Consider the following 144,179-nt stretch of genomic DNA (forward strand, 5'->3'; position numbering starts at 1 on the left):
ACTTCTTCCATCTATAACTTTTACTCAACATGTTTTAATTATTTTTCAGAATTCAGCATGGTTCATTGTCTGAGATGCTTTCCCTAAACTTTCCAGTCAGTTTAGATGCACCTACTATGTGCTATTAGAGAACATTGTGCATTCCTTTTAAAGCACTTGTTTGTTACTTTGCTGTTGTCTATTTGACAGCCCAAAAAGAAATAAGTCTAGTTTAATACATGAAAATTAAAAACAATTAATTCCCTTCAAACATCTGATTTATCTCTAGAAACTGACAACCAAGTGTTTCCATAGAAAAGTTACAGAACTTTTTAAAATTATATGAATGACTTGTTACTAGCTTATATTACATTACATTATCATTACAAAAATTGATAATGATATTGATGATTATTATAATATAGCAAATATTAGCAGTTATTGAGTGATTGCTATGTGCTGGATAATGACGTAAATATTTTCATTTTAATTTGATACACACAACTTATGCAATAGTGAATATTACTACAGATTAAGAAACTGAGATCAAGAACTTAAAATGTTTGAATACTAGAATTGGGTAATATATATAAAATAATAAAAACAATATTTCTATGAGAAGCAAATTTTCTTATAAAAATGAATAATAAAGATAAATACAGATTGAAATATCTCAAATTCTAAATTATGTAATCTGGCTCCACCTCCATAAGATAATTAATATCCAAGAGTAAAGATTTTCTATTTTCTACATATATTGCAAAGTTAATGAATACTGAATCTGCTTAACTTACATTTTAAGCAGATTGCTGAATATTTATTTAATGTGTCTCACTAGTTAATTAAATTAATTCCAAACTCCTTCTTTTCTAATACATGTGCTTTTGTGCACAGCAGCAATGAATATAGTCATTACCACAATGTAATGCCATGCCAAGTTTGTTTGAAAACATGTTTGTCAACAAAAAAGACAGAAAGATAATGTATGAAAAATTCCCCCGAATTTCCTGCCAGCAGCCATCAATGTAGTAATCAAAACAGCAGCTTTCATCATTAACATATTCCAGTAATGTGTTTAATTTTGCCTATGTCTAAATGGTATGTGCCAGCTTCTAAAACATGCTTTTGTCTCAAATTCGAAGTGTCAGAGACACAACACACAGTACACCTTTGTTTTTAAGTGCAAATCTACATATACAGAATTATATATTTCTGTAGCTGCAGCTGTATGTCTCAATTATTTTGTCCAGTTATTCCTTGTATGCAAACAAGAGTTTAAAACCTACCTGAACTTAAATGATACTCTTTAAATGATATCTGACTTTTCTACAGCCCAATTTACCAATTCAATAGACAATTATTGAGTTTTAATGACTTCACATTAAGGCACTAAACATGAACAAGAATTTGCTCACGGAGTACCTATTTTATGAAACTCTTAAATAAAATAAATAAATGTATTTACAAAATAAATGCCAAATACATAGTGCTTAAATAAGAAAGAGAGGAATTCAAAGGAGAAACAACTTTGTTTAGTGGACAGGGTAAAGATCATCATAGAGATGTGAAAAGAAACTCTTACTCAAATTTTTCTTTGGAATGGCAGCTAACACAAAATTTGTGCTTTGAGTATGGGTCTTCCATGACAATTGATACCCTTCCTGGTAAAATATTTGTTTCAAAAATGTTTATAATTTGGTTTGGGGTAGAAGAACTGAAATTACTGAGAGAAATGTATTTATTCATTTAAAGGCTTCTTCAACAAGCCAAATAAAACAGAAGTACATTCCAGAAGCTCCCTAGCATCCCTTTATATACATGTTTATCACATGGGAAATTGTATAGGAAGAAGCGTCTATTCCACACGTCATATTACTTGGAATGTTTACTTTCTTGGTTTCTAAATTCGATTTCTCTTTAGTAGATATTCAAATCCAACATCACAGGCTAAATATGTGTGTTAGTTCATTTTCATGTTGCTAATCAACACATACCCAAGGCTGGGCAATTTACAAAAGAAAGGTTTAGTGGACTCACTCTTCTATGTGGCTTGGGAGGCCTCACAATCATGGCAGAAGGTGAAAGGCATGTCTCATTTGGTGGCAGACAAGAGAAGAGAACATGTGCAGGGAAGCTCCGCTTTATAAAACCATCAGATCTCATGAGACTTATTCACTATCATGAAAATAGCATGGGAAAGACCTGCCCCCATGATTCAGTTATCTCCCATTGGGTCCTTCCCACAACAGTGGGAATGGTGGAAACCTAAATTCCAGAAGAGATTTGGGTGGGGACACAGACAAACTATATCAATATAATACACATTTTTATGACTACTGATAAAATTTTTAGAACTAAAATCCATCATGTATTTAAAAGGGATTTTAAAATAAGAACCATGTCTGATTTATTTTTGATTCCTCAGGAAAAGACAATTAAATGCTTACCTGACAACTGGTGTGCACCTAATGAAATATTTTGTTTTCTTAATTTAAAAAGATAGTTACATAAAAACTAAAGAAAGTATGTTTCACATTATTCTAATTAACAGTGTTATACTTAAATTTTTACAATAAAAAAGACAAAAATTATTGTTATCAACCAATTATTTTTTAAAAATAATCCCAACGTTGAAGTCTCTTAAAAAGTATTTTATTCCTATGCCATCATTTTCTATTTTCTCATGCTAAGTTATACTCCACTTAATCCACTAGTTGCTTCCATTCTTCCAAGATATTTAGATCTACCTTTGTTGTTTAAACATGAATAAAATTAGGTGGAAGGTTGAGTAATGTTTCCCACTCTATACTAAATAAATTATGTGTGTAAAGTATATCTCAACAATTTGAAAAACTGTATATCAAGTGATAAGAACTGTGTATCAAACTGTCCATCAACTATTTTTTTTATTCTTAAAGGATTCAAGACAGGCAATATATAAGCATTAACTCAGTTTCTGTAGCATGCTTTCAGTGATTCCACTTCACCATATGTAAAATCACAGCATGTAATACCATTTCAATCCCACAGCCTTGATCTACTAGATTTGTAATCCTGAATTCAGGAAGATTTTGATGGCTCAGTGATTTTCGTTATTATTTTCTTTAGTACCAGTGTTACAGCTCTTTTACTCCTGTAGCTTGGTGAGTTCCAAGTTCTTGTCCCATGACTGAGAATAATGAGGTATGTGGACACCAGACAGTGAGTAAGGCAGAGTAGAATTTGTGGAGCAACAGAAAAGCTCTCGTCAGTGAGAGGGGACCCAAAAGTGGGTTGCTGACCATGAGGCTGAGTCCAGGGATTTCTTTGAGCTTAAATGGGGAAGTGTGTGTTGACTGGCCTGTCTATAGTCTTGGAAAAAGCACCATTCAGAAAGAAGCAGCATAGTGTAAAAGACCAATTGGGGAGGGTAGGTATATGTAAAATAGGTAAAGGATAAGGACCAATTAAAAGGGAGCACACCAAATGGGAATGAGAGTTCTCAGTCTGGTCCATGGATTTTACCTGGAATCTGTAGCTTGGTTTTCAGGTATTAGACTGTCTTTGGCTTGAAGTTTGAGTTTTACTGAGGACCCATCTCTGTCTCCCTAAGAATGTGTCTGCCTCCTATTGCTATCACCAGTTCTTATTATAAGAAGCACGTGCTTCACTAATCTCCCTTTGAGAGTCTTTGCACTTCATTCCCCTTTGGGGATAATATTTTAGCTTATTCCTTATAAGGTATGGTAAGATTCATTGAGTTCTTCATTCTTCCCATTTAAAAATTACAGCCACCTTACATTTAGGATGGTGGTGTTTTCCTAAGGGAAATGTATGTTGTCTTTAAATTGAAGCATCTTAGAATGCTTGGACAGTCATTAATGAAAATTACGTGTAGCTCTCTATTATGAACACTGTGTCTTATGATAAATTTCCAACTGTGTTGTTTTTTTCTTTTAAATCAGTTAAATATAGTTGTCTTTGTGTTTCTGACTTTTTGAATCTTCAAAGGCTGTAATTTAGAGTTTCAGATAAGCTTTTAATGTGCTTAATTTCACTAGTAATCTAAATTTCTTTTGACTTTTTCAATAACAATGCAGTAATGGGGGTCATCGAACACAGCTCTACATAGCCTCCATCTAAGTGGTTTGAAGAAATTGCTTGAAAATTAGTGCTTAGGTTAATAACTATGATGCAACCATATATACATTATCTATTAATACAATTTGACAAACTTTCACTGTCTCTGTGATTACTTATGACTTATATAACCATATATTCAAAATACAAATAGCTATTTCAGGAATAAGGAATCAAAATCTAAAAATAGTGTGTCTAGAAAAACTCATTTATTTTTAGTTGAAATTAGAGAATGCTGTGATTGTCTCACTTCTTTTTATTTTATACACATACATACATTTAATTTTTGAGCAATATTAGACAATTTTATGTGCATATATTTTCATATAATTTAAAGCATACTACTGTAACAAAGTTTCTCTGTTTATTGTTATTTCACATTTAAAGATAAATATAGCGTTATTGGAAATTCTTTTTTTTTGTTTTTTTTTGTTTTGTTTTGTTTTGTTTTTTTGAGACGGAGTCTCACGCTGTTGCCCAGGCTGGAGTGCAGTGGCGCGATCTCGGCTCACTGCAAGCTCCGCCTCCTGGGTTCACGCCATTCTCCTGCCTCAGCCTCCTGAGTAGCTAGGACTACAGGCGCCCGCCACCGCGCCCGGCTAATTTTTTTTTTTTTTTTTTGTATTTTTAGTAGAGACGGGGTTTCACTGTGGTCTCGATCTCCTGACCTTGTGATCCGCCCACCTCGGCCTCCCAAAGTGCTGGGATTACAGGCTTGAGCCACCGCGTCCGGCCTGGAAATTCTTAAGTCCAGATATGTATTTTTGGTAACATTTTATTTTGCAAGTCTTTAAAAATAATTTTATTTCTCCATAATCATATAACTGTGGTCTGTATTATGAATACAGGCTACATATTATAAATCTTGTTTATAGAGATTACTTAGTTTTATAGGACACTTCAACACAATGGAAGGAAGTATAATCCTCAGAGTCAAGCAAATTGTTCAAATTTTGGCTTTGGCTGTTCCTACTAAGTATCTCTTAATATCTCTAAGCCTGAAAATTCTTCACTTATAAAGCTTGAAGATTTGGCTAATTCATATACCTGCAGTACTGAATGGTCATATTGTTTCTATATTACAGTAGTTAAATGCATGATCTTGGACTAGTTAAATGTATGATCTTGGACTCAGGCTCTGAGCTTTAATTTTCTCAACTGTAAAACAGAAATATACATGTCTATCTTGCAGTGCTTTAGAGATAGTGAGAGAAAAACAAGTAGCGTTAATAATCAAGCATAGTAGTGTTAAAGCGAACTAAACATGGCCTGAGAAGGACTACGTACTTCTATATTTGAGCCCTTATGGACAAACCGTAATCTAACCTAATAGGTAGACAAGATTAAAAACCTAACTTTGGAGTATTTACTTGTAGCAATAGCTGAGTCTTGGCCAATCCCAGCAGCCACATTTCAACCACTCTTATACTGCTGAATGTTCAACTGTGTTCAAATAAGGCAAACGCCAACCTATAACCAATCCAGCTGATCCAGACTTCACTTCTGATTTCTGTACATCACTTCCGATTTGTTCTGACCATGGGGCATCTCTGGAGTCTCTGAATTTGCTGTGATTCTGGGGGCTGCCCAATTTGGAAATTGTTCATTGTTCAATTAAGCTCCTTTAAATTTAATTCAGCTGAAATTTTTCTTTTAACAGTAGAGAAAACTATTTTCATAAAATAGTACTTGTATGCTTTTCCTTAACAATAATAAACTTTGAAGTCTAGGAGCTCAGAGCTTCTTATCTATTCTTTATAGGAAGTAATCATAACCCTTTGGGTTATAAACAAATAATTTAACTTTGTGTCAAGCACGTCCCTGTGAAGAGATCACCAAACAGGATTTGTCTGAGCAATAAAGCTTTTTAATCACCTGGGGTCAGGTGGGCTGAGTCTGAAAAGAGTCAGTGAAGGGAGATGGGGTGGGGCAGTTTTATAGAATTTGGGTAAATAGTGGAAAATTGCAGTCAAAGGAGGCTGTTTACTGGCAGGCAGGGGCGAGGGTCACAAGGTGCTCGGTGGGGGAGCTTCTGAGACTCATTGTCCAGCAGAAGGAATTTCACAAGGTAATGTCATCAGTTAAGGCAGGAATCCGCCATTTTCACTTCTTTTGTGCATCTTCACTTGCCTCAGGCCATCTGGATGTATACTGCAGGCTTGGGTTCAGAGGCCTGACCGTTTGTTTCATTTTTTTTGCATTAGCCTGTAAACTTTTTGAGGGTCTTATCTCAGAATTTCTCATACGTAGCACAGAACTTGGTTATAGTAAGAGAGTGTAATCAACTTGTTTTATGTACCAATTCATTTTGCCCCCATAAATGCAATTTAACTTTGAAATGTTTTACTTTGATTTTTGGGGATATATAATTGTGTTAGGGGTCCCCAAGACCATCCTCAGACTGGATGATTTGCTAGAAGTATGTACAGGACTCAGAAAAATTGTTGTCCTTATGGTTATGGTATATACAATGAAAGGGAACATTGTGTATGGCATATACAATGTTGAACTTATGGTCATGGTATATTCAAATCAGCAAAGGGAGAAGGCACATGGGGAAAGGTTAGAAGAAATCAGGTGCAGGCTTTCAGTGGTGATCCCCAGCAAAGTCACCCTGGGGCATATTCCATTCTCTTACCAACAATATGTGAAAATATGTGCGAAGTGTTGTCAACCACAGAAGTTTACCCAAGACTTGGTGTTCAGTGTTTGATTAGAAGTCAGTCACATAGGCATGTATTTCCAGAATTGACATCACACAGGCTCCAGTCATTTCCCACTCTCCTACTCCCCACTCCCATCCTCTCACCCCCAAGTTTCCCACCCCTCCACTCTGCCCCACTTTGGCGGGATAAATTTATCTGGTCAAACTGGTAGAGCATGGCACAATGCCCTGGGCACACAAACATAGATATTGACCATAGAATGCAGTGCGGTCTAAGTCTTTAGTTATACAGAATCACACTTCTCAGGCAGATGGTTCCAAAAGCTGAGAGGTTACCCACCAGGAGACACAAAGGGCCAGTCCTAGAGACAAGCTTTTCTTCAGAATCTGCAGGGTTTGGGCAATTCAGGATTGCTGAGTTAATTCTTTCTTGCCCAGTAACATTTTCACAGAATGGAAATTTTAAAATATACAAGGGAAAACATTGAAAATTATTTCTCCCACTGTTTTCTCATCTACCCAGTTTCCCTGAACTTGATAAAAAATAATCTTAGTTTCCGTTATATATTTTTTCAGATATATGAAATATATATTTTTCAGACGTATATATGTATACGTCTTCCTCTTCTATATACTATTCCATACACCAGTATCTCATTTTAATTAGCACTAAATCTTAGAAAACTTTCCATATTTGTACATAAACAAGCAACCTCCTTATTTTCTATGACTACATAATTTTTCATTTTGTGATTATACCATAATTGATTTAGCCCATCTTGTATTTACATATATTAATTTAGTTTCTAATATCTTGCTTTTCAACATTTTTAAATATTTACAAATAGAATTTCTGGGTCTGTTTCAATAGCTATTTCCAAGTAAACTTCTATTAGAGTTTTGTTAATTTGTACTCCACCAGGCTATGATTATGATGATATTAAGGCAAAGGTTACAAAAGCATATTAATTATAAATTTCTAAATACCAGCAACATTCTAAAGTATAAATTTGAAGCATCACATTTCAAACTTAACAAACAAATTTTACCAACAATTTAATATCGTAACAAATATAACATTAATGTTAGTAGAGGAGAATTAAGGGACAGCACTTGGACATTTTTTATGTTATGTGCCGAATTGTATAAATTTTCCTGCATCAGAAAATGAGAGCATTATCGTAGATGATTTTTCGTAATTGAGTCTCCAAATCTTGATCTCCCACTTCCCTGGATATGAGAAACTACAGTGATAGTTGCATTCAGGCCAGATAACAAGAGGTAATGAAATAAATTATTGCAAACTGTAGATTTGACTATTAATCTGATTGAGATTATTGAGACTGCAACTTCATGAAGTTGTTTGTTTTCTGTAAGGAGAGACTTTGACCAGAAAGATTAGACTTTTCTCCAAATAACGCATGCAAAAAACTGTCTTATATATAGCATAATCTCGTTTCCAACTAATTTTAGATAGTATGAAGAGAACATTTCAGGAAGATAAACTCATAGTCTCTTCATAGTTTGATGACATTCTCGGTCATTTTGTGTGATCCCATGGGTTTTGTAATGGCAGTGGATTCTTTTCTATTCCTGTCATTGTCATTTCTGACACAAGAACAAGACATCACCATTTTAATATCATGTATATATTTTCAGTGATTCTGGCTAAGCTAAATTGCCAGCAGGCTACATTATTGTAATTCTCTCTTTGCAAGTCTCACAGATGCAAGGTTCTTGTTCATGACGTTTCATGAATATATTTTCCTTGTTGGAACTTCTAGATCAGCTGGCTACCTGTGGCATATTTTATAAATTCTAAAAGAGATCATTTACAGGCTTTTATACTTTGAGATTTTTCCACTCTGATGACTTGTATATATCAAGCCTTCTGTCCTTTACTTAGGTTCAGCTCTTTGAGTTCTAAAGAGCTTATCAATAGCAGTATTTTTGTTTTAGTATTTACTTCTACTGGACAGAAAAAAATAATTTTAATATGGCCAAAGCATGATATTAATTCAAATTAATTATTTTGATCCTTTGAATTTTTATCTATAGCATTTGGGAAGATTTTATTGTTATTCTTTCAAGTTGCAGTGAGCCACATTTTATTAGTTAGTAGTAGCAGTAGTAATTTGGAATATTTACTTCATATCCTATATATCAATTTATCATTTTTATTTTGATTTTTCATTGACATTTGGCTGAATGTTTCTAAGAAAAATAATGTAGATAGGTGATTTATTTTCTTTCTCATTAACAGGAAAGTAAAACATCTGCTAATATCCTTCACTTAACCCTGCCTTCTTAACACTTGTTGGGAATGTTCAGAAGTCTGGATGCAAGTTCCTTCCCATCTCATATTAATCTGGGCAATGTTTTTCCTTATCTTTAAAAATGGTGGTAATATTATCAATCTTTCATTCTGGAGAGAACACATAAAAACATGAAAAATACTGAACACATAGTAGACATTTATAAAATGTTTATTTTCAAGCTCTTTCAGAATGAATTAAATCACAGCATAATTTGGGTCACTGTGTCCAGATCATATTTGTACTGGAATTCTTGCCAACAGTGAGTTTTTACTAATTGATCAAGAGCTGCAGCCCCACTTTTTGGGCTAAGAGATCACTTAACATCTTTCCTGATGAGGCCGTCAATAGTAGTCATAGAGGAAGCCTGGCATTTAAGAAGAGCTGGAAATCCAGAAAATTATCTCCTCTTTGGAAAAAGCAATCATAGAGTAGCAGGACTTATTTGTTCTGAATAAATATTTATTTCATTGGTGGCTTGAGGAACTTTGAGGATTTATTTTTGAGAAATCAGGTTACCTCTGTTCTTTAGTGATTTTGCCTTCTAATGTCTTCAGTGCTTATATAATACACAGCTTCCCTAAAGATCAGAATGATAAAGTAATAAGGATATACAAAGCTTTGATGAAAATAACAATTCACATACAAAATTTTTAAGGCTAAAGAAATAACAGAGTTTGCAAAAGAGAAGGTAAAAACTTTCTTGTATCTTGGCATATTTAAGGTCACTTCTTCCTCTGATAATGTTTCATAATGTAAATCATATGGGCATTTAAAGTGTTATTAATAGTCATCATAAATATGAATAATTAATTTATTTATTTTATTCCATTTTATTTTTATTTTTTGAGACGGAGTCTGGCTCTTTCGCACAGGCTGGAGTGCAGTGGCGCCATCTCGACTCACTGCAAGCTCCGCCTCCCAGGTTCACGCCTTTACATGCCTCAGCCTCCCGAGTAGCTGGAACTACAGGCGCCCGCCACCGCGCCCAGCTAATTTTTTGTATTTTTAGTAAAGACGGGGTTTCACTGTGTTAGTCAGGACAGTCTCGATCTCCTGACCTTGTGATCCGCCCGCCTCGGCCTCCCAAAGTGCTGGGATTACAGGCGTGAGCCACTGCGCCCCGCCTGAATAATTAATTTAATATTATCAAAGTGATTGGTATATCCTCCAAGAGAAGGACTAAATATGTGGTACCTATTTGCTGAATTTGAGATGAAGGGATGAGAATGATGTTAGCCAACAGGGCAAATATGGGCTCAGACCTCATTTGGGTGTCCGTAAAACAGCTACTCTTTATTGAGCATTCATTACATGTCAATTATTGTGTGAAAAATACACCTTAGAACATTTTAAAAAATTATTTTAATATACTTATGGGGTAGTATAATTATTTACTGTAGAATCGTTAATTTTTTTAGATTTCACAGCAAATAACTTCCAAAGACAGGGTTTTAACAAAATCAGTCCTTTTTTTAAGCATTTACTTTAGGAAATGTACTATTGTAAATATTTTCTCTGCCATTTTGAAATATACGTAAGTTTATCCCTAGGCCTTTGCAAGTCTTACAAATCAAGAACTGTCTTTTTCCTGAAAATTATCTTTGTGAAATGTAAACCTCAAAGGAGAAAACATTCTTATTTCCTTGTCTCTGTGGGAGGGCAGGAACCTTACCAGACTGGGCCAAACATAGCTGTCTAACTTAGGATGGGCACCAATTAGCAAATACAGATTACCTTTAAACACTTGCAAATGCAGGAATAACTCACTGTACTCTATTCCATCGACTAATCTTCTTACTAACATCCTCTAGCACTTTTCCATTAGCTTACCACAGTGCTTAAAAACTGTCCTTTTGTTTCTCTGAAGTTAAGTTCAGTCTCTGTCCCTTATTGCAGTAGTCTTGAATAAAGTCTTTGTTATCTATTTAATTTGTTTGGTGCATTTTTTGCTTTGAAAGTGGAAAATGATAAAAATTTTGGCAAGTTGGGCTAGGTGCAGTGGCTCACGCCTGCAATCCCAACACTTTGGGAGGCTGAGGCAGGTGGATCACTTGAAATCAGGAGTTTGAGACCAGCTTGCCCAACATGGTGAAAGCTCATCTCCATTAAAGATACAAAAATTGGCCAAGCATCATGGTAGTTCATGCCTGTAATCCCATCTGCTTGAGAGACTGAGGTACAATAATTTTTTGAACCGGTAAGGTGGAGGTTGCAGTGAGCCACGATTGTTCCACTGTACTCCAGCCCAGGCATCATAGACTCTGAAAAAAAAAAAAAAAAAAAAAAAAAAAAAGAAAGAAAGAAAGAAAGAAAGAAAGAAAGAAAGAAAGAGAAAGAAAGAAAGGAAAGAGAAAAATTGGCAAGTTATTTTTAAGGGCTACCACTTTCTCTGGAGAGAGAAACTGTAAAACTTCTTTTAAAAATCCTGTTCATTCTTTAGTATGTTCTTCAAATACCTACCTCTTTATGGTGCTTTGCCTGATTTACCCCATCACAAATAATTACCATCTCCTTGGTGTGTTGCCATACTCCACTTATAACCCTCAGAGGGTATGAGCTGTGGCTTCCCCATCAGATGGGGCACACTGTGTAGGGACTAATAGTGTCTTACATGTAACAAGACAGGCTGAAGAATTCTTTGAGACCTTTTATACCACTGTAACATTTGAGAAAGAGTTACTACAATCACAAAAGCAGAAGCAAAAGAAGTACACTTCTTTTTGAGACTCCACGGCAGTGAGGACAAACTAGTATGCAGGCCATTATCAAAGAGAGAGAGAAGAGTCACCAGGATGAGAAGAAGTTGCCTTAAGGCAAAGTGCAGTGTTTTTTTGGTTTTTTTGGTTTTGTTTTTTTGGGTTTTTTGGTTTTGTTTTTTTCAGCTTGCATGGCCACTTTTTTCTTTTCTTTTCTTTTCTTTTCTTTCTTTTTTTATTTTATAATACTTTAAGTTCTGGGCTACGTGTGCAGAACGTGCAGGTTTGTTACATAGATACACACGTGCCATGGTAGTTTGCTGCACCCATCAACCCTTCATCTACATTAGGTATTTCTCCTAATGCTATTCCTCCCCTAGACCCCCACCTCCTAAAAGGCCCCGATGTGTAATGTTCTTCTCCCTGTGTCCATGTGTTCTCATTGTTCAGCTCCCACTTATGAGTGAGAAGAAGCAGTGTTTGATTTTCTGTTCTTGTGTTAGTTTGTTGAGAATGATGGTTTCCAGCTTCATCCATGTCCCTGCAAAGGACATGAACTCATCATTTTTTATGGCTACATAGCATTCTATGGTGTATATATGTCATGTTTTCTTTATCCAGTCTATCATTGATGGGCATTTGGGTTGGTCCCAAGCCTTTGCTATTGTGAGCAGTGCCACAATAAATATATGTGTGCATGTGTTTTTATAGTAGAATGACTCATAACCATTTGGGTATATGTCTAGTAATGGATTGCTAGGTAAAATGCTATTTCTGGTTCTAGATCCTTGAGGAATCACCACACTGTCTTCCACAATGGTTGAATTAATTTACACTCTCACTAACAGTGTAAAAATATTCCTATTTCTCCACATCGTCTCCAGTATCTGTTGTTTCCTGACTTTTTAATGATCGCCATTCTAACTCGCATGTTTTAGTATTGTTTTATTGTTTTTCCAGAAACCTATGAAGGGATTCTTAAGAGAATTACTTTAAGATTTGAAAATTCTAATCTTAGAATTTTGTTTTCCCATTGGGTTTCTACTGTACAATAAGGGTTCATCATTCTAGATGCTGTTTAAGTATGGGAGAGAGAACTGTAGAAAGATAGTATGTGGCCAGACCAGAAGCAAAGAATGCAGGGAATCCTTCTAGATGTTACAGATTTCCGAGAAGTGCGATTGAGCCAGTGAAAGATAGTGGAGATCCAGAGCTCAGGGTTTCTTGTAATCTCATCAGAAAATGTAAGCTCAATGCTGCTTGCTGGATGTCAGATGAAAGATATGGGACCATAAATGCTTAGGAATTCCTTAGGACGGGAATTCTGTCCTATGTCAGCATTGCCTGATGAGTTCTACAGTAATGCTCAACATTTCTTTTGGAAATGAGCTACATGAACAGTGATTGTCAACACAGTGAGATAGAAACCTTCCCCCAAAGAAAAGGCAGTTTATTCACACAAGGAAACAATCATTATAACCAAGAACTACTAATGTTATGCTTATTTTTTATATTTCCCTCATACCAGCCCCACCATACTGCAAAGCAAATAGAAGAAAGAATGAATAGGAGGCATGAGAGAACAAACTACTCCTCATTCTTCTTCCTCATACTTACTCTTCATTCTCCTCCACTGTACTGGAGGGATGAAGACATAGTCTGGTCTTTGTTTGATGAGCATGTGAGTCTAATGTAGGACCACTACCTTTAAGCGGGCATAGTGTCAGTGATAAACATAAGAATGCTTAAATAATCAAAATTACCCCAAAAAGTATAAACCAGATTGAGATATTTTTAAGTTGGCCTAGCATCCAGGGAAAATTTCATTATTTATGTATGCTAGTCGAGACTTTAGATCTGTGACATAAGTATTTATTACCACTATCTACAATGTTCCTTTCACATAGTGGGTGTTTAACAAATTCTTTTTGAATTGACTACTTAGAACAGAGTAGCTCAGAAACTGAGAAACCAGCTACATAAAGACTTTCTCAGTTGTAACAACAGTATAACAATTAGAACTAGAGCTTACCTGGCTTAAGTATCCATCTATTGGTAGATAGTGGTGAGATAACTGGTTTGATGGGGCTAAACTGTGTGAATCTCTTGGCCTTACAATTACTGAATATTGGGTAGGGAAGAAACACATAGAAATTATAATCAAAAGTACCATAAAGATGCAGAAACTGCTGCAGAAGGCAAATGGACACTTGGTAAAAATGTTAGTAGTTCCTTTCTCAGAACACATTATGTCTTGGAAAAGGAAGAATTGAAAGAAAATCCCGCCATGAAAACAGCAGTTGATCCATCTAGTCCTTCTCTCAAGAATAATGTATTCTTTGCTGAATATTTGAATTTATGAATGTTCATGTATTGAGGATTTTGTGAGCTTTCTAATAAATAATTTTACCCACATGCATGTTTATTATATTAGAAAGCAGCAAACATACGTAAATCTTAAGTGAATTGAAACAAAAACTACACTTAAATCCTTCATTTATATTTCAAATATTTTTATTGACTTACCTGATGAAACAATAACCTTGAAGTTAAATCCCTTAATTTTAAATGTATCCATACAATTTTGCCATATTTCCAAGCCCTGCTTGAGTTTGTTCTTCATCTATGAAATAAGTACAGAGATGGTCTTCTATTTTTCCAGGGTGCTGTGAGGAATAACTACCGAAAATGACTGTGGCATATCTTTGTTAAAATGGAAGTGCTATATAAATGCTAAATAAGTCCAAGGGTCCTAAACACACAATGAGAGATGTGTTCATAACAAAGAGTAATACCTGCAAATAAGTGAATGGCATATCCCACACACAGAAATAAGAGAAACTTTAGTGCTTAGGCAGTTTGTAATACTTTTTAAAGGAGTTCTCTCTGGGCAAGAGGCTGATACTGACTAATTTCAGAATATAATTCCCTCTAAGTAAAAAGGATTTCATATTTTACTGACTAGTGATTATGCCATAGTGCAAGACAAAATAAAAACTCTGAACTGCTGAATTTGTTTTTGACCACTAATTGTCAAATAAAGTAAATGGTCTAATGTGTGTTTGCTCTTTTTGCCACATAAAAGATTCCAAGATTTTCCTCTGGATTTATTCAGAGAACAAAAATAAAAGACCCATTATGACCATAAAAGTCAGTTATGAGTAAACATATGAGTGTTTTTACAAGTCAGGAATGGGCTCTGTTACAATATCCTACTAAATTAGCCCCCTTAACTTCCTTTACATTTTTGAATTCAATTTTGGAAAAAAGATAAATTACTTATAATTTATTTACCACCAGCATTACTCCTACGTATGGGAATTAGTATTCAGAAAAAAATATATGCTACAAGGAAGGGTCAGTGACAAAATAGACTTCACATGTTCACATGCTAAAAAAAGAGGTGGGCAGGAGTTTCCATCTACCTTGTGTAACAAACTCTAAGGGTTTCAACTTTGTTCTTAGTCATTGCTGTTGTTTTATTAACTTTAGGTAGACATCTGCATAGACTCTTACTATGAGAAGATTACAAAGAAGAATGGAGGTTGTCTGTTCTGGTGGGAGAAGCTGGGAAAGAATTTATTTTAATACTTAGGGACTTTAGTACTTAGTCCCTCAAACAGTCCTCTGAAGAAATCCTCACAAGGACGTACTTATGATGCCACTGCAAAATTGAGCTCAGTATTCCTGTATTTATCTTGTGTCTTTTGTCTGAATATTTCAAAATTTCAAATGACTTTATAAACCTCCACACTGTAATTCTTCCACTGGTACTATGATATAAGAGAGTGAATCTTCTACCTTCCCTCTAATTTTTTTTTTTTTTAAACAGGAAAGAAAAGTTTTCTTTAAAGAAGTCTTACTAGGAATGGCCATCCTGTTCAAAAATAGCTTCACTGACAGCTTCATGCCTTTTCAGAACTGAACTTAAGCTGTGTCTTCTCCCTTTCTCTTTTAAGGCTCTGAAATAATTGGAAGAATATTTTTATTATGCCATCCGTCTGGAAAAGGAAGGTTGGAATACTATGAGAAGGGCCATTTTTTTCTTGTGGTATTTTTGGCCATGACTCAGGGTGAAATGTCTGATATGTCATGAGAAAGACGGCCTTCATTAAACTTCCAGCCCATTTGCACAAGCACATACACAAAAAAGCTCAAAGGAAGGAAGATCAACATCTGAGCAGTAACCTGTAAAACCTCTGTCTTCTGACTTTTCACTCTCACTAATTCTCACACGGCATTTTTTTTTTTGTTAGGATTCTTTTCTTTTCTCTCTTTTTTCCTTTACTGCTTTTTTTTACACTGAGTTTCTTAGTAGCCAATACACATACCAAAGACCATTTGCCACTTTATAATAATAGTAATAACCCATGCTAATGTTTAGGAGCTCTGAGAACTTCATAGACATCATCCTTTTAAATCTGATAACTTCTCTGATGGATGGGCACACAGTATCTTCCAATTTCACTGACTTTCTAGAACAGGAACTGAAGAGTGTAGAAATTTGCCCATATTCATTCTTATCAAGACAATTGCTGGTTTATTGTGCTGAAGGATGACATCATAAAACAAATCAAAGATTTAAACAATATGACCTTATTAGCTATGCTAGTTTCCTTTCTATAAGTATGTCATTTGGACAGAATTTTATGACAGCTTTCCTGCTATTAACTAGAAGCATTGGCCGGGCACGGTGGCTCACACCTGTAATCCCAGCAGTTTGGGAGGCCGAGGCAGGTGGATCACCTGAGGTCAGGAGTTTGAGACCAGCCTGCCCAACATAACGAAACCCTGTCTCTATTGAAAATACAAAAAATTAGCCGGGTGTGTTGGCGGGTGCCTGTAATCCCAGCTACTTGGGAGGCTGAGGCAGGAGAATCTCTTGAACCTGGGAGTCAGAGGTTGCAGTGACCCGAGATCAAGCCACTGCACTAAAGCCTGGGTGACAAGAGTGAGATGCAGTCTCAAAAAAAAAAAAAAAAAAAAAAAAAAAAAAGCAGCATTGGTTTCTGCCCATTAATCGCCATTTATCTAAGACTAAAGAGTATAATTATGTCTAAATCAATCTCTTTTTTGAGTTTACCAACAAACTCAGATTTGTTTGAAGTAGCTATAAGGGATTTTAAACAGATAATTTTAAATCAAAATTTAACAGAGTATCAACAAATTCACATGCAGATGTAAAATATTAATATTTAGGTTTTAAGAATGAAATAAAAACATTCACATTACAGTATGTATTTTAGGTGTTGAACCTTCTTTGGTATTGTTTCTGAATGTCATCATGGATAAGAAATTTGCACTTGAGGATATAAAAAGTTATAAACAATGATAGGTTAAAATTATAAAACAAAATTGTAAAACAATGATAGGTTAAAAGTCATATTACTCATATGCACATGCAAAAGTCACAATGAAGATACAATGAGAACGAGAACCAGAAATGGATGTTTATAACACTTGTACTTAATATCTTTCTCTTAATAATTTGCCTTTTGGCCCCATTAATAGTCCTCAAACTCTCCTTGGCCCAACACTTTCATGACTGGAAGTTAACTCTAATGATCAAGATAATGAGCTTCGAAGCATCACAGTCCTTTCTACCTTTTATGGATAACAGGCAAGCTATCTTCTTTGAGCTTGGATTTCATCATTGGTAAAAAGCAGGTAATAAAAAAATTCAAAAACAGGATAGGATTGTTGTGTGTATTAAAGGTGAGTAAAGGGACTGGCATGTATCAAGTCTGTTTTCAATGCTTGATAGCAAAATAGTAACATTTAAAAAAATTCTTTAGTTATTATGTCTCAAGTTCTGACTTGAGCTTCCCTTCCCTAGTGAGCATCCAAGGCTCTGGCCCAACAATGCATGTAGCTCGTGCTTGCTGCTCTGGATTTCATTGAGATTTACTGAGAATTTATGTTATCTCTGTGATCTGAGATATGTAGCATCTTTGATAGGGACTTTTAGCTAGTCTGGCAACCATTGTAAACCCACTAGTAAGTAAAAGGCAAGTAAGATGTCCAGGCCTTTTCTTTTACCCATTTTATCAGCAAGTGCATTTTTTCAAGAGAGAAACTCTGAAGGCCATACAAGACGTCATAGAACTTATAGCTGACAGGAACCTTGGTTTTGTCCAGGAAAAAAAAAAAAAATCTTTTTAGTAACAAGAAAATTGTCTCTGGTATTTTTTAAGGCCATGCATGTAGCGTATCAGTCTGAGTCTAGTTAAAAGACAGAAATCTAACCAAGTATATGTATATGAACATTGTTGAATAGGTACTGAAGAGTAAAAAAGAGAGCCAGCTATCGTAGAGGTGGCAACTACAGGGTGTAGCTTTTACCCCAGGGCAGAGAAGAGGTCAACATTATTGAAACATAGAAGCTTTTAAAAAAAAAGGATTCTGCCTTGCGGGGGTAAGTGGAAAACAGAAATGTGATTGGCAGTTCCAGCCCCATCAGCACATACTGCTGAAGAGTGGAATAGAAGCTGAGATATTTTACTAACTGGCAAAAATAGTTAATCGAAGGGTCAAATATACCATCAAACCAATAAAATAACTCTAATGGTAGACATTGGAAGTGGCAGATGAAAGGTGTGTCTCCAACTTCAATTAATCTCTCTGTCTCATTTTGTGAATGAGAAATTTCCACTGCTCTACCAATTCTGCTCACAGAATTTTCCATTGCCCTACCAGTAGGCTCTCTTCTTCCTCATAACTTATGACAGTTCACACCTTGACTTCTCTCATTTGGTCTGTTCCCAGTGTCATGATAATTTAAAAATCATACTTCAGTCTCTCATCTTATGATTATTTTAAAAATCAAGAGGGAAATTCCTGGAGGCAGGAACTGCAGATTTTAGCAGATTTTACCTTGGTTGGAAGAGATTAAACTTGAATGCAGACCGACACTCAGGGGTCTGTCCGTACTCTCAATACAATCTTTAGTTCCTAAAAATTCTTCATTTGAGATTCTTTCTTCAAGGCCAGGCATGGTGGCTCTCACCTATAATCCCAGCACTTTGGGAGGCTCAGGTGGGACGATCATTTCAGGATAGGAGTTCAAGACAAGACTGGGCAACAAAGCAAGACTCCATTTCCGCAGAAAATTTAAAAATGAGCCAGATGTAGTGTGTGCTTGTATTCTTAGCTACTCAGGGGTCTGAGGTGGGAGGATCCCTTGAACCCAGATGTTTGAGGTTACAGTGAGCTATGATTATACCACTGTACTCCAGCCTAGGAAACAGAGTGAGACTCTATCTGAATAAAAATACACAAAAAATAGAAAAAAAAATTAAAAAGAGTTCCTTTCTTCAGCTTTGCCAATTCACATCCTTCCTTGCAATTCTCTCAGCTGATGTCCCTCCAGTACCACTCTCCTGTCTGGTCCCCATGCTTTTGTGTACTCAATTCAATTGACCGGCACTGCAGATACTGACTCCCTCATCATCTCCTGGCAAAATTTTTCATTGTGGTAAAGTATCTCTAATCAGCTGATTCATACCTTTCCGCACATAGTTGCCATTATCCAGCACTTTTGGTTAGGTTATATTTTATTCATAACCTATTACCCTAATCTTCTATCTCTACTTTCAGATTAATATATCTTTCATAGAAAAACTGCAAGGTAGTGGTTAAGAGTGTAGGTCTAGTGCTATGATGCTTGATCTTGAATCTTAGTTCTGTCATATCCTAGTATGAGATCTTTGAAGAAACCTCTGTGCTTCAATGTCCTCATGCATAAAATTTCTACCTCATTGTTTTGTTTTGAGAAATAAATGACTTAACACATGTTAAGTGCTTAAAACACTAACCAGCATTGAGTAAACACACAAGAAATATTAATGTATTAGTCCATTCTCACATTGCTATGAATAAGTACCTGAGACTGGGTAATACATACAGAAAGGCTTAATTAGAGCACGCTTCTGCGGGATGTGTAGGAAGCATGATGCTGGCTTTTGCCTGGCTTCTGGGGAGGCCTCTGGAAATTTAACAATCATGGTGAATGACAAAGGGGGAGCAGGTATGTCACATCCCTGAATCAGGAGCAAAAGAGAGAGGGATGGGAAGGTGCTACACATTTTTAAACAACCAGATCTTAGGATAACTCACTCACACACTATTAAAGAAACAACAGCAAGAGGATGGTGCTAAACCATAAATGAGAATTCCACCCCCAAGTTCCAATAACCTCCCACCAGGCCCCCACCTCCAACATTAGAGATTACAGTTTCACATGAGATTTGGATGGGAATACAGATCCAAATTATATCAATTAGGTATTTTACTAGTATCAGAATTGTCTTCCAAGCAGATAAACATTTTTGGCCTATTATTTACTAGCTCTCTGACTTTGTAAAAATTATTTAATTTTCTTGAGGTTTAGTTGCTTGACATGCTAAAATGTGGCTTGAAATTGAGATCATATCTAAACTTATATGATGGTTGTATTAAGTGATAGTGCTCAGGTGGGAAGTTAATGTGCTTGAGCCAGAGATAAGACTCAGATAGACCAGTGTGGCGGCATTACACAATGACTACTTCTTAGAAGTATTAGTGCTCTAAACAGACCAGTCTCTTAAATATAATAGATATTTCTAGCATTAAAAATGTTACAGGTTGTTATAGATAAGTTTAGTGCAATAGGATCTAGCCCCAAGTCTTAATTTATACATGGTCCAGAAACATAGTGTGAAAGAACATGAACTTATCCTTATTAACAGACTTACCTGAGAACAAGAAGTTATTGAAAGAAGCCAGATGAAAGGACAGAATAAGGAACCAATAATCTGGGAGAAATCTGTAGAAGAAAGGGCCAGACTGAGCCACAGGGTGCAGAAAGATTATAGCTAAAATGTAAGGGGCATGCTTGGCCACTCCAACCCAGATCCACCTGGGTCCTTTTCTCCTCCCAGTTTCTCTTAGTATTGGGACCTAATCACTCTGCTGTAGGAAGAGCTTCTGAAGGGCAGATTGCAAGAAGCAGAAAGGGCTTTTCTTATGACTAGAAGGAAAGAGGCAGGGACTTAATGGTAAAATGCAGGATGGCAATAATTATATTTGTAATAAGACCTCACAAATCATATATATATATATGAGGTGATTTGTGAGGTCTTATTACAAATATATATATTCATATATATATATATGAAAACACCTTTGGAGGTTCTCAGGATTATCAGAGAAGAGAAATCCTGGGAAATGATTTAATTTTCTAAGAAGATGGTGGTTTTGGTTATTGCATTTAAAATTGTACATTTGCACTAATTAGTGGTAAATCTTGCAATGTACCCACTATGCGTAATAAAACTTTGCACATTACCTGGCATATAGCAAGTGGTCAATATTCCTCACTCCAAAAAGATTCATGATACTCATTAATTTCTGTTTGAAATAGTACATTTCTTATGTGCTTTCCCTTACTCACATGGTTTCCGTGTTTTTAGAATATCTCCACTCAACATCTCACAGATATTTATTATAAATGCAATTTTCTGGTCAAGAGAAGGCCCACTCTTTGAGACTCACTTCAGTTCCACTCAAAGTTTTGTCCATATACCAGCAACATCATCAGCATTAATTTGGAGCATATTAGAAATACAGATTCTGGGCTCCACCTCAGATCTACTGGAATAGAATCGGCATTTTACCGTGATCTCCGAGTGATTACCCTCATTACTCTTTTAGCAACCCAAATGCCTCTCCCAGCAGCTGCAGGTGTTATACAGCCTGGTAAATCGAGAGTTACTTGAGAAGAGACTTTATATTTTTGAAAAACTCCACTGTTCAGTGCCTTATTATAGAAGGTATTTAATAATGCTTGTTGGATTTAGGACATCTGTGTCACCTATGTGAAAAGCTAATCATTTTTATCCTCTTTATAAACTAGATTATTTTTATTTATAAATAGTAACATTATAGATTAAATGCTCTGATCAGAAAACTAAAGAGAAAAACAAAAACAGAGACTGGCAGTGTCCTCTCCTTCCATTTCCCAAAATAAGATTTTACATACTTATATCCTAGAAATAATATCTGCACCATATTTTTCTAACAAAGAGAAATCAAAGACTGATAGATTTTTTTCCAGGTTAAGAGTCAGTCTTACCCAGGCTAGATTTACTTAATAGCATATTGTATTATATTTGACATTTGATTACAACTTAAATGTGAAAATTATGTTTCAAATGGAAATCAAAGTCCACATTTTACTTAGAGAAGGTTTTCATTTTTTTTATTTGTATTCTGGGAGTATTATTTTCTCACTAGTTCAATACTGCCCATGTTTTCTTCCTCTGGGTATGTTAGTATCCCTGGAATGCAAAGAGAGGAGCACAGAGCTCCTTATATTGTTTTAATAGGAAAATTTGTTGAAAGTTCGACTGAAATTACCTGTCTTGCAAAGTTCTAATTACATCTTAATTGCCTCAAAGTGGAAAATTTGAGTTATTTCACTCAAAAGGTTGGGCTCCCTCTCCTTCTAACTCATAACCATTTCAGTGAAAGTTCTCAGGTTGTATTGTTCTGAGAAACAAATGGGGATTTGTCTGACTGACAAAGTACATAATAGTACAAATGTAGCATTCCACTGCCTGTATGAGATCTTGGAATGTTGTGTTCACAATACAGAAAAGCTTTACAGGTAAAGGGAACATTTGTTAGGTTTCCCTTGACAAGATAAGTATTTTATAAACCTATTCTCTGCTTATACTGCATTCATTTTAATCTTATTACTGTTACACAAAACAAAGGAAATAGGAATTAACACTTCAAAATACTATTCATTTTAGATTCTGTAAAAGACAAGCTTACATAAAGGTTTCTATAAAATTTTCAAGCAGTAAAACGTGTGCTTTCATCAAATGTGGAATTTTAGAGAAATACTTTCATTTTAAGGAAAAGAGGAAAATAAGTTGTGTTATCATCAAGAAAGCAATTCACTTCTGATCTGCATAGAAATATGCATTTATTTACTCACCAAGTATTTATTAAGACGCTGCTAGCAGTTAGCATTGTACTTACCACAGGCCATGTATTTAATAATAATGTGCCCTCATGGATCTTACATTCTAGCAAATGCACAAAAAATAAACTATATCATATAAATATTTATAAAATAAACTATATTATTAAAATATGATGAAAGGAATGAAGTAAAAAAACAAGGGCACATAAGTAAAAACAGATTAGCAAGGGAAGAATTTTCTGAAGAGTTGCATTTAATTTGGGAGCAGAGAGCTTGAGGTATTATGAAAGAGAATTATACAATTTAAAATTTAAGAGTGAGTCATGGGCTAGATTATCCAGGCCTTTGCTGAGCTTGGAAGTTTGGGTTTTATCTGAAGTACAATTGGCAGCTATCAAAGAAACTTAAGCAGGGCAGTGAAATTATGGAACTTATATTTTCAAATTATTTTCTTAGGTATTGAATGGTTTTTAGACTGAAATAGAGATTTTATAAGATGGAGAGCAAATTAAAATATATTGCACCTGCTAACCTAGGAAAAAATGTTGCCTTGGACCTGGTTTTTGACAGTAATGATAGAGAACAACATCTAGATATAAAATACATTTTAGAGGAATGTGCCATTAAACTTGTTTCATTAGAGAGGGAAAATAAATTAGCTATAATGAATATGATCATCAAATTGGCTTCTTCTTTAACTTACTATGTTGTGATTTAGGAATAGAATTGTCTTAATAAAGCACAAATTCTGTCTGGTTACCGACAGAATTTGTCTATTTGCTATGTGACTTTTTGAATTATAGCCATTAATTGTTTTTAGATGCAAGCAATAGAAGGTGACCCCATTGAAGCAAACATGGAATTAATTGGAAAGCTACCAGGGAGCTGAAAAATGCAGAGGTAAAATTAACAAACTGAGCATGGAAGACTCCTAGAAGTTTCAGAAATTATTAGAGCAGGAATTCTCATTCACCATGATACTATGGTTCAAATAAAACCCAATCACTTTTTTCATCATTGCATTGTTTGTCCAGAATTCAGTGTTCCAGGAGAGGAGTTATGCTTACATGTTTCTATTGGCGTTGTAAGAGAAAGGACTTGTTAAAGGAACTGCCAAGGACCTTTTCAATTGCATAGTGACAGCCAATATACACCTTAAATTGCAGTCAAACTATCACCATATGAAACAGGAAAGAGGTAATTTCCCAAAAGATCCTGGGAAATCACAAACATAAAACTATTCAGTAAAATAATAGGATAGTTTATATGCTGGCTTCTATTGGTAAGCTATATATAGCCTACCAAGAGAATATATATACACACATACATACATATATACATATATAAAAAATATATATATATTTCATCCGCAGAATGTAATTTAGAACATATTCCATAGTAGGTAACATAAACTGATTCAGAGTACCTTGAAGAGGATGCTTTATTTCATTGAATAAATTTATCTGCAAGACATGAGAATATCTTCCTCTAGCTCTTACCTATGACCACTGATTGTTACAGATGTAGTGGGTTGTTGACGGTAGTTCAGTAATTCCCTTCTTAATTAGGGAATTAAAATCTTGTCTTTTTTTTTTTTTTTTTTTTTGCTTCATTCATCTCACATCTATCTGTCTCTTTAGATCAATGCAAAAAGCAATAATGGGACTGTGCATCCTTTTGAGCTTTTCTATTACCAGTCAAATTTTAAATTCCATTTACAAATACTAAGAAAATTATATAGCTATGTGAAAAATTATTAGAATGAACAAAGAAAAAGAAACACATATCACTTCACTGCTATGCTTGTCTTTAAAGCTATATCGGAGAAAATCATTTGGAAGTCAGTTTCAAATAAAATTAAACCACCTGATTACTTATCAACCAGTCAGCATTAATATTTTTTCTTTCTTACTTCATGGTAAATCAAGCCACATAGTTCCTTAAGCCTGATGTCCTGGAGAGGGGTTATTAAAGAGTATTTTTGTCTGTCAACGGAATTTTATCAAATCTGATAATTTAAGTATAGCACATAAAAATGGGATAAATTTGTACAAGCGCCCCTGAAGAGTGACAGTATACACACAGCATTGTTGAGGCAAATAATGGTTATAAGTCATGGCTTTGGATTCAAATATGGGTTTGGATCTTACTTCTTCCATTTATTATTTGTGTAATCTTACATTAATTATCCTCTCTAAGTCACAGTTTTTTCATATGTAAAATAAACACAAAAATACACAGACGTGTTATTGAGTAATCAAACATACTGACGGATTTATTTTAAGTATCCAATAATTGGCTGTAATGACGATGATGATGATGGTAGTATAAAGGAGTATCGTACGGAGCAGAATAAAAAATTCTGCTGTGAGATTATGGCTGTCCCAAAGACAACCAGCAACCGAAATTCAGGCAGAATCACAGACTACAGTAACATCCTTTCTCAGAAAATTCTTGGGCTTGTCAGTTAGTGACTGAACTTTCATATTACCTGACAAAGTTCATTTTATTCCATCATATTAACCTTCTTCCTCCAATCAAAATTATTGAGGCAGGTGGTAGGATTGCAGGCCATGGGAAGCGATCAGCACAGCACTGGAGTGCTAGTGACCAGAGAACTCTGAGGAGAATATACAAGTGGTGATTTTTTCCCTTGGTGAATTTAACAGCAGGAAATCTCAGATAGCCTCTCCTGCCATATCCAACTTCTTTTAAAAGTAAAATAACACAAAATTGTAGGCTGCCTTTTTTTTTTTAAATGAGAGTGCAGAATGCTGTCCACATCATAGAGTGATCCTTTAGAGGCAGAAAAACTGGGTATAATTTTCTACATAAATGGAGAAAAGTAATCTTATCTCCAGTATATTCCTCTCCTGTGTTCTGCAGGTTTAGCCAGGCTAAAGCTGTTGAGAGAAAATTCTTCACTCGCATGAGAAGCAAAGATGAGAAGAGGTATTGCAACAGTGATGGAAAAGCTTTATATAATGAGACAAATCCCGGCACCTCCGGGAACTCATTCGATATGGAAACCATTTCATGTTTCTTTCATTATGGGGATGATACACTGTCTATTAAAAGCACAGAAGTGAGATTGTCCAGACAGTTATTTTAATAGGGTGACTTGCTTTGGATCGTCATTTAGTTTTGCAAACAACAGCATGTAAGCCTATTTTTCTACAGCACTATGCCTCAAACGAGTCCAATCTATCATAGTATGGTGGAGTTAGCACCTCTTATTATATAAACTTGTCAGGGCATTACAACATAAACAACACATTCTGCCCAGCTGCAAAACACTTATTCGAGGAGTCCATTTAGTTTCATAAACTTTTTCTAAGTCTCTGACACCTTAAACAAACTATGACAGGCATTTATATTGTATGCCAAACAAGGGGAATAACTCACTATATAAAATGTATCTAGAGACTACTAATAATAGAAAATGTTGTAAGATAAAATAAATCTCTCATGGAAAAAAATCAGACATATTAAAAATTCCTAGGAAGATAGTCACTTTTCCTGTCATCGAAGAAGGACATGACAAAAGGTAAAATTTAGCTCAGCCTCAAAACCCTTTCAACTCTGGTTTATATAATTATTTTCTCACTGGTAGAACTAGTCTCCTTTTGGTAGCAGTGGTGGTTTTTTGGTTTGTTTGTTTGTTTTTGTTGTTGTTGTTGTTTTTCCTATGCTCATTCATTTGATACGATGCTATTTAAATACAAATACTGTAAGTGTAAATACTTATACCTATTCTGTGATTGAAACTAGATATATAAAAATGTAGATTTTTCCAGAAATCACAGGCAGCTTTCTCTCACCGTGTGCATAAAGTAGTAAATAAAATAATGAAGCAAGACAGACTGTTCTGGGCTTACATATCTATTTTCTATAGAGTAATTACTCTTCTCTAAAGTGAGCTTCCTAACTGAAACGTGTCCTAAGGCAATTCTGCATCATAGCACTGTGGTTTACAGAACTGATCTCAAATTCTCCCAACCATACCATTTAGAAGTCTCACCAAGTATTGACAAGAATAAGCTACAGCCATTCACAGAAGACAGCAAGCTCATATGAAGAGAGACAAGTATACTTTCAAGGGACTAAGATTTGAAATATTGATATAGTCACATTAATTGAATTTTTGCCTTGAGAAGTGATTACAAAAATGTTGCTCCAATATTAATTTGTATCTGCTTTGGATAAGATTAACATTAATTTCTTCACCAGTCCCCATTACTCTTTTATTATTCATTAGCATCTCTCTTTGCATGTGTAAGAGACCTTGATGAAGCATGTTTATTCATAGACTAACCTTTTTAAATAATTCTAACAGCTCTCTAACAGTAACCTTCCTGGCATGCTGAATATCTTCTTTGTTTCATTATTCAATGCTTGCGCTCTATCCTCCACTTGAGATGCTGAACATGAATCATACTCCTCTTCCTATTGCTCTCTTCCTCCCACTAAAATGTCCTCTGCAGCCCATTCCCACCGGAGAGCTCTGTTCACAACATACTGCAGCAAAATTGTCTCTGGGTTGGATCGGGGAAAGTATAATTTCCACAGATCTGGAGTGTAATTATCGATTTTTTTTTTGTAGCTCATTACATATTTGTTACCATATTTTAGTTCATTGTTCATTTACCTTTTGTAAGAATATTTAGCTTGAGTTTGTCTTTGATGAAAGCTCTGGAGGTGACATTTTATCTTTTCTTTTTGTATGCAAGCTCTCGAGCTTATATTTCATAGCTGATAAAATGGACAAAGCTGTGAAAATGAAAGGGAGAAAACCAAAAAAAGAAAAGTAAAACCTGTGAAGTAATTATATCTTTCTACAAACTGTGATATCATTATCTTTACTTGAGCCTTATGAGGCTGCATAAATACTTGAAAATGAGCAAATAAAATATTTCATTTCAGTTATGGGCTTAATGATAGACACTTAGCTTAAAATAAAACTTAAGACTGTATCTCACATAAAATCACAGATTTTCTTCTTTATTCGAGTGGGGTCAAAATATTTTTACCATGGTTTAAGCATTTTATACCCATATTTTTTAGTCTAAGCATTATTTTTATGATACTGAAGGGACATTATGTGCAAAACTTGTCCAGGAAAATATAATTGTCTATCACCTGAAATATGAAAATTACTTCACTTTATTTTGCTAAGGTCGAGGAAGGAAGTTACATATTTTCCTACAGTCACTCATTTTTCTCCCAAAGTACAAAAAGCTTCTCTTGTTCTGTGTTATACAAAGAAAAAGTTTTTTAAATCAAATCAGTAGAGTTGACTAATATTCTAACAGTTGTCATTTGACGGATTACAGAAATTATATAATATTTTTATGATTTTTGTTTATAAACACACAAAATATAAATCTAATTGAAAACTCTACTTTTTAACTTCTACCCTATGTTTGGATTACACTGAGTAAATGATTATTATTAAGTGTTTGTGTTATTGGCTTTTTGGTTTTCATGTTAAGAACTGAAGCCTTTGCTGCCAAACTCCTACAGCAAGGGCCATACATGTCACATAGGATTCTATCTGACCAAACCCTTTAGAGTACAAGGGAAGTCTGGTAACAAAGACTACCTGAGGCTACCGTGAACAAAAGGTCCCAGATTTGATACAACGTTTCAAATCAAGTACTCTGGACACTTTTTGAAATTTGACATAGCAAAATGGAATTCAAATTAAAGAAATTTACTCTTCATCTCTCCCAGTTATAGAATGTTATAGGTTACAACTTAAACAACATATGCTGTTGCAGACAAATCTAAAAAATGAACTTCTGTAAAATGTACTGCAGTGGATCTGGAAACATACTGAACAGAGCCATGTACATATGGCAGAACATAGTAAAACCAATAAAGAAAATGTCACCCCTTTATTAGAAAGAGAGGAAAAGTTCCCATCTAATGATCTTGGTGACATAGACGCTTTCATTAGGAATTTGATGTCTTTCTTTGACAGAAACAAGGCCATAGGGCACTGAACATACCGTGGAACTTCGCTTGTAAGAGACAGGAGAAAATCCCAATTAAATGAAGAGACTTTAGATGTCAGGGATGAGTTCAAATTCTAGAATTCCATGTGACTTAAGTAAATGAATAAAGAAATGATGGCCCAAAATCAATAAAAGGTATTCTCATAGCACTGTAGCTAACTAGAAGCAAGAGGATAAATAATAACCTAGAAATATTAGATCGCTGTTATAACCTAAGTGGTTTAAACTGCTTAAAGCAAATAACCCTTCTCTTGAGAAGAAATGCAGATGAACATTTATTATGTAAAGCTGATAGACTGGCAGGAACTCAGGTTAGGAGAGCAAAACAATAACCAGCTTCACCCTCCCCTTTTGTTTTTGGGTACCTTTGAGATTCCTCTCTGAATTTCTAGCTCAATGAGGAAAAAATAGAAGCCACTCATAGAAAGACTTCTGGACATAGGAAAGCTCAAATCTGGTTGAGGATTCTTTCACAAAAGAGCTGCTCTATTCTGACAAATAACTTGGCCCTTTGTTAAAATAAGAACCGGATACGTTTTTGTTATATTATTTTCAGTACAATTTTAGGGCCTAAATACATATATTTTATAGGCAAGTAAAACTACAAAGTTAGAAGAAGTAAAATCTTTCTCTTCCCATCAGTAACAGGTAACTAATTACTTACCCTTCCAGTTTTGTTTGTTTTATTGTTTTGTTTGTTTGTTTGTTTGTTTTGGTGGTTGTTTTTTTTTTTTTTTTTTTTTTTTTTTTGCTAGTACAGATGTAATTATGCTCTGTGGATGAAGAGATCAACAGATATCTGTCTATCTGTGGACGGATAGACATAGATAGATAGATAGATAGATAATAGATAGATAGATAATAGATGTTCATATATTTTGAGGGGGTAATTCTTGGTTCCATGGTAAGTCTCAGTTAAATATACACATGATTTTGTATTTATATATATATATATATATATATATATATATATATAGAGAGAGAGAGAGAGAGAGAGAGAGATGCTTTAAAAAGCATATAAAAGATAGATAGATAGATAGATAGATAGATAATAGATAGATAGATAGATAATAGATAGATAGATAGATAGATAGATAGATAGATAGATAGATAGATAGACAGATAGATAGATGATACATAGATGTTCATATATTTTGAAGGGGGTAATGCTTGGTTCCATGACAAGTCTTTGTTAAATATATACATGGTTTTGTATACTATAAATATATACAGAGAGAGACATATTTGTCTCTTCAGGGATATATTTGTATGCTTTTTAAAGATACAAAACATCCAGATAGATAGATAGATAGATAGATAGATAGATAGATAGATAGATAGATACAATGATTTATGAATTAAATTTCCTTATATTGAATTACTCAACCATCTATTAAATAAACCTGCATTGTTTTGCATTTTGTTTTCATTGTCATTTTTTCCCTCAGAAATCTTCTGTTATCTTCTATCCTTCAAAACCTCCATTTGAAGTTTCACACTGATTTTTCTTGGTGTATGTCTTTTTCTTTCTCCTGCTGGATACTCTGTGGGTTCTCTTAATCTGGCACTCACGTTCTTCAATTCAAAGAAACTATTGAATTGCTCCTTTTATGATTGCTCCACAAATGTTTGCTTTTTTCTCTTTCTGAAACTCAAAATATTTCAGATTCTTGCTCATAGCTGGATCCAGTTTTTTCTTTTCTCTAATATTGCTAATCACTTTTGAGCTACTTTTGCTCTAATCCTTCTATTAAATATATATCTTAGATACGTATCCGTATGTGTAAAATTTTCGTTTTTCTGCTTTTTTAGAAAATGTAGAGCTCTTCTTAATCTTTGCACTTTTTCATTTAATAAACATCTGGTATTTTATTGATGTTACCTCATCTCATATTGCTCCAAGTATATTACATTTTGATGATGTTTAGGCTTTGTCTAAGCCTCTGAACTTAATTTCAGAACCCTTCTTCAACTGTCTGGAGATACTTGACAGCTTGAATGAAACATGAAGACATTGGTTGTGGATTCCCCTGTAATATGACAGAATTGCTGTTCAGTTTTTCTTTGGGTAAATTTCAAGTTCGTGTGTGTGTATACATTTATTATGGTGCGATGTTTTGGTCTTTCGTTTGTGAATATCAATGATCTGTATGCTGTCTCTCATTCTTGATCTTATATGTCTATTCATTTTCTATATTATTTTCTATCTGCTTGTCCTTGGGAGACCTCAGTGTTTGATTCCCATAACTGGCTATATATTCTTCATCAATATCCGTACTCATTATTACAAATAATGTAATTTTAAATTCCGCTACTTGTTTTCATTTTCCTCAAAAGCCTTTTCTAAAATTTTATTCATTCATTTTTTAAAAAATGTTTTTCTATTACTTAAGGAAGAAATCCTCAGTTTGTCTTGGTTTCATCCTTAAATTCAGGGACGGCTCATCTTCCTCAGCTCTTTTGAAAATGGCGATATTTACTTTTACTGATGCAATATTACTATTGCTTCTGTCATTACTTTTTGTGTTTCCGCCATAGTTTTACATGTTCTTCTTTTACATCTTTTAGTTTTTCTTTTCTATCACCCAATTTTCTATAATATTTCATACATTCATAGTGTTGCTCTTGCTCATCTGTCCTCAGTCTTGAAAAACATGTTTTATGCTGACATAATGTTTGTGGGAAAAAACTGAACAAGTTATTTGCCTTTATCCCAGTTTTTGATCCCTGGTTGGGGAGTTTAAAACTTCTCAAATCTATAGCCTATAGAAATGATTGATATTCATACCTCCCAACACAATCCCAGGGTCTCATAGGTAGAGAATTTCTAAAGTGAATTATTATTGTGAGATCCTCTCCACATGGTGCATAGACACGCTTGCATAACTACCTTTTGTTCATTCGTTCAACACAACAACTTACTATGCAGAGCAAATGCTTTGCAAGTTTGCAGTTCAAGATCCTTTCTTTTCATTCAAAAAGGATGATACATAGGGGTAAACAGGCAGTTACCATGCCATAAGGACTGTAATGATGAGTAAATGCAGGAGGTTGTGCAAATATGTAGAAAGAGCACCACCTTTCACCAGCTGAGGCTGAGGAAGAATGGCTGGGACATAAAACAGAAATGGAGTTAAACTTCTAAAACGTGAAGTATGATGCAGAGGAAAGCTTTAGCAGAAAGATGTGCAGGTACAAAGGTTTGAAATTAATAGTGAGAGGCTGGGCACAGTGGCTCACGCCTGTAAACCCAGCACGTTGGGAGGCCGAGGCAGGCAGATCACAAGGCCAGGAGATCGAGACCATCCTGGCTAACACAGTGAAACCCCGTCTCTACTAAAAATACAAAAAATTAGCTGGGCATGGTGGTGGGCGCCTGTAGTCCCAGCTACTCGGGAGGCTGAAGCAGAAGAACGGCATGAATCCGGGAGGTGGAGCTTGCAGTAAGTCCAGATCATGCCACTGCACTCCAGCCTGGGCGACAGAGTGAGACTCCGACTCAAAAAAAATAAATAAATAAAATAATAGTGAGAGTGAGTATTATGTGAGAAAAAAGTATTTTCACAAATATGGAACACCGATTGTGAGATTTTTTTTTTTTTTTTTTTTTTTTGCCTGTGAGGTAAGATTGGAGAGATAAGCAATTAATTGACCACAAAAGACATTGTAAGTCATGTTAAAGGGGATTATTATCTGCAGAGCAATACTGAGACATTGAAAATTTAATCAGGGAAGTGATGTGATAAACTGCATTTTATAAAGATCTTTCTGACTTCAGAGTGGAGAATTGTTTGGAAAGGAGTAAGAATAGAGACTGGGAGATCAATTAAAGAGCTATTACCATAGACGAGTGATAACGTTTCTTGTGAAGGGGGGTGAAATGAGAATGAAGAGATGTGACTAGATTTGTCAGATATGTAGGAATTAGAATTTACTGGATTTGGTAATTGATCCGATGGTGTGAAAGTGAATGAGAGAGGTCAATGATTATAGCCTTTGGCTAGATCAACTGGGTCGCTGATAATGTGACTGTTTTCAGAAATATTTAAAATAAAAAATTTTGGTTTAGTTAGTGTGTGCATTATACAAATGGATGGAGGGACAGATTATATGAAAAAGAATGAATATAAAATTATTACATGAAATACAGCATATATCAATGAATTTCAACTACAGTATTATTTCAGCAAATCAACTTAACCATGGGGACATCAAATCTCATTATAAAATTTTTGTGTTTGTTTTCTTCTTCAATATTTTCTTCTCTTTTTTCCCTACTGTTAAACACAAGGAGATTTGGAGAATGGATACATAGAACATCATATTATTTACTTTTAAAGGAGACTTTCATTTTTTTTGCATAGAGTAGATCAGTAGGCCATCTGGCAATATTTTAAAATTCAAGTGATATTTAATAGTATTTCCACTGCAACAAGATAATCATAGAGTGCCAGGAATTAGGGATATGAATCTGGAGAGACTAAGTGTCAGAGCCATATTTTGACCAAAGTCTCCATGTCTTTGGCCTTGGGTGTCAACAGGACTAACATATTCAATTATTTCTAGCTTCCTCATAGGTATGTGACCACCCATGTATCCACATCCCTATCTTTCTTCTTATCTTACGATAGTTTTGTTTGATCATCTATGTGTGATTGAACAAATCCTAGCTTCCTGGTTTTCATTGTCTAGTTTCTACTGTGGTCATACCTGAAGGGGCCTTGGACTATGCCAACCTTTACTACACTATTTCTTTTTAATGCTGTTTTGGGAACACAATTCTTTATTTGTTTTAGTGTCAAATTGTCTAAGACATTTTGGAAGTAAGTTTATGGATTTCTTTCACACACACACACAAAAAAAAAATCACTCAAAGTCTGAGTAGATTTCTAACTCATTTGTTTCTAGTCAATTCCATGTGCCAATAAATGAATTGAAATTATTTTCTAGACATAATGCCTAAGCCAAATTTACTTTTTCATGCCCTACTTTCCCTCAAATTAGTGGTCAATTATGAATTTCAGGCTACCAAAAGTAAAAGGTGAGGAATTCACATGCGTAATCTGATTTTTGCCACAGTCTCAGTCCTTTTGTTCTCATGAGAAACTTTATCTGGTCCTTGTCTCCTGAGGCATTTTAAAATCTTATCACTTTCTTTTGGGCATCCAGGTTTCCTACAGTTTGTGGCTCCAGATTTTGGACTCTATATTTCTTTCATTTCTGCTTGCAAAGTGGCCATTTTTTCCTCAATTTCTTTCTTCTAATATTTTGCAAAAAGCAAAAGGAATGCCAACACACTGACTACTTCCAATCATTGCCCTAGAAGTCAAGCTCAGTAGTTACTTGATCTGTCTTCTAAGTATCACAGTTAACAGTTGTTTCACCAAATGTCTTGTATCCCATGGGTCTCCATCTTTCAAGTCTCTGATAGTTTCTTTTACATCTGCTGCTTGACCAATAAACCAATGCCATACAATTTTCTTTGGCAGTTTCTTCTTTTCTTTTCTTTTCCTCTTCTCTTTTCTTTGCTTCTCATCTCTTTTCTCTTCTCTTCCCTTCTGTTTTCCCCTTCCTTCCTTCCTTCCTTCCCTTCTTCCTTCTTTCCTTCCTTCCTTCCTTCCTTCCTCCCTTCCTTCTTCCTTTCCTTTCTCTTCCTCTTCCTCTTCCTTTCTTTCTTTCTTTCTTTCTTTCTTTCTTTCTTTCTTTCTTTCTTTCTTTCTTTCTTTCTTTCTTTCTTTCTTTCTTTCTTTCTTTCTTTCTTTTCTTTCCTTCCTTCCTTCCTTCCTTCCTTCCTTCCTTCCTTCCTTTCTTTCTTTCTTTCTTTCTTTCTTTCTTTCTTTCTTTCTTTCTTTCTTTCTTTCTTTCTTTCTTTCCTTCTTTCTTTCTTTCTTTTCTTTCTTCTTTACTCATCTCATGCTATTGACTAGGCTGGAGTCCGGTTTCACAAACATGGCTCACTGCAGCGGTAACATACTGGGCTCAAGCAACAATCCCACCTTAGCGTCCCAAGTAGCTAGGACAACAAGTGTATACTACAATGCTCAGCTAATTTTTGAAAAATTTTTTTTGTAGAGGCAGAGTCTCACCATGTTAGTGGTAGAAGGTATCTGAGTTATTGGTGGTGAATCCATATGGGTCTGAAGCAACCTCAATTCTTGCCTCCTCAAAATAAATAATTTGATTGAGGGGCAAAAGACAAGAAAAGAGGCAGGGGCATGTTTCAGAACAGGTGTCCAAGTTTATTAACAAAAAGTTTTACAGCAGGAAAAAACAAAGAACGAAAAACAAACAAACAAAAAAAAAACGTACAATTGAAAGAGACCCAAGCAGGTGACTTGAAGGACAAGTACCCCATTTATTTTTGATCCTAGGACTTTATGCTGGCTCACTTCCCATATCTTGTGCCCTTTTCCCTTTACCCTTCCCTAAGGGTGAGCTCCCCACATGCACGGTGCCCTCCTTACATTTGGGAGGTGAGCATGCATGGTGTGTTTAGGAAGTTGTGCGCATACCCATCTGAGGCTCTCTTCCCTTTTTGTGGGCCCTCAGGAGGTCACACGCTGTCATTTTGTCTCTAATGCGTATGACTGAGCTCACTTGCCCAATTCCTGAGATTTTATTGGAAACTGATTAACAATTTCAAGTGTTTTTATGTGTCTGGCAAACTGCCTCTTCCTGGTGCCTGCAATCAATTATCACTTTAGTGTGACAACTGTGTACCATCAGGAATTGCCTCTCCCTGGTGAAGGCTGCCAACTATCATTTTTAGAAAGGCAGTGTGATAACTGGTGAACCATCGACCTGATGGCTGCCTGACATTCCTGGTGGGGGCTGGAGGAGCAGGGATTCCTCTCCTGCTCTGCTCATGCCTAACTACCTATAACAACCAAGTTGCCCAGGCTGGTCTCAAACTCCTGGATTCAAGCACTCCTCCTGTCTTGGCTCCCCCAAAGTGCTGGGATTAGAGTCATGAGCCACTACACCCAGTCTATCATTTTAAATAATAATAGCTGTTTAAAAATATGAGCCCCAACTTCAATTGTTATTCTATTGTACACTTTATTTCTCATTTATATCAAGTTTGCAACAGACTTTCCTGATTGGCTCCATATTCTTCCCAAAATGGTGAACACGAATTCAGGTTTGTTCAATCTTTTGGGTTTTCCATTTTCAATTCGTGGCTTTTAAGGTCACCATTGGTATTTGTCTGAAGTCTGGGGAATAGGGAAAGAGCATGGAGAATTCAGAGTAGGAAGATTTTATCTGCCCAACATGGTAATAGTCCATATCAAGTCAGTTTAGATTTTGTTGGCCTCAGTTATATGGCCACACTTACCTACAAAGATGGCTGGGAAATGTGGATTGGTATGTTCCCATAAAAAAAAAGAAGAAGAGAAAATGGGTTTGGTGAGCAATTAGCCAGCCTCCACTGTAATAAATACCATTTTAACTTACCTCAGCTTCCACTCCACCTCCTTTGTATTAAGAGAATTGGAGCTTCTATGTCACCAAAATGGATAATTGCCGCCCCTCTGTGGCTCTTTGAGGCCATAACCATTTCTGGTCAGACTATTCTGGGGGACTTTAAGTAGAAACTGGATCTTCAGTTTCTGACACCTCAGTAAGGCAACCAAGACCTTTTCAGCTGTAACAGCAAGAAGGCAGAAACACACAAACTTGTCCTCAAGTTTAGCTCTTCCAATTTCAGTAGGAAGTTCTAAGACTTAGTTCGGGCAGAGACAAATGCAGGATTAAAGCAACTAAAAGCAGATGTGAGCTTTCTGTAAGTCAAAGCAAAATTCTAACTTAGTAAGAGAATTGATAATGCATGCAAAGTAGCAAGGGGGGTCAGACACAGACATGCCAAATGGCACAAGACAAGTTGTCCTGACATGGATTTTAGGATTAGAGGCATTTTAATTTTTAATCCAGCAACCTGGGGCTTCCTAATCAACCCACTCAATCTTCCTGGGAGGCCTCTGACCTACAGGGTTCGGAAAATTATCAGAGAACAATAACAGTACAACCACAAAGCAGACAAGAGAGAACTGGCTAGTTACTTAAACTTTTCAGCATGTCTTTCTTCAGGAAAAAAGGAAGAATATAAATTCAACCCAGTTTTGTCTGCTGCTCCAGCTCTGAGAACCATCCTGCTTACTAAGAACAAACTTCCTGATGGCAGTTTGGCCAGGAGGGGACGATCTGCTTTCCTGATTAAGCGTCTCTGCTGAAGCATTACTGCTTTCAGTGATGACTGTCCTTTTAAAAAATGACTATGTTTTTGAGTCTCACCTTCCCTCAGGTAAGTAAACCATCCAGTTTGTGGGGTTGAAAACAGCTGCTAGAATTTTTGTTTTATACACATTCCCTTTCAGCCACTACTGAATAACAGACAGTGTGTAGGAATAGAAGCCAATCAAGTTTATGCCTATTATCTAAATATCATGTAAATATTTCTAATACATTTAATTGATCCCCTCAATCAAAAATTGAAAAATTAGCTTTACCTTAGATGTCATTAAGCTTCAGTGTAATTGACAATTGGTTACCTTTACACCTATGCCAATAAAATATTTTATGGTATTGCCTCTTTAACAGATTTAAAACATACTGGAGCCTGAATGTGAAGTTGAATGTATCCAATTTTAAGCGACCGGGCTGGAGGCTATTTGGTTATTCTTGCTGTTAAGTTTTTCTTCTGATTACTGCTTAGTCATTCCAATTGTTCGCTTAGTAATTCATCATAATGATGGGCTAAAAGATCAAATCAACACCCTTTGGCCAAACTGGGTGTATTGAGAAGATTTGGCTCTGTCTTTGTTCTGAGGACAACTTCTTACACCACTACTTACCTAGTAAATGCTCAATAAATATTTGATGTTGATAATGTTGATGGTCATAATTGCAAAAGTAAGCAGATAATAAACAGAAATCAAGTTTTCAGTTAGGCTCACATACCAGTCTGCCTTTTAAAACAGGAACGTAATTCTTCTTGCCTCTGAAATTTGCTTTCACCCCTGAAGTCAAGATGCTACAGAGTTAGCGTAGCCATCAACACTATTCAGCACTTACTCTCAAAATGATTTTAGGTGATTTGTAAGTTAAAATGAATTTCCAACATGCTGAGCAATGTGATCTGTCATATTAGTCTAGATGTCAGGTGCCTAGACTTTCTCTGTGAGAAAGTATTTACAGCGCTTTTGCTCAAGAACTCATAAGGAACATAAGTGGGAGACAATTGTTATTTAAATTAGTGAATTATAACTATTGTGAACTTCTTTTTAACGAAAACACCTACACCAATTAGTTCATATTTTGTATCAAAGTGATTATTTCCCAACCTCATTTTCTCTAATCAAATCACTGTTTGTTACGGAAACATGGCAAGCTGTCAAATGAGTGGAATGTCTTTTTCTAATCCTGACTTATTAGTATAATTTTTCCCTTCAAGAGAGGCAGCAAAAATATCCACGGGAACTATAATTGGCTATGGAATGAGACAGCCGCCTCTGGCAATTGAGGTGAAGTAGGTTGGCTGCTGAATTGTAAAGATCCCATTTTTCGTTGTTAGCTCTTGTCCCTCCTTCGTACCCCATCCACATGGGCGAGTTTAATCAGCAATTCTATAGTAGGAAGCTCCGTGGCACTCTGAACTTGTATTTGAGCTCAGTTTTCTACTGATTAAACATGGGAGCTTGGAAAATGACTTCACTCTTGTAGGCATTAGTTTTCCCACCTGCAAATCAAGGATATCACCTTCTTGGTTGAAGTGTGTAAAAAGAATTAAATATAGTGCATATTATGTGCCTATCATGAAGTGCTAAATAATGGCAAAAATTATTACTATATTTTGGGAAATAACAGTTTAGCTAATGTGAATGGCATGGCAAAATAACCCCGCCCTCTTTCCCGACCCTTCTTCCCAGGGCATGATCGTGGCTATTCCATGGTCAACATATTAAATGTCAATTTTAATCCCAGAGTAAAATTTCATAGCCAACTAGAAACTCTAGAAAATGGAGATTGATAATGGAAGTGCTGATAAATCTTTTGATGTTTTCAGGAATGTAACGGGCTTCTTAAGAAACTGGAGTTGCAAGGTAAGCTGTTTACTTTCTTTCTTTTTTTTTTTTTTCTGCTAAGAAGGCAATTATGCAGTCCTGTTGGAGAAGTTTATAATATGATTAAACAGTCAACATTAAATCAAATGGTGATCCAATCCCCAAGAGGGAGTTTACCTTCACAGTACTTTTGAGATACTGAATTGTATTTTCAAATGTCTTTGTACTGAACTATGGAGAAGGAATTGCTAATGTTTTTAAGGCAGTTAAAATAGGTTGATGGAGGGATGACCTTTTTAAAAATGTTTTTCTAATTTTAATATTTACTAACTGAGAAACATTTTCACTATTGGCATTTTAAAAATTCTTAACAATAACTGAATAACTGGTCCAGAGAATCCACCGAATATTTGCTCATGTCAATTTGCATCAGATTTACATTTGATACACACACTGCAAAGCAATTTGTGCTAACACATGTAGTAACAAAGATTACACTTTAAATCCGTGTAATAATTCAATTACCAATGTATTTCTAATTTAGTAGACATTAGTATTTTTATAAACACCAAATAGATTAAACATATTGTAAAGGAAGATTCTGTATATCAGCCTTAAAAGATAAAATTATGGTAAGCAAATCAGTTTGTAAATAATATAATTTTTATATTTGATAGGGGGAGTGATTTATTTACTACCACTGTGTCTGCATGAAATAAAAATCTACCACTTTCTCTCTTCTGGTATGCATTAAAATAAACAGTAACCTACTTATCAGTGAATTTACATTCAAAAATATTTTTAAAAGTATAAGAGAAAACACATTCTAATAAAAAAAAACAGATCTACTCAAACAGTATAATAATGATATAGAATTAGACAGGTCATATATCCTCCTTAAGACTCAATTTAACTAATATAAATTGGAGGAAAATAAAGATTAAATATAACACAATAGGGAACACTTCAAGTTGTATATATATGTTCAAAATTCTGATTATGATGAGACCTTCGTGTTTTTAAAAACAAAATAACCTTAAGAAGGATAAAAGAATATTTCCTTAATAAGTAACATAAAGTAGCGTTTGAAAACATGAAGTACTAGATTGCCTGGGTTAAAATATATACTGTTTCTCAACTAGTTTTATGACTTTGGGAAAGTCACTAAACTCTGGGCCTTGCTTTTCCTCTCTGTGAAATGGGAAGTTAATAATACCTCATAGGTTGCAGGGAAAAGGAACACATATACACTGTTCATGGGAATATAAATTAGTTAAGCCACTGTGAAAAAAGGTTTGTAGATTTCTCAAAAACTTAAAGCAGAATTACTTTTTGAGCTAGCAATTCCACTACTGGTTATATACCTAAAGGAATATAAATCATTCTACCATAAAGACACATGCACATGCATGTTCACTGCATCTCTATTCACAATAGCAAAGACATTGGAATCAGCCTAGATGCCCATCAATGATAGACTGGATAAATAAAATGTGGTAGACAGGTGTGGTAATCCCAGCACTTTGGGAGGCCGAGGTGGGCTGATCACGAGGAGATCAGGAGATCAAGACCAGCCTGGCCAACAAGGTGAAACCCCATCTCTACTAAAAATACAAAAATTAGCTGGGCTTGGTGGTGAGTGCCTGTAGGCCTGTTGTCCCAGCTACTCAGGAGGCCGAGGCAGGAGAGTGGCTTGAACCCGGGAGGTGGAGGTTTCAGTGAACCAAGATTATGCCACTGCACTCCAGGCTGGTGACAGGGTGAGACTCCATCTCAAGAAAAAAAAAAAAAAAAATGTGGTACATATACATCATGGAACACTACCTAGCCATGAAAAAGAATGACATCACGTCCTTAGTGGCAACATGGATGGAATTAGAGGCCATTATTCTAAGTGAATTAATGCAGGAGCAGAAAAAACATGTTGTCACTTTTGAGTGGGAGCTAAACAATAAGTACATATGAATATAAAGAAGGAAACAATAGATACCCAGGCCTACTTGTGGGCAGAGTGTAGGAGGAGGGTGAGGATTAAAAACTACCCATTGGGTAATATGCTTATTAATTGGGTGACAAAACCCCATGACATACAGAGTTTGCCCATGTAACAAGCTTGCACATGTACCCCCTGAACCTAAAATAAAAGTTGAAAAGAGAGAAAAAATACCTCATAAATTCATTTTGAGGATTGAAGGAGGCATCTAGCTGTGGAAAAGCTTTTCAACTGTGCCTGGCAAAGAATATTTAATTATTAGAGGTAGGTCTGAATGTATATATTTATGTATTTGGAAGCCTAATTCTCATGGAGATCATTTTCCAAAAATCTCAGATGTTATTTTATATTATTAACAGAAGCTTACTGTTAACTCACTCTTACTTTTTCCGTAGCAGGAATGACCTAGAAAATAGTACTGCATTTCTTTTCTACCAGTCTCACTTTATTTTGAAAAATGAGCTCAGAATTGGTAGGCATTAGTGTAGTAGTCCTCAAAATATATCATATATTATAATTACATGGATGACTTGCTAAAAACAGATTGCTGGACCCGGCCACCAAAGATTCTAAGACTCCATTTGCATGTTTTACGAATTCTCAAGTGAGGTTGATGCTATTCTTTTGGAGACCACACTTTGAGAACCTTTGCCAGAGAAAACAATTTGGAGAAAAATGGAGCCATCTGAGTATAGAAACCATTTTTATTTCTGCATATAGGTTAGAAATCACATTGACGCAGTATGTGCTAACATTTGACTGGCTAATTGATATGTAGAGGATATTCACTCCAATGATTTGGATTCTGCTTTTTAAGAAGTTCCCCTTTGCAAATCAATACAGTCTGGAAACCTCCTCAACACATCCCATTAGGGAACATAGTAACAGAAGATAAATAATGAAAACAATCGGGTAAATGATGAAAAGAGTAGATGATCCCACAGAGTCTTTGACTGACAGGCTAATGAGATGACACTTTAAAATTCTAAGCAGGAGGCAGCCAAGTCTCTCCCTTCTACAAGGTGTTTGACCAGAAAAATGTCATCTAAGTAATGTTTTGGGAAGATTAATTTTGTGGTAAAATACATAGCAATAGTGATTAAATTGGACTGGGAGGGAGGCTATGTTCATAGAACACTTGTGAATGGTGGCAGGAATGAAAAGAGAGAGAAAAATGAATCAGCAAAACCCACTCACTGATTCTATGTGGGGATAATTGAAGTTTCAAGCTTGGGTTCTTGGAGATTAGTGCCCTTGAGAGGAAGGGAAGGCAGCTGAAAGACGTTATTTTATGGGTATGCTATTGGATTAAGTTTCTGATTTTAAACCAGTGTGGCTTGGCTTCAAGGATAGCCTTTTCTTTTTTTTTTCCTCCCTGAAAGCAAAATCAGCACTGTTCTTCATGCCTCAAATAAACGTCCACCCTACCAACGATTAGTTCAACCAGAATTTCATGTCTCCACAATCGTTTTTAGGCAATCTCTATCCATTTCTTTTCTCTCCTTTCAGCTTCTGAGTCCTCTTGTCTTCATTCTCTACTCTCCCACTCATTCTACTTCATGTGAAACTTGTAGGTAGAAAGAAGCAGGGTCAAGACAAACGTTATGTGACTATTATATTTTATCGGATTGTTTTGTTTTGTCATATCTGAACAGTAAAGAACAAGGATGAACTATAATTTGGAACAAGAGAGGAGATAGAAATTGGAGAGAAATAGAGAAATAATTTTTGAGAGAGCACTGCTTAGGACACAGTTATTGGCTTACTCTTTATCATCTTGTTTAAAAATATGAAGGCAAACTGTGAGCTCACAAAGATAAGCTATAGGGTTAGAGATAGAAAAACATGGGAATCTAGGGTTTAATGATGAAAGAGAAAACTGCTGGATGGGGGTGCTTGATGCTACCTACCCCATAACTTGGCCAGTCTGAGGAAGGACATAGGGAAGTTCCGGAGGTTGCAAGGTCAACAATCACCACATTTTATTTAGAGCACTGTCAGTTATTGCCAAAATTGTAGAAGCACCTCCATTCTGTAATATTATTTTTATGTACATTATTTCTGTTGAACACAGCAAGTCAAAGGTGAAATTATCCCACTGCATTGATTCTTTACTTTGTAAAAGTGAAGGTGTATTGAGTAATGTATTACACATTTGGCATTAAGTTGCTTTTGTTGCCAATAAACAATATGAAGCCAAAGTGCAAAAACAAACATTTGAAAGGGAAAGCTCAGAGAAAGTCATTAGATCACAAAGCTCTACACAAAGAAGTTAAAGAAACACCAAAGCTAGTGCAGCCATAAATATTTAGCGATTAATTGGAGAATTCTAGTCTCCCTACATTTGGGAAATCATTCTATAATGAGCACAGCAGCTAGGATTCATCTATGTATCATGAGACAATGTCTAAATGACAAAGCTGTCTGCAAATGTCTCCTACATTTTTGTGAGATATTTTTAGGGGTGAATCTCCATGACACAGTAATGACAGCTGATATCTTGGTACTGTTTAGTGCAGGACTCCTTAGTGTGTTGATATCAAAATCATTTTAATGCTTCATAAAATGCAGCATTTCAGAAAGCACTATTCTATAAAATGTGTGCATTATTTATTTTAATATGTGTGTTTTCAAAGAAAAAAATAATAAAAAGTTGAAAAATAAGAGAATTTTCAACTTCGACATGGAGATAGACTTTTCACATGTGTCATTATTAGTTTTTTTTAACCTTCATTATAACATATCATGAAAATGCTTAGACCCACAGAGATAACAATGATAAAAGTAATTACTCATTCAGATGGAATTTTAAAAATGCAATGTTTTCTGAATGGTGGAGGATGAGATTTGAATGGGAAAGAGAGTAGTGTTCTATCTGGAGAGTGACTGACATGACAAATGTCACTGAAAATTATGAAAATAGTAGGTAAAATTATTTGGAGGCTAGGAGAACAGAGGTGAAGGCATCCACAGGAAAGTGGCTATTGGCCTAGGGGTTCTTACTCTTTGCAGGAGAAGCCACCACATTCCTATATAGAGTATTTTCTGTCATCTCTAGTGTACCTAAGAGGTTGAGAAGATGGGAGAGAAAATAAGGAGACATTTGATTTATATCTGATTATGTGGAAGAGAAGGAGTATTTACAGCATTGTTCCTATTGAAAAGTGTCGTTTGCATTTTAAACATTTGAATTGCAGTTGAGCATCTGGTACATTCACAAATTGGGGCCCGAATTGTACAGAATGGTACAAAGGAGTTTTAAGAGTCTGTAGAAAGACGGCATGCCTTGAATACAACATAGTTTAATGATATAGTGGCCATGCATCTGGAGCCAGTCTTCTGAAATAGCCTACCATAGGCTTACGTCATTTACCTACATTTCATATTAGCTCTCCGTAAGTTTCTCCATTATCTAGGCTTCTTCCAAGAGCTTATTGATGCTCTTATCGGATCTGCTTAATTAAGCACACTATTGACAAAATCTGGATCTTTAATCTAGCCTAGTAGAAGTTAGACGCACTCTCTCAATTGCTCATGAAGCTCATCCATGGTGTGAAAATAGAAACCTTGTAGTAACAAGTCAGTCAAGTTAGTATTCTGGCATTTATTATATGCTAAACATTCTACTATCACTTAACAAAGATTGTCTCTTTAATCTTTCTAATAAAGATACGAGTATTATCCCCATTAGACAGATAAGAAAGCAAAGGCCAAGCCTCATAGCTGTAATTGCAGAGTCAAAAATCGGATCCAGGCATTTTATTTCAAGAGCCTGCTCTTAATTCCTCTGCTCCATTGCAAGCTGTTTACATCTGTCTGGGAGTTGATGCATTCATTCTCATCAAATGGATTTTGAAGCAGAGTCGAGTAGTCAGCCTGGAAAATCACAAATTACTATCTTATCTTCCCCAAGTGATAATAAACTGTTTTTCAAGGATTGGTGCCTTTAACATGTTCTATCTCTCATTCCATCTAGAAAAGTGTTCTGCACCTTTCAGGAACTCAGTAAGTATGGATTGACTTAAAACTAATGTATATGTAGTCAACTAGCTCCTTAAGACAGAACTATTCTATCCAAATAGTTAATGGCTCAACAAAATAATTGCATACCTTTTTCATATTTTGCTATTCTTATAGTTTATGGTTCCTTATCAATAATAGTATTTTTCATACCATTTCTTGGGTGGGTTACTGACCAGAACATTCAACACATATATTAAAAATGCTGTCTAAGATTAATTTATAGATGGCATATACATTTAAAAAAATACACATTAATAACTGCTTAACATGTACTTATAGTTTCATATGGATGAAAGATACGTGTATAATATATGTGTGTATAATATATGTATGTATTTATATATACATATATGTATATAAACCATGTATATGTATATTAAACATATATATGTATATTTTGACCTAAGCCTTGTTTTAAGTTATTTACTTTCATCATCTCATTTAACTTTCCTAGTGGGGGAAGAACTACTAATGTTCCATTTGACAATTGAGAAAACAGATGTGGGGCAGTTAATAAACTTGTCTTTTGTCAGACAGCTAGCTAATGGTGGAGTTAGAATTTAAAACTAAGTATGTAGACTCCAGAGCCTGAGGTCTTAAACATTGCACAACACTGGCTCTCTGCAGTCATAAATCATAAATTATATTTTCTTTGATGTCTAATTTCTTTGAAGCCTTCCTCCTTTTGGGTCTGCATACTAACCAGCTGTATTACATGTTATGTGACTGTAAATTAGATAGAATGTTGAGATTTTCATCAATATTCTTTTTAAAAATGTTAAAACAATCTCATTTTTATAACATTTGTTCAATACATTTTATTTTAAACATGCTATGCTAAGAACATAGGGTTTTCAATGAGGTTTGGCATGAATTCTTTCCTGGATAACTTTATAAATACATATATATATATATTCAGTGAGAATGGTGTTCCTCAATGAGAATGAAGTAGAAGGAAGATAAAGGGAGAAATACAATAATCTCATGAGAAGCATTTTAAAACCTTATAGATAACACACTTGGCAACCCTCTCCCTAAGAATCTGTTATTCTCATCTCTAGTTTATTTTTGTTTTGTTGTTTTGAGACAAAGTCTCGCTCTTAGCGCCCAGGCTGGAGTGCAGTGGTGCTATCTGGGCTCACTGCTACCTCCGCCTCCCTGGTTCAAGCAATTCTTCTGCCTCAGTCTCCTGAGTAGCTGGGATTACAGGTGCCTGCCACTATAACTGGCTAATTTTGTATTTTTAGTAGACACAGGGTTTCACCATGTTGGTCAGGCTGGTCTCGAACTCCTGACCTCAGGCAATCCTCCTGCCTTGGCCTCCCAAAGTGCTGGAATTACTGGTATGAGACACCACGCCCAGCCTCCCATCTCTAGTTTTATAGTAATAATAATATATTTTATCAAGAGAAACGATGTGTTTAACTGTCTCTCCCTCCTCCCGTCTACTCCCTCCTCCTCCCATCTACTCCCTCCTCCTTCCCTCTACCCACCTCCCTCCCTTTTCTCTCCCCTCTCACTAGATACTTTCTCTGCAGCAGTGGGTGAAGTAATATGGCCCAGGGGGTGCTTGTACTTCCTTTAGTAGGGCAAATGTGAACAGGGTGATATTTAGGAAAAAGAAAACTAGGAACAATCTATTTAGTTCTGCTTCTAGTACAGGTTGAAGCTAAGGGCAATTTGAGTTCTTGAAGCCCATGGACTGTTCAGATTAGGTTGCCGAGGAAATAATCTGTGTGAGTGTGTTACAATTACAGATCAAAACAAAGCAATGCTGCAAGAGGCTACTCTGAATCTAATTCCCCTGGGAAGGAGAGAATGTCCACATTTATTCAGAGGTACGAGGCCATAGCCAATTATCTTTTCGTTTGAAAAATGACCAAGAGTTATAATGCCTTGATTTTGTTTAGGCTTTGATAAAGTTTGTGGCACAATGTTACTAAAATTTTCTCATTCATTTCTCTTAATAACCCCCAGAGTAAAGAGTTTCTGTTTTATCAAGAGAGAAAATGACCCTTTCTGGGAAATATAGGACATTGGCTTAAAAATGAAATGTATACTAAGCAGAGCTGTGTGTACCATAATATTATAAAAGCTACATGAGTCATTTAACTTTGTGGACTGACCTATGTGAATGTGGTTGTGGTGAGGAGAGAGTAGGATTATGGATAGGTTTTGACTAAGTAAGTAGGCTGTAAAATCACTTGATAAAGAACAAGTTGCTGAGGATTATTCTAGTGTACCAGTTAATACAATTCAAGTAAGATGAAAATCAAATGTGAAAATCTGATGGTAGTATTGAATTAATGACTACAGATGAAAATAAAATTTCAGCTATATATTCAAGTGCATCAGGATTTAGTTAGTTTCCAATTCAGAAACAGGTGTTAAATACAGGTCTAGATAATGACAGAAAGGTATGGTCTCTGTGATCCCCATACCTGCAAAATCACCCTGTGAAAGTTGCCCAGCAAATACCTAATTACAACTTAACTTGTTCATAAATCCATGATAAAATCAATACATTTTCCTCATAAAAAGAAGCCTTCCATTGGAGGCTGAATTCCATTTTTTCTTTTATTTTTTATTTAAAAGCAAACACATTTTCTACTTGAATGTTGAATAGGAAATGCCTGAAAATTTACTACATCTCCAGGGCTAAATTTTGCAAGTTCTTTATATTTAATATAGCTTTGATGAACAATTTTTAGTTAGTAGGACTTAATAAGCAAAACAACTGAATATTATTTAAAGTACCCATGATTTTTTTAAAGCAAATAAAAGCCAAAGGAAAGAAAAAGGCTTTAATATACAGGAATATGGAACCAACAGTATAACTGAGAATTTCAATTGTTTATAGGAGTGATTTGAGTTATGTCCTGTCAACCATTATATATTCGCATTCAATAGTAAAGATATAATGATTCTTATTTGAAAGTATGTGGTGCATTCTTCTTTCTTACTTTAATAAGAAAAAAATAACCAGTGGTGCCAGTAACATAATACACAACAATTTTAATGATTCTTTCATTTAATGTTATGGTCTTAACAGAACATAATGAAATGTGTGCATTGACCAAATTCTTAGTCTTTGAAACATACCATTTTGAGATGAAATATGCTTTGTTCTGAAACAGATTGATATAAAAATGCATGCATGCTATAAAAGAACAAAGACAAACTGTTTTCTAAAACATTAACTTTTTTATATTCACACATTTGGATATTGGTGAAAATAAACATTTAAAGTAATCTAACAAGCTGCCCCAAACCTGCACAGTCCTTTTGTATTTTACCAGAATGACAGATGCAAAACTGGAGAGCGAATAATTCCCTTTAGAAGATGTATTCACAAAGCCGGTGTTGCCAGGATTCTTATGAACTCTTTCATTGCTCGAACCAAAAGTGAAGTAAAATTAAAAAGTGAAATAATTAGCTATCTTAATTTTTTAATATATGCCATCTTGTCACACAGTATCTGTTTCTGTCAATCTGCTGGTTTAATTAAATCAATTCTTTTTAGCGTCAAAGCACAGAAACTTACAAACTGGGTAAAATCTGTAAAGCAGCTTGTGATGGTTTCCATGGTGTGCCAATAATGCATCAAAGTGACCATATTCCAAGACATTAATGTTCAGCTTGATTTTAGTAAATACAACTTTCTTTCTTATTTAAATTTGTATTTAAATACTTCACCAGTATTTGATGCTCAAAATTTAAAAATAGAATTAAAGTGTTTTTTTTTTTTTAAATCAACTTGGGGGTTCTGCATCCTCCCTTTCCTATACCAATCCCCAGAAGCCCAGAGTAAGCAGCCCTGGGGGTTCATGATCAAACGCTTCTCTAAACGTTAAAAAATCTCTTACTCTTTTATGTTCTCAATACTTTTATATTTGACATCATTAATACCAAATTCCCATGGAGTTCACAAGATAAGAAATAAATCTGGAATGAAATGAGTAGATGCACTGAAGTACCCAATTGTAATCACTGAGTTTTAGACAAGGTAACTTACCATCAGTAATTTATGGAGAAAACCATTTAGTTTATTAAGTGTTACGTTCTTCTTGCCTAGTGAAGACCAAAAAAAAAAAAGGATTTTTTATCCCATACTTCTCTTTTAGCTTTGGCTTACTGACTTATAAATTATAAGTACAGTAAAGTCTATCCTAAAAAGGGGTTATATGCTATATATTTTGACAAACTTACACAGTCCTGTAGCTACCACAAAAAATCAGTATAGGATAGTTTTATTCTCCCCCAAACTTTTCTCATACTCCTTTGTAATCAACTTCCTCTCCCCGTCACCAACTTTTGGTAAACACAGATCTGGTTTTTGTCTCTATATTTTTACCTTTTTGAGAATGTCAAATAAATGGAATCCTAAAAAATGCAATTTTTCTGAATCTTTTATTTAGCACAATGCTTTTGAAATTATCCATGTTATTGCATGGAACAGAAGTTTGTTGCTTTTTATTGCTGAGTAGCATTGCATTGTATGGATGTGTCACAATTAATTTATTTGTCCAACCCCCTACCTTTGGTGGACATTCAGATAGTTTACCACTTTTGGTCATTAGAAATAAAGCTGCTATAAAAATTTGCCTACAGGTATTTTTCCGAACCTACGTTTTCATTCCATTTGGGTAATTATCTATTAATAGGAATATATTGCTGGGTTCTATGGTAAAAATATCTTTAACTTTGTATGCAACTGAAAAACTGTTTTTCAAAGCCACTGTACCAACTTTCATTTCCACAAGTAATGCATAAGATTTCTTTGTGAATACACAAAGTTACTCTAAATCCTTGCATGTTTTATTTTTATTTTTAGTTACCAATATTCTAATAGCTATGTAGTACTATCTCATTATGGCTTTAATTTGTATTTTCCTAATGACTAATGACTATACTTTTATGGGCTTATTTGCCAATCATATCTTTTATTTGGCTTTTGTTCAAATATTTTACCCATTTTTAAGTTGGATTGTCTTATTACTGAGTTTTGAGAGTTCTTTACATATTGTGGTTCTTTACATATTCTGGAATGTAAATGATTTTATTTTTTTAACTTTCTACATCCTTAGTGGATGTGAATGTTCTTTGTTTCATTTGTCGACAATAGATATACTATTTGCAGATAACTGCTCTGTAACACTCAAAGCTCTTATTTAAGTTCTTTGACCATCTTAATTGTTTACTGTATGCCAGTTCTATGCCTTTCACCTAAATACATATAAATATGACTCTACAGAGCCATGTTTGTTTATAAAAAATCTATAAATATAAAATATTGTTATTTTAAAAATAAGCAAAACTAGTGATTTGTTTGTTTTTCTTTTGTTTTTAACTTGAAATTCCTACATGATGGTTGAAATAAAAGAAAATCAAATCTGATAGTAATATAATTTTCGAGGGAACGTAATTTTATAAAAGCTTCAGCTCAATTAGACTGATGACCAAGCTGTCAGAATCCACCTGTGAATCACCTTTAGTTCCATTTTACCTGGAATCTTGCATTAATTTTAGTTGCTGAATTTATTTCGACAAAAGGAAACTACTCTATAAAGTTCCTGTAAGAAGTTTGCTTAACCTTTTCAAGGAGTCTGAATCAAGTTGAGTTGTTTATAAAAAAAAGAAATTCCACTTCTCACTTTGCCACATAAAGTTATAGTAAGAAACACACAGAACTACTGTGAGGTAGGTAAGGTACTGCTCTAATGGTGTAACACATAGAACCAGTCTAATGATACAACACTCTTTAGAACACTCTGAAGAAGAGCAAGCATCATAGCCTTGGATGTGGATGCACTTCTTTAAGCATTCCCACTTCATATTTTATTAAACCTCTTTTTTTCTGAAATATTTCAAAAAAGAGAGGTAGAGAGGAAAGATGAGTCAACATTGGGAAAGAGATGAAGAGCTAAGCAATATGGATATTTAAAATACATACTGCTTTTACTTGATTAGAGATTTACAAAATAGTAAAGAGTATTCTGAACAAATATTTCAAGCTTTCTACTTAGAACTCTGCCAAACACCTGTTGAACAGTCAATATACTTAAGTGACCTATATTGTAGGATACAATTGAGGAATGAGACTTGGCAAGTGGAAATTCAACTAATGAAATCTGTCTACCCTGCTAATGAGGTGTTTCTGGACATAGGAAGGTGAATGCCAACATTCGAATGTTATGACTCCAAGTTGGAAAAGAACAGGGCTTGGGAATTTGTTAAGAGGCAGGAATGAATGATCTTTTGGATTTCTTCTGACCTATGGGAAATAGTGGTATGATAGCTGCAGGTTTATCTGACATGTGAGTATGAGAGGGTGGACAGATATTAGGCCCACTGTCTCCCGCATGTCAGATAATGACATCTCTTATTAAAAGTAAACTTGAAGGTGAGAGGGATCAAACAGAAGATTCATAGCCTTCTAAGTTCCTCCCATATTCCTGCAGCTATCTACTTCAAAAACCTTTCAGATATCTGATGGCATTAGAATGTTTATTGAAAGTGTTCCACCCAGGCTGGCGTGGTGTATCACACCTGTAACTCCAGCACTTTGGGAGGCAGAGGAGGGCAGATTGCTTGAGCCCAGGAGTTCAATACCAGCTTGGGCAATGTGATGAAAACTCATCTCTACAAAAAACACAAAAGTTACCTGGGTGTGGTGATGTATACCTGTAGTCCCAGCTACTCTAGACGCTGAGGTAGGAGAGCTAAATTAGTCTGGGAGGTCAAGGCTGCAGTGAGCCATGATAGCACCCACTGAACTCCAGCCTGGGTGACAGAGTGAGACCCTGTATCAAAATAAATAATATTTCACCCTGAGACTTAACACAACCATTTAAGGATGATTTAAAGTGATTAGCATTTAGATGTATCTATAAATTTAGCTTATATGAGGCCACCTTATAAACTGGTCCACTTAAGAGTAGTCCAGGAAGTTTCCATCTTATGCTGAATTCCCCTTCATGGCCTGTCTATACAATGATTTCAGATTTTTAGGCAAACATGGTATTAAGCAATAAAAGGGACCTGTTTTTCATATTCACAATTCTTCCCGTTTGCTAGAGCAAACCAAGCAAACAAGTCAAAAATCTGTCACAAAATATTTGGTGCCTAATGCCACCAATGACAATGCTACCTTCTGAATCTTGGATATTTGGATCCCTTTCTGCATATTTTTTTAGAACTTGTGCATAATAGGAGGCTTTGCATAACCATGGAGAGAAGCACGAGCACAGTGCCATGGCTCTGTCCTAGTGAATACAGAAGAGCTTTCTCATAAAGGCAATTTCTCCACATATTACCATATTTGTGGTGTGGATCTTCAAATCCTCAACCCATTAGACAGATAAGGGGAGAGTCGAGGAATGTGGGGTGGGGGCTATTGTCCATTAACTCCTGTGTAAGGACAATGTTGTAAATATTAACTTATTTTCCCTCTTATTTACCAGGTATTTTCTGTCTTCTTCTTTCACACATTAAAAAGAAAGAAAGAAAAAGGTTTCAGAATTTTCGAGGCGAGAAGTTTGCAATAGGTTGAAAATCAAAAAATAAAAACAGCACGTACTGGCTTTGATATCTCAAACACCCAAATAAATCATTTGGTAGTCCTAGAACCTTGCACAGAATGACTGGAGAGTGTTCCATTTCCTGTGAAGTCACGCAGAGAAGACCAGGGAAAACTTTGAAAGAGAATTGGTATTGTTGACTTAATAGAACACAATTGGATAATCATGGCATTGTCCAGTGCCTGAGTGAACAGATAATTCAAGCGTTCCCTGCCTCCAGCAATGACTTGGCACTATATAACAACTCTGAAAATCAGATGTGACTCTTTGAAAATTGGGAATCTCAACAGAATAAAGTCTATTATCCTATTAGGGCTTTAAAATATAAACTAAACTACAAAGTCATATTATTTTCACATTTTAGTTTATGGTGTGAAATTCTTATCTGCTACACTAAACTACACTTGGAACAACTAAGTGTGCATAATTCGAACCCCCTTTCTTGAGGGGTAACTATGGGTGGTGGCTCTAACGTCTCTTCCAACAAAGGTAATTATATGTGTGAGTAGGAAAAAAATCAGTTAAATTAATAGTAACTTCTATACTCACTTCTCTGTATTTCCTGAAACATAGTGCTCTAATCCCACTAATCTCAAATAAAAGAATCTAGTTTATAACTACAAAAGTCAAGGACTAGCTATCATTTGGTATGTTGGGTCAGATGACATTAGTTGGGACAATATACAAAACAGATCCATGGAAAATTCCCAAGTGCAAATATGACAGCAAAGTTGGAGAAAAAGAATATTTTGGCTGTAATATGTTCCCCACCAAACTAAACTCATGGTGCTACTGGTAGTAAAATTAGGAGTGGTGGTAATAACAATCATTATTATAAGAAGGAGAATTATTATCATGGCACGTAATTTTTGATTATTTATTATGCACCAAGCACTATACTATTTACGACATTATATTATTAAAACTTTTCAACAATTTTATCTCCAGAGTCCATGCTTCTGGCCACTCTTCCGTATTGCTGTCATTTACCACCAACAAACTCTAACATAGACATTCCAAAGGGTAGGAATCAAGTCGAAGTGCCTCAAATATAATTCAGTATTCACTTGGAAGTAGTACATATTTGTGCAGCCAAGAACATACATGTTATTTTCAGTATAGCTTTTCTGCATTTCTGTGGATTCTTTGTCAATGAAATTCTGTTGGAAACAGAAGAATACATTGTTATATTTTAGTTTGTACTTTAATGAATGCACAAGTAAATAATCATCCAGAGGATATAATCTATTATTCACGTGCTTCCATACTAATAAAACAGAATGCCCACTTCCTGCATTTTGTATGTCACATTGGTTAGAAGCTCTAAAAACAGGTTATGTTGGAGATAGGTAGTTGTGGGTATTACACTTCTAGACATGGCTGAAGCATATCTGGAAAGACACATCTCAGCTGCACTGTTATTTTTATATGTGAAGAGCAGTTCTTCACAGTTATCAGAGTGAAAATTCCATCTGCTACTTGCTATATACAGACTCTGAGCAGAAGCCACAGACCTTTAAAAATGCTTATTTGTTACAAGAAAATACAATACATTTTCAGAATCCTCAAATATTGAGCCAGAAAGATTATAGAAAATTCTATGCCAACGAGAGCCCGTAGAGACTACAAACATTACAGAGAGAGGAAAACAAAAGTATCCTGAATATCCCTATTGAATAAACTGCCTCGTTATTTAGTTTTGAAACACAATTTCGATTTTTTTTTTCCTCTGTTGTTACTGATAGAATTTCACAGTTAGGCCGAAATTGAAGAGTGGGTGAGCAAAAGACATGTACTGTACGTGGCAGGGGCAAGTAGAACCGAGGAGGCAGGGGGACACATGAGCAAGTTTAACTTTTGATTCTTTTCAGAAAAGAAAACAATGAGAAAGAAAACAATTTCTTAAATGAGAGGTAGTCACACACACCTCCAGAATATCAAAATTTAAACAGCTGGTATGGCATATTTCAAATATGCATTGTGGGCTGTTCCTTTAGAAAGTCATCATAACTTCTTTTCATTGTCTGTAAAAAATAGATGTTAAATAGTTCTGAGTTTTAAGAGAACACTGGGGCATCTCAGATTCTCCAAAACATGTTTGTTTGCTGTTTCCTAAATATTTAATACAATGCATATATAGGTTAGCATACATTGTGATTGCCTGATTTTTTTTATTGAATTTCCTTTTCAGATGTTCATGATACGTGATGTCCATGTGCAGCAGATAAAAATTTATAACAAAAAATATGAACGTATGAATGTAGTTAGTATTTATGTGTATTTGAATCTTCTATCTTTACTTGTTCTTTCTCTCTTAATTCTATTTTACCTAAGTCCATGCCCCTTATATACTTGAAGAACCTTCCAGGAGAAAAAGCTACTTTTATATGCCCTTGCTTGTTTTTGTTGTGTTTTTTTTTTTTTTTTTCTTTCCCAAGTAGGTTTTTTACTAGCCCCAAAGGTGTGCATTGTTGGAATAATTTAATGCTATCCTAGGGCTAGTCAATTGTAAACAAGTCTGCTCTATGGAAAAACTGCTTAAAAACTGCAACTCAACATCTTAGACTATGAAAAGGAACTGACTGAGGATGTATTTTTATAATAAGGCTCCTCGATTCACATTTTAAATCAACACTTCCCATTGGAGTTTGTGTGGGTTAGTAAGAACAAAGCGAAATTCTGAACTGTCATTTAGATAAAGATAATGATAACAAAAATAGTTTCTATAATTTTACAAAGGCAAATCTAGTCCTTGAAGAAATCTTACATCAACAATTCACCAGAGTTTACAGAACTTGCTTTGTGCATCTGGGGAGTCACATGTATCTGAGTTTGTTGCCATTTCCCACAATTTAAGTGACTACCAAAAAGTAAAGTTTAAATAATTTGATCTAGAGGTTGGCAAACATTTTTCATTTATTTATTTATTTATTTATTTTTTGAGATGGAGTCTTGCTCTCTCGCCCAGGCTGGAGTGCAGTGGCGCCATCTCGGCTCACTGCAAGCTCCGCCCTCCGGGTTCCCGCCCTTCTCCTGCCTCAGCCTCCCGAGTAGCTGGGACTATAGGCACCTGCCGCCACGCCGGCTAATTTTTTTGTATTTTTTGATAGAGACGGGGTTTCACCGTGTTAGCCAGGATGGTCTCGATCTCCTGACCTCGTGATCCACCGGCCTCGGCCTCCCAAAGTGCTGGGATTACAGGCTTGAGCCACCGCGCCCGGCCGGCAAACATTTTTCTTTAAAGGACCAGATCATAAATATTTTTGACTTTGTAGGCAAACTGTCACAACTACTGAACTCTGCCATTACTGTAACTCCCAAGTACACATGAACAATAAATTAACAAATGGGCATGGCTGTGTTGCAATAAAACTTTATTTACAAAAACAGGCAGTGGCTGCACTCAGCCTGTGAATTGTAGTTTGCCATAGTTTCAAAATAGAATCATTACAATTTAATCTTTTCCCTGAAAAATCAAGAATCTTGCATATTTTATGAAAACCGTTTTATTTCAGATATTTCTAGAGTATCACAACTACTTTTTATCACATTGTCAACAGATTCAATTTTTTTGACTGAACTGAAAGCTTAGTATAAGCCATATATAAAATGGTTGTAAAATATGGGAATTTTTATTCCCCACATGATTTTTCATATTTTTATTACTATTTCAGATTTCTAAATTACTTACTGCTATCTAACAGAACAGGTCAGTTTTCTTTTACCTTCTGGTGATTTCTTTCATCAATAAACAGCTCAATACAAAGCTCTGAGGGATCAAACCCACTGTTAGTCTTTAAAAACTTCCTGAAAAGAGGCCTCACCCACGTAAATTATTAAAATATTGATGAAAGCAAAACAAGCCACTCCAGTAAACATTATGCATAGTGACAATATAATACTGAGGTTAATGTATAAAATAACGTGATGAAAAGCAATTGTAGGAAAAGAAAACTTCATCCTATACATACAGTTTTAAGGTTTGTCTTCATTCTTATTCATGGCAGTACACTGCCAACAATACGATGATTTTAATGTTTCTGACTGCCTCTCTTCTCTCTTGATATTACCAGGAGGCAGAGGGTCCTTTATATGCATTTTCAGCTGCATAAAGACTCTGTTTAGAACGTTTTACTGGAGTGAGCTAAGAGCTTTAGCTTGCTTAGTGGACTCCTGAATTACTGCAGCTTCATCCTGTCCTTATGCAGACTGTGACAACGTTTTATTTACTTTATTGTCTTGTTACCCTTTAAAGTGTGCGTACTTTGCCCACTTAAATTAGCAGAAACTCATTTTCTCCTTTCACTAACAATAGCAAAATAGATCTATTAAAACTTTACAAGTGTAAAAAAGGACAGTCTACCATTTAGCTTGAACTAAGAAAGACTCACTTTGCACCGCTGATTTATACTCTCCCTTTCACTAGATCTCATTTACCCTATATGTTGCTGGCAAACAAAGAAATATTGGAGAGCATCTCATGTGTTTCATTTATGGTACAACATATTCTGTGTCTAATTCTAACATACATCCCAGAATGTTAAATCTACCTGGCATCAAGCAATTCATGCCTTGATGATTAATTACAAGTCTAATAGAAAAGATAAACAACCCATTGCAATTGCAGAACAGTAAGCAATTTCCTTAATCATGGAGAAATTACTAAATCCTATTCATCACAGGTGTGTAGGTTTATGTTATCAGCATCTGCTGTGAATCACATGAAGTTATTATTTTCATTCTACAGCACCAATGGGTGTTTATGGAAATAACTGTACACTATACAATTTTGATTGCACAGTGAGAAAAATAGTTATTTGGAATGCAATTTGGACTGCAATATTTCTTTTTTGTTGCCTCTCATTTGGCAGCTTATGCTACTCAGATATTATCATCAATATGCCATACATAAACTTACATTCATCACTGGTACTTAGGCTTATTAACTAAACAGCAATTATATTGTCGTAGGAGGATTATGGGAATGCCTATGACTGAGTGTTGCAATGTTTCCTTCTTTATAGCACAATGTGTTTTTTGTTGTTAACAACAAGCCATAATGTAAACAGTCTGTTTGAAAGTATAAGAAATGTCATTGAAGGCAAAAACATCATTTTATGAAAATGTCCATTTATAAACATTCTTTTATAAAACTTAGCAACTCAACATATTCTAACAGAAAGTATATTGAGCACAATCTACACAAAAGGTTCAATTGTAATAGGCAATTTTACAAATCAAAGAAGGTCTGATATTCATGCAAAATCACAAAGATCACTTGAATCCAATCTCAATATTTTTTTAAAAAAGTAGGTGAGTTTTAGAGTTATCAGTTCCCACTAAATGATATATAACTTCCCCTCAAAATAAAACGGTAACTGGTTGTACCTCTTGGTAGCCTGTCATTTACCTGTAAGACACTTCTCCAGAGCGAGCCCAGCCTTTGTGACTCCAGATCAACTGAAAAGTAGAACAAAGACAAGCAACCTCTATTGCATTCCAGCATCACTACAGCAAGTTTGTGGACCATGTGGTAGGTCCTTGACATTCTCTTGACCACACTCAGTATCTGTAAGAGGGAAAAGTTCATTCTTTCCTCTTGTCACATACCTGAAAAGAGAGTCGAGAGGGAACGTCTCTGCCTGCTTCCTACATAGTTAATTTAGTGGGCTGGTTATCAGAGTTCATAACTAAAGTTTTTCCATAGGCTGTAACATCATAGTGAGTTTGCTAAAATGTACTATGTAAGGCTCACAGATGCTGGTAGTACTGAAAATTTCCAGATTTGATTTTTTTTAAAGGACAGAATTGAAAGGGAGAGATTGCAACCTATTTTATACAGGAGATAGAAAACTAGTTGAAAAATAGACTCTGCTAATCTAACAGAGATCTTACACCAACTACTTTAAAATATGTAAACGTGCAGAGAGAAGAATTTTTACTGGGGAGTTTTTTTTTTAAGCATCATCAACTGTGACTACACTTGTAAATAGTAAGTTGCAATATTTGAAGTAATGAAAGTCATATTAAATACTTTCACCTGAGTTCATTAGGTTTATTGATATAATTGCAGTTCTGCTCTAATTTGCATATATTAACAGAGATTTTGTATTCACTGTGCAATAGCTTCATAAAACAACATGATGTGACTACAGTTGGAACTAGAAATTAGGACTGGCCAAATAGAAACCACAGACTTTCTATTAAAGCTTCAGGCAATGATTCCGTTTGAGTTTGAATGAGCTATTTCACTCGTGTCTGTACTCATCTTGCTATAGGTATAAATTAGAATCATCATTTCTGCCCTATGATTCCTCAGAGATGATAAGAGTATAAGTTCAGATTTTAAATAAATCCTGGAAGTCTTTAAAGGAAGAAAACAGGGCTATACTAAATAACAATGAATCTATAATTTCTCTTTTTATATTTAAAAATTATAATACGGCCAGGCACAGTGGCTCACGTCTGTAATCCCAGCACTTTGGGAGGTCAGGAGGTCAAGACCAGCCTGGCCAACATGGTGAAGCCCCATCTCTACTAAAAATATAAAAAATTAGCTGGGTGTAGTGGCAGGAGTCTGTAATCCCAGCTACTTGGTAGGCTGAGGCAGGAGAATCACTTCAACCCAGGAGGCGGAGGTTGCAGTGAGCCGAGATTGCGCCCTTGCACTCTAGGCTGGGTGACAGAGTGAACCTCCATCTCAAAAAAAAAAAAAAAAAATTATAATAGAAACTTGCGTTTTATTTTAAAAACTCATCACTGCTGTGTGGTCCAGATGCTGAGTTGACATTCCCACTATAAGCAAGAAGTGATTCATTCTCTACATGTGTTATTACAATTTTCAATCTATTTACTCTTTTAAGATGGCAAAATCCTGCTGATTTTTCACACTTTTTGAATATAAAAAGGCATATACATACATACAAAATACAATTTTTCCTTTTTTAAAAAGAAATTTAGAAAATTGATTTAGAGTATATATTTCCTGGAATGATTTTCCCCTGGCTTTTTAGGCTGATTTTTCTTTCAGCTTTCAAATAATAGGATTTATTTAATTTATATTTAAATAAGCTATATCTGAAAGAAGACTATTTTTCTAACAACCCAAGATGACTTACATTATTAAACATTTTATTTTTTTCTCCTATTATTATTTAGTTTTACCTTATTTTCTATGAAGAGATTTCTATTCGTGACTATTTTAGAAGAAATTTGATTTTCTTATGTTTTTCCTGTCTTGTAATTGTCTTATAGATTTGATTCTTAACCTGTGGGTTGGTATTATTGTTATCTCTATATAATACATGAGAATGCTGAGCCACATAGTGATTAGGTAACCTGCTAAGGCTATACAGCTTTGAATTGGGAGAGAAAGCACTCGAATCCAGGCTCTCTGTTTCTAATGCAGTATTTTACCCATCTACTATATTGTCTCTCTGGGCTAGTGCCCTGAAAAAGTAGAGAAATGAAGACACTATTTATCCAATAGGGGGAAAAGCACAGGAAGATAAGACTGGTGAAGGTAAGACTTAAGTGAAAGAGAGAAGAAACCAAGGGTTTGTATTTAGATATACCAGCACTGGGAGACTATTATAAGCTGAATTGTGTGCCCTCAAAAGGTGTCGAAGTCCTGACCCCCAGTATTTGTGAATGTGGCCTTATTTAGAAATAGGATCTTTGCTGGTGATCAAGTTAAGATGAGGTAATTAGCGTGACCCTAATATAGTATAACCATGTCTTTACGAAAAGGAAATTTGAACACAGAGACACACATGCAGGGAGAGCGCCACATAAAAATGAAGACAGAGATGAAGGTGACATATCTATAAGTAAAGAAATGCCAGATATTACAGGCAAACCACAGGAAGCTGGTTAAGAGGCCTGGAATAGATTTTCCCTTATAACCCTCAGGAGGAATTCACCTTGCCAACACCTTGATCTAAGACTATCGCCTCCAGAACTTGAGACAATAAATTCCTGTTGTTTAAGCCACCCAGTGGGGTACTTTGTTACAGCAGCCTTAGGAAACTAAGCAGAGGCTTGTGCTCACCAACTGGGGTGAGTTAAATAGCAGTTGTATATATGATTCTAAGTTCAAAAAAGAAGTCTGGGCTCAATGTGGTTTGAACAGAATTTATATACAAATTTGAATAAAATGCTTTCTTATAAGACACACCAATTTATATTTCTTTTTATTGGATTCTGCCTTTTAATTACAAAATGGCCTATATCTACATATTTCTCAATACCAAATTAATTTTATCATTTCTCTGTTTCTTTTTCTTTTCTTTTTTTTTTTTTTTTTTTTTTTTTGAGATGGAGTTTTGCTCTTGTTGCCCAGGCTGGAGTGCAATGGCGTGATCTCAGCTCACTGCAACCTCTACCTCCTGGATTCAAGTGATTCTCCTGCCTCAGCCTCCTGAGTAGCTGGGATTACAGGCGCATAGCACCATGCCTGGTTAATTTTTGTATCTTTAGTAGAGACGGGGTTTCTCACAGGCTGGTCTCGAACTCCTGACCTCAGGTGATCTGCCCGCCTTGGCCTCCCAAGGTGCTGGGATTATAGGCATGAGCCACCATACTCGGTGGCTCATTTTTCATATTATGCCTACTGGATACTAGTTTAATTTTGTCCTACCCCACATTTGTCACCATCACTCTCCCTGTAAAACTAACATGAAAACTATTTTGCAAACATGTAATATGTTAAGTATGTGGAACTAACATTTTGGAGCATTCACTTCATACCAAGAATTGTGTTCTGCATACTACATGGATGTTCTTGTTTTAATTCTGTAATATTCTTTAGTGGCAAAAGACAAAGCAAAAATGTTTGTAACTATACAATTCATAGCCAAGTAAATGTTACAAAATTTTAGTAAGTGTGATGTCTGGCCCATGACAGGTTCTCAACACATTCAGTTTCTCTACCTTTAGGACATTTTCAATGCATATTAGTTTCCATACATTTATGGGTGGATTATTTATCATAAAAACTATTAATATTATTGAGAATGTATCAACATAAAATCAAAGTAGTCATGTGTCTATCTTCTGGTACTAAATTGAAGGAAATGTGTGTGTGTATATCATTCAGTCTTCTTAGTTGTAACCAGTAATTTAATTTTGGATAATAGAAGGAGAAAAGGAGTTTATTAAAAGGATACTATATAGCCAGATGAATCAATGGGAAACCTATGGAAACAGATGAATGGCATCTATGGAATCAGCCTCAGCTAACAATACCATCTGGAGATTTATCTGGTCGGGAAACCACTGTCACCCTTTCTTACCAATCACCAGATGTTATGGCTGTCTCTGTTACCACTACTGTATGGAAAACTCAATCCTATAGAATTCTTGTCAGAGAAATACTACTCCTGTTTGTCAGAGGTTCATGGCTCCATTTTTCTGGTGTGAGTTTTTGCGGCAAAGCCAGCACCAATGTCACTGATGGGCAGAAAGTAGATCATGTTCTTGAGTCTCTGTTATAAGAAGTCTGAAAAAGCAGGAATCGGGTATATTAACCTCCTATGACAGGGAATGGTCTCTTACTACCAATAAAATCCATGTAGTAAAATATAGCCAACTCTATGAAAGAGATTCAGATATTCCATAGCCGTAAGTAGTGACAATGCTCACCACACTGTGGCAGACACTGTGTCTTATTCATCTGTATATTCCAACACCTAACCATGTGAATAAAACATACTAGGCAATTAATTTAGCAAAATCAAATAATAAGGTACATGAAGAGTAGTAACACCAATTAAGTGAAGTTCACTTTTATTATTTATTCAAACTTTACATAAGGCTCACAATTTTGAAGCCTTGTCAAATTTCATAGTTCGACCTGTATGTTTATGGGATCAGTAGTTTGATTCTATTTAATTTAATATTGCAGAGCTACTTAGATTGAGATGCATGTTCAAAAATGCAAGTGTTTTGTTCATTTAATAAATAATTGTGGCAAATTTATTAAAAATATGTTATTCCCTGGCCCCTGAAGCAATAATTTCTCATTTGAATTCAGTTGTCATTGAAATAAGGCTAAAGCAAAAATTGGTATAATATCATTCACTTGGAATAGAAAGTAATTAATAAATAAATCCGGGTAAATGTATTGGGTAAACACTCTGAAGAACTAACCAATTAACACAGCACCTCACTCATGGTCTCTGAACATTATTCATTCATTATTCAGCATACGTTTATTGAGTAACTAGAGCAACATGCCAAGTATACTGTTGGAACAGAGGATATGTCCTATATATAAAACAGTGTCACATTTCTATCTTAAAGGGCAAAAAAAAAAAAAAAAAGTGGAGAAATTCTACTTCCAAACTAATGCTATTGAAATTCTCAAATGTACAGCTAATCAGAAAGTTATTTTTGCCAAAATTATCATACAGGTTTCTATGTCACCCCAGATGTAATTGTCAAGTGCAGTTTGTGTCTCATCACTCTTTGCCACATCCTTTCTTTGGCCTTTCCTTCCATATGCTTGTCTCTCTCCTGCCTGTGGTTTTCTATTTCTGTCTCTCTATCTCTCTCTAAGAAAAAAAAAAAAAAGGATATCACTTTGCCTGCTGTGCACTAAACTGAATAAGGAAATGATATCCATCAACTTTATCTCTTGGCACCATTCTTCCTGGTAATATATAGCATGCTACTAATTTTCAGGTGAATAAAATGCCCTTGCCTCTTGACTGTGGATATATGGATATAATCTATCCTTTTGTATGTGTTTTTCACTGCTTTGTGGAACTTTCCAACTATAGTATTAGTAAAATGGAAAGAAAATCTAATCCATCCTTTGTCTTCTTGTCTTCTGAAGGACAGAAGGCTAAAATATTTATCCACTGACCCACAGGCCCCATTAGTTGAAAGCTGCCCCCAACAGCATTAACTTCCCTTCCAGATTGTAGTTTTGCATAGGCCAGGGGACCTGTGTCAAAAAATTGGGAGGGGGGTGGGAAAAGAAAAGCTTGAAGAGACTTACTGTTCTGCTTGAGATAAGATGCCATCTGCACGTGATAGGTCTGAATTCACATGGAGCTGTCCACCACGGTAGCATCCAGACTCAGTGGGTAGGCCAAAAGGAGGCAAGTTCAAATGCCATTGCATGTTTTTATTTATTTATTTTTCTTCTGTCACCCAGGCTGGAGCGCAGCGGTACGATCACAGCTCAGTGAAGCCCAGAACTCCTGTGCTCAAATAATCCTCCCGCTTCAGCCACCAGTGTAGCTGAGACTATAGGTAGACACCACCATGTTGGCTAATTAATATTAATATTAATATTATTATTATTATTATTGTTTGTAGACACTGGGTCTTGATTTGTTGCCCTGACTGATCTTCAACTCCTGCCCTCAAGCTATCCTTTCACCTTGGCCTCTCAAAGTACTGGGATTCCAGGTGTGAGTCACTATGCCCAGCCTGCCATTGCATGTCTTGATGTAGCAGACAATCCTAGATGTTCCCTGACAATCTTCATCCAGCCAATAGCTGATTTTGCCAACCCTTCTTCCTTTCTAGTTAACTAGTTTTGGAGGTGCAATTGTAACACAAAACTGGGGAGACAAGGAGTTTAGGAACAGTTATTTTGTATGATAGTTTTCAAGTTCTGAAAAACTAAAAATCTAATCAAACAAAAGCAGCATTGGAGGCATAAGAGTTAGGGATATGCAGATATTTGCTATCTACCATCTGAAGTATTTTTGCTCTTACCTGCATTCCAAGGGCTGGATGTTATATCATCACCAACTCTACAGTAAGTGGGGAAAGAAGTGTGGTATAATTTAGAATCCTAGGTGTCTGAAATCACCACCATTTTTTTATCCACTAACCTGTGTAGAGCTTTCAAATAGAAATTCTGAGGACTACGTACTCAAGTGTCTTTAGGAGCCAGACAAGCGAGGCCAGCCAAGTGGACATTATGCCAAACTGCGTAACAGATGCCCGCCTATAGAAGACAGCAGATACTTGCTCTATCCAAATATTGCAGGTGAGAAGAAACCTGCGGTGATAGATAGCCCAATGGTGGCTTTTTCAAGATAAACCAGAAATCAGGATATTTATATAAAATCTCCCAATTTTAAAATTTGAAAACATGTTTAAATGTTTAACTTTTATTAATTTTTAAAATATTGGAAAATAACTTTGAAATGTTTTAAATGTACAAAACAAAACAAATGTACTGGCCAGGATCTTAACTGCTTAGTACCAATATGTTGATTCCTTCTTGTTCAAGTGAGGGGTGACTAGAATTACTATTTGCTTATCCATAAAGTGTAGAGGTAGTATATACAAATTTCAACATTATCTCTTAAATCAATGAATTCCTTAAATCATATCAATGCTTCCAATTATTACTACTGAAATTCTAATTTAAGACTGTGCTAGGACAACAAAGACATGTGAACTCTGTAATTTTATTCCTTCAAAGGTCCTTGCCACCATTTAAATAAATATTTGGCACTTTCTGAGAACATATGTGAAGACTAAGCACACAAAAAGTGTTTACAAAATTACCTGCCCTAAACTAGATTCAATTAAAAAAATTCACAATCAAGATAGAACATTTATTTTTACTTCATTCAGGTGAACATATAAAGCATTCATATGCCCACTGTTTGATTCTATAATACCCGAAAATGGCTATATTAAAAATTGATAAATATTTTATTATATGCTGACCAACTGCACAATACTGTCACAGTCTTACTTATCCACATAAATTTATATTTATTTAAAAACTTTTAAAATCCTTAAATTATTTTAGAAGTTAGGCATGAAAATCTTTCTTTTTTTTTCATGTCACAGCACCAAACATATTAGGGCTGCTTCTCTGTAATAATGTTTGTATTAGTCAACATTCTCCAAAGGGGCAGGTCCAATAGGATAGATAGAAAGATGAGAAGAGATTCATTAAGGGATTTGACTCATTTGATAATGGAGGCTGAGAAATCCCAGGAGAGGCCATCAGCAAGCTGGAGAGCCTGAGATGTTAGTAGCATGGCTCAGTCTAATTTTGAAGGCCTCAGAACCAGGGAAGCTGGTAGTATAACTCTCAGTCCAAGGTCAAAGGCCTGAGAACCGGGGGGCTTCTGGTTAGGTCCTGGAGTTCAAAGCTCAGAAAGCCGGAAATTTTGATGTCCAAAGGCAGGAGAAGTGTGTTGCAGCTCCAGCAGAGAGGGAGAGGGAGAAAGAGTGAGAGGAAATCCCCTTTTTCCTATCTAGGCTCCTAGTGGATTTGAGGGTGGCCACCCACATTGAGGGTGGATGTTCCTTATTCTGTCCACCAACTCACAAGCAACCCAGTCTCCTCTGGAAATACTTTCACAGACACATCCAAAATAATGCTACACTAGTTCTCTAGGTAATCCTTAATCCGATCATGTTGACACCTAAAATTAACGATCACAATATTCAAAACAATAGCTATATAATTTGTATTTTTTATTAGAAAATCCTACCCACTAAATCTTTTTTTTCTGACAAGACTTAACATTGTCAGGTTGTAATAACCCAAAACAGGGGAAATTTTATTTTATTTTATTTTTCATTTTTATTTTTATTTTTTTTGAGATGGAGTCTCGCTCTGTCCCCCAGGCTGGAGTGCGCTGGTGTGATCTTGGCTCACTGCAAGCTCCGCCTCCCAGGTTCACCCCGTTTTCCTGCCTCAGCCTCCCGAGTAGCTGGGACTACAGGCACCTGCCATCACACCCGGCTAATTTTTTTGTATTGTCTTAGTAGGGACGGGGTTTCACTGTGTTAACCAGGATGGTCTCGATCTCCTGACTTCATGATCCGCCCGCCTTGGCCTCCCAAAGTGCTGGAATTACAGGCGTGAGCCACCGCACCCCACCAACAGGGGAAATTTGATGGTGAGGATAACAACAATCTCTTAAAAATGATGACACCATTAGGTGTTTATACCTCATCAATTTACAATCTCAGGTTTGACTCTGAATCAAATTATCTAGAAATATGTCTACTATTATGAATATAATTGGAAAATATATTGAATATAAACCACATAATACCTTTTTCAGGAGACTTTGCCCTGCAAAGTAACTTAATAAGAGAGCGAAAATATGATTGAATTCAGAAAAACGGTGTAGCTCTTTGTGAAACCCAAAAGCCATGCACAGCCTGATACATGTCTTTGTATGTAGTATAAGGCCACCTTACCAACTCATGAAGACATATAACAAAACAAAATGTCATGCCTTTTTCCCATCTTTGTTTTTATTAAAATATATAATATAGTATGTAACTTCTTATCTCTTTTTCTTGTTTTCGGACAATCTTCCGTATGTGTTTACTGAATATACATGCATGTTATACCTCCCAATATAATCTTTACTAAATAGCCATTAAGCTACTGTTCATTTATTTTCTTAAAGCTGCTACTTTAAAATTAATGTCCAAATAGCTGTACGTGTATAGCTTAGTGGCTGTTGCTAAACAATCAAAATATCAGGGGTGATAATATCTTCAAAGGTACTTAACTTTAACCTTTCACATACAGAGGAAAACATGGTTTAAGAGTTATAATGTCATATTATCTCTAATTTTTTTTCTTCTAAAAACCAAAAATTCAACTCTGGACCATTTGGCTTCCATGGCATCTTCCCTTAGATTTTTACTTATTACTCCTAATCCAATTGTTGTTCCCAAACTTGTCTACAAATTATTGTACTCTGGTGAACTTCAAAAAATAGTAATGACTTTGGCCCATCACAAGAGACTTTGATTTAATTGATTGTGGGTGTGTCCTAGGCTTTGGGACATTTAAAAAAATTCAGGAGATTCTAACATGCAGACAGGTTTGGAAACCACCATGTTAGTGCAAAGTCATGGCTCCTTGATGGGTATTTTTTGAGCACTGGCAGTCTTGCTCAGTGCTTGTATCTCAGAGAATATATGAAGTACACAAAAACTTCTTAAAGAGTGCAGCTCTTTTAAAAAATCAAGGCCAAAAGGGGTTCATAGAAATAAAAACAAAAATAAAATGCCTAAAGAAAAGTGGCCTGGGTGTAGGAGGTATAGTTCTCAGGGCATGGTCTCCCCCAAATCCTGCATGTTCCAATGAATTGGGAGCCATAAAGCTCTCTTTCTCCTGCATTCAGCCTTAGGCTCATCTACATTATTATAAGAACAAAACACTAATTCCATTGATCCAGTTGAGCACGGTATTTTGAGAAAATGTAGATAATAGTTCTATAAGGATATACAGTATTTGTAAGAGCATTTCATCTAATAGTATTTAATGTAGATGGCTGTATACAGGAGGTTAATAATTGCATTGGTGCTTAATGTTCTGAAAATCATATTATGGCAATCCTATATAAGAAACAAACTGTTGAAAACATAGCTTTATATGTAGTGTAAGGTAAATGAATATTTTATTGTTTCTGGGTGCCTAATAAAAATGTAATTCTTTTAGTTATCGTTAGCTCAATACCAAGGATGATGTAATAAGTACTTAAGGGTGTCATGTCACAATTGTCTCTTTTTCTCCTACACAGCTTGAAACTCTGTAAGGACACAGCTGCAAACAAAGGAAGTGCTTGATATTTATGCATCATCTGCCACAATTTCATTGCTGCTTGAACCAGATAAATTATGAGGGGTATTTTAACAACTTATACCTCAGCTAGTAATCAGATGCTTACAGTTCAGCACAAAAATGTGTTATATTGAATGGAATAGTCTTTCCAAGTAGCTACTGTTAGATCCAAACTTTAGTTTGGAAGCATATGCACATTTATTTACACATTTTAAATTTGGGAAAAAGCATTGAAAAGAATAGTGTAATTATATTGCTATATTTGACGCTGACTTTCTTACCAAGCTGACATAGTTATGTGACTTTTCAAGGGATCCACTCCTGAGAGTTACCATTCATTTGTGAATACAAATTTTAGTTCATCCATTAAAATTATGTTATTGGTAGAATTTACATAATTAGGCATAATATAAATTGCTAAAATATTTTAAGTAATGGTAGAGATGTGTAATCTGATACATACTCAATGAAAATGAGTCATAAAAAACATAGAAGGGACCTGAGAGATTATTTTATCCATTTCCTTCAATTCGTGTATCAATATATCAAATATTAACTCAACAAATATTTATTGAGTCTCTGTCATTAAAAGTGCATGTAGAAATTGAGACACAGGGAACTGAGATGACTCACCCAAGGGTCAAACTGGAACAAAAAGTTACAATACTTGGCTTACAATGCAAGGGTCTACACACTGCATGATGTTGCCAATACTACAGTCCTGTCTGCCACCACTTCACTGCCACTGCCTGCACTTGCTAGCAGACAAACTTCCCTAAGCCATCTATTCAATATTTTATTATGAAAAATTTCATAGAAATGGCAAAACAAAGATTTTAAGGTGAATATCCTTACATGCACCACCTGTATTCTTCCATTAGCCTTTTACCCAGTTATTTTATCACATTTCTACCCATTTATTCGTCTCAGTATTAATCTGCTTTACAATCTTATTGTTAAGTACATTTTAAACTATATTATAGACATCAGTATACTTTTTCCTAAATGCTTCAGCACACATATCATTAACTAGAATCCAGCGTTTGTTGAAGTATAAGGAAATGCACAAATCTTCAGTGTACATTCACTGAGTTTCAATAAATACATACACCCAAGTATAATCTCTTTCAAGATACAGGATGTTGTTATCAGTCTATGGAGATACAGCAATCTACGGCTGGCAGGCCAAATCTTGTACTCCCAACAGTTTCTGTAAATAAGCTATTTTTGAAACACAGCTACATACATTTGCTGACATGTTTATGGCTGCTTTTGTGTTACAATGGCAGAATAGAGTAGTTGCAACAGGAACCATCAGGCCCACAAGCTGAAAATATTTGCAATCTGGCCCTCTACAGAAAAAGTTTGGTACATGGTATTCTAGAAAGTTTCTTCTGGTCCTTTCCAGTCAATTCTCCAGATGAAGATTTTCACGTAAATAAAAGCATACCATATGCACTCTTTTTGTAAGGCTTCATTTACTCATTTTACTGTTTTTGAGATACATTTATTTTGTTGAATATTTCTGTAGTTTACCTGTTTTTATTGCTCAGTAGTATTACAATGTATGAGTATACTCCAGCTTGCTTATCTCTTATTGATAACATTGTTTATTTATATTTGGGGGCTATTATGAATAAAACTGCTATGAACACCTCTTATGGTTTGAATTTGACCCCTAAAGTTCATGTGTTGGAAACCTAATCCCCAATATAAGAGGGGATTTGAGAGGTGGGGCCGTTAATAGGTGATTAGGTTATGCGGGTTCTGCCCTTATGAAGGGATTAATGCCTTTATTGCTGAAGTGGGACAGTTATCACAGGAGAAAGTTTCTGATAAAAAGATGAGTTCCACCCTCTTTGCCACTCTCTTTCGCATGTACACTCTCATATCATGTGATGCCTTCCACCATGTAATGAAGCAACATGAGGGCTCTTTATAGTGTAGCCCCACAATCTTGAACATCCCAGCCACTAGAACAATGAGAAATGCATTTCTCTTCTTTATAGATTACCCAATCTCATGAAGTCTGTTACAGTAATACAAAATGGACTAAGACAATACCCTTGTGTTAATGGTTGTTGTAAAACCATGGTTCTTATCTTCTTAGTTTAAAATAAATTAAACAAGAGGCACACATCTCACAAAGGAGATGCAGTATAGAGCAATTTATTGCAAAGAATAAAGAATATTTTGAAAGTTAAGTATGGAATAGACAGTACACCCAGAGAGAAAGACGGTTCAGAGCTGGCTGCTCCTAAGGATAAGACAGCATTGGCTGTTACTGGGAAAACTCCCGTTATGGGAAGAGGTGTTACTAATAAGCATATTCTGGTGGTCCTTTGGGTGCACATGTGCAATAGCTGTACATGCTTGTTCTTACATCACACGTCTCATTATATCTCCACCCAGGAGTGTGCTTTTTACTATTACAATGAGTAAGAGTAAGTCCGAGGATAGGTAAAATCGAAATGCACATGCTCTCTACAGGAGATAGTTTTGTTTGAATGAACTTGACTACAATGTGAATGCTGGGGCTTATTGTGTTGCAGGCGCAGTCGCCATGGTTGCTGTGTCTCAAGGACATGGTTTCTTCCTTGACTACCTATCCGGCCTCACTTGTGTATGTTTTCATTTTGGAGGAGTAAATATGTACGGGTTGATAGGATAGTTCATAGGATAAGCATATATACAGTTTTTTAGAGGAATGCTAGACTGACTCTCAGCATGGTAATACAATCTTACATTTATACAAACAAGGTATGAGAGATCCAATTGCTCCACATCCTTGACCATACGTGATGTTACTTTTTTGTTTGTTTGTTTGGCTACTCTAGTTGGTAGATAGTAGTATCGTATGTGACTCTAATTTGTATTTTCCTAATGACTAAAAATATTGAAGGACTTTCTCCATTCAGTCTCTAGTGATGTCACTGATATTTGCTTCTCAAATCTCAAACATTTTATATGCATCATTGTTATGGAATGGATCACGTATCCTGGATTACAATAATTTCAATCAGAAAATACAAATCTTTATTTAGTGCTATGTAAATCAAATTAATGCTTGAATGGAGAGAATTTATTAAATGATTGACTAATTCACTCATTCATTCATAGAATTAATTTTTATTGATATATTTCTATATTTTTTCTGCTATTCTAGAATCTAGGATTAAAGTAACAAATAAAACAGAAAATGTCTTTGTGTTTAAGGAGCTTACATTCTAGAAAAGAAGACAGATATCAAATATATAACTCTATTAAAAAACAAGATATTATAAATAATAAAGCATAGTTTACAGGAAATAAATAGAAAGATTAGCTAAAGAGAGGTTATTGTTCCTTTGGACAATGGTAGTCACATTTTTACAGAAATCTACTAGTAGAATTATCCATTGTCTCACCAGGATATATTCTTTTCTTTTATCCTTCCTCACAGAACACCAGCTTAGTTCTGGTTCCTCCTTGCTTACACAGTATGTCTACTTGGTCTGCGGTAGTTCCCTCCTAATGAATAGATCAGGCCAACAGGATGCTAGGGAGCTTCTGACAGAGTTAGTTCTAGATCTTTAAGAAAAGCTTATTATACAATCAGCTCATTATTTCTTTTTACTTTTTTACATGTCTATGATTGAGAGCTGTAACTATTTCAGCTATTTTACTACCAGCATGAGATACGTTAAGGCTATCAAATCTCAGAGCATCTCAGAAGCATGAGTGACTGAACTAAATCAGATGTGAAACCTGCTCTACCATTGCACTTATTGAATATATATTTCAATAAATTTAAGCCATTGGCCTTGGATTTCTGGTAACAAACTTACTGATAAGGACTTGTAATATGGTACAGGGGCAGATATAGAAAGAGTCAAGGGGAGAGAAATGCATTCACAGGGATAAATGAGTGCAAAGGTCACTGAGTAATGAAAATAGATTGGCATTATCAATGAAAAAAGAAAACAGGACACTGAGTTCGGAGAGTGGTAGAGGAGAAAACTATGGGGATCAACAAGTACTAGATTACAAAGTACTAAAAGGCAGTAGTCAGGAGATTGTATTTTATTTGCTCTATGATGGGAAAACATTGACAATTCTTCTTTTGAACAGCTTAGACGTATAGTGGACATACAATAAACTATACACATTGAAAGTATAGAATTTAAGTTTTGATATATGTATGTATCTATGACAGAGTACCACAATCAAGTTAATGACCATATTAATTACTTCCCAAACATTCCCCCTGCCACTTTGTTTTCCACACTTCCACTCCTCCATTCTATCTCTGCTCAGACAACCACTGATTTACCTATTACCACTATAATTAAGGTTGAATTTTTCTTGAGTATTACATAAAGGAATCATACAATGTGTGATAGTTTTGATCTGAATTTCTTCACTCAACACAGCTTTTTTTTAAATCATCCACACTGCAAAATATAACAATATTTTATTTCTTCTTATTGCTGATATATACAAAATATATACAATATTGCATGTGTAAAGAAATCATAATTTCTTTTAAATCCATTATCCTATTGATGGATATCTAGGTGGTTTCTAATTTTGGGCTATTATGAATAAAACTTCAGTTAACATTAATGCACGGACCTTGTATGAATATATCTTTTCATTTATTTAGGGTCAATTACTAAGATTTGGATTGTTGGACCATTTGGTAAGTGTATGTTTAACTTTTGAAGAAACTGCTAAAGTTTATTTCAATGTAGTCATAATATTTTACATACCTACCAACAAAGAATGAGAGTTCTAGTTTTTCCACATTTCACATTTCATGCCAACACTTATTAGGATTAGTCTTTTTAATTTTAGGAATTCAAATAGGTGTGTCATAGTATCTCATTATAGTTCTAACTTTTTATTGTCCTGATGACTAATGATGCTGAATATCTTTTCATGTGCTTGCTATCTATGTATATGGTGAAGCATTTGTTTAAGACATTTGCCCAGTTTATAATTTACTATTTGTTTTCTCCTTGAATTTCGAGAGTATTTTACAGTCTAGTTATAAGTTCTTTGTCAAATTTATGATTTGCAAATGTTTTTTACCCAATCTGTGGCTTGTATTTTCATTCTCTTAATAGTGTCTTATGAAAAGCACTAGTTTATAATTTTGGTTAGTACTAACAGTGTTGGTACTCTAATTTGTTTCTCTTTTTAAAATTTATTGTGGTTCTTCTAGGTCTTTTGCATCCCCACATGACAATTATAATTAGACAGTAAATTGACATAAAATATGTTTTTAAATCACATTCTAGTACTTCTGCGAATAATGCGTCAGAGATCTCAAAGTGAACCTTTATTAATACAGCACTCAATCCGTATTTTTAAATAAATGAAAAAAATAAATGGATGAAATGACATATTTTTTTTTTTTTTTTTTGAGACGGAGTCTCACGCTGTTGCCCAGGCTGGAGTGCAGTGGCGCGATCTCGGCTCACTGCAAGCTCCGCCTCCTGGGTTCACGCCATTCTCCTGCCTCAGCCTCCTGAGTAGCTGGGACTACAGGCGCCCACAACCGCGCCTGGCTAATTTTTTGTATTTTTAGTAGAGACGGGGTTTCACTGTGGTCTCGATCTCCTGACCTTGTGATCCGCCCGCCTCGGCCTCCCAAAGTGCTGGGATTACAGGCTTGAGCCACCGCGCCAGGCCGAAATGACATAATTTTAAGGCAAAAATTAATGAATGAAGAGGGTCATTTTATGTTGATATAGGGCATAATTCACAATAAAGATACAAAAATAATATTCTGAACATCATGACATCAAAATATCTCATACCTGTAATCTCAGCACTTTGGGAGGCTGAGGCAGGCAGATGGATCATCTGAGGTCAGGAGTTAGAGACCAACCTGGCCAACATGGTGAAACCCTGTCCCTACTAAAAATACAAAAATTAGCCAGGCATGGTGACGGGCACCTGTAATCCCAGTTACTCAAGAGGCTGAGGCTGGAGAATCTATTGAAACTTGGAGATGGAGTTTGCGGTGAGCCAAGATTATGCCACTGCACTCCAGCCTGGGTGACAGAGCCAGACTGTGTCTCAGAAAATAATAATGATAATAATACCATTACAAACACAAAGAGATAGTCACAGAATTTCTAAGTGCTTGCAAAATCAGATATACAACATTTATAAGCCTAGCGAACATTTCAATAATACTAACTGTGTTGCTTATAAAGGGTGATTTAAACAAATATTAATTTTCTTTTTCTTACATAAAGGAAGTCTAGAAGTTGGTTGGTTAAGGCTAGTCAAGTAGCTCAATTATGCTTTAAGCCTTAACGTCTTGGCATTTCTCTTAATGGTCACAAGGGCTGCTGTACTTTCAGTTATCATATTCCAGTTGCAGGCAGACAGGCTACTACAGCTATATCTATAAAGCAAAGGCTTTATCGCACATCTCCCAGCAGACAAGAATGGCACATAACCACCTCTGCCTGTGAGGAGGCAGGGAAATTGATGATCTAGCTTCCCAGTGTCTATAATGTCTACCTCATGTGCAAATTCATGGGTGGATACTGATTATTTTACTTGACCTATAGAACACTAGTGAAACTGCTGTTGAAAAATTGTAATTGAGACAGTGAAAGAGATCTGACCTAACCAACTCTATCTTGCTTCTAACCTCCAAGTTGTCCTTGTTCATTCCTGGACATAGGCCAAACTAACTTAGAGAGGAACTTAGTTTAGAGTTTATAGTTTAAAACAAAGATGGTAACAGCCTTTCCCAAGGCAAATCTCCTTCTCTCTTGGGGACTAGATTGCCTTTGTAGGACTAACAAGTTAAACACAAGATTATAAATTATGGTTTAGGAGTCATGCAGCTGGAGGCTACAATATTCTGACCTTCCCCAAACTGCCCCTAAGATCAGTGCTTGAAATATATTGCAGAACCTCCACTTGATGGATCAGGTGGTACCATCCAGATCATATATAACTGGCTTATATGATCCAGATCATATATAACTGGCTTATATGGCTTATATATAACTGGCTCATATGATCTTGTGGCACCCACCCAGGAACTGACTCAGCACAAGAATACAGCTTCGATTTCCTATGATTTCATCTTTGACTCCCTATGATTTCGTCTTTGACTCCCTATGATTTCATCTTTGACCTGACCAATCAGCACTCCTGACTCATTGACTCCCCCATCCACGAAATTGTCCTTAAAAATTCTGATCCCTGAATGCTCCGGGAAACTGATTTGAGTAATAATAAAACTCTGGTCTCTGCACAGCCAGCCCTGTGTGAATTACTCTTTCTCTGTTGCAATTCCCCTGTCTTGATAAATCGGCTCTGACTAGGCAGCGGGCATGGTGAACCCATTGGGCAGTTACACTAACAATAATTACCCATATTCAGACCTCTGCTTCCTACAGTAAAAAACATTTTAAAAAGGAAGCAAACAAAACAAACAAATCACTTTAAAAGAAAGAAAAAAATACTACTTTTCAAAGAAACAACAGTTCAAAAAAGAAATCTGAAGTAACATAATATGATGCTTCATCTAGCTCCTGTGTCTGTAAATTTTTTTTTTTAAATAATAGGAAAAGTTTGCAACAAACTGCTATTTTAAAGTTGCAGACAGTAATTCTCCCAATTGTGACTTAAATTCACTTTTGTGAAAGCAATCTGAGAGCGTTCTCCACTTACACAGACGTAAAGAAAAGAAAATACCTATCTGTTGTTCTCGAATAAAACACTGTTAAGTGACCATTTTCCTAAACTTCAATGGTAAGTGCTCTGGTCTGAAATGTAAATTGCCTCAAGAGGCCAAATGACCACAACAATAACTGGCCTTATAGGAAGTCCTTGGGAATAAAACTTAATACCTGTTCATTAGAACCCGTGCTATAGCCCCCTTAGTAGACCTTGTTAATACACAGGGATATATTTATTCAAATCAGTGATGAGAGGTCAAGTACATTTTGTTTGAGAATTTAAAAGAAAGGTGAAATAATTTTTTACTCAGAGGCAGGTGAAGTATAATTTTCTTGTTCAATCTGTAGCTCAAACAATACAGATACTAGAAATTGTATTATTTTAAGACAGGACCTTTATTGTTTTTGTGTACATAGTTGCAATTTCAGTGTTTGAAATAGTTCTGATCACACTAACACAGTAGGGTGCCTAATTTGTTAATAAATTAAGAGATAAATTAATACAAAATGAAGTGGAAAAGGCTATATTCTAAGACTAATGGGTTGCAGCCAAAGCTACAATTAGTGGGAAAATTCATAATTTTAAAATTACAATTTTTTTAAAAAAATTGAAAGTAAATAAACTAAGAATTTTACTTAAATATGAGAACATAACATAATTATAAATAAAACGTAAGATACAAAAATAAATATAGAATAAAATTTTAATCACATAAAATTTCATCATTAAAATGAATATAAGAAAAAGGTAGATATTTGTTGTGTGTGTGTGTGTGTGTGCATACATGATGGTTAAAGGAGACATACAGCTAAATACAACATCTATCCATCTTCTTTGTGGGATCCTATTTTTATTTGATTATGTATCCTTTTTCAAGTTTATATACATAAACAATCCTTTATAAAAGATTACATAAATTTCTGTTAACTATTAGTTAAATAAATGATTTTTTTTTAATTTTAGCTCTTTAACACATATTATAGAAATAAAATCTTAGAGATAATTTAGACCAACCAATTGCAGAAAAAGGATACGGAGGCCATAAAAATAAGGTATCTTGTTCAAAGTCACACATTATTTGGAAACAAAGCTGAGCTGAGATAATTCATTTGATTCAGCAACAATAATTTTTAAAAGCCTAATGCATGCCAGGCATCATGTTATGTGCTGGAAATACATATTGTTTCCACCCTCCAAGTTGTGATATTGAAGTGAATAGCATAGATAAAAATAGAGTAAAATTTGCTAAGTGCTATAATATAGAAAAAGACAGGGTGCTATGAAAAAGATGGGCATAGGGCCCTCATCACAGTTCAGGAGATCAGAAGACAAGTAAATACAAGTAAAAGAGAAGTCAGAGTCCCTAGGTTGATGGCAAGGATAGGAGATGGTTGTATTGTAACTCTATCTCCTGTTAGAAATAGGATAGGATAGGAGCTGTATCTCCTGTTGAACATCAACAATTCTTTCCCAAAGTCAGATGCTCTAAGCAAAATGTCTAACCGGCAATCTCATTTTCATCATTAAATGATGTTTTATATGGTAGTAGAAAGCTGCTATTCCACAACAATTTTTCAAAACACTCCATTTTATAATTTGTTAGTTTATAAAAATAGGAATTTATTTTTTGCTCATACATATATATGTAGACTTAGGTTTGGCTAATCTCGGCTGGGCTTGCAGGGGTTGGCTCAAGCTTTAGGTTGAGTCCCAGGCTCTCCATATGCCTTACATTGTTCTTAGAATATTAGCTCTCCTGGAGACATGATCTTCTCATGAAGAAGGGCAGAGGCACAAGATAATAAGCCCAACCACGAAAGCTGTTATGTGCTCTTTTATATGATGGTCAGTCAGGTGTCCATAAGAGGGGACACAGGAGAGGATCCAGGAAACAAAATCATATTATAAACCTAGAAACAGGAGGCATGGCAGCCAAGCAGGACCACAAGGGAAAATGTCAGGTGGTCAGGAGGAACAAAGCAGGAGCAGGTAAAAGCCAGGGCTGGAAACTCTACTGGGATTTCCATGGGAAAAGTAGAGCATGGTAAACATTTTAGGATTGGCTAGTTTGAATAATTTTGGTGGGCTATAAATGATACAGGTGGTCCTAAATGCCTGGTACCTACTACTGAGATAATTAAAGTGGGGGAACATTGCCTCCTGGGGTGTGTACAGGCCAGACAGAGGAGGTGTAGCTCTGAATTGCTTAGTTTGCATATCAAAAGCATGTTCCTGGCTGAGGCCTTTGCTATCCCTAAGAACTGGCTAGCCCTGGAGGGGCAGTCTCTCTTCTGCAAAGTTTTAAAAATGTCAAAACATCATAATACACTGAAATTTTTAAGAATTATATAAACAATATACAAGCACATGTGAGACTTCTGCTTGCCATGCATTTGACATCATCCCACTGGCCAAAGAAAGTCATTTGGCTATGTCCATATATGATGAGGCTATGATAAATGTATGGTTCTACAATACTTCTACAAAGTGTTGAAGAATCTACTGCACATCTCAACACTAATCCTCACGGAATTTTTAAAAATATAATTAAAACATAGCTATATACATATATGTGTATATATATGTATATGAGTATATATGTGCATATGCGTACATATATGTATATATGCATGAACATATGTGTATATGTCTATGTATATATGTATGCATGCATATATGCACATATAGATACATACATGTGCACATGCATACATATAAACATATATGTGCCTGCACATGTATTTACATATATACATATATGCATGTGTATATATGCACATATACATGTATTTGCATATACACATATGTACATTCATACACATATATGTACATATATGTTAATTTTTTTTTTTACATGGGGTTTCACACTATCACCCAGGCTGGAGTAGTGGCGTGATCTCTGCTTACTGAAGCCTCAACTTCCCAGGCTCGAGTGATCCTCCTACCTCGGTGTCTCAAGTAACTGAGACTACAGGCAGGCACCAGCACACCCGTCTAATTTTTGTATGTTTTGTAGAGATGAGGTTTCACCATGTTGCCCAGGCTGGACTTGATTTCCTGGCCTCAAGCAATTCACTCACCTCAGCCTCCCAGAATGTGGGAATTACAGGCATGAGCCACTTGAACCGGCTCCAAAATGATTATTTTTTATTATTTATTTTTGTAAAACGTTTAACATTTTTGATCATCAATTATGATTTTTAATATGGTTATTAACAGATGTTTTGTATGCAGTAGCATCTTCTATTTTTAACATCTTATTCAATTTTTTAAAGTTCTCCATAATGTTCTTCAATGTTATCACAAAATCTGTGCATGAATAAAGGGTAAATATAAAAGCCATTGCTCGAATCGAAAAGACTTTGGGCTACATCTCTTATGGGCAGCAATCTCTGCGGAGTGCATACACTTCGTGACATTTGGCACACTTTTCTGTTTGTTGTAAAAGTGTCTGTGGCATTCCAGCAGTTGTACTTGGATCGTAACTCAAGAATTTTCCTGCAAGTCATTTTGTTAAAAGTGTTTTGTTGAACTTTGGGGACATAAATATACTCTACTTTTTGGTCTTATATAAAGATTGGCTGAAAATGTTACATTAAGAAATAGATAAGTTCTATGAAGTTGGGACAATACAAACTAAAGGGTCATTCCTCTAGGAGAATATTAATTATTTAGATATTTTGAAGTTTGTCTGTCTATGTTAAAAGACAGAATTTAAGATGACTTGGTATATTCAACGAAATCAAAATACTATTGTCTATTAAATTTAGGTTGATAGCAAATATAAACTGCATTATAATTTTGTACAACAATGCAAAAGAAAACACACTGCACTTATACCACCAACTTTGAGTTTCATCGTGATCCCAGGGACATTACAATGTGAAAAATGTGTGGCTTAGAATGTATACATTAGTATTCATTATGGCTGGATCACATCCTACAAAAGTGATGGTGGGAAGAGACAATGCTGTAGATTTAACACAGCTGCGTCATGTTAGACATTACGAAACAAATGCACAAACTAAAATCTGGACTTTAAACCAAGAGAGATAAAAAGCCATTGGTCAGTTTTAAGTGGAAAGTGTCCTGATCAAATTTTCATGTTAGAAACATAATTTTGTTTGCAGTACAGAAAAGGGCACAGGGATTAGAAACGGATACATGATCAAAACAGAGGGGATAATCCCGAGTTATCAAGTGGGGGAGTAATCCAGGTGAGAGATGATGAAAGGCCTGAACTAGGTTCATAGCAAAGACTTGAAGAGTGAACTGATCTTAAGATTACATCAGAGGCAGAGCCAGGGCAGAGAAGATGGTGGTCTCTCATGCGGTGAGCCTCCCTGCATCTGTTAGAATGTCCATCTAATTTTCATTCAGTAAACTCTTAGAGATGACAACCGAGATATTCAAGGTACAGAAATAAAAGATATAATCTTATTCTGTGAGGAGCTATTGGTGCGGTAAACCAAACCTAGCAAAACTGACTCATTTCAGTTTGTCACTGTGATGTCATATCACTGAAGGCAAATCCATTCAGAATCTTGGCACCTTGAAGCACTAAAGTTAGGCCTTAAAAATTCCTGTAACTTTCGCTAAAGTGATCCTTGCTGGAGATGTCACACTGTTTTCTAGCCCTTTGGTTGCAAAGAAACAATGAAAGATAAGGCTGTGATGGCTATAGTGGCTCTTGCAGGAGGGGATGGAGGAGATGACTAAGAAGATTCAACAGGACTTCATCCAGTTTTGAAGTCCCTGTTGGATTCATGACTTCTCTTTAATTTTTTACCATTATCACCACTATTATTGCTGTATTAGCAGTAGAAATAAATGATGGCTTAGTTCCAAATGATGATACTAGGTTATGGAAATTCTGACTGAAAATTACATCTCTTATGTGATTAAAATACTCAACTGATTTCATCAGGTTTTAAAAATTTTTTTTTTCTTTCCAGATGGGATGGGAGAGTTCAGTTATAAAATCTTGCTATTCAAGATGAAGAGGATAAAATAATTTGTTATTACTCCCTGTTTCTTCCTCCTGAGATATCTGAAGTTAAAGGGAGAAGCGAAGCAGCTGTAGGAAAAGCAACAGCAATCTCTCTTTTAGACACATCAAACATCCCACGTATAAGGACCCCATTAGCCACATGTTCCATAAAACTACCAGTATTCCACCTGTTCCAAAGCAGCTGAACTTGCAATTTCAGACCTGCAAAGCTAAAAGGTGAGGAGGGGGAAATGACAAAAAGACTAAGAAGAGATTAATAAGAGAATAAAGCCAAAAATCTCATATGGTGAGCCTCCCTGCATCTGTTAGTGTGTCTGGAGGCAGAAAAATACCATGATTAATATAATTTGATTCATCGGAGATTCACTGAGTATTAAACAGCTCACCTAGCATTATCTCATTTCTACTAGGGGCAAAAGGATTGTAGGCCATTTAAAATGAAAGCCATACTGTGCCCATCTTCCACAGGATTAGTATAGTGCCTAGATATTATTTCTTCACACAAAACAATCACGTGGTATTTGAGTTAGTGATATGATCTATCTTTTAAATATTCTGCTTCATTGACCAAATGTCACTCAAGATCAGCAGGGAAGAGGAATATAGAAAAATGTGGTATATCACCCACTAAATATTACAATAAGTGAATGAGAGAAAAAAAAAGAATGAAAACAAATAAACAAATGTAGTACACATTTACAATGTGCCAACCAAAATTCTAGGAATTTAAGTTGTATTATGCCATGTATTTCTCACAATGGCTCTACAAGGTCAGTAAAACTTTAGAGGAAATAAAGGTAGAGATCAAGTAACTTAGATTATATAATTTGAAATGGAAATGTGACTTTGGCTGGGCACGGTGGTTCACGCCTGTAATCCCAGCACTTTGGGAGGTCGAGGCGGGCAGATCACTTGAGGTCAGGAGTTCAAGACCAGCTCAGCCAACATAGTGAAACTCCGTCTCTACTAAAAAATACAAAAAATAGCTGGGCATGGTGGTGCCCGCTTGTAATCCCAGCTACTCGAGAGGCTGAGGCAGGAGAATTGCTTGAACCCGGGAGGCGGAGGTTGCAGTGAGCTGAGATTGCGCCACTGCACTCCAGCCTGGGCAATAGAGCAAGACTCAGTCTCAAAAACATAAAAATTAAAAAAAAGTGATTTTATGTATCTTCCACACCACAAAACTGCTCTTCTTTGTCACTTAAGTCAAGAAAAAAAAGCCTTGGAAGATACTTTACAATTGTTAGTGCATGTTTGTCCATCATTGAGCTTGGGATTTTTTTCATGCCAGAGTCAACTCTTTGTAAAGTCCTGCGAGGCAGAGATCGTTATGATTGCCTTAATAAATTCATTTATGTGTTTATCAGATCTTAGTTGACCTCAGTTTGTACGACAAACACTTTTCCAAAGCTTGAGAGACGGCAGTTAGCACTAAAGTTTCTTCTACTATGACAGCGATATCCCAGTAGAGTGTCAGAAAATCAATACAAAAAATATAGATGTATATTTATAATAGTTTAGGAACAAAGACTAAACAAAGCATGATAATAGATTGAGGTGGTATAGGCGAGTAAGAAGCTGTTTTAGGTCAGAAAATCCATGAAGGCCTTTCTCTGGAAGTAATACCTGCAGTAACCTGAATTAAGTGGTGAGCCATGCAAATATCTGGGGGATGAGCATTTGAGACCAAGGAGGAATTAATGCATTGGCCACAAGGAGTGTATTTTTTATGTTCAAGGAACAGCCAGGAGGGCAGAGTAGCTGGAGAGGTGTAAGAAAGGTCATGAATAGTAGAAGATGTTATGAGGCCATGGTGACTCACACAGTGCTATTGACATGGGAAAGGATTCATATTTTATTACAGCTGTTATAGAAAACTATTGAAGGGATTGGAAAGGATTTGGATTGTGTTTAATAATATAATTCTAGCATGTCTGGAGAATAAATGATAGCACGTCCAGTGGAAGCAAGGAGGAGAATAAGGAGGCTATTGCAAAATTCCAAGCTTGGTCTAGAATGGTGAAAATGGATGCTATGAGAACTGCTGAGATTCAGAATGTATTTTAAATACGAAGCTGACAGGATTTGGGGTATAACCAAAGGAGTCTGGAATGAATCCAATATTTTTGCCTGAGCCATTTGATGAATTGTGGAGTTATATCCTCAGATGGAGGACTGTTGAGGAAGATGCAGGTTTGTGTCTATGAATGCCTGTACATGTACGTGTGTATGTGTGTGTACATGTGTATGTTTGCGTGTGTGAGAATGTTTGGGGAATCAGGGGTTCTGTTTTTGGGCATATCATAGATCCGTATTAGTTTCCCAGAATGAAATCTCCATGAAAGCAAGGACTCTGTCTTGATTATTGTTACAGCACATAGAACAGTGCCTGAGAATTATTAGCAGGCAAAAAAAAAAAAAAAAAAAAAAAAACAAAAAAACAAAAAAAACCCATGTTTGTTGTGTGAGAGAATACATAAATTTATGAATGAAAATTGAGATGTTGTAGCAACTGGTTCTAAAAATTTGAAATTAAGGTGGAGTTATTGGCATAAAGTTTCTATAATCATAGTATTGAATGAGATTATGTTGGGAGATTATGCAGACACAGAAAATACTCCAAGGATTGCTTCCTGGGGCACCCAACCAAATATTTCAATAGAAATAGGAAAAATGTCCACCAAAAATCCTGAGAAATTTTGGACAGTAAAGCAAATAAAAAGCAAAAAGAGTGCTATTTCTCAGAAGACAAGTGAAGGAAGTGTCTCAGCTGAGAAAGGACTTATTATATTTGAAAATGTGGACATCATTCTAATTTTGAAAATATGCTTATATAAATATAACTTGGACAAAAATTACTAATATCTGTTTTATAATAAGATAAAATCCTGCATTGAAGTAAACAACATAGAAATTTGTGATTTTTTTAAATGTTCAAAATTAAAATATATCTAACCCACTTAACTGCAGGCTATTGAAAGAGTATTGGCAAGAAAATAATTTGATACTGTCTCTATTCTCTCTAAAGAACATGGATTAATTTATCAATACAAGTATAGATTAGGGTAACCATATACATTTTGTAAAACTGTGACACATTTAAAAGTGAAGGTGGCACAATTTTTAATTATGCTAGGGAAATAAGCATTATTCCTGATTTCCTTAGGGATATCAAGATGTAGGGCCATCCTGTCAAGGTGGGGCCATGGATAATATACAGAGTCGTGGTCCAAGAAAATAAATGAAGATAGTACATTTCAGTGGGGCATAAGTAAATATCTTGGGTGGTCTGAAGTCAAGAGATAGCATTTAATGAGGAGGCAACCAGGTTGTGCAAAAGAGCAGTAGGTCTAAGGCTCTGAAGGATAGGCCTGATAAGATTACGTTTCTAAAAGAAGAAACCGAAGAGTGTCAACCGAAATGCCAAAAAAGAGTGCCCACAAATGCTAGTGTGCATAAAAATAAATAATCCTGGGTTAGGGAAAACAGTAATAATCTTTACAGTTCTGCCAGAGCTGGTTTCTTTTAATGGGTTTCTTTTGTTTATCTCTTACCTCCAACAATTTTTACATTCAAGAAATGTTACAAACTGGCTGATTTTTTACAACAGTGGAGGAGGGATCCAAACACCTATTTTGTAGGTCCAGTTATAGGAGGAATTATTTATATGATCTTAAGAAAACAATTGGGGCAGGGTACAGCGGCTCACACCTTTAATCCCAGTACTTTGGGAGGCTGAGGTGGGCAGATCACAAGGTCAAGAGATTGAGACCACCCTGGCCAACATTGTGAAATCCCATCTCTACTAAAAATACAAAAATTTGCCGGGCGTGGTGGCGGGCGTCTGTAGTCCCAGCTACTAGAGAGGCTGAGGCAGGAGAATCGCTTGAACCCAGGAGGCAGAGGTTGCAGTGAGCCGAGATTGCACCACTGCAGCCTCAAACCTCAACTTTCACTGTGTCTGAATCTCAAAGTAAATAATCCTAGCAATATATTTCATAGGATTATGGTAAGTATCTGGTGACATTATTTATGTAAAGTTCATAAAGTTTATAAAGCTTTCTAAAATTGGGAATTTTGTATATTCTAATATGATTGATTTTTATATTTCCCAGACAAAATACTGAAAGTAGCACTTGAAAATTATTTATTCATGCTTCTGGCTGTGCAATTTCCCAATAATCCATAAGAGGAATCTAGAGATGGGATCTTTCTATAGCTATGCTATTATGCCATGTGCACTTTCAGAAGTTAGTGATTGAGTTTCCGTTTTAATATAGAATTCTACTTTGCTTATGGATATTGGATTTGGAAATGCAAGCATGTTGCTTTATAATGCCCCTTCTGGTGATAACTTCGTACTTCCTATAACTTCTGCCTGGAATATTATTTTTTATTTGTGTTAATACCAAGTAAACTCTTGTTTACACTTCAAAGCCCATCTAAAATATTTCCTTTTGTCTGTCAAGACCTGCATTAGGAGCATGTGCAAATGTATAGTGAGATTTAAGGATTAGTGCAGTGAGTACATCAAAGGCGCTCCTGTTACCCAGTTCTGGTGCCCTTTTAGCAGAATGTGGAGGAGACAATGCAAGCACCTTATGTTGCATCTGTGCACCTTTTAGCCTTGCGATGTGAGCGGGTCTTGTGTGGTCGAGAGTCAGAACATCAGGATACTAATCTTTGCTCCGCAACTTGTTAGCTGTGTGGTCACTGCCTCCTTAACAAAACATAGAGAATGTCCCTGTATCCTCTGTTACAAAATAAATGTTAGAATTTCTGTTCACCTCAATGTTGTTTAAATCACAATCAATTGAAATAATTTTTAGTCTTCCTGATTACTAACTTGTATCAAATGACTTACACATTAAAAATCATTATTTTATTATTTCATATAGTCTTTTAGAAAACTTTAGAAATAGAGTAGCATATGATTTGCTAAGAGAATGTAATCAGAAGGCATTTTTTAAAAAACTGTTACTTAAAATAAACATGGCACATGTCTATTAGAAAACCCATTTTCTGCGAAGTCTTTCTTTGCAAAAGGCCAACAGAGAGAGACTAACTAGCAGATGTGTGATTTTTTTACAACTAGGATGGTGGCAGCTGAGCCAGGATATGTATTTCATTTAGAGACCCATGGCCAGGAGAGAGGCCAAAAGGGGGAAAAAAAATAGATGTCTACTGAAGATAGACAGGTGGGCATAAAGGTGAAGCTAAATTATGAGAAGCAGCTCTGGAGTGAGCTATTTCCCTATTTTATATGGACATGCTGAAAGCATGTTGTAAATAAGTAGGGTGCCTAAGAAGCACAAGATGTCGTTCTGAATCTTGAGAGCCCTTAAGCATCAGACTGGATGTGCAGAGATGGTTTAAAGGAGTAGTGAATGGGCAAAGTGGGTCAAAGTGCAAAATATCATAATGTTTAATGCATTCTGCAAAGATAGACATTTTAATACCGGCTATTTGGATGCAGACATTAACAAAGGGTGAGCAGAAAAAAGAAAAAAAGGCACTCTATCTAAAATAAAAGAACTTCCCCAAAAGCACAAATAAAGAAGTGGAGGTGAGGGGCGATGGGAAACACAGGAAACAACATTGCTGATTTGAGATCAGAAGCTCAGAGGTTAAAAGTGTGTCCTCAGGCACCTGTGGAAAAGAAATATACTCAAGAATGAATCTAAACAGAAAGATGTATTAGTGAAAGAAGACTGGCTTTATGGGCTGTAAATAAGAAAGTTTTACTAAAACACTTTTGTTCTTTGTTTCTTCCTGAAGAAAATTTCAGACAGGAAAGACAAAAATAGACAACATTAGCCTCAGGAAGAATGCTTTTTTTTAAGTAAAAATGCATAGATGTAAGGATAGAAGCAAAGGCAGTTAATGTCATTGGGTCACTGTCCTTCCTGCAGAAAATACTAAGTTCCTTATGATTATTTCTGAGATTCCATTGAACTTCAGCGGTCTATCATTCTACAAGTAAAAGGAGGACTTTGGGAGAGATTAGTCACGAGCAAAATGTGAGAAGCTTTTTCAGTCCTGTTTTAATTTGGAGGTGGGGTCCAAATATAAAATTTATTTTTATTTACATAGTCAAAAATAAAATTTATTTTTTGTTGCCATTTGTTTGTTTTTAATGCAGTTTGCCATGAATGAACTAAGTCAGCATTTCTCTGAAGGCTCTTGGTGAGTACAAAGTGGACGTTCTGTCTTTTTGAGAATTGCCATATGATTTACGCAATTGCCATACTGATTAAGGGTGGTGGACCAAACAAATAAGAAAATTATAATTATTTAAGATTAATAAGAAAAAAAGATACACATTTCTTTAATATAAGTTTTATGTGACAAGGGAGTCTTCACAAGAACATTATGACCTGAAGAAATGATTAAATGTATAGGCTTTTATGCTACGTTTGATGAAGAATGTATAGAAATGGAGAAATACGATTAAAGAGTGTGATCTAATGGTAATAAACTGGAGGGAAATTTAGCGAAGCCTATTTGTTCACATTCTTCTCTATGACTGTTTGTCATCAAAGATAAGGACACTTGTTTTCTCTGGGTATAAAGAGGGTGACTCTAAAATGAGGGTCTATGACCTGCTTCAGGGGAAGGTCAGCCTACTAAAAGTGAAGACAATTAGGATAATGACCATATGATACTCCTCTTCCATGTAATGAATAGTAAATATATTTTATCTTCCTTATTGTTTTCTCAATAACATTTTCTTTTTTCTAGCTTACTTTATTGTGAGAATACAGTATACAATACATGCAACATGCAAAATATGTGTTAATCAACTTTTTAGGTTTCTGGTAAGGTTTCTGGTCAACAGTAGGCTCTTTGTAGTTAAGTTTTGGGGGACTCAAAAGTTAAACATGAATTTTCAACTATGAGAGGGGATTTGTACCTGTAATTCCAAGGATCAACCGTGATAATACTATTAAGGAAAATTTTTTTAGGTAAGTATGTGCCTAGTACTCTTCAAAGAACTTTACATTTAATCTTTACCATGATCCTGTAAAGGAAGTGCAATTATTATCTTTATTTTATAGATGTTATAATTGAGGCAGCCTATTCTCCCATGGTTTTGAAGGGTTTAGAAGTAGACCTAGGACCCAAATCTAGGACATCTGACCCTTCTTTCTTTTTTTTTTTTTTTTAATTACACTTTAAGTTCTAGGGTACATGTGCACAACGTGCAGGTTTGTTACATATGTAGACATGTGCCGTGTTGGTTTGCTGCACCCATTAACTCGTCATTTACATTAAGTATTTCTCCTAATGCCCCTCCCTGATCCCTCCACCCCACGACAGGCCCCGGTGTGTGATGTTCCCCACCCTGTGTCCAAGGGTTCTCATTGTTCAGTTCCCACCTGTGAGTGAGAACATACAGTGTTTAGTTTTCAAACATCCGACCCTTCCATACCGGGTGAACTTCACTGCTATTGCACAGAGATAAGAAAGTAGAGACCTTTCCCGAAGTGTTCTTTGCAGACTCATCACTTAAAAAGTCTCAGGAGAGTGGCCTATTAAAATTTATCAATAGTAGTTATATGCTAACATATCTTAAGCGTAAATGAAAACAGATGCAGTGTAGAGACTGAATTGCCTTTACCAAACCAGGGTGCGACTCAGTAGGTTTATTGGGCTCAGGATAACGTAGTATCTGAGTATAGAACTGGAATAAAGATTATCTAGATCCAGATCTTGGCTCTGTCCTTTACCATAAATATGACTGTGAGTTAGCTGCTTAATTTGAAGCTGCTTAATCTCTATGAGGCTCAGTTGCCTCTTTTAAAAGGTATATTAATGATATATGTCTCAGTGTTTTTGTGAAAGAGTACACAAAGTGCTTCGTAAGTTTTCAATAAATGGAAGTTATTATCATTATCATTATTATGCATCTTGGAAGGCTCAGAAGAACTCTTAATGTGACAATAGCTGCTGATGACACTAAAGAGAGAAACAAAGGAGAGCTTTTTCTTATTTACTCATATCAAACGTAAAAGTGTTAATAAGGAGGCAGTGGAACCGCAAAAGAAAAAAACGAAAGAGAGAAAGCAACATAGTTATAAGAAAGGAATCTCATTACCAAGCACATGTATTCAAGGATTTTGAGTATGTATTTCAAAATAAAAAGGGTTTTTTTAATTGAAGATATTAGTAAACAAGTAAACATTTAGGAGAGAATATATAATGTTTGATGAAAACCTTCAATAGTGCAACTCTAAGTAGTAGTCACTTGCTTTAATTATATTAATGTTAATTTTGTAGTTTAATATGTCTTCTTTCTAAAGACGATATGGATGGGTATTTTTAAAAAAATATTTGTCATGTTATTTTATTCTTTGGTAGAATTTTACTATTTGATGAATACAGCTTGTTGTCCAGTACTATTTGACATAAAACACATTGATGAGTCAGTAAGCTGATCTTTGAAATCCTGCTGAAAAACATTTTTAAAGTCACTTGTAACTAAAATATATAAATATAAAACTGAACACCATTCATCAGCTAAATTTAATTTATAATTTGTTTTAAACATTTACTGAAAAGTCAAAAATGTCAAGCATATTAAAATGCTGGCCTGACAGAAGCCCTAAGGGAAAACAAACAAACAAAAATCTCTTTTGGTAGCAGAATAAAAAAAACAAAGAAAGGACTTGTTCTTCTGGACTGAACTGTATTTAAATCTCAAAAGATGGACATCTCACAACCTTCCTACAGCAAGCAGTGTGAGTTAATAATTGATTATTTTATTAATTATTAAAATTATTGAAGCTGGAACTCAGATTTCCATTTTACATTTACATATATAATTATTCTATTAATGGATTCTAGCTGAAATAAAAGAGAAACAACATGAGTCACTGGGGCAGGGGGTGGGATCGATGACCTCTGGAGATTGATCCCAGTGTTCTCACAGATTTCGCTTCTGTTATCGGGTGCTATAGCTTTTTATAGTGATACTGCTAGAGCCTACTCAAGAATTGGACTCGTTCTTTTGTTCCATGAATGCCAGTTCTGCAGAAGCCACTGTGATAGAAATTCAAATGTAATGAAAAACAAACATTCACTCATTTATTATCACTACTTGTCTGCCACAAAGACAGATTTTGAGGGAAAAAAAAAGTTAAATGAAATAGTTTCTGTTCTCCCAAAGCTTACTTGAGACGTATTAGGCAGGAAGATACACAAACAAATAAAAATGTGTTTGCCATTTGTAGGGAAATTATATGGTGTTTTAGAGTTTCATGGAAGATTTAATCTTTCAGAGAAGCTTGGGGAGACTCCCCTGGGAAGTGACACTTGAACTGATCTGTAGGAGGACATATGCGATGAATAACAGAAAGGGCATTCAAGGCAGTGAAAATGATACAGTCAAAGAACCCATGGAGGAAGGAAGCCTGGCAAATGCAAGGGGAATAACAAGATGAAGGTGGCTGGAAACAGAAAGCAGGAGCAAGCATATGGGATGAAAGAAGCAGGGAGACCATACAGAGAGGGTTGGAGCCACAGGACACCATTAAATGGTTTTAAATAGGTAAACAAACTGGCAAAGTTTGCCTTTGGAGAGAATCACTCTGGCTGCTGAATGGAGAACAGATTCAAGAATGCCAAAGTGAATGTACATTGACATTTTAGGAAGATTTGAAAGTGTCTAAGCAAGAAATAATGAGGTTTTTGACCCTCCAAGTGTTGTCCAAAAGAACATTTTGCAGTGATGGAAATCTAATCTGTATTCTACTGTAGTCACCATTAGCTACATGTGGCTATTCAACACTTACATGTACCTAGAGTGACTGAGCCACTGAATTTTATGGTTTTTTTTTAATACTAATTATTCCAAATTTACATTTTAAAAGCCACAGGCTAAAAAAAAAAAAGGCACATGTAGCTAATGGCTAATGTATTGTACAGCTCTGCTCAATTGGATTAGAGTTTAGTATATTAAATGATTTCAGTACATGACCATATGGCCAAAACACTGTAGTTCAAAATAGAGATGAAAACAGAGATAACATGAGAAATATCATTACAGCTACTATCTGGAAGAGCCCAAATTTGAATCTAAATTACAGTCATGCTTCACTTATCAATGGTGATGTGTTCTGAGAAATGCATCTTTAGGTGATTTCGTAGTTGTGCGAACATCATAGACTCTTCTTACACAAACTTAAAGGATGTCACCTACTACACACCTAGGCTCTATGGTATAGCCTACTGTTCCTAGGTTGCAAACCTATATCATGTAAATGTACTGAATACTGTGGACATTTGTAACACAATGACATTTGTACTATCTATACATAGCCAAACATAGAAAAGTTACAATAAAAACACAGTGTACTAGATAAAAAATAGTGCACATATGTGGGGCACTTACCATGAATGGAGCTTGCAGAACTGGGTGTTGTTCTGGGTGAGTCAGTGAATGAGCGAGTGGTGAGTGAATATGAAGGCCTAGGACATTACTATTCACTACGGTAGGCTTTAAAAACACTATACACTTAGGCCACCACTAAATTTAATAAAACAATAATTTTTCTTTAATAATAAGCTAAGCTTGCTGTGACTATTTTACTTTATAAACTTTTAAATTTCTTTACTTTTTGACTTTTTTTGTAATAACATTTAGCATACATTGTGCAGCTGTTCAAATGTGTTCTTCATAGCCTTATACTAGGAGGTTTTATCTCTTTAAACTTTTTTTAATTTCCATTTTTTTACTTTTTAAATGTTTTTGTTAAAAATAAAGACACAAACACATACATTTGCCTAAGCCTACGTAGGGTCAGGATCATCAATATCATTGTCTTCCAGAGCTGCATCTTGGCCCACTGGAAGGTCTTCAGAGACAATGACACACATGGAACCGTCATCTCCTATGATAACAATGCCTCCTTCTGATACCTCCTGAAGGACCTGCCTGAGCCTCTTTCACAGTTAGTTTTTTTTTTTTTTAATAAGTAGAAGGATTACACTCTAAAATAGTAAGTGTAATATAGTAAATGCATAAACCAGTAACATAATGGTTTATTATCATTATCAAGTATTACGTACTGTATAAAATTATATGTGCTACAATTTTATGTGACTGGCAGCACAGTAGGTTTGTTTACACCAGCATCACCACAAACACATGAGTAATATGACACACTATGATATTCTGACAACCATGACATCACTAACCCAGGAAATTTTTTAGGTCCATTATCATCATAGGCGACCACAGTTGTATATGTGATGTGGTCTGTCATTGACTAAAATATCATTAAGACTGTACTTAGTCTCTAAACCTTGTTCTGTTTCTTTCTTTTCTTATGGCTTTTTCCTCTGTAAGAAGTCAAAGGCAGAGAGAAAAAGACAATAAAAAATATCTTCAAAGAAGAGAAGAAATCTGATCTTTCCCTACGTCTGCTTAGTTGGCATAACTGTAGGATGTCCATAGTTGTGGCTTTCCTGGGAAAATTTGATTTTACACTGGTTATCCCAACCTAATATTAATGGTATCCCCTTACACTCTCAATAGTGTCCGGTTTGGATGATAAATTATACGGTCTTTTTAGCCAACTGCTACTGAAGCTGTCAGATTTATTGCACAAAATATATTTCTAAAAATAAGTAGCACGAGAGGAAATATGGCCTCAAATTTCTTGGTTAAAGTTTCCACTAGAAAGTTTTAAACATTAAAAAGTACAAAATTAATTACAATTATTGAATGATAAAGTATAACATTGTATGAAGTTGATGACTGTTAAAACTATTTGAGTGTTTAAGTTTTGTCAGATTCTCTTTGGTAATGTCAGTTAAGTGTCTTTCATTAATTCTTATATGCCTCACTTTTCCTGTAAATAACTTATTGACCACCCACTACTTTTTTTCTGACTGATTAAATGATATAAATGTTGAGAAAAACAACATGAATGACATAAATGCCAAGAATCAGTTGCAATGTAAAAATATGTTTAATACAGAGGTTCTGTTTATGACTCCAAAAACATACTTAAGGAAGCACACAGTTAACTGACATCTAATATCAGCAGCTAATGAGGATTGGTAGAAAACCTTTATTTTCTTACTCTGTAGTCCATTTGTGAGGAGCTTAATATAAGAAAGGTAGTAGGTCAAACTAATAAAGAATAGGACAATGTACTGTTCCAAGAACTTGTCTAAGGATATTCCAGTGCCAAAAATGATCTGAAAAATTGAGATAATTGAGAGTCTTTGATCAGAAGGGTGTAAAATAATGTTGGAAATAATCAAGTGAAGATGTAAAGCTATGACTTGGTTTCCCATGCTGAGCATGTTAACATTCTTCATTGTTCCTTCTTGCATGCTGAACATGGCTGACATTTTTCAAAGTAATGAGAAACACTATTGAGTGAAGTTCTTTTCATCTTTGCTGTCCACATGTATCGCTACCATCCAAAAGTTGCAGTTGCATATAGCAGTTACAAAGAAAAGGATTGTTCTCATGCAGGCATGGGTACTTGAAGGGGCTGTATCAACACATAGAACAGTTAGTCACACATTATCCTAAGTTAGCCTGCTGGAACAGACAGCAAAAGACCAAGAGGTAGCAAACAGACAATTTAATCCACAACTGCATCTTCTGCATTTACTCATTTATTCATGAGTCACAGACTATAGCCATAGGATAAAGGACTTTTAGTCACATGAGGGATATTTTCCCTGGTGGCATCCAGAATAAAAGTTGTTTTTCAACAAAATCTTAATATATGAAACTCTTCTAATCATGTAATCTCCCCATCCCCTCACACACACACTACTTTTTGGGTCAAAGGAATCATTTCCTGTATTTTCATGGAGTTTTGCATAAGTAATCAGGCATAGAACCAACTCTTATGAATCATAGATTAATGAGAAGCTTCTTTCGAGTCTGACTTATGTTAAACACAGAGAGAAGATGTGTGAATTCTCTGCACTCACACGAGATTTGCTACAAATTAGTGTGAATTGTAGACTGATGAGAGGCACAGAATGGGACCTGCACATCATACATATTCAAAGACAGGAGAAGAAAATCTTGACGAGTACCAGGTCAGAGATTTCCCTAAGTTATTCCTAGTAATCACTTTCTCTGATGCCTTGAAAAGTGGAGAGTGAAAATTACCCTCAAACCTACTCTCAGTGATGGCTATCAATTATTTGTAATTGATGTACATACTTATACTTAAATTAATATTTGAAATCGTCAAAGGTGTTGACATGCTTCGGTTTGTGCACATGAGGTAGTAAGCAGGCAGGGTGAAGCTGCGGTGTCCTGGGATCTCTGCCAATCTCCTTTAAGGCTCAAGCCATGATCAGTGTCTTCCCACACTTACCTGTCTGTCTAGCTATAATATCTTAGGTAGGCTGAAGTTTTCTGAACTTTCTTAGTACAGTCTTAAAACGTACACATGGGCCGAGCACAGTGGCTCATGCCTGTAATCCCAATACCAGCACTTTGGGAGGCCAAGGTGGGCAGATCATGAGGTCAGGAAATCGAGACCATCCTGGCCAACATGGTGAAACCACCTCTCTACTAAAAACACAAAAATTAGCTGGGTGTGGTGGTGCATGCCTGTAATCCCAGCTACTCAGGAGGCTGAGGCACGAGAATCACTTGAACCCAGGAGGCAGATGTTGCAGTGAGCCGAGATCGTGCCACTGCACTGCAGCCTGGTGACAAAGCAAGACTTCATCTCAAAAAAAAAAAAAAAAAAGTATGTATGAACTTCTGTTATTGATATTGATCATGACCTATTTCTCATTTGCAGTTACGATTTTTCAGTTTAAACTCTATGCAAACATTTGTTTGTTGCCCAATTCCCATCTGAAATGCATCCCATAACTGAGTATGCTATTACATATTATTTCTGTTTTCTTTTTAAAGATGTATTCTTCAGACACAGAGTGGATAAGCAGCATTTCTTATAGAATGATTTCTGAGCTGTGCTCATTTCTGTTTCAATGTGCAATATATTACAAATACACAAAGAAAGGTGAGGAAAGAAGGCAATCTAACCTAAGACTTGGTAGAACTAATTTGAAGGAAAAGAAATACTGTTGAAAAGTTGATGAAGAAACTTATAGCTATGTGCATAGTGTGAATGAATGGAACATTAAAATACTCAGGACTTTAATTCTTTTTGAGTTGCCAGATAATAGAATACAACAGGGGCACATGTAAATACAATTAAAAACAGAAGTTATTAATTGCAGTGAGAGATATACAAAAGTGTGACAAAAAGTTCCAAGGAAATGTGAGAATATAATTGGGAACTCAAACAAGACTCTGAGCTTACCCTAAAGTCTGGTAGCATTTTGACAGCTCAATGTGAAGTAGAAGAGCATTTCATGTGAAGGGAATAGTATCTCAGACATACTCAGGAAAGTATATGCAATGTCAAGTTGTCAGGTCGCACAAAGGATAAAGATATATTATGAAAAAGATAAAATAAGAATTGCAGAGGTATACTGAGACCAGGGCATGGAAGTCTTTGAATTCTATGCTTACACACACGGATTTATTTAGTAAATGGGGGGAGTCCTTTCATAATGTTTGACTATGATCATACATGCACTTTAGGATGATACTTTGGTAATGACATGTGGAATAGACCAGAGTAGACAGATAAAGACTATGAACAGTCTGGATTAGAGATACGGAGACCAGACCTCACTGGTCAGAATGGAGAAGAATCCTCAAACATGATACTATCTCTTCCTAAAAACTGTGTCATAATGACATCCGAGGGCCTCAGTTTCTACAATAGTAAATGTTGGTTGAATGCAGAATCAAAAGGATGTGATCCCTGATAATACAGAAGGGAAGAGGCAGTGGGATAGAATCTTAGATGAGGCTTTGATATGGTTTGGATTTGTTTCCCCACCCAAATCCATATTCCCTTGTAATCCCCAGTGTTGGAGGAGGGGCCTGGTGGGGGGTAAATGGATCATGAGGGCAGATTTTCCCCTTTCTGTTCTCATGATAGTGGGTGAGTTCTCACAAGACCTGGTTGTTTAAAAGTGTGTAGCACCTCCCCCTCTTTCTTTCCTGCTCCAGCCATGTGAAGATGTACTGCCTTCCCTTTGCCTTCCGCCATGATTGAAAGTTTCCTGAGGCCTCCCCAGTCATGCTACCTGTACAGCCTGTGAAACGGTAAGTGAATTAAGCTTCTTTTCTTTATAAATTTCCCAGTCTCAGGTATGTCTTTATAGCAGTGTGAGAATGAACTAATACAGGTTTCAAAACCTGTGTGATTGGAAGAATGAAAAGGTTGTTAGTAAAAATAGTAGGAGAATCATTATCTGGGCATTAGGAAGACGAAATTTTCTTGCAATGTCATAGACAATCCTGTTCTAAATTCTAATTGTTAAAATTTTCAAATTTTATGCTTATGTATCAATTAAATACAAGTCCTGACTTTAGAAAACATATAACATGGTTTGTACAAATATAATGAATTTTTAAACATACTTCATTTAAACATGTGACTCATTAGAAAACAGAATTGGAAAATTTCATGTAAATCACAGATAAAGACAATGGCAATATTTTCGTTTGTCTTTGTTTTGATTCTGACCCTCCCTCTTGTCACCCAGGCTGGAGCGCAGTGGCACATTCTCAGCTCACTGCAACCTCCACCTCTGTGTTAAAGCGATGCTCCTGCCTCAACCTCCTGAGTAGCTGTGGGATTACAGGCGCCCACCACCATGCCTGGCTAAGGTTTTTTTTCTGTAGTTTTCGTAGAGAATGACTTTTATCATGTTGGCCAGGCTAGTCTCAAACTTCTGACCTCAGGTGATCTGCCCACCTTGGCCGGCCAAAGTTCTGGGATTACAGGCGTGAGCCACGGCACCCGGGGAAAATGGCAATTTTAATGAAATAATGAAGACACCTACATCACCGTTATACATTCAACATTTTAAGAAAATTACAAATTAGTGATAAGTTCATAGAAGTGTGTAGCACCTCCCCCTCTTTCTCTCCTGCTCCAGCCATGTGAAGATGTACTGCCTTCATTTTGCCTTCCGCCATGATTGAAAGTTTCCTGAGGCCTCCTCAGCCATGCTACCTGTACAGCCTGTGAAATGGTAAGCCAATTAAGCCCATAGTCTACAAAAACAATAGCTTATTTATTTTGAAAACTACTTGTTTTTTTTCCCCTAAAAATGAGATCTGTCATGAAAAGCACAATTTTTGAAAAATTGTCTCCCTATGACCTCAAGGGTTTTATTAATTTTTTTTTTTAATTTGGGGGTTTTCTGTGTTTTTGTTTGAGTTAATTTTTTTTTGAGTTCACACAATCAGAATTTTTATCTTCTAGATAGCAAAATGTCAACTTTGTCATGTTAATCAGCTTACTGTTCTCATAATAGTCATTGACAACAACTCTTATGAAGTATACAGATATTTACAATTTTCAGCAGAGCACAATCTCTAATGAGTGTTTCACAAATAGAGCACTGGCATATTTGTTCTATTTAATTTTTACTATAATGCTTTGAGTGAGGTACGGATATTCTCCTTTTACGGGGTGATTTTTTGACATTATGATGCTAAGTTAATTGCCAATAATTAGTAATTTTTTGGTATGACTCCAGGTGCTGCTCACTTTCTACTACCCGTCAGCTACTTCTTCACTGTCATTGACGCCCAGAGTGCTTCTTCTAAGGTGCCTTCTTGGGTGATATAGTAGCACCAAGTAATGTCTCCAATGTTACCACACAAACTACAGTTGCTGTGTAAATAACCTTGTGCTTCTACAGAGAGGAAATCTGTCTATTTCTCTGTAACTGTCAGGGAAGATATGGTTCAGTCTGAGTAGCCTCTCACAAAATACTCTAGACAATGGCATTAGTAATACTGTAAGACTGGAACAGAAGGGATTAGTGAGTATCAATCAGCACGACTTTTCAAATTAGTTTAAAATGTGTGTATTATGCATCCTAACATTAGGAACCCTGTGGGGAAAGCTTGTGGAAACTTGGATGTTACATAGCGGGTTTTGCTCTTCAGACCTGAGCATTTAGGTCTAACCCAAAATCGCATGTTAACTGATTGTGTTTCTTTAAGGTGTCACTTGATCTTTTAGAGCCTCAGTTTTTTTTAAAGCGAAAAATGAAGTGTTGATGACTGGGGATCAATTCTTCACAGGTCTCTCATGTTTTTCCACATCTTGTGAGCTGATACTGACAGCCTTTGTTCCAGACTATCTATTCAATTATGTTTGTATAGTGAACAGCCTTGGAAAATAGAAATAGTGTCTCCCTCCAGAACAATGGTCAGGCATGCTTATTGCCCATTAATAGCTTTCGGGTTCCCTAAGCTCAGGGTTTCATTTTGATAGCGCAACCTACTGTGTGAACCGATATCATCTGGCCCTTTTCATGTTACTCTGTGGGAACTGGGGCTCAGTGAACTGTCACGAGATAATATTGATGCTCTGGCTATTGATATTACTGTGAGTATTGAAATCCTTTGTTTCCGACCCAGGAGCCTTCCTGTCTTTTGCCAGCATCCATGAAACTGCGGCAGGCTAACTAGTTACATTGCAAGAACTGTACATTCCCAGACCCTTCACACTTCTTGACTCTGATATGTATAGTCTTCATAAACTCTTGCAAAGATTTATTTGCCCCCATCATTCAAATCCCCAAAACTGTACTGTGTAAGTCCACCTTCAGCTCAAGTAAACACCAGGCTAAATCCTGACCTTTGCTGGGTAATTTAATTAGCTCTTTCTCAGTAACTCTGCATCATTGACCTTCCAACTGCCCTGCTCTGAAAACATGTGCCACAGTTCTAACTAGGAACGGGTTAAGACCTTAAGAAAACTTGAGTAGTGAAAAGATGATTGCGCCCTCCACATGTGTAATTCAAAACAAAAATAGTAATAAACAGCAAAGGAAGTTTAAGGAAGTCCAGTGAAATTCTGATTATGTGCATGATGATCATTCAGCCACTGTTGTTCTTATAGTAGCAAATATTAAAATTTTCATTTCTCAGTAATTTTCTACACCCAAACTTGTGATTAGTCTGCCTATAGAATAACCAAGCAGTACTGATTTGAAACCTAAACCCCAGATCTACTCTCTTCTTGCATATATGTATGTTGTGCCTTCTCCCCAACTCCCTGCCTCTATTCTGTCTCTGCCAAGTCAAGCTGCCTCTCTTCTGCTGAATTAATCTGGTATCAATAGCTTACCGGTCACCACTTGTCAGAATTTCCTCCCACTGCCCATCTTGATTCATACTATCCCACTGCCTCAGTGATTCTGAACTCACTGTCTGACACAACCCACATTTCTTTGAGGTACTGCATGATTCAAAGCTCATCTAAGGAAAGAGGTTCATGTCCGAAATACCATTTTCAGCAACTCAGGTTATGCTCACTTCTAATTATACTGTTAAATGAGTGTCATTTGGTGTTTAATTTTGTATTATCAGAGGTATATTGAAAAATAAAAGGCATTTATGCAAAACATTTCAAGAGTTTTTAATATTTTCTCATCGGTCAGAAGACAATCCTATAATTAGCATCATCATGATATTTATTTTAAAAAGGGTAAGGAAATAACAGTAAACTCGAATGCCTTTAAGGGTTAGGATAGATATGTAATTTCTTAAGACAAAGGCATGTGAGATAGGAAAGAAGGATGAGGGATATCTCTCGTTTGTAAATGTCTGATAAGTATTGGAAAGTTGTGAGAAAAAGATTCAAATTACATGAAATAGTGAAGTCAACTGATTCATACATATTTTTAGCTGAATGATAATTTATTTAAAGAATGAATTAACACTTTACATATATTATGGCACCCACTCAGGAATTGCCCCCCTCTTTCACCCCAATTACACCATTGGTCTTTTTTCTTTTTCTTTCTTTTCTTCTCTTTCTTCTTCCCCGCCAACCCTCACTCATTTTTGTTTGTTTGTCTGTTTTTGTTTTGAGACAGTGTCTCACTCTGTCACCAGGCTGGAGTGCAATGGCACAATCACGGCTCACTGCAATCTTCCTCTCTTGGGCTCAAGGGATCTGCCCACCTTGGCCTCCCAAAGTGCTGGGATCACAGGTATGAACCGCCACAACTGGCCCCTCACCATCTTCTTACAAACTGGCAACTTTTCCTTTTTGGTAATCATCAAAATACTTAAAATATTTTCCTAAGCCTAGAGGCATATCTAACAAAGGAAACCTTCCCCTACTCCCATTGCTTCATCTGAGTGAAGAAATAGGTTTACATCAAAAGTACTTACCGGATAGCATTATCAAAAACAGCGGCAGTTTAGCTTTAATATGATTTATAGATGTGGCATGATTGGGAAAGACATTTACTGTGTTTCTCTACCATGTTACACTCAGGACTCCATCAAGCCTCCTGTCCCAAAGTGATTAGATCCTCTGTGATATCTACTTGGAGTATATCCTTTCCCATTTTCGTGGGTATTGACTCTAGTAATCACCTTGAATTTCAAGCAGCAGCCAGGCACTTTTATTTCAGGTTGATTGTCAGAAGCTAAGTTTTCAGCACACTGCCAAGTCTCCCTAATGTCAACAAAGCTAGCAGTCCGTCCTGGGCCAGATTTGTCCCCTTCCTGAAGCAATGTCTGAAGCTGAGCAGGAATCACTCCCTGGCATCTCCCCAGTCCTTCTGTGCCATGTGGATAAAAAAAAAAAAAAATACAGTCGCCATGACTGGCTAGCTTGAAGATGCCAACAGGTCTCAATTGCCTTGACTTGGTTTATGACAAACCCAGCCTAAGGCTGCCATTTAAAAATGGAGAGACGGCCGGACTCATCTTTCTCAAGCTATCTGGACTTCAATATTACTCTTGTGACCTGAATTATCTTATTTAGTTGTTTTCTTGGTTGGTGCAAGTCAGCTCCTGGAAGGCAGAACTGTTTTGTTCTCCATTGTACCTCTTGGGATTTTTGCCATAGGCTTCTCTGTACTGTTTGCATTTCTGGTTGTTTGCTTGAGTTACCTCTTTGGGAACTGAGGAATTTACACTAAAACACCTGTTGCTTTGCAAAAGAGATACTAGTGCCCATCTGGCAGGGGCCTTTTCTAGTCTCAGGCACGCTGAGCAGACCTACACCTTGCCTTCTGAGAGAGAAGAGGACAGTCCTCAGCCTCCTGAAGCCTGGCAAGGGTGCCTTAGTGAGGACATCACCTGCAACTCCCACATGGATAGACAAGGCCATGGAGAGAGGAGAACACCAACCCAGGAGTGACAAGTGCCTGTCGTTGTCAATGATGCCGCAAGCACCACAATGCCCCTTCTTAGCAGGGACCCAGCGGGCCTTAACAGCTTCGTTATTTTCTAGGTATGATGGCATCCTGTCTCCCATTTTTGCTAAAATTCCATCTGGAGAAAGAGTTCATTTTTAGCTTAAAAAAAAAAAATCCTGTTTTGTCTGCTAAAAAATCACATAAAATAACTGGTGGACTGTTTGAAACGGTGTGGCCTCTGCTCTGACTTATTAACTGTGATCTTGACTAAGTTAAGCAGTCACTCTGACCTTACGTTACTCCCTCAAATTTGAATAAAAATAGCAACTTCCTCTACTTATAAATTCTAAAAATTACATTCTTGAGATTCAAAGATAGGTAACACCTGCCTTCAAGAAACTTACTCTAAAGGCTGGGGGATAGAAATCCTGCCTCCTGACCGGATTGCACTCTTGTAAATGCTGTACTAATGCTACACACATTCTCCAAATCAAGTTAATTTCAAAGTCTTGCCAAATCTACTTTTTTGCAATCTCTAAGTCATGTGTACGTCTTTCCATTCCTGCATCCCTGGGGGATTGCAGCCATCAGCTCACCTCCTCTCCTAACCCAAAATGTTCCTAACTGGTCTCCGGCTTCGCCTTTCTCCTGATCACTTCCTATAGCAGAGTAATCGTGACTTGAAATGCAAATTATATTGTATGACGTATCTCCCAAAAACATTCAGCTGCCCAATTCCCTTAACATGGAGTCCAAATTTCCTTAACATGGTTTAAGAGTCTCTTCATGAGCAAAACGCTTCTGTCTTCTCCAGTCATACCCAAATCCTTCCTAATCAAAGGCCATTTGTATCAGTTTAAGAACAGAGATGGTTGTTCCAGATATAAGGAAGAGCATTGGCAAAGTTGCAGATAATAATTCATGTGAGTGCTATTCAGAAATCTGAGTAGTAATGCCTCAGAATTTCTAGAAGGCATGGATGAAAGGATAAAGAGAAAGAAAAGCAGGCCACAAAACCACAGTCCAGATTGTAGGAGACTTGGGTTGTGGTAACAAGCAGGGACTTGTCTGCTGGCTGTCGGGAGTCCTCATCCATGGTCTGCTAGAAGAATATCATTAGAACTGCATTTTAGAAAGTTAAGTGTAGTGGCTGCAAAGCATACGTATAGGAGGTAGAGCTTTGAGTAGACAAGAACATTATGGTTTCAAAAAACTCTGCAAGAGAGATTAGAGCACAAACAAAGGCAGTCATAATGGAAATGGAAAGAAGGTTAAAGGCTAAAGACTCCAGAGACATTCTGAAAAATGTGAGAAATTAGGAGAGGAGAAGCATCAATCAAGACATCAGGATTACTGATTTGTGAGACTAGGGAATTAGGATGTTCTTGATGAAAGTGAGCAAAAGAATTTTGCAGAGATCAGAGTAGATTTTTTTTTTCCTGAAAGCATTCTGAAAACTGTAAACACCCTACTGCATAAGATATCATCATCATTATCACCAAGCAGTCCTATGTTAATAGCTCTTTGGGTCTGGAGCTTGAATTATGGGCTATACTTCGTACTTGAAAGAAACTATATCTTGACTAGTCCAGATGAATATTACTTAACCTGCTTTAAGATCCTCTAGCGAGGAACAACCATAACAAATCCAAGAAAGCCCCCCTTCCTAACAACTGTGCATCCTTCCAGCTGCCTTATCAATGATATCATCCCTTCGATATGTTACAGAGTCCATTTGGACAATTTGTAAAGGGACTCATGACATTCTGGTGAAAGAGAATTATGATTTCTGGATTCTTTAAAATTCAAACGTAGGGGGGAAAAAAGCAAGTCTTCTGTTTGATCATAAAAGCTATAAAGATGCAAAGAGAGAAAGGCCCATTCTAGCATTTCAATAATATCTGTTTTCACTGAAAACCTGAGCTGACTTTAATCATCTACACTTCAGACTTGGCTAATATCTCAGAAAGCTGCAAATACTGTGAACGCTGTCACACTAGCACAAAGCCTTTGCAAAAATTTCCCCAAAATACAGATTAAAAAGCACATTTTCTCTCTCTCTCTCTTCCTCTATCTCTCTGTCTCTCTTACACACACACACACACACACACAAGCATACACATACACAAAAGTTGTCCTTAATTGTTAAATTAATTTCACTGTAGGAAAGATAAATCTTTCAATTAATATAGTATTGTTCATGCTAAAAATGTTTTATCCATTAAAAGGATACTCAGTTAGAGTAGTTCAATCAATACTTGTAAATTGCACATTTTGAGGAGAGAATTGGTAAATGCAAACTCAACTAGAAAAGAAGAGAGAGCAGTGTGTCTTTGTTCCTTCTGTGAGGTTGGAAAGCCAAAGTAAAGGAATGCAGAGCACCACCAGTCAACATACCTTGAATTATGAAAACAGCACCTACTATTGTATCATTCAGAGAGATCACTCACAAATCTCTTTTTCAATTGTATCTAATTTTTTTTTGTGCTGGCATTAGGCAATGGACCACCTTTGTATTTAAAGTCTTTTCTTTAAAAAGATTTTAAATTTAGAAAAAGCCTTTGCACTTAAACAAGGCATCCTTATCTGTCACTTTCATGCTTAAATGGTCGTCCAATTTGACATTAACTTTATTGAGAATAATAAGTCTAAATGGAGCTTCTATTATCCAGTGTTCTGTGAGTAGGTAGCACTTCAGTTGAAAGAAGATTATTTCATTTTTATCTTTTCTGGAATGCTAGAGGAAAAGCTCAGACATTGTCACATTTCATTTGCAGATAAACCTGTATTCATCTTAGGTTAACTGGTTACCACTACTCACTTTCACCTAATGTTTCCATATTTTTTTTCTTATATAGCAGTGTCTACTTTTATTTCAGAATGAATCATATGTGGCTATTTGACTTTTTATGGCTCGTGGATTCCTCATGAATACCCAAATTGTATTTTCATTACCCAGTATACAACCCTTTCTAAGTAGCACGATTTTTTTTGTATGTGTACAGTTTGATGTCATTTCTTACGTGTTAGCAGCGAATATTTCCTTGGCTTATTCATGAAGAAATGAGTGATGAAGCTGCCCACAAGCATTTGTACTTGATATTTGTGTTCAGGTTCTTTTAATCGAGGATTTTGACTACTCTACAAGTTAGAGGAAAGTATGGTGAAGACCAAAGTTTTCACATGTTTGTTCTACATATTTTTATCTTGCTCATGCAAACAATATGTCAATGTGGCTACCTACAAATAAAAGTTTGGAAGTTTCAGCTAAGAAAAATGCTGTTCTCTAAATAAAGTAATATAGTGTGAAAATTCTTGTTTATGTAAAACATTTGAGTGTGAAATACAGGAATAACTACAAAGGATAAAACTATCGCTTGTTTTTAAAACTGAAGATTCGAGCAGTGGGGTATCATGGGAAGTATTAATAGAAACATGACAAGGAAAGGCTAATAATGTCAATCATTAAAAGACAGCAAAAATAGTAAACAAAATATTTAAGTCACAATCCCATAAAGGATATGTAATTTATAAATTTTAGATGACGTCTTCTGATCAAGTACTAACACTTTTGAAAGCAGAGGTATATATTATATATTATCAGAAGTACCTTTTTACAACAGACATTGTTCTTTAATTCCAAAACAAATTATTGACAGAATTTGTTCACCTATAAGTATGCTGCTGATTTCACATACCCATGTTCATTTTTGTAACTCTGGATTTAAATTTGTGGACAACTGTACACAGAGAATCCTGAAGTATTATGCATTTTAGTATTTCTTCTCAATCTAATTAATTTTCTATAATAATAATACTTTGGGTTATAAGAAAATACATTGGTGAGGAGATTTTTATTGCTTGTGTGTGTGTTTTGGACAAAAATGTTCAACTATTGAGCTGCATAACTCTTTTTGTTTTATTTGGATTTTTCAGATTTAAGGAATATAATTGACAAATATAATTTGTATAGATTCAAGATGCACAATGTGATGGATTTTTTAAATTTTGTTTTATTGCTTTTTGTTTTTGAGGCAGAGTTTCTCTTTGTCACCCAGGCTGGAGTACATGGCACAATCATGACTCACTGGAGCCTCAACCTCCCGGGCTCAAGCAATACTCCCTTGTCAGCCTCCATACTAGCTGGGACCACAGGTGTGCACCACCAGACTTGGCTAAATTCTATTTTATTTTTAATTTTTATTTTTAGTAGAGATGGGATCTTATTATGTTGCTTAAGTTGGTCTGGACCTCCTGAGCTCAAGCAGTCTACTCACCTTTGGCTCCCAAAGTACTGGGATTATAAGGGTGAGCCACCATGTCCAGCATGTGATGTTTTTATATGTATATACATTTTTTAAATTTCATATTTTCTTAGATGGCTACTTTCACATTGTTCATAGATTATTTTTTAAAACCTTTAATCAGTAAGAAAAAGATTTTCTGTTTCACTGATTCAATCATTTTTACTTCTGTTTCTCACCTACCTTTTTCCACGATGGGAACAGTGGTGAAAGGGAAGTGTTATAATATTTCATTGATGCTCAAGGTTTGAGATTCTCAAGCAACATGAGAATGACTTGCCTCTTTATTTTTTTCACGTTTCCTATTCAGAGCTTAACAAAATCAAATCTTAGTAGTAAGTACTTACCTTGCACCAAACAGATCAATCTTTTCCATTAGATTGTCACATGAGACATGAACTCAACTCTAATTGATTTCAAAGTCATGTGGCACAACAGCCCTTATAGTATTTTTTCTATGATAGTCTCAATCAATAGACCTAGGAGCTTAACAAAAATAATTACATCAACATATCTGCTTTCCTGACACCATTTTGTTCCTAGGTGTTAGAAACAGTCTGGTATTAGAAGAAATCCAATAAGTTAGAAGCAGAAAGATTAAGAGTCTGGGTAACTAAGTGCTTGCACCTCCTGGGTTCTAGTAATGCTGATTCCCTCATTTTCTCAATCCTTTCACAGCTCACAGCACAGTCCATCAATCTTACAAGCAGTTCTAATAGTTCCTGGATTTGGAGTTTGATGCAGAGCTTGATGCAGGCTTTGTATGAGCAGATGCTTATATAAAAGCTAAAATAGGTGGATATTAAAAGGATTAAGTGATTCAGTAGAGTATTTCAGCCAGCCATAATTCAAGACACAATAGTTCAAATCTTTCATTGCTGTTTTCTTTGATAAAATGTAGGTTTTAACCTTTTGGGAAGTCTTTTTCTACAGTGTCAGCAGCAACTCTAGACCTGTCAACTCAACAATACTTTACAACTAATGCCTTTCACAATGTCTGAGGTAGAGAAAGAAATTGCAATAATACTGCCTAGGATTCTGTGAGATTGGAAATGTAGTAGCATACATGGGCTAGTTACTTTGTGTATGAAAATAGGTGAGTCGGCAGTGACATGAGGGGGAAAAAATACCTGCAGCAGAAATCCAAGTCACTGAAAAGAATAAAGTTATTTTATCAGGGGATGCTAAAGACCAGTATGTGTCATGTCTGAATTAAAATTATAAACTATTAAGATGTCATTTTTGTGCTTGAGAGCTTCCAAAGATGACTTTTTGTTTACATCAAAAAAGTAAATAATAATTTAGTCATTAAAAGGTTGAGATTGACAGTTATGTTTATACTGGTTATTTATTCATTTTTAGGTGCAGATGTCCTCTGTTAACCTCACAGGATATGACCATCAATTAACTTCAATTTTGTCTTGTTTATTATGCAAACCTTTGAATTTCATATTTATTTTGCTCATATCAAAACATAATTTTATTGACCAAACTAAGGACATTTTTCTACAAAAGTGTGTTAGCGCTAACATTCCTTTATCATTGGAATCTAACCACACATTGTTCATTCATTCTACAGACATTTGTTGAGTGCCTATTATTTGTCAGCTATTATATTAGATACAACAGTGAGAACACAGACATGGTCTCTTCTAAGAGAAGGTAGAATTCATTTAGAACTGAAAAATAAGCAAATAAAAGAACTTGACATGAGCACAGATTTGAAGACAGTTGAATGAATGTTCAATCTTTAATGGTTAGAATAAGCCGGAAAGTAGAAAGAGAAAGAAATTTAACCTACCTATTTAAGTGAAATAATATTTGGCCCAATATGCCTGAATTTAGTTATTGGTGGATTAATTCAAATATGTTACATGATTTGTAAGTTTCCAGAAGGGCTCCACTCTATAAGTATATATGCTATACAATGCTTTCATTTCAAAATTTCATATACATTTATTGGGGTTAAAATCATATTTTTGAAAATGCAAATCCATCTAGAGATGCAATAGATTAATAGTGATAATTATTTGTCCCATAATTGAATTATCTTGGGATTCTTCAGTTACAGTCAATTGAAATGAGACTATGATTCTTAATGGAAAGAAACAGACTATAACATTGCTGGGGTAATCTGATACAGTGAGTTAACTGAGAGCAGTAAAAGACAGAAAGTTAGACAACATGGGGAGCTACAATTCCATAGAGAAACTCTTCCTGCTTTTATAGTAACTCTCTCACTGCTCGCTGCTATGCTAACAACGTTGTGAATTGAATTTATTGTTAGATTTTATTCGAGAATAACGCAGACATTGATTTTAGATCACTGCTTCTCTAAGAAACACATTACTAGTAAAGAACCTATGTAGATAAGAGAGAGAGAGAACAGGAACATTTCTATGAGATAATTAGCAATATTATTCTTATTGCCCAACAAAGAATAGTGCATAGTAAATATGTGACTAAGATAGGGGGGTAAGTAAATAAAAGAGAAGAAGAAACCTATTTTTCTGAATAATTTTCTTTAGTAATAGACTTTCTCTTCTTTCAGTTAGTTTCCCCTTTCCTTTTCCTTCTTTCTTCCTCCTTTTCTTCTGCACTATTTCTTTTCTCTATTTTGTTTTCATCCTTGTCTCCTCTACCTCCTCCTCCTTATCCCCCATTTTCCTCATCTTTTTCATTGTCATTAACTATGAGATGATAATCTAGGGACTCTTCAGATGCATAGTTCCTTTCAAAAATCACTGAATAATTGATTAAAGATACGTACTTAACATAGAAATAAAGTTTCAAAAACAAATACAGTATGGCATTGTTACTGGTGTATGGAAATCTTTTTTTTTTTTTAGTGAATTTATTTTTAGAGGAGTTTTAAGTTTGAAATTCTTATAATTTTAGGCCAGGCACACTGGCTTGCACCTGTAATCCCTGCACTTTGGGAGGCCAAGGTGGGCGAATCCCTTGAGGTCAGGAGTTCAAGACCAGCCTGATCAACATGGTGAAACCCCCTCTCTACTAAAAATACAAAAATTAGCTGGGCGTACTGGCGTGCACCTATAATCCCAGTTCCTTTGGAGGCTGAAGCATGACAATATCATGAAATCGGGGGCTGGGGGGTGGGGGCGGAGGACAGAGGTTGCAATGGTACATGCACTCCAGCCAGGCGACAGAGCGAGACTCTGTCTCAAAACAAACAAACACATTTAAACAGTTCTTTTTCAAAATAATTTTCCTTAATATTTATCCAATAGATTAATACCAACATCCCTGAAGAAAAAATTATTAGCTGAAAATCTATTTCAGGAGTAATTAACTTTATGCAGTAAACAATTGCCATTGTCATTGAATGTGCAAGAGAGATGAAGAATTCTGTATTCATCTGCAGATGAATTTGTGTCATTGTTTTCATAGTATATTTAGTGTCATTGTTTTCATAGTATATTTAGCTCTACATGTAGTTAAAAGCTACAATACTTCTTGTATACTTAGGCAATTTTGAATTTTCTCTGTTATGTGTAAAAGTCATCTTTTAGTATTAGAAATAGTTTTAGAAATTGCTCACAAAAATATTTTAGCCTCAATTGCTTTAAGACACATTTTGAAACTGGGTGTTTGTATCTTATTTAGATAGTCTATTTTATACTTATTTCTAATTTTTCAGGATATCGTCTCTGACAAAGCTGAATTATCTTGGGCTTTATTTTAGATGATGATTTGCAGAATTTCTTCATCTTTTCTGCAAGTGACAGGATTTGTTTTGATAATAATTATGTTTATGGTATCATAAATTATATTTAAAAGCCCTAAGTTCAACATAAAATTTAGCTATACTGTATTCTTTTTTTTTTTTTTTTTTTTTTTTCTGTGATAAGACTATCTACTCCATAGTAGTAGACGTAGGGAACAAGTAGTATAGACACATTTAGTTCTCCATAGTGGATCAAGATTGTGAAATGAAAAGTAAACCATTTATACTTAAGTCAATGCAGTTCTGTTATTTTCATAATCATTTTTATTATCTATGGTAGAAATGAATGTTGTATTGAATGAAGTTTAAGAAAATCTAGTATTATAAAGAATATCTATAGCTTGGAGAAGAGTATGTCGTAGGTTCAGATTTTATACTTACAGTTTTGTATTCTGTCTCCAGTTTTGTAATAGAAATGAAGAATTTACATAGCCAAGGGCATTAAATGACTAAATTCTTTTTGCATAGAATTTTTTTTTCTTTTGATAAATATTTTCCAGTTTTAGTTGCCTGTTGATAGCTTTAATTTACATTTCATATTATTTAAATTTTTTGTTTGAAGGACGGTTGAGAGTCAGGTTAAAAGTATTGCAATTTTCGAACCGGGCGCCGTGGCTCACGCCTGTAATCCCAGCACTTTGGGAGGCCGAGACGGGAGGATCATGAGGTCAGGAGATTGAGACCATCCTGGCTAACACGGGAAAACCCCGTGTCTACTAAAAATATAAAAAATCAGCCCGGCGTGGGGGTGGGCGCCTGTAGTCCCAGGGTGGCTGAGTCAGGAGAACGGCATGACCCTGGGCCGCGGAGCTTGCAGTGAACCGAGATGGCGCCACTGCACTCCAGCCTGGGCGACAGAGGGAGATTTCATCTCAAAAAAAAAAGTATTGCAATTTTGGTCAACTAGATTTATTGAGTGTCCACAGTGTACAGTGAGCATATGTGTCTGTAATATGAAACAGAAGAAATAAAAGCGCAGTTCTGTCTCCTGCAGAAGCACATTTTTTTATCAATGCAGCTGAATCTTGCTTTGAAATGAGACAGACTTTTTAAAAGTCCCATGTAAAACAAGTTGTAAATATAACTACATATCTAAATACGTAATAAGAGTTTATTATTTAAAGGGCTCCCATGCTGAATTACAAATGTGTTAATTTGTAAGGAGGTGATAATTTTTAATAAATATTTTCTCAATGCATTTTTAGTTTAACTATGTTTAACTTAATGATTATTTATGTACGTTTACTGATAGAGATACAAGAATACTTTGAGATAGTAGTAGAAAGTCAAGTTCATCAAGAATAGTTCCAAGGAGGAAGATTTCAGATTACTGAAAAAAGAACTGATTATGTATTTAAAACAGAAGGCAATAAGAAATACAATACAGACAGATTTTCCTAATTTGTCTAATGGAACACTTTCCATTAGTTCCTATTGTTTTGTTTTCTTTTGTTTTACTGTCATTAGGGTGTTTGAATGACCTACTGTCAGATACTTGGAGTCACAAAAATATGATTCCACAGAGCTTTATTATTTTGCATGAATGGTGTTTTAAAACTTTAATAATTTTTAATGGTACCTACAGTCTCCAGTTTATCTAGTTTCTAAATTCTATGATGTCTCATATTCAGAGTAAAGGCATTTGTGTTTGAGAGCCTTGATTTCAGTGTATACATTAATTGAAAGTATACTATGTGCAAAGATAATATAAAAGACCACCATTCATCTTATCATCATATAACGTTGACAGTCCATTAGAAGAATAGACAGCAGATAAATAATTACAAATTTAAATTGATGTTAAATACCCCAAATAAATTACATTTGCAATTTGAAGTTTTAACAATAGGATTTAAACTAGGAAAGTGACACAGAAGCCAAAGCTTGAAGAATTCATGGATCAGGAGAAGGGTTTTTGGGGCAGTCACCATTTCCTGATGAGAAAATGAGGTCTGCAGGAACTGACACTATAGCTAACAGATAAAGAAAATTTAGATCATCTGGCTTCTAAAATGAAATTCTTTTCACTGTCAAATGTTTTTTATCTATTTATAATTCAATCATATAAGTACAATTTTTTTTGTAGATTAACATTTACAGATTTATTAAATACTTAAAAATTAAATGAGCAGAGATAATTTGATTTCCTTTCACTGTTTTATTCAGTCTTTCCTAATTCGTCACAGCCGAAGGCCATGGGAAAGAATAATCAGAAAATCCACTAATTAGAATCTGTTTCTACTTTCTTCAACTAATTAAATCATTTGTTTGTTTTAAATAAGACATACTTTTAATAAAATGATTATTTCTCATCTGATATAATAGTATGTTGTACCTTTTCTTTAATTAGTAAAATTTGAATTTGAACACAAATTCCAAAACCAGAAGCAATAGGGAGTTTGTGCTTCAATGAGCATATTAACTATCTTACTAAAAAGAACTCTGATTAATGAATTTGTTAATTTTCCTTTGCTGTGACTTTGGATAATATGTTTATTTTTCTTTAAAACATGGGAACATCAAAAATATATTGTTCTCAAGGGGTCAGAATGTCTCTTCTATCTATGTCCACTTAGAGGACCAAACATGAGGAGGAAGAAAGTCTATGGTAATAATTATTAATATTAGATTCCCAAAAGCAATTTCCCTAGTCTTGCACTCCCATTTCTGCTCTGAGGGTTTCTTCAGCCAATCAAGTGGAATCTTTAAATTAATGAACTAAAAATAATGACCTTCAATATCATGTGATTTTGACACAAGTTTTATCTAACCTGGGATATAACAAGACCTATCCCTTTAGCCATTTACCCTGCCTGTTCTTGGATTCAGGTATAGCAGACAAGGATTCTAAAGCTAAACATATCCAATTCCACTCAACCCCACTTCTAAATATGGTATGGATGAAGGGGAGACAGTGGAATGAAAATCCTTAAACACTTTATACAGCTCTCACTATGTGCTAGGCCTTGTTCTTGGTGCTAAACACATGCTATTTTAATCTTCATATAAGCCCTATAAAGGGAAAATTATTATCCTTATGTTATTGATGAGAAAAGTGATGCACAAAGATAGTAATAAAATTAGCCCAAGGCCTATAAATTATGAGGTACTAGAACTAAAGTGGATAGTTCCAGAGGCTGTTCCTACTGTAAGAGGTATCTTTGGAATCAGCCTGCTTTCGGATTTGGACTCTAAAATTTACCAGCCGTGATACCTTGGATAATTTATTTATCCTCCCTTGAAATAAATTTCTTAATCTGTAAAATGAGATTAACAACACCTCATAGGGATACTGCAAGGATTGATTGTGGTAACCTACGTAAAACACCTTAGCATTGAGGGTGATACACAGAGAGCACTCTCAGTGGTTGACACTTACAATCATTGTTATCATACATGCACATCTCTTTTTTTTTTTTTTTTTTTTTTTTTTTTGACGGAGTCTTGCTCTGTCCCCCAGGCTGGAGTGCAGTGGTGCAATCTCGGCTCACTGCAAGCTCTGCCTCCCAGGTTCACGCCATTCTCCTGCCTCAGCCTCCCAAGTAACTGGGATTACATGTGCCCACCACCACGCCCAGCTAATTTTTTGTATTTTTAGTAGAGATAGAGTTTTACCATATTGGCCAGGCTGGTGTCAAACTCTTGCCTTTGTGATCTGCCTGCCTCAGCCCCCCAAAGTGCTGGGATTACAGGCATGAGCCACCATGCCCAGCCACACCTCTTTTTATCTTGCTTCATACTTTACTGCACTTCCCAGCTACTGCAGTTTCTACAAATCGAATGTTTATGGCAATCCTGCTTTGAGTGATCAGCTCATTGCAATAGTGCTATCAATGCCATTTTTATGACATCACGTGCTCACTTCATGTTTCTGTGTCACATTTTGACAATATTTCAAATTTTTACTATTATTATGTCTGTTATGGTATTCTGTGATCAGAAATCTTTGATGTAACTATTGTAATTGTTTTGGGGCACTATGAGCAAGACCCATATAAGGTGGCAGACTTAATTAATAAATGTTGTATATTACAAGTCTGTTCCACCAACTGGCTGTTCCCCCGTCTCTCTCCCTCTCCTTGGTCCTCCCATTCCCTGAGAAACAGCAATATTGAAAGTAGGTCAATAAGTAACCCTACAATGACCTCTAAGTATTCAAGTGACAGGAAGAGTCACATGACATAGAGTTCTCACTACATTCTAAAGTGACAGTTCTCACTATGTTCTATGACTTTGGCAATGCACCTAGTCCCCCAAAGCTCTGATGGAGATGTATAAAGAAATGTGGTTTTCGTGTGTGCTAACATAACATTCATTTTGTAGCCTATGGGCTGGGGAGTATTCTGACTTTTGAATACTGTTATTTAAGCTTAGTGATGAGGGTGTGTCAAAAGCTGAGACAGATTGAAAACTAGGCCTCGTATGCCAAATGGTAGCCAAGTTGTGAATGCAAAGAAAAAGTTTTTGAAGAAAATTAAAAGTGATACTCCAGTGGACACATGAATGACTTTTAAATAAATGAAACACTTTAATGCTGATATGGAGAAAGTTTTAGTGGTCTGGATAGAAGATCACATCAGTCACAACATTCCCTTAAGCCAAAGCCTAATCCAGAACAAGGCCCTAATGCTTTAAATATATGAAGGCTGAGAGAGGTGAGGAAGCTTCAGAAGAAAATGTGAAGCTAGCAGAAGTTGTTTCATGAGGATTAAAGAAAAAAGCTATCTCTATTACATAAAAGTGCCAGATGAGGTAGCAAATGCTGATGTAGAAGCTGCAACAAGTTATCCATTGTTCATCAATTATCTGAACTGTCTGAACTTCTACACTAAACAAAAAAGTTTTAATGTAGACAAAATAGCCTTCTGTTGGAAGAAGATACTGTCTAGGACTTCCATAGCTAAAGAGGAGAAGTCAATATTTGGCTTTAAAGCTTCTAAAGACAGGCTGACTCTCTCATTAAGGGATAATGAAGCTGGTGACTTTTAAGTTGAAGCCAATAATCATTTACCAGTCTGCAAATTTACAGTGCTTAAGAATTATGCTAAATCTTTTCTGCCTGTCCTCTATAAATGAAACAACAAAGATCAAATCACAGCACATCTGTTAACAGCACAGTTTGCATTGTTTACTGAATATTTTAAGCTCACTGTTAAAATCTACTGCTCAGAAAGAAAAGACCTCTTTCAAAATATTACATTGATAATGCACCTAGTCACCCAAGAGCTCTGATGGAGATGTATAAGGAGATTAATGTTGTTTTCATGTCTGCTAACAAAATATCCATTCTGCAGCCTATGATTCAAGGAGTCATTTCTACTTTCAAATCTTATTATTTAAGAAATATATTTCATAAGGCTATAGCTGTCATTGTGATTCCGTAGATGGATCCAGAGAAAGTAAATGAAATGCCTCCCAGAAAGGATTCACCATTTTAGATACCATTAAGAATATTCTTGATTCATGGAAGGAGATCAAAATATCAACATTAACAGGAGTTTGTAAAAAGTTCAATTCAACCGTCATGGATGACTTTGAGGGCTTTCAAGACTGGTGGAAGAAGTAACTGCAGTTCTCGTGTAAATATCAAGAGAACGAGAGTTAGAAGTGGAGCCTGAAAATGTGACCGAATTATTGCAATCTGAGAATAAAACTTGAACAAATGATGAATTGCTTCCTATGAATGAGCAAATAAAAGTTGTTATTTGAGATGGAATTTAATCCTGGTGAAGATTCTGCGAATGTTGTTGAAATAACAAAATATTTAAAATATGTAAAACCTAGTTGATATAGCAGCATCAGGATTTGAGAGAATTGACCCCAATTTTGAAAGCAATTTTATGTGGGTAAAACGCTACCAAATGACATTACACGCTAGAGAAACCCCTTATCAAAGGAAGAGTCAATCTATGCGGAAAACTTCACTGTTGCCTTATTTTAAGAAATTGTGTTGGCTACCCCAGCCTTCAGCAACCACCACTCCAATCACTCAGCAACCATCAACAATGAGGCAAGACACTCCAAAACCGAAAAGGTTATAACTCATCGAAGGTTCAAGTGATCACTAGCATTTTTTAGCAATGAAGTATTTTTAAAATTAATGTTTGTACAGTTTTTAGACGTGCTATTGCACACTTAAATTATAGTATAAACATAACTCGGATATGCACTGGGAAACAAAAAAATTATGTTACTTGCTTTGGTGCAATATTCACTTTTTTTTCAGTGGTCTGGAACTGAACACATATCTCCAGGGTATGTCTATATTGTTAAAAAGAACAGGTATGCCAGTGTCTGGGTCCTCCAAGAGACTTTCGTGAGAACAATGATGGAATCTATAGTAACCTCTATCTTAAATATCCTTAAGTTGAAGTCACAAGACTTACAAAAATAGTTTTGCCTTGAGTCTTTCTCTCCACTCTGAACAAAATGTTATCCTTCGAAAGAATTATTGTTCTCAGCAAACTAACACAGGAACAGAAAACCAAACACGGCATGCTCTCAATCATAAGTGGGAGTTGAACAAAGAGAACACATGGACACAGGGAGGGGAACATCACACAGTGGGGCCTGTCAGGGGGTGGGGGGCTAGGGGAGGGATAGAATTAGGAGAAATACCTAATGTAGGTGATGGGTTGATGGGTACAGCAAACCACCATGGCACGTGTATACCTATGTAACAAACCTGCATATTGTAGACTGTATCCCAGAACTTAAAGTGTAATAATAATAATAATTATTATTTTTATTATTATTATTATCTTTGTGAAAGACATAATGTCATTACTCTCCTTGTTTACTCTTTTTTCCTTCATGGTTTTGGAGATGACTACAGTAGTATGTTATGGAGATTGTGACAAGATACAGTGTGATAATAGCAACCCAAAAGAAGAAAAAGAGAAGTTAAGAGACTCAACACAAATAGACCATTGTTCCAATGGTTGTACAAGATAATGGGGAGATAGCAGTACAAAGTGAAAAGCAACTATCTCTTGTAGCTTAGACCAAAATAAAAGTAGATAATGATGTCAATAACAGAGATAGGAAGACAAGGAAAAAAAAACCCTGATGGATAATGAAGACTTTACTGCAGAGTGTGTTGAGAGTATTTTGTCTGGTCTCAATATACAGGTCATGGTTGAAGACTAAGATTGTGAGTCACCGACTATGCATAGATATTACAGTCAATGAAGAGAAGTCCATCAATTATGACTCCAGAATATTTTGTCCTATATATTAGATGCCTTTATTTAATGAAATAATTATTCCTGTTCCAAATTCTACCTGAATCTCACAGAATGAGAAAAAAAGGGGGAGGGAAAGGAGAGAATCCCCCAAACCACATACCATCAACAAGCCAAGTATCAGAGCAATGTTTATGAAATCATTCTTTGCCAACTTCCGTATAGCATTTTGGCTTGACTTTTTATAACTTCTCTTTTCTTTAAGTGTAAATAACCTCCATGTTTCTTTAAGCCTGGTTTTATCTGTATATTAATTATAATTTATAGAGAATGTTGAGAGACAGATGCAGTGTGAATTTCTCTGATTTCAGCATCCCTCAGGGAAGGTCTATACTCTAAATCTCAGAAAGAGAGAGCATATGACTGCTGACTGATATTTCATTTATCTGCAGTTTGACCTCTTCCACTGCTTCATCTCATTGCCCACACCCGCACTACCCTTACTTTTTTCTTGATGGCATATAATCAATATAAAGGGCATTATTCATGTTTCCAACACCTATGTGAAGGCAAAAGTTCCTAAGTTCACTACAAATCTGGGGGAGCTGTCCTGCTGACCAGACCTGAAGCCTGCATTTAGATGATCTTCCCTTAAAATATTTAATGTAAAGTTGATTTCTTAGTTGTGCCTTGGTCTTAAAGTGTCAAAATAAGTTTTCTATGAAACGTATTTTTTTTTTTTTTTTTTTTTTTGAGACGGAGTCTCGCTCTGTAGCCCAGGCTGGAGTGCAGTGATCTCAGCTCACTGCAAGCTCCGCCTCCCAGGTTCACGCCATTCTCCTGCCTCAGCCTCCCGAGTAGCTGGGACTACAGGCGCCCGCCACCTCGCCCAGCTAGTTTTTTGTATTTCTTAGTAGAGACGGGGTTTCACCGTGTTATCCAGGATGGTCTCGATCTCCTGACCTCGTGATCCACCCGTCTCGGCCTCCCAAAGTGCTGGGATTACAGGCTTGAGAAATGTATTTTTTTAAATGTGCTCAAGAAATTTCTCCTGTTCTGTTCTATAGGCAAAGTGGTTCTTATTTAATTAATTTTGAAATAAGAGACAAATGAATAAGCTGTACAAAATCATCCCATCACTTTGTAAGGTTATACTAATAAAAATAAAGAGCTTCAGTCTGCAAATTCTATAATTTGACTGACTTTAAATTATAAATGCCAATTCTTATCCTACAAATGCAAACTCACTGAGGGAATATCAATGGAAAACAATTACTAGGTGGATTTTCGTGTTCTGGTTCCACAAAATAAAATACATTTAGTGTTTCCAAATCAATGCTGGAGGAAGTGTCAAGGCAGGGGGACACATTTACTCATTTTGCAGAGATGTCCAAAGCTATTAACTTTCTGCTCTTTAATTAGAAAGGCAATGCAGAACTATTATTTTGCTCAATTGTAGGAAATTCAAGACATATGATATTGGGAAAGAGTCCTGAATTTGTGAAATCTTATAGATCCAAATGTATTTTTAGTGTAATAGCAACAGTCACTAAAATGTGTTTCTATTTTTATGACTATAGCTTGATTCGTTAAGCCTGAACCCTAGGCATACAAAGATAATGGATATTGAAAGAGGAAGATAATTATAGGAAAATCAGGATGCTGACATAGCTTTAAAAATAGTGTTATACAAATTTTCTTACACAATATATGAAACTGCCTAATTTTAAAATTAGTTTTAGGGTAGGAATTGCCATGACTTTCAAAATATTCTTTAAAAATCATTAATAACAGATCAAGGGGTTCTCTGTTTGTTTAATTATAGTTTCCTTTCTTCACATATAATTACTTAAGAATAAACTATTGTTCTCATGTTAGGCCACATTAAGGGAGTTAATATGACATATTTCTTAAGCCCAAGACACTTGAAGTTACTACCAATGCTCAGATTTTTAGTATAGGGGAAGGGAGTTGAAATATGTTATGCTGCATGGTAATCCTCATTCCTTTATTTAAAACTTTATTTTCATATTGAGTTTTATGGATGAGCACTGGAGATAAACGGAAAGCTGAAAAGAGGTAGGAAGAGAGAAAAATAAGAAGAAAATAATACTCTGAAACATTTGACTCCTTTGAAAGTTTATAAGAATTCTAGATGCTACAGAATAAGAGGGCCACTGTTCATTCCCACTAATTTAAAAACTGGTTGGCTGTATGTCAATGACAATTATTTGTTTATTTTCATTTCAAATGATGGATTACTGAATGACCTATTTTCCTTTCAAGAAAAAATTGGATTCTTAACCTAAAAGTGTGAGATGGAACTAAGAAATATGTAAATATATTTTCATGGAAAATTATTATTGTCTTGAATATAAATAATCATTCTGTTCAATTCATTCAACTTCAATGGCTACTGAATTCTAACTATGGGCCAAATGTTGTTTTAGGATAGAGGTAAATATGACAGAGTTCCTGCCTGTTAAAAGTTTAGGGCAGGAATCTTAATTGTATCATAGCGTTTAACACAAGTTATGCAGCTAATAGAGCCCAACGCTGAATTTCTAAATCTAAATTACTTGCTTGCTTTCTTTTCTGTTCTTCAATTTACATGAAAAGTCAGTGGACTTTAGAGTTAGATGATGCTGAGTATTTTACCTACCCTCTCTTAATAGCCATTTTCCTATCCATAAAATAAAACTGCCACTTATGGCACTTCTTCCTTGTCCCTGCCTGGAATTTTTAACCTTTTTGTCTTGTTTTAAATACAAAATTAAAGTGGTTACTGTAAAAATGCAAATGGCACAAAATAAAAACATTCACATGTTAAGGTCTCCCTCACTGTTGTCATGCAATATAATTCTACCCCTTGGAATTAACTTTGACTAACAGATTAGTGTATATTCATCTTTATTTAAAAAATTAACCTCTAAATTGATAAGAACTGAAGAACATGTCTTCCTTGCAGAATTTTTCACTTATTGGAATTTTTCTTCAACATAGAAAAACAAAAACCTTTATGACACATGGTATGGTTTGAATGATGGTGTCCCTTCCAAAATTCATTTGAAACTTGAGGTGTAGCCTTTTAAAAATGATTAAGTCATGAGGGCTCCAACCTCATTCATATAATTAGCACTCTCAGTAAACGGCTTGAGGTTGAAGCTCTCTTGCTTTTCCACTCTTCTGCCATATGAGGACATGGTTATCCTCCTTTTGTACTTTCTGCATTTTCCACCCTGTGAAGATGCAGCAAGAAGGTCCTCACCAGACACCAGATGCCAGCATCTTGATTCTGGACTTCTAGCCTCCAGAACTATAAGAAATAAGTTTCTATTCTTTATAAGTTATCCAGTTTTGAGCATTTTTTAAAGTAGTACAAATGAACTAAGACAGTACATATTCTAAAATGTGATAAAAGCATTGCTGCATAAAATATGTACTTATTGTTTAAAAAAGGATTCTCCTTGTGTAATTTACATATTAGCCTCTTCAAAGCAGGTTTCCATTAACTCCTGGAGAAATATATATACTTCAGTTTAATGTAGTTAAAATATCTGACTCAGAAAACAGCCTACAATCAGATCTCAACTCATCCACTTACTAAATGTATAACCTTGAGAAATTTGCCTCTGTTCTCTGTATCTCAGTTTCCTCATTATATAATGAGTTAATAATGACACCAATTTCATAAAGTTATTGTGAATATTAAATGAGTTAACACACATAAAGCAATGGCCTAGAGAAAGTTAACTCATTATTAAATGTCTGCAATTATTTTCTGTACCAAAATGGAATTGATAAACTTAACTATAGTTAAATAAAAAGTAAACTATAAAAAGGTTATTTTCTCCTTTATGATACTATGAAAGAACTATCTCCTTGGAAAATACTTATTAATATGTTTAAAATATGTGTACAAACCAACATGTAAAGTATCTCACCTTTTATAGAATTCACATAAATTTGGTGATAAGGCAGCAAATGGAAATGATTTTTCCCTTAGGACTCTTACTAGAGCTTTTTGATACATCTGTTTTAATTATTTAAATAAAGTTATACCTAAAATATATCTAATTTATGGGTAATATGTTTATTTAGGTCCTTATAGTACCTTAGGATCTTTATATCCTTCTGATGTAAGAAGTTTATTATAATATTTTATTTTCTCTCACTAGTACAGTTTTAACAGAATGCTGTTTTTCCCCCTAGATCAAATCAGGCAGCTGTCATACTTACTAACTCATGCAACAGATTATAAACTAAACAAACAATATAATGACCGGAAATCAATCTAAAATTGTAGACAATATGGACATAATAATTTTGTGTCCTTGAACACTGACAGCCATTTATTAAGATAAGGGATTATTTAGTACTTATAACTGAATAACAGTTGTAACTGTATATGAAGATAAGAAACACTGTCCTGTGTTCTGAAACTACAATAACGTTTTATGTCTTACAAATCTCTGTACAAATAAATATAAAACTATATGTTTTGATGGCAGAATTAAAAAAAAAATAAGCTGTAGCTATTTAAATTTGGTTGCTCTGAATTTTAGTAACTTTTAATAATTAAAATATAAAGACAAACACCATTTATAATGTTATGCTTCAACAATATTGTTTTGAAGTATACAGGGACAGAGAGAAGCCCAGGCAGCTGTGGTTCAAATCCTAGAACTGGTGATTTCAAGCAGTGTGAACATTTAGCAAATTACTCGAACACTGTGTGTCCTAGATCTTTTGAAGTCTATAAAATAAGGATAATAATAGTGCCTATTAAAGAAAGTACGTAAGTGCTATAACATATGAAGCAGTCAATTTATATTTGCTGCAATTATTATATTTGAATGTATATGGTTCTTTGAAGACAATATTTTTGCCATTGGTTTGACTTCTATGAATGTTCTTGACTGAAAATGTTGATGATTTTGCACCTTAGTTGATTGCACCTAAGTTGATGTGCCCAGCTAATATTATCTGTCAATGTCCATATAGTTAATGACAACTCTACCCTATGGTGATTAGTACTCATGATTGTAAATTTTGAAAATTATTTTGAAATCTTGCTGACAGTCTGGATTGCTGCTGAAGTTCAAGCTTTGTCTTGTCCACAACCTTTGTTCCACAGGACCTGAGTTCAAACTGTTTCTTGGCAGTTGATCTTTGTCTTAGAAAATTTCAACAAAATGTTCTGGTGAAGGAAGGTTTTTTGGTGTGGAACAACAGACGTAAACTATGGAAATACACAGAAGTAAAGACATTTTTCAGAGAACCGAAGTTAATCCATCCCACAGTAAAATCACTGAAATACAGATCAGAAGTCCTGAATTTTTATGCCAGATCAATAACTTGCCTATTAAGTAATTTAGATTATCCGAGTCTCAATTTCTTCCATGTAAGCTACCTCTGCTATGATTAGTGAGTTTTTCGTAAGTTATCATGAACGTGTAGATCAAGAATTCAGGAACGATGTTAGGACAATGTTCCCGCTCTCTGCTGATCCACTTTTCTGTTTAATAACAAGAGCAATATATCACTTTTTAGCGTATTACCATTTCACTTAAAACTTAAAAACTAAACTTTGTAATGATTTCTCATTGCTTTCATTTGAAATCCAAATGTCTCTGGTGGTGAGTAAGGTGCTGTGTGTCACGGTTTCTCCCACCCCCACGTGACTATGCTCGATTTCTCTCAGTTCACACAATTTAAAGGAAATAGGAATGCTGGCAAGGATGTGGAGAAAGGGGTACAATCATACGCCATTAGTGGGAATGTAAATTAGGACAGCTATTATGGAGAACAGTATTAAAGTTCCTCAAAAAACTAAAAATATAATTTATATGATCCAGCAATTCCACAGCTAGGTATATATCCAAAGAAAGGAAATCAGTATATTGAAGAGACATCTGCACTTCCTTGTTTATTGCAGCACTATTCAGAATATCTGAGATTTGGAATCAATCTAAGTGTCCATCAACAGACAAATGGATAAAGAAAATGTGGTACATATGCACAATGGAGAACTATTTATCCATAGATAGGAATGAGATCCTGTCATATGCATTTTTTAAACTTCTAATACATCATATGATCTATCACACTTCCCAAATCATATTTACTTACTTTGTGTTTTCATCCTTAACAGAGTAACAGCACACTTAGGGCAGGGGTAATATGAGTTTGATTCCCTTTTTATCCTTAGCTAAAGGATACCTAGTACACAATAATTACATATTATATAATATTTTTGAACAAATTAATATGCTACCATAGATTTTAGTACCAACTACAAGTTGATTTTAAAGCTTTAGTTCAAACCCAGGCCTTTCTCCCAAACTTAATATTTGCTTATCTGAATTTCTGCTAAACTCCTCACTAAAAGTTCCACAAGAACCTCAAACATAACATTTCTAAATAATGTATAGTTATTTCTTTTTTCTCTTCTCTTTCTCCTGTATGAATTTCAGTTAGCAGTACTGCTATCAAACCAATCAACCAAGAATACCTACTAGGCATTTTTACCTGCTTTTCTCACACTCATATTAAAAAAAATGAACAATCTTGTGTATTTGATCATATCACTCTGCTAAATAAGTTTATTTAATGGAAAAATAAACAACCTAGCAATATATTCAGCCAAGGAATTGAAAGATCTATGTAAAGAAAACTATGGAAGACTGACGAAAGAAATTGCTGAGGACACAAACTAATGAAAAAATATCCCATGCTCATGAGTAAGAAAATTAATATAAAATGAACATACCACCCAATGCAATCCACAGATTCAATGAAATTACTATAAAAATACCAATGTCATTTTTCAAAAAATTGGGAAAAACAATCCTAAAATTTATATATAATCAAAAAAGAGCTAGAATAGCCAAAGGCAATTCTAAGCTAAAAGAATAAAGCTGCAGGCATCACTGACTTCAAATTATACTACAAAGCTATAGTAAACAAAACAGCATAGTACTGGTATAAAAATAGACACATAGATCAATGGAACACAGGAGAAAACTCAGAAATAAGCCACATATCTACAGCCACCTGATCATCAACACAGTCAACAAATATACTCTGGGGAAAGGATACCCTACTCAATAAATGAAGCTGGGAAAATAGGATGGCCATATGCAGAAGGATGGAACTGGACCCCTATCTTTCAACATATACAAAAATCAACTCCAGATGAATTAAAGACCTACATGTAGACCTGGAATTATAAAAATACCAGAGGAAAGCCTAGGGAAAATGCCTCTTAACATTGGTCTATGCAAAAACTTCCTGACTCTGACATCAAAAGAACAAACAATAAAAACAAAAGTAGACAAATGAGACTTAATTAAACTAAAAAGATTCTTACAAGTAAAAGAAACAATAGAGTGAACAGAAAATCTGAAGAATTGGAGAAAATATTTCAAATTGTGCATGAAGCAGGGAAATAATATCCATTTATAAGAGACTCAAAGACTCAACCAACAATAACTCCATTAAAAAGTGGGCAACACACGAGTAGACACTTTTCAAAAGAAGACGTACAAGTAGCCAAGAATCTATGAAAAAAATGTTCAACATTCCTAATCATCAGAGAAACGCAAATTAGAAACATGAGATATCATGTTACATCAGTCACAATGGCTGCTATGAAAAAGTAAAAAGAAAAAAAATGTTTAGGATGCAGAGAAAAGGAATGCTTATACACTGTTGGTGGGAATGTAAGTTAGTACCACCTCTATGAAAAACAGTATGGAGACTTCTCAAAGAAATAAAAATAGAACTACTGTTCTATCCAGCAATTTCAGTACTGAGTATCTACCTAAAGGAAATGTTATCCTTCTATCAAAAAGATTCTAGGAGAGAAATATCCATGTCAAGATAGCTGACTAGAAGCAGCTAGTGTGGGCTGCTCTCACAGAAAGGAGATGGGGTGGCCAGTAAACACTAACTGTTCACCTAGATTATCCAGGAGGACACATTGGGAGTCATCAAGGAAGCAAGGAAACCCACAGAGACCAGAGAAGAGTGACACAGCACAGCCACTCTGCCGGGATTGGCAGGGAGGCAAGTGAGGTTCCCCACTGCAGAAAATGAGTGAGAGAGAACCCCCAGGGATCCATATTTCTGTCATAGAACTTTGCAATCCTGGGCACAGGGAATCCCCCCGACCACCTTCCCCTGGGACCTCTGTAGTGACACAGAGAGCTTCATGGAGTCTGTGCAGAGCTTCTGCTCAGGCACATATGGATCCCCAAGGGCCTTGGATTCCTGAGCACCCCAGCACTAGCTGCTGTTTCTTTGCCATCAAAAGAGTCCAGGCTCTCTCATATACTTCCAGGGCTGCATCCTTTGTGCTGAGGAGCCTACAATCTGCAAGCATCGCCTCGGTTACACCTAACCAGGCAAAGCCCAATGCCTTGAGACCCCAGCGCATCCACCCCACCCCTGCCTGAGCACTTGGACCCGTAGCAGCTCTGCAATTCTCTGAGATGGAGCTCCCAGAGGTAACAGGCAGGCTGCTTTTTTTGCTGCTTCTGCATTCCCCACCCCTACTGCCCTCAGGTTAGGGAGGGAGCAAAGAGCCTAAAAACTATTGTGGGCTTCCAGCACACCACAGCTGCCTTAAGGAAAATAAGTCACACTATTTTCCATGGGGGCTCCTGCTCCTGTTACTCCTCACTGGGCAGGGATTCCCAATCTGGACCCCCAGCAAGTCATGCTGCCCCCAGCCTGAGCCCTTCAATTGGTGACAGTCCTGTGTTTCTCTGGGGAGGAAATCCCAGAGACAACCCACAGGGCCTCTACCATTGCTGTGTAGCAGTACTTCCCTTGCTGCCCTCACACTGCAGGAAGAAAATAGACCCTAATTGGTTTGCTGGCACCTCCAACACACCACAGCTGCCATATGGAGAGGAGTCCAGTCTCTCTTCCCCGTGAACCCCTGAATCCGTGCTCTTCACCAGGCAGAGCCCCCAGCTTGGGCCCATAGTGCAGCATCTCTCCCATAGCAGCTCTTTGTCTCTCTGGGGTGAAGCTCCCAGGGGTATCTGACAGCTCCTCTGACACGGCTGCTGCAGCCATACCTGTCCTTGCTACCCACAGGCTGGGGAAGGAACAAAGAGCCTGAGTGCTTTATTCATGCTCCTAGCATGCTGTAGACACCCTATAAAGAAGAGGCCAGAATGTGTTTCTTGCAATCCCCCTGCTCCTCCCTGCTTGTCACCAGGCAGGGGCCCTTGGCTTGAGCCTGCAAAACCACGATCCAACCCTGGGCCAACAGCTCCAATTAGCAGCAGCTCTGTGTTTATCTGCGGTGAAGCCCCAAGAGACAAGTGAAAAGCCCTCTACCATTGCCATTGCCAAGGTCCCCACCTCTGCTACCCCAAGCTAGGGAGGGAGCAAAAAGCTGGATCATGACCCAGGGCTGCAGTGAGCAACCTAGAAGACCTAAGCAGAGATCTGCAGGTAGCCAGAACTCCAGGAGGAGAGACGCTTACACTCTCAGAGAAATGGGAGGTAGCCCAGTGGCCAATGCCAGGAAATATAGAGGAATCCCATGGCTGAGCAAGAGTCTACCTACCAGCCATTACATATAAGGACCATCTCCTGTATTGCAGCCTAAGCATCAACACCAATAATACTTTTATAATATACTCTACTGTGAAACCAAGGACAAGAGTTCAGCTACAAATAAAAATCCTGCACAAAGCCTTGGCTCTGTGAAAACCCAAGAATAAAGCCAACTGACTACTCAAAATACACCACAGTTAGAGGGATATTAGCCCACACAATGAGAAAGCACCAGTGCAAGAACTCTGGCAACTCTAAAAGCCAGTGTCTTAACTCTAAATGACCACACTAGCACCCCAGCACTGGTTCTTGACCACAATGAAATGGCTGAAATGGCAAAGAATTAAAAATCTGGATGACAATGAAGATCATCGAGATTCAGGAGAAAAGTTGATACCCATTCCAAATAATCTATGTATCCAATAAAATAATTCAAAAGATGAAAGACAAAATAGCCATTTTAAGAAGGAACCAGACTAAGCTGATAGAGCTGGAAAGCTCACTATAAGAGTTTGATAACATAATCAGAATTATTAACAATAGAAGAGTCCAAGCTAAGGAAAGAATCTCAGAGTTGGAAAAACAGTTATTCAAATAAACTCAGACAAAAATAAAGAAAAAATAACTTTACAAAAATGAACAAAACCTCTGGAAATATGGAATTCTATAATGAGACCAAATCTACAACTAATCATCATTCCTGAAAGAGAAGGAGAGAGAGCAAGGAACTTGGAAAACACATTCAACAATATTGTCCATGAAAATTTTCCTAAACTTGCTAGATAGGTTGACATGAAATTCAGGGAATTCAGAGAACTCCTGCAAGATACTATACAAGATGACCATCCCCAAGATAAATAGCAAATTCTCCAAGGCCAAAGTGAAAGAAAAATACTAAACACAACTAGAAAGAAGGGGCTGGTTACCTACAAAAGGAACCATCGGGTTAATAGCTGACCTTTCAACAGAAACCTACAAGCTAGAAAAGATTGGGAACCTATATTCAGCATCCTCAAAGAAAATAAATTCCAACCAAGAATTTCATATCAAGCCAAACTAAGCTTCATAAGAGGAGAAATAAAATCCTTTCCAGACCAGCAAGCATTAGGGGAATTTGTTACCATCAGATCTGCCTTAGAAGAGACCCTTAAGGGAGTTCTAAACATGGAAACAAAAGACTGTTACCAGCCATCACAAAAACACATTCAAGTACACAGACCATCAACACTATAAAGCAAACTTATAATCAAGTGTACATAAAATCCAGCCAACAACGTCATGACTAGATCAAGTCTGGATATATCAATATTAATCTTGAATGTAAATGTGTGTCCAGAATTGGTTCCTTCCAGTGGGTTCTTGGTCTCTCACTGACTTCAAGAATGAAGCCGCAGACTCTTGCAGTGTTACAGTTCTTAAAGATTGTGTGTTTGAAGTTTGTTCCTTCAGACGTTCAGATGTGTCTAGAGTTTCTTTCTTCTGCTGGGTTTGTGGTCTCGCTGACTTCAGGAGTGAAGCTACAGACTTTCACAGTGAGTGTTACAGCTCTTAAAGGCATTGTGTCTGGAGTTATTCATTCCTCCCTGTGGATTCTTGTTCTCACTGGTTTCAGCAGTGAAGCTACAGACCTTCGCCGTGAGTGTTACAGCTCATAAACATAGTGTAGACCCAAAGAGTACACAACAGCAAGATTTATTGTGAAGACCAAAGCTACAAACCATCCACAGTGTGGAATCAGACTGGAGCAAGCTCTGGCTACTGGCTGGGGTGGCCTGCTTTTATCCCCTTATTTAGCCCCACGCACATCCTGCTGATTGGTCCATTTTACAGAGAGCTGATTGGTCCATTTCACAGAGTGCTGATTGGTCCTTTTTTTACAGAGTGCTGATTGGTGCATTTACAAATGTTTAGCTAGACACAGAGTACTGATTGGTGCATTTACAATCCTTTAGCTAGACAGAAAAGTTCTCCAAGTCCCCACTCGACCCAGGAAGCCCAGCTGGCTTCACCTCTCAAATGGGCTAAATGCCCAACTTAAAAGGCACAAAGTGGCAAATTGGATGTAGAAGTATGACCCAACTTTATGCAGTTTTCAAGGGATCCATCTTGGTTGGGCATGGTGTAATCCCAGCTGCTTGGGAGGCTAAGGCATGAGAATAGCTTGAACCCAGGATGTGGAGTCTGCAGCGAGTCAAGATCATGCCACTGCAATCTAGCCTGGGTGACAGACCACAACTTTGTCTCAAAAGAAAAAAAAAAGATCCATCTCACATGCAGAGCCACCCATAGGCTCAAAAGAGCAAGGGCTGCTATACTTATTTCAGACAAAATAGACTTTAAATCAACAACAATCAAAAAGGACAAAGAAGAGCATCACTACATAATGATAAAAAATTTGATTCAACAAGAAAGGCTTAAGTATTCTAAATATATATGCACCAAACACTGGATCACTCAGATTCATAAAGCAAGTTTTTAGAGACTTATGAAGAGACAAATAACCATACAATCACAGTGGGAGATTTCAACACTCCATTGACAGTATTGGACAGATCATGGAAGCAGAATACTAACAAAGATATTTGGGACCCAAACTTGATGCTTGACCAAATAGACCTAACAGATATCTACAGAACATTTCACCCAACAACAACTGGACATATATTCTCATCTGCATGTGACATATACTCTAAAATTGACCACAGCCTTGGCCATAAGGAATTATCAAAAAATTCAGAAGAATTGAAATTACACCAACCACACTCTCAGATCACATATCAATAAAAGTAGAAATTAATACCAAGAGGATCTCTCAAACCTATGCAATTAGCTGGAAATTAAACATTCTGATCCTGAATGACTTTTGAGTACACACTGAAATTAAGGCAGAAATAAATAAATTTTTTGAATGTAATAAAAACAAAAATACAGCATGTCAGAATCCCTAGGACAGATCTAAAGCAGTGTTAAGAGGAAAGTTTATAGTGCTAAATGCCCATAGCAAAAAGTTAGAAAGATCTTAAATTATATAAACTTACATCAAATCTGGAGGAATTTGACAAACAAAAGCAAACCAACACCGAAGCGAGCAGAAGAAAAAAAAATCAGAACTGAACTGAACAAAATGGAGATGAGGAAAACCATGCAAAACATCAATGAAACCATAAGTTGATTATTTGAAAGCTTAAATAAGATTGATAGAACACTAGCTAGACTAATAAAGAAAAAAGGAAAAAGGTCCAAAGAAACACAATCAGAAATGACAAAGGGGACATTACTACTGACCCCATAGAAATACGACAAACTCTCAGAGACTATTATGAATACCACTACACACATAAACTACAAAACCTAGAAGAAACTGATATATTCTTGGAAATATACAACCTCCCAAGATTGAATCAGGAACAAATTGAAACCCTGAACTGACAAATAAAAAGTTCTAAAACAAATCAGTAGTAATAATACAAAAGAAACCCCATTAACCAGAAAAGCCCAGAACCAGAAGAATTCACAGCTGAATTCTATCAGATGTATAAAGAAAAGTGGGTACCAATCTTGCTGAAACTATTACAAAAAATTGAGGATGAGGGACTACTCCATAACTCATTCTATGAGGTCAGAATCATTTTGATATCAAAACCTGGCAGAGACACAATGAAAGAAAACAAAAAAAAATTCAGACCAATGTCCCTCATGAACACAGAAACGAAAATTTTCAAAAAAAAAAAATACTAGCAAATCAAATCCAGCAGCCCATCAAAAAGACAATTCACAATGATCAAGTACGCTTTATCCCCAGGATACAAGGTTGGTTCAACATATACAATTCAATAAATATGATTTATCACATAAATGGAACTAAAAACAAAAAAATCACACGTTTATCTCAATTGATGCAGAAAAGGCTTTTGGTAAAATTCAACGTTTCTTCATGTTAAACACTCTCAATAAACCAGGTATTGAGGGTACATTCCTCAAAACAAGAAGAGCCATGTATGACAGACTCACAGCCAACATTCTACTGAACAGGCAAATGCTGGAAGCATTCACCTTGAAAACCGGAATAAAACAAGAATGCCTACTCTTACCACTCCTGTTCAATGTAATACTGGATGTCCTAGACAGAGTAATCAGGCAAGAGAAAAAAAAAAAGCCTTCTAAATAGGAAGAGAGAAAGTCAAACTATCTCTCTTTCCAGACAATATGACACAGTACCTATAAAATTCCACAGTTTCTGCCCAAAGGCTCCTAGATCTCAAAAACAACTCCAGCAAAGTTCCAGGATATAAAAAATTCTACAAAAATTAGTAGTATTTCTCTACACCCATAACATCCAAGCTGAGAGCCAATCCAAAAATGCAATTCTATTTAGAATATCCACAAAAAGAATAAAATATCAAGGAAGACAGCTAGTCAGGGAGGTGAAAGATCTCTACAATGAGAATGAGAAAACACTGTTGAAAGAAATCAGAGACTACACAAACAGATAGGAAAACATTCCATGCTCATGGATAACAAGATTCAATATTAAAATGGCTATATTGCCCAAAACAATTTGCAAATTCAATGCTACTCCTATCAAACTACCAAGGACATTTTTCACAGAATTAGAAATAAAAATTCTAAAATTCATTTGGAAACAAAAGCAATCCCAAATAGCCAAAACAATATGGTACTGGTAGAAAAACAGACACATAGATCCATGGAATGGGTTAGAGAACTGAGAAATAAAGCTGCACATCTCCAACCATTTGATCTTTGACAAAGCTGACAATAACAAGCTAGAGGAAAAGACTCCTCAATCAATAAAACGTACTGGGATAGCTGACTAGCTAATTGAAATTGGATTTTTATCTTTCACCATATACAAAAATCAACCCACTACAGATTAACTATTGTAAAGCCTATAACTATAAATACCCTAGTAGAAAACCTAGATTCCAAAAGCGATTGCAACAAAGACAAAAATGGAAAGATGGGACCTAATTAAAGTAAAGAGTTTCTGCACAACAAAGAAACTATCAACAGAGTAAACAGACAACCTACACTTTGGGAGAAAATATTTGCAAACTGGGCATCCGACAAAGGTCTAACATTCAGAATCTATAAGGAACTTAAGCAAACAAGCAAAAAAATAAACAACTGCATTAAAAAATCAGTAAAGGACATGAACAGACACTTCTCAACAGAATAAATACATGCAGCCAGCAAAAGAATAAAAAAAATAAAAAAGTTCAATACCACTAATCATTAGGGAAATGTAAATCAAAATCAAAACAAAATATCATCTAACAGCAGTAGAATGGCGAGTACTAAAAAGCCAAAGACATAACTGATGCTAGTGAGGTTGCAGAGAAAAGGGAACACATATAGACTGCTGGTGAGAATGTAAATTAGTTCAGCTACTGTGGAAAGCTGTTTGGAGATTTCTCAAAGAACTTTAAATTGAACTACCATTTGATCCAACAATCTTATTACTGGGTATATACCCAAATGAATATAAATTGTTCTACCATAAAGTCACATGCACACATATGTTCATCACAGCATTATACACAGTGGCAAAGGCATGGAATCAACTTAGATGGCCACCAATGATGGACTGCATAAAGATAATGTGGTTCATATACACCATGGGATACTATGAAGCCATAAAAGGAATGAAATCATGTCCTTTGCAGCAACCTGGATGGAGTCGGAGGCCATTACCTTAAGCGAATTAACATAGGAACAGAAAACCCAATACTGTCTGTTCTCACTAATAAGTGGGAGCTAAACACTGAGTATATATGGACACCAAGAAGGGAAAAATAGACACTGAGGCCTACTTGAGGTGGGAGAAGGGTGAGGATTGAGGGTGAAGTAGTATTACTCAATACTACCCATTGAGTAATATACTCATTAATTGGGTGACAAAATTATCTGTGTATCAAACTCTCATGACACATAATTTACCCACGTAACAAACCTGCATGTGTATTCCTTAAACCTAAAATAAAAGTTAGAAAGAAAAGGAAGAAGATACCTAGCACTTGTATGTTTATTGCAGCACAATTTGTAACAGTAAAGGTATGAGATCAACCTAAGTGCCCTCAACGGATGACTGGATAAAGGAAATGTGTGTGTGCATGTATGGATACACATACATACACATATATACACACACACGTATGCATACACACATACATGCATATATATGTATGTATATACACACATATATACATATATGTACATATGTATGTGTGCACACATATATGCATATATACGTGTGTGTGTGTGTGTGCATGTGTATATATATGTATATACAATGGAATACTATTATTCAGCAATGAGAAAGAATTAAATCATGTCTTTTGCAGCAACATGGATGGAACTGGAGGCCATTATTTTAAGTGAAACAATTCAGAAACAGAAAGTCAAATATTATATGCTCTCACTTGTAAGTGGGAGCTAAAGAATGTGTACACATGAACATAGAACATGGAAAATAGACAATAAAGACTCAGAAAGGTGGGATGGTGGGTTTTGGGGAGAGGGATGAAAATTACATAATGGGTACAATGTACATCATTTGGTTGATGTTTACGTTAAAAACTCATAATTCAACCTTAAGGAATATATCCATGTAACAAAACTGCACTTACACACCTTAGATATATACACATTTTAACCAAGATTATTTAATAAATTCTCAGGAAAATGAATTTGAATAAAAGAAATTGAGAAATTTTCTCTGAAAAAATCAGGAACCAGGGAACCCGGGGAATCGAATCACATTCTACAATCCATCTTTGTGGAATGTAGCCAACAAGATGAAGAAAGTTGTATATAGAAACTTCCATGGGAAAGAAAAAACACAGTAGTGCCCACTGAAATATGAGATATTAGCCAAAGATCAGAAAACAGATTCTAGAGGAAATAGAAGCTATTGATACGTTCTGAACATTTACTTTGTGCCAACTGTTTTAAATAGATTATTTTATTTTTCATCATAATAAACCACTCATCTATATTCCCCGTGAGTGAAGAGACTTTGGCCACCATTGTAGACTGAGATTCTAGTACACTGATGAAACTTATTAGATTCTAACAATATTTATTGGAAAAAATAAACAAATTAATATTGTTATGAAAAACAGAGTATCAGAGAAAACAAGAAATACACCTATATTTTTGTAGCAATTACATGTTGCAGAACCAAACTTTCTCATTCGCAAGTCCTGCTTATCACCACCATAGTTCGTTACCTTTTTCAGAGTGAAACATTTTCCCTGTCCAGAAGGTCTCAGGATTTCTGAAATTCCTATAAAGAATGTATTATAAGTAGCAGTCAATCAATTCCATGATTAATTTGAGACTAAAGAAGTGAAAATTGATTAATGCTCTTAAATTGTGGAACTAGGAAGGTGGAAATGCCATTGATGGAAGAGGCTAGATTTCTGATCCCACTTTTTGAAGGTAAAGAAAAGTGTTCATTGAGATTACAATTGAACATGGAAAGTGAAAATGTCCATAGTGAATGAAAGTAGGTAAGGTATTAAAAAAAAATGACTGGAATTAAACATAAATATTTAAGGATCACCAACATGGAGTTGTTTGAAGCAATAAAAAGGGATGGATTCTCTTTGGCAGGGAATGTAGAGGGAGAAGGAAGTTAAGAACAACACTTTAAAAAAAAAAGCTACTGGGAGAGGATGGAAGAGAAAATGGAGCCAGCAGAGAACACAAAGATGGCATAGTTACAGATGCAGCCCTGCTTCTCAATTAGATTGCAGTGGCGCTGCCAGAAGATCTGTGGTTCAGGCCACCAGAGTTTGTCAAGGAATAGGTGTGTCAAGTTAGACTCATTCATCCAAATGAAGTCAAGGAGTAAGCTGAAAATAAGGAGATGTTCTTGGTTTTAAATTGAATGTAGACCTCCAGCGGTCTCTCGGGGTATGCTGTGCTGACTGCCAAGAAAGAATCCCTGAATTATCAGTTCCCCAGGAAGCTGTTTTGGTGTTTCAAGTTAAATCCTAAGCAAAGTCTGTACCTTTGCTCCCTGTGGTATTCTCAGTCCCAGCAAGGAGGCCAACTGTGTGACTGGCAGGTGATCAGGATGATAAATTAATACACACATATGAATTGAAGCAGTTCCATCCTATTTGCCAGTCACACCCTGCCTGGTCAGCAGCTGCCTGAAAGCTAAAACAAAAAGTGAATAAAGAAGCTGGGAAAATAAATGGTTTCAGTACGTGAGAATCAGAGATGCTCAAACATTAGAATACATTGGAATCACCTATGATATATGTTACAATTTTAATTTCTAGGGCCTCACTTCCAGAATTACTGATTAATGGGTCTGCGTTGAGTCAGGTCTCTGCATTCCTGAAAAAGCTCATGGGTATTTCTGATGCCAGATTGTCCTTTGAACACATTTTCAAAAATATTGCCCCAGATAGTAGGAACTGAGAAAATCTTGTGAAACTGGATTGAAATGTGTCTGAGTAGACATACTCTGTTTTCATGTATAAATACCCCTTTCATTATTAATGTTATACTCTTATATGGTTCAAAATAAATGATTAGTGTGCAATATAGTAACTTTTCTGCAATCTAATATTAAGTGATATTAAATATACTATTGTTTGCTGTCCTAGAAAAAAATGAACAAAATTAATCAAATTTTGAGAAGATTGTGGACATCATAAATCATGACCTAAACACTCTCATATTTGCACGTTGATAGATTACTAAGGGGAGTGTGTTCAGGAGGCAAGGGCTCTCCACCGAGAATATCCTGCTTCAAATTCGAATCTAAGAATAGATAAGATTCCAGCCAGCTGCAACTGACATGACATGGAGTGGGGGATGAAGTACTTTCTGAAATAATTAGGTCCCAACACATTCAGAATGTTATAAATAATAAACGAAACCTTGAATTGGCTAAAGAAACAGAATTTATGCAAACTTGAGAGCACAGGTGTTTTGTGTTTGGTATGCCTTGCCTCGCCCATGAGGAAAGCAGACACGTTCAATACAACATAATGAATCTTCTGGGAAGGCCCCAAATAGATTACTTCACAGGAGCCCAGAGCAGGAAGCCAGACTAACTGTAGCACGATGCACAGCTGAGAAAGAAGATACACTCTTGAACATTAATGACTGTAGAGGCAGAGTACTTCACTGTTATGCACAAAAGCTCTGATAGATCCATTAAGAATTTTTACTTAGAATCCTCCTAAGCAACAAATACAATTGCTATGTAGCCTTTTTTTTTTTTTAATGTGTGCATTGTGGTGTCTTGTACTGCCATTTTTAAGAGCAGTGTTGTTTCACCAGGATGACAATCTTATTTTTTTACCAAGACTTTAATAAGGTTTATTATGTGCCAGGCATTATTCTACGTACTTTACAAACATTAATCATCTCTTCCTTATATCCAGTTTATGGACAAAAAAACTGAAGCATAAAAATGTTACATAACTTCCTCAAGGTCACATAGCAAAATGTGATAATACTAGATCTGGGAATTACACTCCACAGTCAGCCTTCACTCAGACAATAATTTGTTATCATGCTTTTTGCTATATTTTGAGCCTAAGTACCCAGGAAACAGGGACTAGGAGTACTTATTGAAGACAAGTAAGTTTTGTAAAATATATATACTGCAATACATTTAGATGTCTCTAAGTTGAATTGGATTACACTATAAAATGGCATTAGTACTGATGTTAGGTCAATAGTTTAGGTCTGTCAAATTAATGAATACTGTATATGAAATAGGAGAGTTCCCTGAACCCCCTTGCAGGACATGCAACAGAGGTGTGGCTTGTCTATTTGGCCACTGTGCACACTCAAACCCCTATGAGAGTGGAAGCATGCAGATGGGCAGGTATAGGAGCAGCCAGGGTGAGTGTCCTTGGGCTCCAGCTTCAGGGAAGTGTCCAGGGTTGGAATCCTGTGACTCCCAAAGTCCAAGGGGGGCATGTGTTACAGTGTGCTCTTTTAGCCTTGCCATCCATGGATCACTTAAATGTTAACCATCTTAGTGCCCTCTTGGTACCCAGGTCCTTGTCCAGCATCCAGAAAGAATTGAGTCACACAAAGACTTGAGGATTTTTGAATGTGGGATGGAGGTGGCTCTCAGCAGAATGGATGGGGAGCTGGAAAGGGGATGGAGTGGGAATATGATCTTCCCCTGGAGTTTGGCCGTCCAGTGGCCTATGTCTTCTTCGACCACCCCTAGCTGAATTCCTCTTGGTGTTCAGAGACTCCTCTCCTGTCCTTCTCTGCTGTGCCATTCTGCCATTCTTCTACCCTTCTGTTTGTCTCCTCATCTGCTTCTGGAGCCTGGGATCTGGGGTTTATATGAGCACAGGATACTGGGGTGTGGTGAGGCAAAAGGCAACTTTTAGGCATGAAAACAGGAATGCCTATTCTTATTTAGGGCAACAGGTTTCCAGGGTTGAGGCTGGAGCCTTTGCTGGGGATCCACCCTCCTCTGCCCAGTATTTCCCTGTCTCCTCTCCATATAATATATAGGCTGAAATCTCACTTGTAAGAATGTTCCCTGACAAATTAAAGACAAAGTAAGAGGACAGAAACAAAGTAAAAAGACCACGGAGTTTCCCATCTGTGATATCTCTAGTTACATGTCTATAATCTTGGGTGGTCTTAGTGAGTATGAGTTTGAGAACAATTAAATAAGAAGGAAATGTTAATGGTAGCTTTCATATGTTATTAGCAGCAGGACACTATTCTCAAAAATATGTTCATGAGTCAACATATTAAACAAATCAACTAATAACATTAAGGTTGACAGGGTGCAGGGTGGGTGGAAATCTTGACTCAGAACCAAGTAACTTTACCTGCTTTTGAGAAACATTTCTTAGATAATTCTAAAGCACTTTACAGTAATAAACTTTACACTTCCCACAAACTGTGTAAGCTACACTGAATATATCTGAAATTCCTGGACTTCTGTGAATTACTCTGAACCGATTTGCTTTTCTCATTCTACAGTCCTGACTATGATTAGTCTTCTGAATTACACAAGGATAGACGTTTTCTTCCCAGAGCTCATAAACCATTACTGACAAATTAAAAACCATATAAGAACTGAGCTTCATAGCCACACTATATCTCCTTGATGTGAATAATTGAAGATATTGTAAAATAATTAAATATTATGAGCTTTTCCCAGAAGTGTTATCAATGTGTACCTAAAAATATTGAATGATGCCCAAAGATACAAAAAAACAAAGACTATCTTGGACATGACCTTTGTCTATCTTTTAATAGAGTAATCACCAAAGGTTAGTGCATTATGCAAAGTGCTAATAAGTCTCATAAATTTAGAAAAATCCAGGTGCAATGGAATCAATTTCCCAATACCTTCTCAATAGATTTTCCAATGAAAATGTAGGTTACTTGAATTGAACAGAAACTATATGAAAACAAGTACCAATAGCCAAATCAAGTTTGTTTATCTCATTGACATATATTTCTTCTCATAAAATAAGAGCTCTATATTTATTTACCATAAACACATTTGTATATTTATTTTTACTCAAAAAATCAAGGCTAGAAGCATAGTTATGTTTGGTTCTATAGCTAAGTTTTGATTCCATATCCAAGTGTATGTATGCTATTATAATATCAGCACAACTGCAAAGGGGAATGTTAACATATCAATAGAGACCTTTCTCCTGTTAAATAAAAATTCAAAAGCTTTTGCAATAAAACACACTACAAAAATACTTGTATTATGTTTCTCAGTATTAAAAAATAATAAATGAGAAGAAAAGCTTCCTATGGTCCATGTGCAGTGAATCCATGTTTTAATTTATCCAATTTTAAATTGCCATGTATAGATTTCTTTAAAGAATAAGTATGTTGTCAATATATTATAGGCATTTTGATTTTCTGAGGTTAAGATTTAAAATATTGGTTTTACCAGAAATAACCTTAAACAAGTCAAGCCTGCAACTGAAGGATCATAAAGAATTGACTACATGGGAAGTTGTAGTCATAAGTACTTCACCTGACCAGATGTATGCTTGACTCTTTCACCACCAAAATTGATGCCACGTCTTAGACATATCCTCTCATGGGCAAACACCTATAGAGTTCTGTGGCAAATTGCTTCATAATTCTTTGTATATAAAAAGAACTGGAAGTTACCCCATAAAAAAGAAAGTTTTTGACTTAAAGTGACACCTGGACTAGGTATTTCCCACATTCCGAATCTCCAGGATTGTCAGAGAGTCTGTGAATGCTCAAATAAACATGCAATGGCTAAGTACAACACAAGACAACCTGCATATTATCCCTCAGATCTTTGGCTGTACTTCCCTTTTGCCATTTGGAATCTCTATTCATCTCATCTATAATTTACTTTTAAAAACAAAATGAGGTTTATTCTTCTCTGAAATATTCTGAAATTAAATAATTCTATATATGAAATAGACCGCATCAGGCACACTATTTATTAACAATTGATATTAAAAGTCTTTTATTATAATATCTTGAACAAATAGTTCTTTTGTACTGTTTTATCCATATTAATATATATTACAAAAAAAGAAGCAATTACCCAGTTAATTTGTCAGACCTCGGCTTCCTCTACTTACATTACTTCATTGGAGAATCCGAATTGTATGTTTTTAAGTCTCTCAATAATTTTCATAACTAATGAGAGCATTTTGTTGAACAGTCTGTGTGTGGGTTTGTTTATCAGGATGAACCATTAAATTATATAGGTTGGTACACACAGGTAACCATGTGCTGTTTGCATTTTTGAAATAATGTAATTATAACCAAAAAACTTGTGAGAAATGTGTTTTCTAAAACATGAAAAGTATTTGGGGTAAATCCCAATTCTTGGAATAGCCAGGAGTCCTACAGGTGGTAAAATGCTACCTAAACATTAGGGGAAATTAGACAATTTCCTTTAAGCTGAGTGTACACAGCAAGAAGAAAAATGTGTACAATAAACAGGACAAAAGATTTGGGCTAAAGGTTAATAAAATTTTAACAGTGAAACAATATGTACGCTGCCTTGTGGAATAAACCGTTTCACTGATAATTTTAACTCAGATGAGCAGTGAAGAGAATGCCAGATTAATTCATTTATCTATTAAACATTTTATGTACCAGGGAATGAGCTAAGTGTAGGTATTAAACAAGGACCAGCATCTGTGTTTTCTGTAATGCATTGTCCAGTTAGGAGGCAAGTTCTGTCACCAATAAATGAACCAACTGAATTTTATGCAAGAGGCATTGAGGAGGCAGAGGCATTTGTGCATGTGCTGGACCCGGACAATGGAGCAAAGGAAATATGAGCTGTGGACATTGTTTCTTGGAAACTTATAATTCACTTGAAAAGAAAAGGCAGTCACACATAAAACAAATTAATACTAACAAGGATCATAGGTTATTTAAGTAACCAAATGATAAAGAAAATGCCCGTTTAGACAGTTTAAGAAAGAGAAGCAGCAATGATGGGACTGAGGTTCTCTAATGTTAAGCTAAGGTTCTCTTGCGTACTGCATCTTCTCCTTTGACCTTTAGGTGCCTTAGAATGGATTGTGTTTTGTTTTAATAGTTTTATATTTTATCCACTGCCAGAGGATTACCCTATAAGTAGTGGCACTTAAAATGATATAAACAATAATATCTGCTATTATTATTATTTTAATGATGTAGAATTTGGCACAGAATGACTTTAGCCCGGGGTTGACTTGCCCTGAATTTAGCAGATAAATGCTGGGCTCTTGCTTCTACACCTGTATTTTGATATCTTGGCTTTACTGCTATTTTAAGCCATTTCAAACCATATTTTTAATGCATATTTTAAATGATATTCCAACAGACTTTTATTTTTTAAGAGTTATAATATTATAACTACTAAAATCTTTTTGGAAAATGTAAATCAAGATGAAAAAATATACATGATGTAAATTATACCATCATTGTAAATGACATAATTTCTTGCTATATATAAGCTGAAAATGTCACTATCTCATTTATATGATGATTTCCGTAGTGGAGTGAAATGCATGAATTCCCTATTTCAGATGCATTCAGCTGTAGTAACTAAAAAAAAAAAATCCTATTCATTTAAGGTCATTCTTGCCTGTTGCAGAGCTCTGAAAGCTATAGCTCTGAGGGCTTGAATGCTATCTCTTCAATTAAGATGATGTCATTGGGGAATGTGCCTTTTATAGGCTATGTTTTACATTTAAAGAAGGGTATTTCTCTGAGGATTTGAGTTCAATTCCTTGCCAAAATTTAAATTCAATTTAACCATTTTTCAATTCTTTTCTAGTTCTTATTTTCAATTGCAATATATTTTGATCTATGATATTCTCTAAACTAAGCAAATTATAAACAGACGTCATTGCCCTGTTATTTAGTCATTACGTGTTAAAAACAACTTGCTCTGAATCTGCCTATATCTGGTGTTAAAACAATTTAAGCATAACTTCATATTATTAGTGTTGGTTCTATTTTTTCTAAGCCTTGGAACAAGTAAAATCTTTGAAATACTTACTGATTTTCCTCCTTCCTTCCTTCCTTCTTTCCTTCCTTCCTTCCTTCCTTCCTTCCTTCCTTCCTTCCTTCCTTCCTTCCTTCCTTCCTTTCTTTCCTTCTTTCTTTCTTTCTTTTTTTTTGAGATGGAGTCTCGCTCTGTCACCCAGGCTGGAGTGCAGTGGCGCAGTCTCGGCTCACTGCAACCTCCACCTCCTGGGTTCAAGTGATTCCCCTGCCTCAGCCTCCCGATTGGCTGGGATTACACGCACCCGCCACCATGCCCAGATAATTTTTTTGTATTTTCAGTAGGTTGGGGTTTCTCCATGTTGCTCAGGCTGGTCTTGAACTCCTGACCTCATGATCTGCCTGTCTCAGCCTCCCAAATTGCTGGGATTACAGTTGTGAGCCAACACGTCTGGCAGATAATTTTTATTTCTAATAGGTGTTACAAATTTTGTTAAAAATTTTGAAGTGCAACTGCTCTTAAAATATTCTTACCATGGATTACATTGAGAGTTTGAAACTTGCATTTCACAATGATTTTTATCAATAAAAATATGAGATGTTTTCTCAAGATATAAATTTTGAAACTTCAATCACTTTTATTGACTACTTATAAGATTGGAACTATATTCATATAGTCAGCAGATGGTCCTAATATGTAAGAAATATAAATGAGAACACAATAGTTATTTCAAAATGAGATATTTAAAGAGAAAAAAATGAGTAACAATGTTTTAATTTGATAAAAAGTAGATCTGAGGAGTTGGAGGCTCTAGTGAGACATGATCACACCCTTGCACTCCAGCCTGTGTGACAGAGTGAGACCCTGTCTCTCTTAAATAAAAAATGCAGAAATACTGTAAATGAATATACAATATTATGTTTGAAATGGGGTTCCCTTTGTGATAATCTTCTAGCGGAAGGATCTGCATTTAGATATTGTTAAATCTACCCAGTTACTGTGGTCTTCTATATCTTTTCTATGCATGCCCAACAAATTTATTTATTCATTAGTGTAAGGTTAAACATTGTATCACCTCTTCTTTAAGAAAAGTACTTAATTTCCTTATCGAAGAATTGCCTCATCATCTGGTTATATTTAACACACTTAAATATAGGAAACATTATTGCATTGAAATGGGTTATTTTATAATATATGTATTCATCTTTGTAATAATAGGTCTAGCATAAAACTATGAATACAATAATTACTTAAAAGATATATTGTGAATTGAATTGAATTCATTCTCTTTATTGAAAAACTTTTTAGAATTCCAACACATACTTAAAGAGATATCTAATCTAGCTTATCGCATTTTTTATCAAATATTAGTTATTTATTAAATTTACCCTTAATACAAATATTAGCTAATATAATTGCTTCAGAAAGTCTTCCTTGTACTACACAGGATGAACATTATTTTGTGCTACTGTAGACTTGAATCTCAGAATCCTGGTTTGCAGGCAAGGCAATGGTGCTGAGAAAATTTTGTGTGGATTATGTGTATAATGAAACAGTTAATTATGTTTGAAGGAGATTCTTCCTTGAATTATGAAAATTTTCATAAACAGAGAAGAATTCCAAGAGGGAGATATTTGAGCAGGGGCAAGACATGTTAATTGATTTCATGAACTTCCAGTTGTTCATGAGTAAAATAGTTCATATTTGTTCAGGGAAAGATGCCAGATCAGTAAAGCAAATAATATAGGATTTGGATTGAAGATCAGACTGGAAATGCTTATTAAGGTCAGAATTTGATGACAACACATTTGAGCACATGTTTGGCTTTTGTGACAACATTCCTAAATAAATTCAATCAACTACAGTTTTTCATGATTTGTTATCTAGAAAACGATTCAGCACTGCTAAATGCTTTCATTAATTTTTGATAGAGATGACTAAACATTACCGTTCCATGTTTCTCTTGTTTCAATGTGCTTTTATAAGCTTGAATATATCTCTTCTGCTTTCCATATTTCTTTGATTCCTCTTGGTGAATAAAATGTGAATAGTAATACTAGTATCACAATATTTATGATTTTGTTGAATGTTACCCTTAAGGTAACCACAAAACATTTTACTAAGGAACAAATTTAAGTATATATTATACTTTGCTTTTTGTTTAAATGAATTATTTCAACATATGGAGGGGAGATTTATAGGCAAAATCATTTTGTAATCAATTGTCACAGAGTAAGGTTCTCTACTTTCTTTTTCAGCCCTCTGTGTACCTCTCTAGAGATGAATAGATGATAAACAGACAGGAAGACAAACTGGGGATGGAGAAGAAACATTGTGGGCTAAAAAATAGGTTTAAATATAATTAACTCTGCATCAGAGCCAGAACAAAATAATAAATCACCATTTTCAACAAAACATTGATAAAATTGCTTACATGCAAATATTGCAATAGAAAATTATTTGCATGTAAAGGAGGTGCAAGTTTACCATCTCACTGACATTAATATGTTATATTTTAGTTGGAATAAACAGTTTGTCTTTCTTAATACTGAATTGTGGTTAAAAATGCGCTACATATTTTATGCTCAAGTAATACTGTCACTTTTCATTTGCTAACTTATCCATTTTACCTATGGCTTTGCTCTGTATCCATTTATTTCTATTGAACCAAACAAGACCTTAAAGCTGTAGGATTCTTAAATCAGATACTTATGTTCATAATAAAGACAGCTGAACTAGGATACTCAGTAATTAAATTAGATGATCTTTCATTAGTCAGACTTTACATATCTTTAAACCACACTAATCCATGTTAAACATATATAAAGTAGGTGTTTTTCTAACTCACTTAGGGTACAATTAAATTTGCTTGGACACTATTGGCTCATATACCCCTTTTTCAAAGACAACTGTTTCTTTTACTTTTTTCACTTTAACAAGTGGCCTAGTAAGCTTGCAATTGGGCACATACATTTTAAAGCTTTCTTGTCAGAAAAATGAGAATTACTATAAATATCCAACAAGAAGTATGTTTAATTAAATTAGGCCACAATTCAAACTAAACTTATTATCATATTCTCAAGCTATAATTATATAGATTGGGTAACAACATAGAAATAAATTCAAACTGGATAAAATTTTTATATACACTTTGATTAAAATTATATACATCTTTTGCTATAGAAAAATGAACAGATAAATGGATTGAAGAATGAATAGATATGCACGATCCTATAGAACTATAAAAAATAGAAATATATAAAAGTTATGTTTAAAATGGTAAGATTAAAGGTTTTTTCTATTTTTTAGGATCTCTGTGATATTTAAATAATGTTAAAAATAGCTAATATTATAGCCATTTTTACAGTTATTTATTGTTCTTTATTGGGCATTTAAAAAAAATTGATATTAGAATTAAGGTATAGTGAATAAAATGGTCTCCATAGGCAAGTCCCCAAAATATTACTGAATGAGTAATGAAATGAGGCACACTCGTTTTTCCATCAGGATTTTTTTAAAAAATAAGGTAAGGGTGTTAACATTTGAAACTTATTTTTTGTTGTTGTTTAATATAAAGTATATCTTGAGGTTGATAACAAAGTGTTTTCATAATATAAACTCACTAGACCATTTATATTTGTGATTATTAGGACTGGCCAATGAGAGACATATAAAAGGAAACTGCTGAGGCATGAGTGAGATTTCAAGAGAAAGAGATGTTAATTAAGGAACAAGGGAACAACATTTTATCCTAAATGAGGTTTTGGACCAGTATTATGGTAGGATGAGCATACTTTTGCATTTGCTTGGGAATTACCAAATTAACACTATTTCAAGGTGTAATTAATAGCAACTTCTTTCTGTCTTAAAATTTTCAAGTTTAAGTGGTAAATTATATGATCACCTTATTCTGTTTAGAGAAGTGT

The 144,179-nt window shown here is 35.6% G+C and overlaps 1 long non-coding RNA gene across 1 annotated transcript; it reads left to right on the forward strand.

The window, feature by feature from the left end:
- The first annotated feature begins 46,597 nt into the window (after positions 1 to 46,597).
- LOC105485598 (uncharacterized) lies at positions 46,598 to 96,797 on the forward strand. Its single transcript, XR_011615163.1, has 4 exons — positions 46,598 to 46,678; positions 86,846 to 86,889; positions 95,783 to 95,878; positions 96,718 to 96,797. It is a non-coding gene; the product is annotated as an uncharacterized lncRNA (long non-coding RNA).
- The last annotated feature ends 47,382 nt before the right edge of the window (positions 96,798 to 144,179 follow it).

The sequence above is a fragment of the Macaca nemestrina genome, chromosome 16, assembly GCF_043159975.1.
Source record: "Macaca nemestrina isolate mMacNem1 chromosome 16, mMacNem.hap1, whole genome shotgun sequence".
In the NCBI taxonomy this organism is placed as follows: domain Eukaryota; kingdom Metazoa; phylum Chordata; class Mammalia; order Primates; family Cercopithecidae; genus Macaca; species Macaca nemestrina.